General features: G+C 40.5%; 1 long non-coding RNA gene across 1 annotated transcript; it reads right to left on the reverse strand.

Annotated features, from left to right (window-relative positions):
• Positions 1-5,510: 5,510 nt before the first annotated feature.
• Positions 5,511-63,380, reverse strand: LOC128653429 (uncharacterized). Its single transcript, XR_008401354.1, has 14 exons — positions 63,335-63,380; positions 59,919-60,061; positions 57,738-57,842; positions 52,919-53,061; positions 50,727-50,831; positions 43,328-43,470; positions 41,130-41,234; positions 33,740-33,882; positions 32,053-32,122; positions 31,546-31,650; positions 26,961-27,103; positions 24,771-24,875; positions 15,246-15,400; positions 5,511-5,690 (listed from the first exon to the last, which is right to left on the reverse strand). It is a non-coding gene; the product is annotated as an uncharacterized LOC128653429 (long non-coding RNA).
• Positions 63,381-144,179: the final 80,799 nt, after the last annotated feature.

A 144,179-nucleotide genomic window follows, 5' to 3' on the forward strand; every position in this document is an offset into this window, starting at 1 on the left:
GCGGATATTCCAGAGCTCCCTCACAATATAAACAGGCATTACTCTTTGAAATAGAGGGAGAACCCTCTAATGAATCAGAATCCTCCATAGCTAAAGTAAGATATGCGGAGGACTACAGAAAAAAACGAACTTTATTTTAATTAAAAAAAAACAGTACCTTTATACCCCCAATGGCTGGGGCACTCACCACCTCCTATGACCCAGACCGAACAGAGATAAAAATCCTCTTCGGTAGTAACTCGGTGAATAGAAAGGAAACAAAAGCCTTGACCATTCCGGTCACATGGTGTGCAATGCAGGACCGTCCCTGCTATGAGAAAAAGCGCGCCAAGCTTTTAAGCTGCGCAACCATCAAAGTGAAATCTGTATGTTTCATCTCGGCCTATGAGCCCATAAACATCTTACACATAAAGCAGCATTAAATCATATAAAGCATATATGATTAAACCCAAATGTTCATAATCCCCCTCAGGAGATATTAACCCTTGATTCCATATAGATAAACGGAGCCACACTGTGACCCTGTCTTCTAGCGTTTGCAATATGTGTAAAAAATTAAACGATTTTACCAGCATCTATGCCGTGGAACAGTAACACGGTCCTTCAAGTTTGACAGATTGTAGCAGCGCTTCTGACATGGACTTGAGTGAAGAAAGCAGGCAGCGAAACTCGTCAACGCTGATTGCTTATGGAGCTGTTAATATGAGTCAGGATGGTTTCGCAGAAAGACTCTCCCTGCATTTCCGGACTATCGCATCAATGCTCTCACTGAGAGGCTGACAAGACTACTTTAAACCCCAGTCCCATCTCGAAGGAGTACTACCCTCCATAAGAGACTACTCCGTAATCTTCTGACATTTCTCTGCCAAGCTCCTGTGACGAAAGGCAAAGAATGACTGGGGGGATGAGGGAAGTGGGGGAGGTATTTAGAGGGAAGTGGGGGAGGTATTTAAGCCAATGGCTGGGGTGTCTTTGCCTCCTCCTGGTGGCCAGGTTCAGTAATTCCCAAAAGTAATAAATGCAGCTGTGGATTCTCCCCGTATTAAGGAAAAGTATAAAAAGTTTGTGCACATTGTTAAAGGAAGTAAATTGGAAGGTAGTTTAAAATTGCCTGCTCTATCTGAATCATTTAAAGGGACACTCAGGTTAAATAAAATTTTCATGATTCATATACAGCATGTAATTTTAAACAACTTTCCAATTTACTTCATTAAAAAAAATGTGCACAGTCTTTTATATTTAGAATTGTTGAGTCACCAGATCCTACTGAGCATGTGCAAGAATTCACGGACTATACGTATATGCATTTGTGATTGGCTGATTGCTATCACATGGTACAAGGGGAGTGGAAATATACATAACTTTGAAATTTGTTATAAAGAAATCTACTACTCATTTGAAGTTCAGACTAAGTGCTATTGCATTGTCTTATTTTGCATTTGTTGATTTTGCAAATCTAATGTGTTGACTGGTCCTTTAAGTATAATTTTGACTTGAGTTCCCTTTAAAAGGGACATTGTACACGATTTTTCTTTGCATTAATGTTTTGTAGATGATGGGGGGGGGAGGGGTGAAAAAAGGAAATTTATGCTTACCTGATAAATTAATTTCTTTTACGATATGACGAGTCCACGGATTTCATCCTTACTTATGGGATAACGCCTCCTGGTTAGCAGGAAGTGGCAAAGAGCAGCACAGCAGAGCTGTATATATATAGCTCCTCCCTTCCCTCCCACTCCAGTCATGCGACCGAAGTTAGGAAGAGAAAGGAAAAAGCCAAAGGTGCAGAGGTGACTGAAGTTTAACAAAAATAAAATACCCGTCTTAGAAATGACAGGGTGGGCCGTGGACTCGTCATATTGTAAAAGAAATTAATTTATCAGGTAAGCATAAATTTCCTTTTCATTTACAAGATATGACGAGTCCACGGATTTCATCCTTACTTATGGGATACAATACCAAAGCTATAGGACACGGATGAAAGGGAGGGACAAGACAGGAACCTAAACGGAAGGCACCACTGCTTGAAGAACCTCTCTCCCAAAACCAGCCTCAGATGAAGCAAAAGTGTCAAATTTGGAAAAAGTGTGAAGAGACGACCAAGTTGCAGCTTTGCAAATCTGTTCAACAGAAGCATTGTTTTTAAATGCCCATGAGGAAGCCACAGCCCTAGTGGAATGAGCCGTAATTCTTTCAGAAGGCTGCTGTCCAGCAGTCTCATATGCCAGACGGATGATACTCTTCAGCCAAAAAGAAAGAGGTAGCCGTAGCTTTCTGACCCCTACGCTTTCCAGAAAAAACAATAAATAAAGAAGATGATTGAAGAAATTCTTTAGTCGCCTGCAAGTAAAACTTCAGGGCACGGACCACGTCCAAGTTATGCAACAAACGCTCCTTCTTAGAAGAAGGATTAGGACACAATGAAGGAACAACGATTTCCCGATTAATATTCTTATTAGAAACAACCTTAGGAAGAAAACCAGGTTTGGTATGTAAAACCACCTTATCAGAATGAAAAATAAGATAAGGAGAGTCACATTGTAACGCTGAAAGCTCGGAAACTCTACGAGCAGAAGAAATAGCAACCAAAAATAAAACCTTCCAAGATAACAACTTAATATCAATGGAATGCATGGGTTCAAACGAAACCCCTTGAAGAACATTAAGAACTAAATTCAAACTCCAGGGTGGAGCAATTGGTCTAAACACAGGCTTGATTCTGGTCAGAGCCTGACAAAAAGACTGAACGTCTGGAACATCTGCCAAGCGCTTGTGTAGTAAAATCGACAAAGCAGAAATTTGTCCCTTTAAGGAACTTGCTGATAACCCCTTCTCCAATCCTTCTTGGAGAAAAGATAAAATCCTGGGAATCCCAACTCTACTCCATGAGTAGCCCTTGGATTTGCACCAATAAAGATATTTACGTCATATCTTATGGTAGATCTTTCTAGTGACAGGCTTATGTGTCTGAATCAAAGTATCAATGACCGAATCAGAGAACACCCGCTTAGATAAAATCAAGCGTTCAATCTCCAAGCAGTCAGCTGCAGAGAAACTAGATTCGGATGTTGTAAGGGTCCCTGAATGAGAAGGTCCTGACTCAATGGAAGCTTCCACGGCGGCAGAGAGGACATGTCCACTAGATCGGCATACCAAGTTCTGCGAGGCCACGCAGGCGTGATTAGAATTACCGAAGCCCTCTCCTGTTTGATCCGTGCAATCACCCAGGGGAAGGAGAGCAAACAGTGGAAACACATAAGCTAGGTTGAACGACCAAGGCACTGCCAAGGCATCTATCAGTTCGGCCTGAGGATCCCTTGACCTGGATCCGTATTTTGGGAGTTTGGCATTCTGACAAGACGCCATCAGATCCAATTCCGGTCTGCCCCATCTCAGAATCAGAGTGGCAAAGACCTCCGGATGGAGTTCCCACTCCCCCGGATGAAACGTCTGTCTGCTTAAAAAGTCCGCTTCCCAGTTGTCCACTCCTGGGATGTAGATTGCTGTCAGATAACAAGAGTGAGCCTCCGCCCATCATATTATCTTGGATACTTCTGTCATCGCTAAGGAACTCCTTATTCCTCCCTGACGATTGATGTAAGCCACAGTCGTGATGTTGTCCGACTGAAAACGGATGAATTTGGCCGAAGCCAACTGAGGCCAAGCCTGAAGCGCATTGAATATTACTCTCAATTCCAGAATATTGATTGGAAGTAGAGACTCCGACTGAGTCCACACACCCTGAGCCTTCAGGGAATTCCAGAATACACCCCAACCTAGAAGACTGGCGTCCGTTGTCACTATCACCAATGAGGGTCTGCGGAAGCACGTCCCTTGGACAGATGATCCGGCGACAACCACCAAAGAAGAGAGTCTCTTGTCTCCTGATCCAGATCTATCTGGAGGAGACAAATTTGCATAATCTCCATTCCACTGCCTGAGAATGCTCAGTTGTAGCAGTCTGAGATGAAAACAAGCAAACGGAATGATGTCCATTGCCACCACCATCAATCCAATTACCTCCATGCACTGAGCCACTGATGGCCGAGGATTGGACTGAAGGGCTAGGCATGTATTCAGAATCTTTAACTTTCTGACCTCCATCAAGAAAACTTTCATGGATAAGGAATTTATTAGAGTTCCCAAGAAGGGAACCCTTGTCTGTGGAATAAATGAACTCTTTTCTAGATTCATCTTCCACCCGCGAGTCCTCAGAAAGGACAGAACCATGTCTGTATGAGATTTTGTCAGATGGTAAGACGCCTGGATCAGAATATCGTCCAGATAAGACGCCACTGCAATGCCCCGCAGCCTGAGAACCACCTACATTTTTTTTTTTTAAATGATAAATTACACACACACAAATACCCAATTCCAAAATCCTTGCAATAATAATAAAAAAAAAGTGTATATATATATATATATAACGTTTGAGATGAAAATGATCACACAATACATTTCAATACCAGAAATGAAGGACTTAATGTAGACTAACTTTCTCACACACTACCATAACTTTCTATAATCTCTCATCTTATTGTCCTATATTGGTTTCTTTTTCCTTTTGTTTTTCCTCTCATCTGGCCTATTTACTCCCCTCTGTTTATTTATTCTTTCTGGCTATTCTCAGCTATTTTCTCCTTGACACATTCTCTGCTTTTATGACACCCCTCTCACCCCCCTCCCATTTGTTGTATGTGATGTGTATCTATATCAGAATGATTAGTATTGCTTCAGACCTGAGGAAGAGAGGAAAACTCTCGAAAGCTTGTCTTTGAAATATTATGTTAGTCCAATAAAAAAAAGGTATCACTGCATACTGCAATACTTTGTTTATATATATATATTATATATACATATATATTATATATACATATATATATATATATATATATATATATATATATTTTTTTTTTTTTTTAATAGTTACCATTTTTCCCTACCTGCATCTTTGGATGTTCTTAAAAAAAATAAAATGTCTGTTTATTTAAAACTACTATTGCCTTTATGCAGTACAGTATTGTACTAGCTATACAAAACTATTGAAAGTTATATAAAAAAACTTTTAGGTTGCAGGTATAAAGTTGTAACATGTAAATATTGCCTAAATGATACAAAACGATACTGTTACACTTCGTCCCATTCCTTCTCCAAGCAGTCCCATTTTACAGATGCAAAAATAATATAATTAAAATATATATATATATATATATATAGATATATAGAGAGAGAGATGAATAGGCATCTTTATTTCATTTAACCGCAGCATCAGCGTTTTTTCAATGAGATGACGTTTCCACCTTAGTCAATAGCTGTGCTATTGAAAAACTGAGCTATGGGTGGCCCAAGGCGCTTAGGCTAATGCGGAGGTAAAACAAAATAAAAAAATTAAACTGATGAAAATGGTCGTCGTTATTTTAAGTGATGCTAATTCTAGCGTTTCATAAATAGTAGGATTTATCATCACTTTAATGCATACCTATATAAATAAAAAAAACGATGACAAAATGTAAGATAAGTCACAGCTTTATTAATAGAACAGATAATCAGAAACACTTAATTAGCATTTTATTAAATAGCCAAGTTTATAGTTCAAACAGGAACGCCAAGGACAATCCCTTTCCATGGGTACACGAGTTGTGAGAGCAGCAGTTACGCAAAACACACACGTACTCCAGCTGTTAAAACACCTGCAAAAAAAAAAAAGTCAGAATATAAAACAAAATGTAAAGTTATTCCTACAAACCCTAGAGAATAACATACAGTAGACATAGTGTACACTTTTCTCCTCAACTGCATCCATTTAAATATGTTGCATTCAGGGAACACCTACAACTGGTATCAACTCAATCAGCAATATGCATTTTTTCAGTTGAACCCCTTAACTAACAAACAGTGCCGTACAGGCGCAGTAGTAGTTTAGCCGTTAAGGATGCTGCTGTCCTGGGCTCTTTCTGCGGCAATCTAGCCGACAGATTGCTCTGTTCTGCATATCCCACTCGAGAAAAGAGAGCCGTGTGTGAATCCTAAACTGCACAAAAAATAAAAATCTTACACTACAGCCAAGCTTAATCTTACAAGCTATACGATTAACCCCTACACGGTCAGGAATTTCAGAAGCCTGGTGCGCAGCTGTAATCAACACCTCCTAATCACCAAAAGGCAATGTCAAAGACCTGTAGGTCTGCTATTGCTAAACAGCCATTTGTGTTATTACTGCATATGCGATCTGTAAATCATTTCAGTGAGAACCCTAAAGTTTGAGAAAAGGTAATTTGTTTTTGTTTATATGATCACATATATAGTTTTGATGGGTAAATAAAAAAACCCACAAAGGCTCTTATTCTGTTTAAATGGAGCAAAAATGCTCTGGCCTTTTGGGTAAGTTTTTGACTGAAATTCCTGGTCCTTAAAGGGCCATGATACCCACATTTTTTCTTTCATGATTTAGAAAGAGAATGCATTTTTAAACATCTTTCTAATTTACTTCTATTATCTAATTTGTTTTATTCTCTTGATATTCATTGCTGAAAAGCATATCTAGATATGCTCAGTAGCTGCTGATTGGTTGCTGCACATAGAAGCCTCATGTGATTGGCTCACCCATGTGCATTGCTTTTTCTTCAAATAAGGATATCTAAAAAATGAAGCAAAATAAATAGAAGTAAATTGTAATGTTTAAATTTGTATGTTCTATCTGAATCATGAAAGAAAGATTTTGGGTTTAGTGGCCCTTTAAAAAGGGTTAACTAACTCATTCACAAAATTTTAAATTGAATCACATACAAATAACTGCTGACAAGTCAACTTGATATGCAGCATCCCGTTTGTGTAAAGATTATTTTCATATGCCGAGGAAGGGGGTGGAAGTGTCTGCTTTCACTGAGTGTCCCAGTCAACCTAATCAAAAGTGCTAAACTAAGAGCCTCTGAATTATTAAACTGATTTATACTGGATTTTTAGATCAGTATCTGTGCATATTATTCTTTATAGTAGTGTCTATTACATCCAGTTATATGAAAATGGGTATATACGGTCCCTTTAAGGATGGCTATTTAGAGTGTAATTGATTTGGGATTTAGCTGCCGATTGGTGGCTGCACATAAAGATCTTTGTTATTGGCTTACTGTGTTTATCTAGCTGGTTATCAGTTTTGCATTGCTGCTCATTCAATAAAGGATAGCAAGAGAATGAATAACAAAATGTATAAGTAAATTGGAAAGTTATTTAGAGATGTATGTTCTTTGTTTTAAAAAAAAAAAAAAAGGTTTCTTTAAGCCACTTTTAGAGAGTCCTCTGCATCATCTGTGCCAAGTTCATACTTTACTGTTATCTTGTGTGATTTAAAAAATAAATAAAAAAAAATTAATAATAATAAACTTTCTTTAGCGGAGAACGGAAATAAAGGGACATCTAAGGCGCATGATCCCTTGCTAGTCCTGGGACAAGCATATAGATGCTTACATTTGGTCTATAATGGGATGAGGCTACCAAAGACACAGAGGTACTAAGGTGATATTTTATTGTCAGCCTTTTACAGATTTGCTACATCACTTTCAAATGATTCAGCATTTGGGTTACGTCTCTTTAAAAGTACAACTCCATCAGCTCTAAACCGTTTGTCCTAATACAGAATTAAAGGGACACTCAAGTCAAAATAAAACTAATGATTCAGAAATAACGTGCAGTTTTAAGACATCAAATTTTGCAGTCTTTTTATATTCACACTTTCTGGGGAACAAGCCCTCTACTGAGCACGTGCACAAGCTCACAGGGTATACGTATATTTTTTCTTTTTAAGAGCATGTCCGTAGGCTCAATGTGCCCATGTCTTAAGCACTGCATGGCACAAGGGTTTGCAACAATGCTCAAGACATACGCTCTTGCGCCTACCTCATTATGCTCTTATGAAAAGAAGTTTAAGCAAAAAAAAAGTTGTACACCAAATATTCTGCCAGACTGAAGCAAAGAGTAGTGATCATTACAGCATCCCAGAACCAGTTCTCACCTATATAGGGAATACATTTTTTTGGAAAGGAAAATAGGTAAGGAAATGAAGTAACTGAACAAGGTACAGTTTATATAGAGGGTGCGTGAGTTCTAGATGTGTTACAAGCGACAGGTAAATATAAAATAATCACATTTTATCTATACTAATTAACCTATGAGATGGTTACAAAAGCAAAACGAGTTGAATTTCTTAAAAATGCCCAATGCTTCAGTTTTCTTTTGTGATTTGGAAATACAATTTTAAACAACTTTCCTTATTACTTCTATTATCAAATTGGCCTCATTCTCTTGTTATCCTCCCCAAGGCAGAACAGAGTGATCTGAGATGTCATCGCAGAAAATGCAGCATGTCTGCAGAAAGAACAGGAACGGTTAGCACTAACTTTTCAGCGCTGCTCCACATTAGGCTGTTCTTTTTAAACAGAGCTGTTCTCTGGCTGCATTGTATAAATTTTCCTTAACACAGTGCATCCAGAGCAAAGTGCTGTTTGAAGACATCAAATATGTAGTAGTGCTGCAAAGCAGCAGTGCATTGATTGTTGTCTGGCTCTGAGATTTTTGCAAGCTCGTTCCCTAGCTTTTCACAGTCTGCAAAGCTGTTTTTCTCTGAATGCAAGATGTTCGTATGAGCAATGCACCTTTATTACTACATTTCTATGTTAGACTAAGAGAAAAGGAAACAAATTAATTCAAGAGACATTTTACAATTACTTTTTTGTCTGCAGCTAATTTGCAATGCAATGTTTAACTACTGCACTAGATTATAAAACTTTAAAGGGACAGTCTAGTCCAAAAAAAACTCATGATTCAGGTAGGGCATGTAATTTAAAACAATTTTCCAATTTACTTTTATCACCAATTTGTCTTTGTTCTCTTAGTATTCTTAGTTGAAAGGTTAACCTAGGAGGTTCATATGCTTATTTCTTAGACCTTGAAGGCCGCCTCTTAAGAATACATTTTAACAGGTTTTTCACCACTAGAGGGTGTTAGTTCATGTTTTTAATATAGATAACACTGTGCTCATGCACGTGAAGTTACCTGGGAGCCATCACTGATTGGCTAAACTGCAAATCTGTCAAAAGAACTGAAATAAAAGGGGCAGTTTGCAGAGGCTTAGATACAAGATAATCAGAGGTAAAAAATATATAAATATAACTGTTGGTTATGCAAAACTGGGGAATGGGTAAAAAAAGAGATTATCTTTCTTTTTAAACAATAACAATTCTGGTGTAGACTGTCCCTTTACATATTGCTTTATTCTCCAGTTAACCAACACATTGTAATTGATCTGGTGCTTTAGTGTAACTGACAAATTTATAATTTTATTTAAAAATTACCTGCAGAAAAATTTTCACTAAAAAAAAAAAAAAAATCACATTGCAGAAAGTGGAAAAAAAAAAAAAAAAAAAAAAAAAAAAAAGGGTTCTGTCTCTGGGGTTATCCTTTGCTGAAAGAACAGCATTGCACTACTGGCAGCTGGCTGAATACATCTAGTTAGCCAATCACAAGAGACAAATGTCTGCAGGAACCAATAAGTAGCTAGCTCCCTTTAGTGTAGGATATGTGCAGATTCTTTTTTTGACAAGAAATACCAAGAGAAAATTGAAGTGAATTTAGAAGTGAGGGAGATATAGATATTCCTTCCACCTAGGCCATGTGAATTTTTCAACCCGGAACCTTAGTGACTTAGCATTAAGTGTGATTGTTATGACAATGAGACATGCAATTTTAACAAAAAAAAAACAAAAAAAACCCACTGCTGTGTTCAGTCTGGTAACCATTTTCATAAACCTAGTAAGCAGAACATTAAAAGGGATATGAAACCCAAATGTTCTGGGTAGCGCTTGCTGATTGGTGGCTAAATGTAGCCAATAAATAAGCAAGCTCTACCCAGGGTTCTGAACCAAAAATAGGCCGCCTCCTAAGCTTACATTCCTGCTTTTTCAAATAAAAATTTCAAGAGAAGAAAATTTGATAATATAGGAGTAAATTGGAAAGTTGCATGCTCTATCGGAATCATGAAATAAAACATTTGGGTTTCATATCCCTTTAAGATGCATGAAAACAAAAATGTAAGCATTGAAAGTTGTAAATGCTACATCTTCACAACCATTCATGCTTACCTGGGCTGATGTAACGGAGAAATGTTTCATGTAGACATTTTGTCCAGTGTTTAACCTTTTAATGCCGTTCTATTCCGTCATAATTACACTGGGCTTTAGAGTCGTTATGACGGAATAGAATGTCATAGCCAACGGCTGTCCTGAAGCCTTCTGTGCTTACAGGATTTGATTGCGGTCTGAAGGAGGGCGTTCCTAGGGTTGTAGGGACGCCCCCCAGATGCGATCCAATAATTGAAATCTCGCGATTGTGTGGACGATCACGTGGTTTCAATTTGTCTACATCGGAACAGTTGTTCCGATGTAGACACTTTAACCCACTCACGATTAAAGATCTGTATATAAAACAAAATCTATATACAGAAAACAAAATTAGTGTAAGAAACTAGACAACCTGGTGCTCTAAATGCACCCAGTGTACAAAGTACAGAGTTAAAGTTGCCTTTCCGATATTTAAGCTAAACATTTTATACATAACAATCATACATAATATATAGAACATACATAATTATAAAAATATTGTACAAAATATTGTACAATAGATAACCAAACAAACTGAAATCTGATTAGCTTCCCATGATCACAGACAGTGAGAGCAGCCGCACTCTACTCTCACTATCCGTGAACACTTCTGCAGACACAGAACTCAATGTGTTCAGTTACCATACTACAAATAACTTTATACAGAATAATAATAATAATATATTATACAGAACATACTTAACATACATATTATACATAATAAATAAAAAAAATACATATTATACATAATATATACAACATATATAAATAAAAATAATAATAAATATAGAAAATACATATTATACATAATAATAATATATACATAATATATATAATACAGAACAATTATACATATTTTTTATAATTTTATTGTACAAAATAGTGTACAATAGATAACCAAACACACTGAAATCTGATTAGCTTCCCATGATCACAGACAGTGAGAGCAGCCGCACTCTACTCTCACTATCCGTGAACACTTCAGCAGACACAGAACTCAATGTGTTCAGTTACCATACTACAAATTATAACTTTATACAGAATAATAATAATAATAATAAATAAAAATACCATATTATACATAATATATAGAACATACATTTTATACATAATATATAGAACATAATCTAATCATATACATAATATATTATACATAGACATATCAATTATACATATTATACATAATTATATTGTACAATAGATAACCAAACAGACTGAAATCTGATTAGCTTCCCATGATCAGACAGTGAGAGCAGCCGCACTCTCACTATCCGTGAACACTTCAGCAGACACAGAACTCAATGTGTTCAGTTACCATACTACACAACTTTATACAGAATAATAATAATAATAATAATAATAATAATAATGATGATGATGAAAATACGATATTATACATAATAATAATATACAGAACATACAATTTTATACATAATAATAATATATAGAACATACATTTTATACATAATATACAGAACATACATTTTATACATAATAATAATAATAATATATACATATACATAATACATATTATACATAACAATTATATATAATTATATTGTAAAAACTATTGTACAATAGATAACCAAACACACTGAAATCTGATTAGCTTCCCATGATCACAGACAGTGAGAGCAGCCGCACTCTACTCTCACTATCCGTGACAACTTCAGCAGACACAGAACTCAATGTGTTCAGTTACCATACTACAAATTATAACTTTATACAGAATAATAATAATATAGAACATACATACATAAAATATATTATACAGAACATACTAAATATACATATAAATAACAACAACATACATATTATACATAAAATATATTATATAGAACATACTAAATATACATATAAATAACAACAACATACATATTATACATAAAATATATTATATAGAACATACTAAATATACATATAAATAACAACATACATATTATACATAATGAAATATATTATCCCCTTAGTGACCACAGCACTTTTCCATTTGTTGACCGTTTGGGACCAAGGCTATTTTTACATTTCTGCTGTGTTTGTGTTTAGCTGTAATTTTCCTCTTACTCATTTACTGTACCCACACATATTATATACCGTTTTTCTCGCCATTAAATGGACTTTCTAAAGATACCATTATTTTCATCATATCTTATAATTTACTATTAAAATTATAAAATATGAGGAAAAAATGGAAAAAAAACTATTTTTTCAAACTTTGACCCCCAAAATCTGTTGCACATCTACAACCACCAAAAACACCCATGCTAAATAGTTTCTAAATTTTGTCCTGAGTTTAGAAATACCCAATGTTTACATGTTCTTTGCTTTTTTTGCAAGTTATAGGGCACTAAATAAAAGTAGCACTTTGCTATTTCCAAACCACTTTTTTTCAAAATTAGCGCTAGTTACATTGGGACACTGATATCTGTCAGGAATGCCTGAATATCCTTTAACATGTGTATATATATTTTTAGAAGACATCCCAAAGTATTGATCTAGGCCCATTTTGGTATATTTCATACCACCATTTCACCGCCAAATGCGATCAAATAAAAAAAATTGTTCACTTTTTCACAAACTTTAGGTTTCTCACTGAAATTATTTACAAACAGCTTGTGCAATTATTGCACAAATGGTTTTAAATGCTTCTCTGGGATCCCCTTTGTTCAGAAATAGCAGACATATATGGCTTTTACGTTGCTTTTTGGTAATTAGAAGGCCGCTAAATGCCACTGCGCACCACACGTGTATTATGCTCAGCAGTGAAGGGGTTAATTAGGGAGCATGTAGGGAGCTTGTAGGGTTAATTTTAGCTTTAGTGTAGTAAACAACCCCAAGTATTGATCTAGGCCCATTTTGGTATATTTCATGCCACCATTTCACCGCCACATGCGATCAAATTAAAAAAAACTTTAAATATTTCACAAATTTAGGTTTCTCACTGAAATTATTTACAAAAAGCTTGTGCAATTATGGCACAAATTGTTGTAAATGCTTCTCTGAGATCCCCTTTGTTCAGAAATAGCAGACATATGGCTTTGGCGTTGCTTTTTGGTAGTTAGGTCGCTAAATGCCGCTGCGCATCACACGTATATTATGTCTAGCAGTGAAGGAGTTAATTAGGTAGATTGTAGGGAGCTTGCAGGGTTAATTTTAGCTTTAGTGTAGAGCTCAGCCTCCCACCTGACACATCCCATCCCCTGATCCCTCCCAAACAGCTCCCTTCCCTCCCCCACCCCACAATTGTCCCCGCCATCTTAAGTACTGGCAGAAAGTCTGCCAGTACTAAAATATAAGTTTTTTGGGGGGTTTTAGGTTTTTAAAAATAAAAAAAAATCTGCTGTGTAGGGCCCCCCTTAGCCCCCAACCTCCCTGATCCCCCCCCCAAACCGCTCTTTAACCCCCCCTCTGCCTTTATTGTGCGCCATATTGGGTACTGGCAGCTGTCTGCCAGTACCCAGTTTGAAAAATAATGTATTTTAATTTTTTAATTGTATTAAATGTTTTCTTTATTTCTGTAGTGTAGCTGCCCCCCCCCCCTCAACATCCAACCCCCCACCCTCTCCCAGATGCCTTCATTTTAAAATCCCACCCTCCAGATCTACAGCATATTGATGCTGTTTTCATAGATCTCACGTGCACACGCCCGCACAAGATCCCTCCCCCCTCCTCCACCAATGACTGCCCACCCGCCTCCCTGGATGAGCTCCCACCCACCAACGATAACGGCCATCGATAGCCGATGCAGAGAGGGCCACAGAGTGGCTCTCTCTGCATCGGATGGCTAAAAACAGATATTGAGGCATCACTGCAAAAAACATGAAAGCAGCTGGAAGCGATCAGGATCGCTTCCACTGCTTTCAAAAGACCAACGACGTATGGGGTACGTCCTTGGTCGTTAACTGCATTTTTTTGCAGGACGTACCCCATACGTCGTTGGTCGTTAAGGCGTTATACAGAACATACTAAATATACATATTATACATAATTATATTGTACAAAATATTGTACAATAGATAACCAAACAAAAACTGAAATCCGATTAGCTTCCCATGATCACAGACAGTGAGAGCAGCCGCACTCTACTCTCACTATTCGTGAACACTTTAGCAGACACAGAATTCAATGTGTTCAGTTACCATACTACAAATTATAACTTTATACAGAATAATAATAATAATAATATATAGAACATACATTTTAAACATAATAATAATAATAATATACATATTATACATAATAAAATATATTATACAGAACATACTAAATATATCATACATAATAAAATATTTTATACATAACAATTATACATAATTATATTGTACAATAGATAACCAAACATAGACTGAAATCTGATTAGCTTCCCATGATCACAGACAGTGAGAGCAGCCGCACTCTACTCTCACTATTCGTGAACACTTCAGCAGACACAGAATTCAATGTGTTCAGTTACCATACTACAAATTATAACTTTATACAGAATAATAATAATATATTATACAGAACATACTAAACATACATATTATACATAATAATAATCAAACATTATACATATCATATACCAACGTGGCGTTCTGAACAAGTCTGAGGACTGACTAATCTGGTTGAATCCTTGTCATACTTGAATGGTGTCCCAGCGAAGTCTCATCTTGTGCAGCAGAATGACGTAGCAGATCTTGAGCAGCAGAGGTGTCCTTTTCATGCAGCAAACAGCAGCTTGACCGGTTAACCTTAAACAAAATGTTAATGGGAGATGCACAGGAGACAGATATACATTCACAATAGACCAAGAAAAAAAAAAAAAAGCCAAAAAGGCATTTGGAGGTACAGATTGGAATCTGCCTAGCTTTCCATGATCACAGGTGGTGAGAGCAGTCGGCCGCACTGTACCCACCGCCTATAAACACAGTTGTCAAACACAGAATACAATGTATACCTCCTGCCTTTGTTGTGGCAAATGAACAATCATCAAATCATAAAACCTTAGCTTAACAGCAGCATTAGGTTTCTGCTTTATAATTTATAAAGCAGTTTGTTACAAAATTGAATTGAATATATGGGAAAGGCAACAGTAGCCCCAGTCTCTGTCCTTACCAACTTGCAGCCTGGATGTGAGGTTTTTGTCAACATTCTACACCTCATCTCATTTGCCAGTAGTCTAGCGATTGGACAGAAGCATTTCTTCAGCAGACGCAGTTGAGGTTAAGACCTCTTTACACATTATGGCCCCTCGCTTCACATTGCTGGATCTGTTGAGAGGAAACAAAGTTTCAGTTTTTTTAGCCATACCTAAAAGGCAAATACAGAGAAGGGGGTGTAGTGAAGTGTGCTTCTCGCACTGCATGATAAACAAAAATATGATCATTCATGTACAGGTTATAAGAGCAACACTCCCCCCCCCCCAATCTCTGTCTAAAAGGTCATGAAAAGAAAGTATTTTCTATCTTTCACATTTGTTACCCAACGGTGGGTGTATGTATGTATGTATGTATGTATGTATGTATGTATGTATGTATGTATGTACAGGTATACCTCACTTTACAGCGCTTCACTTTACAGCGATTCGCTAATACAGCGCTTTGTGGAGCTGAAGTTCAACCACCAAGCATTTTGAAACAGTGCTGTAAATCATTGGGAGATTGCGAGAAAAGTGACTGGCACCATTTTGTTATGCTTAGTTTACTCTGTTTACAGCATTACAGTGCAATCTGTGTCTCAGTGCTATAGTCTGGCAAATTTTACAGGTACAGTATTTATTGAATACTAATTGAATACTTGCTGTGCTAGTGTTAAACTAAACGTAGCACTATTGCACCCCTAATATATGTTAGTTCAAACATGTTTTTAAGATTTTAAACACTGAAAAGAAAGCTAAAACTGCCTTGTTTCACTTTAAGGCGGTTTTCACTTTACAGCGGGGCTCCGGTCCCTAACCCGCTGTATGAGCGGGGTATGTATGTATGTATGTATGTATGTATGTATATATATATATATATATATATATATATATACACATACATACATACATATACACACACATAACAAAAGTGACATAGGGACACAAAAAAAATTAAATAAAATTACAACACATAAGAAAATACAGTAATATTTAAACTTGAACATGGTTTTAAAAATGTAACTCTTGGATGCTTGACTTATAAATTAAAACATTCACGATTCAGCTACAGTATATAATTTTAAAGGGACACTGAACCCAAATTTTTTATTTCATTGATTCAGATAGAGCATGAAATTTTAAGCAACTTTATAATTTACTCCTATTATCAAATTTTCTTTATTCTCTTGGTATCTTTATTTGAAATGCAAGAATGTAAGTTTAGATGCTGGCCCATTATTGGTGAACAACTTGGGTTGTTCTTGCTGAATGGTGGATAAATTCATCCACCAATAAAGAAGTGCTGTCCAGAGTACTGAACCAAGAAAAAGCTTAAGATGCCTTTTTCAAACAAAGATAGTAAGAGAACGAATAAAAATAGGAGTAAATTAGAAAGTTGCTTAAAAATTACATGCTCTGAATCACGAAAGAAAAAAAAATTTGGATTCAGTGTCCCTTAAAACAACTTTCCAATTTATTTCTATTAGCAAATTTGCTTTGTTCTTTTAGTATCATTTGTTGAAGAATACAGCCAAGTCGGCTGAAAAGGAGCCCAGGAGTGTGCACGTAAAATACAAAGTCTGTCAAAAGAAGTGAATTAAGGGGCAGTCTGCAGAAGCTTAGATACAAGGTAATCACAGAGGTAAAAAGTACATTTAATATAACAGTGTTGGTTATGCAAAACTGGGGAATGAGTAATAACAGAATTTATGTTTACCTGATAAATTACTTTCTCCAACGGTGTGTCCGGTCCACGGCGTCATCCTTACTTGTGGGATATTCTCTTCCCCAACAGGAAATGGCAAAGAGCCCAGCAAAGCTGGTCACATGATCCCTCCTAGGCTCCGCCTTCCCCAGTCATTCGACCGACGTAAAGGAGGAATATTTGCATAGGAGAAACCATATGATACCGTGGTGACTGTAGTTAAAGAAAATAAATTATCAGACCTGATTAAAAAACCAGGGCGGGCCGTGGACCGGACACACCCTTGGAGAAAGTAATTTATAAGGTAAACATAAATTCTGTTTTCTCCAACATAGGTGTGTCCGGTCCACGGCGTCATCCTTACTTGTGGGAACCAATACCAAAGCTTTAGGACACGGATGAAGGGAGGGAGCAAATCAGGTCACCTAGATGGAAGGCACCACGGCTTGCAAAACCTTTCTCCCAAAAATAGCCTCAGAAGAAGCAAAAGTATCAAACTTGTAAAATTTGGTAAAAGTGTGCAGTGAAGACCAAGTCGCTGCCTTACATATCTGATCAACAGAAGCCTCGTTCTTGAAGGCCCATGTGGAAGCCACAGCCCTAGTGGAATGAGCTGTGATTCTTTCAGGAGGCTGCCGTCCGGCAGTCTCATAAGCCAATCTGATGATGCTTTTAATCCAAAAAGAGAGAGAGGTAGAAGTTGCTTTTTGACCTCTCCTTTTACCAGAATAAACAACAAACAAGGAAGATGTTTGTCTAAAATCCTTTGTAGCATCTAAATAGAATTTTAGAGCGCGAACAACATCCAAATTGTGCAACAAACGTTCCTTCTTTGAAACTGGATTCGGACACAAAGAAGGCACGACTATCTCCTGGTTAATGTTTTTGTTAGAAACAACTTTCGGAAGAAAACCAGGTTTAGTACGTAAAACCACCTTATCTGCATGGAACACCAGATAAGGAGGAGAACACTGCAGAGCAGATAATTCTGAAACTCTTCTAGCAGAAGAAATTGCAACCAAAAACAAAACTTTCCAATATAATAACTTAATATCAACGGAATGTAAGGGTTCAAACGGAACCCCCTGAAGAACTGAAAGAACTAAATTGAGACTCCAAGGAGGAGTCAAAGGTTTGTAAACAGGCTTGATTCTAACCAGAGCCTGAACAAAGGCTTGAACATCTGGCACAGCTGCCAGCTTTTTGTGAAGTAACACAGACAAGGCAGAAATCTGTCCCTTCAAGGAACTTGCAGATAATCCTTTCTCCAATCCTTCTTGAAGAAAGGATAGAATCTTAGGAATTTTTACCTTGTCCCAAGGGAATCCTTTAGATTCACACCAACAGATATATTTTTTCCATATTTTGTGGTAAATTTTTCTAGTTACAGGCTTTCTGGCCTGAACAAGAGTATCAATAACAGAATCTGAGAACCCTCGCTTTGATAAGATCAAGCGTTCAATCTCCAAGCAGTCAGTTGGAGTGAGACCAGATTCGGATGTTCGAACGGACCTTGAACAAGAAGGTCTCGTCTCAAAGGTAGCTTCCATGGTGGAGCCGATGACATATTCACCAGGTCTGCATACCAAGTCCTGCGTGGCCACGCAGGAGCTATCAAGATCACCGATGCCCTCTCCTGATTGATCCTGGCTACCAGCCTGGGGATGAGAGGAAACGGCGGGAATACATAAGCTAGTTTGAAGGTCCAAGGTGCTACTAGTGCATCTACTAGAGTCGCCTTGGGATCCCTGGATCTGGACCCGTAGCAAGGAACCTTGAAGTTCTGACGAGAGGCCATCAGATCCATGTCTGGAATGTCCCACAGTTGAGTAATTTGGGCAAAGATTTCCGGATGGAGTTCCCACTCCCCCGGATGTAATGTCTGACGACTCAGAAAATCCGCTTCCCAATTTTCCACTCCTGGGATGTGGATTGCAGACAAGTGGCAGGAGTGAGTCTCCGCCCATTGAATGATTTTGGTCACTTCTTCCATCGCCAGGGAACTCCTTGTTCCCCCCTGATGGTTGATGTACGCAACAGTCGTCATGTTGTCTGATTGAAACCATATGAAGTTGGCCTTTGCTAGCTGAGGCCAAGCCTTGAGAGCATTGAGTATCGCTCTCAGTTCCAGAATATTTATCGGTAGAAGAGATTCTTCCCGAGACCAAAGACCCTGAGCTTTCAGGGGTCCCCAGACCGCGCCCCAGCCCATCAGACTGGCGTCGGTCGTGACAATGACCCACTCTGGTCTGCGGAAGCTCATCCCCTGTGACAGGTTGTCCAGGGACAGCCACCAACGGAGTGAATCTCTGGTCCTCTGATTTACTTGTATCGGAGACAAGTCTGTATAGTCCCCATTCCACTGACTGAGCATGCACAGTTGTAATGGTCTTAGATGAATGCGCGCAAAAGGAACTATGTCCATTGCCGCTACCATCAAACCTATTACTTCCATGCACTGCGCTATGGAAGGAAGAGGAACGGAATGAAGTATTTGACAAGAGTTTAGAAGTTTTGTTTTTCTGGCCTCTGTCAGAAAAATCCTCATTTCTAAGGAGTCTATTATTGTTCCCAAGAAGGGAACCCTCGTTGACGGAGATAGAGAACTCTTTTCTACGTTCACTTTCCATCCGTGAGATCTGAGAAAGGCCAGGACAATGTCCGTGTGAGCCTTTGCTAGAGGAAGGGACGACGCTTGAATCAGAATGTCGTCCAAGTAAGGTACTACTGCAATGCCCCTTGGTCTTAGCACCGCTAGAAGGGACCCTAGAACCTTTGTGAAAATCCTTGGAGCAGTGGCTAATCCGAACGGAAGTGCCACGAACTGGTAATGCTTGTCCAGGAATGCGAACCTTAGGAACCGATGATGTTCCTTGTGGATAGGAATATGTAAATACGCATCCTTTAAATCCACCGTGGTCATGAATTGACCTTCCTGGATGGAAGGAAGAATTGTTCGAATGGTTTCCATTTTGAACGATGGAACCTTGAGAAACTTGTTTAGGATCTTGAGATCTAAGATTGGTCTGAACGTTCCCTCTTTTTTGGGAACTACGAACAGATTGGAGTAGAACCCCATCCCTTGTTCTCCTAATGGAACAGGATGAATCACTCCCATTTTTAACAGGTCTTCTACACAATGTAAGAATGCCTGTTTTTTTATGTGGTCTGAAGACAATTGAGACCTGTGGAACCTCCCCCTTGGGGGAAGCCCCTTGAATTCCAGAAGATAACCTTGGGAGACTATTTCTAGCGCCCAAGGATCCAGAACATCTCTTGCCCAAGCCTGAGCGAAGAGAGAGAGTCTGCCCCCCACCAGATCCGGTCCCGGATCGGGGGCCAACATCTCATGCTGTCTTGGTAGCAGTGGCAGGTTTCTTGGCCTGCTTTCCCTTGTTCCAGCCTTGCATTGGTCTCCAGGCTGGCTTGGCTTGAGAAGTATTACCCTCTTGCTTAGAGGACGCAGCACTTGGGGCTGGTCCGTTTCTACGAAAGGGACGAAAATTAGGTTTATTTTTGGCCTTGAAAGACCTATCCTGAGGAAGGGCGTGGCCCTTGCCCCCAGTGATATCAGAGATAATCTCTTTCAAGTCAGGGCCAAACAGCGTTTTCCCCTTGAAAGGAATGTTAAGCAATTTGTTCTTGGAAGACGCATCCGCTGACCAAGATTTTAACCAAAGCGCTCTGCGCGCCACAATAGCAAACCCAGAATTTTTCGCCGCTAACCTAGCCAATTGCAAAGTGGCGTCTAGGGTGAAAGAATTAGCCAATTTGAGAGCACGGATTCTGTCCATAATCTCCTCATAAGAAGGAGAATTACTAGTGATCGCCTTTTCTAGCTCATCGAACCAGAAACACGCGGCTGTAGTGACAGGGACAATGCATGAAATTGGTTGTAGAAGGTAACCTTGCTGAACAAACATCTTTTTAAGCAAACCTTCTAATTTTTTATCCATAGGATCTTTGAAAGCACAACTATCTTCTATGGGTATAGTGGTGCGTTTGTTTAGAGTAGAAACCGCCCCCTCGACCTTGGGGACTGTCTGCCATAAGTCCTTTCTGGGGTCGACCATAGGAAACAATTTTTTAAATATGGGGGGAGGGACGAAAGGTATACCGGGCCTTTCCCATTCTTTATTTACAATGTCCGCCACCCGCTTGGGTATAGGAAAAGCTTCGGGGGGCCCCGGGACCTCTAGGAACTTGTCCATTTTACATAGTTTCTCTGGGATGACCAAATTCTCACAATCATCCAGAGTGGATAACACCTCCTTAAGCAGAGCGCGGAGATGTTCCAACTTAAATTTAAATGTAATCACATCAGGTTCAGCTTGTTGAGAAATTTTCCCTGAATCTGAAATTTCTCCCTCAGACAAAACCTCCCTGGCCCCCTCAGCCTGGTGTAGGGGCCCTTCAGAAACAATATCATCAGCGTCCTCATGCTCTTCAGTATTTTCTAAAACAGAGCAGTCGCGCTTTCGCTGATAAGTGGGCATTTTGGCTAAAATGTTTTTGATAGAATTATCCATTACAGCCGTTAATTGTTGCATAGTAAGGAGTATTGGCGCGCTAGATGTACTAGGGGCCTCCTGTGTGGGCAAGACTGGTGTAGACGAAGGAGGGGATGATGCAGTACCATGCTTACTCCCCTCACTTGAGGAATCATCTTGGGCATCATTTTCTCTAAATTTTGTGTCACATAAATCACATCTATTTAAATGAGAAGGAACCTTGGCTTCCCCACATTCAGAACACAGTCTATCTGGCAGTTCAGACATGTTAAACAGGCATAAACTTGATAACAAAGTACAAAAAACGTTTTAAAATAAAACCGTTACTGTCACTTTAAATTTTAAACTGAACACACTTTATTACTGCAATTGCGAAAAAGTATGAAGGAATTGTTCAAAATTCACCAAAATTTCACCACAGTGTCTTAAAGCCTTAAAAGTATTGCACACCAAATTTGGAAGCTTTAACCCTTAAAATAACGGAACCGGAGCCGTTTTTATATTTAACCCCTTTACAGTCCCTGGTATCTGCTTTGCTGAGACCCAACCAAGCCCAAAGGGGAATACGATACCAAATGACGCCTTCAGAAAGTCTTTTCTATGTATCAGAGCTCCTCACACATGCATCTGCATGTCATGCTTCTCAAAAACAAGTGCGCAATACAGGCGCGAAAATGAGACTGCCTATGATTAGGGAAAGCCCCTAGAGAATAAGGTGTCCAATACAGTGCCTGACGGTTATTTTACAAAATTCCCAAGATTAAAATAATTCCTCAAGGCTATGGAGTATAAAATATGTTTATATATAAATCGATTTAGCCCAGAAAATGTCTACAGTCTTAAAAAGCCCTTGTGAAGCCCTTATTTACTGTCTGTAATAAAAATGGCTTACCGGATCCCATAGGGAAAATGACAGCTTCCAGCATTACATCGTCTTGTTAGAATGTGTCATACCTCAAGCAGCAAAAGTCTGCTCACTGTTCCCCCAACTGAAGTTAATTCCTCTCAACAGTCCTGTGTGGAACAGCCATCGATTTTAGTAACGGTTGCTAAAATCATTTTCCTCTTACAAACAGAAATCTTCATCTCTTTTCTGTTTCAGAGTAAATAGTACATACCAGCACTATTTTAAAATAACAAACTCTTGATTGAATAATAAAAACTACAGTTAAACACTAAAAAACTCAGCCATCTCCGTGGAGATGTTGCCTGTACAACGGCAAAGAGAATGACTGGGGAAGGCGGAGCCTAGGAGGGATCATGTGACCAGCTTTGCTGGGCTCTTTGCCATTTCCTGTTGGGGAAGAGAATATCCCACAAGTAAGGATGACGCCGTGGACCGGACACACCTATGTTGGAGAAAAAGGGATTATCTTTTTAAACAATAACAATTCTGGTGTAGACTGTCCCTTTGACAAAAGGATACTACAAAAACTAAGCAAAATTGATAACAGAATTAAAATAGGAAACTTGTTTAAATGGATTAGATAGAGTGATGTTTTCAAAAGACACTTCACCTAAAAATGTTCTACAATTTAAATTGTTCTCAATGATCCCTTTTACCTTCTGGAGTGCATTTAATGGTTTCTAAGCAACTCCTTTACCCCTATTTTGGCATTTGAAATAGTTTATTTATTTAGCTTGTGGTTTCCCAACCTATACTGAAAGTTTTGATACTGGAGTCTCAGCTATTGAATAGCTTAAGTACACACAGCCAGCAGTAGATATGACACACAGTGGGGTGCAGGATAGTAAAGTAATAAAATGATCATTTTCCATTGTTCCCTCTATGTATTGAGCTTTAGTATTCCAGACTAAGATAAGGAAGCAAGTGTGTGTACACAAAGTGATAATATAATGAGCTAGGATATTACCTGAAGCTCAAACCATTGTAATAGGCTGTGGTTTAAAAGCACAAAACCAGCTACTCCATATTCACAAATAAAATGTGTGAGAAGTTGCATTTTCAGGTTTATCTTCTGCAGCTGGTATAAACAAGTCATTGAAAATACTTTAATATAAAAACTATTTTACAGTGTACTGTCCCTTTAAGTTTAATTTTACCACCGGCTGTTATGATCCCATGTGCAAGCAAGTACATTTAACATTTACATTAATAAATAGCTGCCTATATTCGTCAATCTTGCTTAAGAAGCTAAAACATTTTTTGTTTAATCTTCGTAAAAAAAAAAAAGCTATATTGCCCCAGAACATACTATTTAATGCCCTTTTAAGAGACAAAATAGATTTACAATAGGACTATCAAATTTCCCCCCTATTCCTTTAAAGGGGCACTGAACCCAAAAATTCTCTTTCGTGATTCAGATAGAGCATGCAATTAAGCAACTTTCTAATTTACACCTAGTATCAATTTCTTTGTTCTCTTGCAATCTTTATTTGAAAAAGAAGGCATCTAAGATTTTTTTGGGGTTCAGACCTCTGGACAGCTCTTTTATTGGTGGAAGAATTTATCCACCAATCAGCAAGGACAACCCAGGTTGTTCATCAAAAATGGGCCGGCATCTAAACTTACATTCTTGCATTTCAAATAAAGATACCAAGAGAATAAAGAAAATTTGATAATAGGAGTAAATTAGAAAGTTGCTTAAAAATGTCACACTATCTGAATCACGAAAGAAAAAAAAATTGGGTTCAATGTCCCTTTAAGGATAAAAAGTCTATAAAAATTAAAAAGTACAGTCATACCACAAAGACACTACAAGGACAAGTGGACAACATTACAGGGTCATTGTAGTGGTAAAATGACATTAATTTGTTAGAATATGTCATTTTAAGACTAGTGATCCTGCACCTCTGTGTGGGTTAACACACACAGTAGAAATACTGCTTGGGACCCCCAGAGCAGTGCCGGTCCCAATCAGCAGCGCTTTCTGCTTGGGACTAGCAGTGCTCTGTGGGTCTTGAGCAGGACATTATTGTTCGTGATAAAAATGACATGCTCTAATGCTATGTGTTTAGTCCCAAGTAGATAGAATCAGTAGCACAGCTCAGATGTGTAACTAGCGCCACCAATTGGGACCAGCACTGCTTTGCAAGCCGAAGTACTTCTACTCTGTGTTTACCCCTTTGCGGGTTAAAACACACAATAATGCAGGGTCGCTAGTCTTAAAATTCCATTTGCCAATAACAAATTATAGCATGTAATGGTTTGACTATTATCACCATTTAATTATACTATATGTCTGCAACAAAAATTATCTACTGTTATACAGGAAACAGCTTGAATACTATGAATTTAATGTATTTTACAACAATTTAACTCTTACCTGTTGTAACAAAAGAGGCACAAACATTTCTTTTGACAATGAACTAGACACTAAGTGTTGGCTGTATGTCAACTAGTGCTGTAGATCTGATAACTTTAGCATCACCTGCAGATTAGAAAAAATAAATAAAAATACTATTTAATGTGAGAAACAGGACATTGTGGTAAATTTGCATTGCCTATAGTTAATACTCAAGTAGAACATGCAGAGATAAAACATTTAGAAGAATGAACATAAAGTCTTAAGGTCTATATTCTGGGCTGTACAGCATATCTATTTAGTGGCTTTAAGTGGTTAGTTATTTGACGAAATGCTACAAAACTACCGCCTAACAGTCGCTCCATATCATAATTTCATAAATGCAACAAATATAAAATAAAGAGCATAAGAAGAGTAAGAAATCTAGGTGTCTGTGGAATGGTATAAAAGGATCAGGAATTAAGTTAGTAAAGATTTGGTGATTATAGGCAGAGCAATAATAAATGCAACAGAATAGTTTACCGTGAATGTTAGCTGTGCATTTTCTGGGTTGGGCTTGCATGGGACATATAATGGGGAGCATGACCTAAGGCTGAGGAGACAAACTTGTAATGTACCACAGTATATAACTAGCCTTGGGTAGCTTCAGCAGGGGCCCGCTGCTTCCACTTCCCAAAGACACTGCTGCTATGAAGACCGTTTACTGTACCTACTGCTAATGAACATATGGAGAAGAGAGATATTTGCCAAAAAGAGGAGTTACTTGGATATAGCATGTGTGAAGCAGTCGTGTAGGAAAACAAGACAAGGGTCCTTAGAGTACTTTGAAAAGGAGCAATATGCTATTTTTTAAGTGGTCATATATAAAGGTTAATGGAAATAATGTATACATTTTCATTAAAATATTGATATATTTAGGGGATTATTATATCTTTACTGCATGTCCAAAGGTTTCAGAGACCATTTACAATCCACCATAGCGTTACAGCTGTACTCATGGGCACTGGGAGCAGGTGCGGACTGCTCCAAGTGTCCACAAAGCACAGCTGCCACCATGACAGAGAGCTCACAGCAACGTCTGCCAATGACCATGATGGGCTTAAAAAGTACTTTAATAGGAGAAAATGCAGTAGGCTATTTTTATTTCATATAGACTATAAAGTCAGAAACTTTTTGAAAAATAGGGAAAACTAAAAATGCTATATTAGAGGTAAATTATTTTATTTTAAAATATCATGCTCATAGGCGTCAAGAGACAATTTACAATCCACCATAGCTTTACAGCTGTATCCATGAGCACAGGGAGCAGGCGCGCACTGCTCCACATGTCCATAAAAACAGCTGCCACCATGTGCAGAGAGCTCACTGTAACATCTGCCAGTGATCATGTTGGGTCTAACAGGACAGAAGTAAATTATGCTGTTAAGCAGCCATTGAAAATAAGGGGAAATAAAATGCCATGCTAGAGGCATTAAGTAATTATTTTAGACTAAACATGCCCAGAGGCTTCAGAAACAGTTTACGCCCCACCATAGCCTTACAGCTGTAGCCACGGGCACCAGGAGCAGGTGCGGACTGCTCTTAGTGTCCGTAACTACAGCTGCCACCATGTGCAGAGAGCTCACTGTAACGTCTGCCAGTGACCATGTTGGGACTATCAAGAGGGAAGAAAGTAAAATTATGCTGTTAAGCAGCCATTGAAAATAAGGGGGGGGGGGGGGGGGGGAATGCCATGCTAGAGGCAGTATTTTATTTTAGACTATACATGCCCAAAGGCTTCAGAAACAGTTTACGCCCCACCATAGCCTTACAGCTGTAGTCACGGGCACCAGGAGCAGGTGCGGACTGCTCTTAGTGTCCGTAACTACAGCTGCCACCATGTGCAGAGAGCTCACTGCAACGTCTGCCAGTGACCATGTTGGGTTTTACGGGAGAGAAGTAAATTATGCTGTTAAGCAGTCTTTGAAAATAGGGGGAAATAAAATATAATCCTAGGGGCAGAAATTAATTATTTTAGACTAGTCACATGTCCAGAGGCTTCAGAAACAGTTTACGCCCCACCATAGCTTTACAGCTGTAGTCACGGGCACCAGGAGCAGCCGCGGACTGCTCTTAGTGTCCGCAAACTACAGCTGCCACCATGTGCAGAGAGCTCACTGTAACATCTGCCAGTGACCATGTGACACCTACATATTAATAACCTGTACTTACCTGCAAACTGGTCTCACAGCCTTGTGGAAGAAAATTAAGCTGTCACATGCTTGAAGTTTCCATAAAGCCATTCTGCCATGCCATCACCTGTTTCTAACCGCTGGAGCCATTTTTTAGCTGGACAGATATTCCAAATAAGCCAGCTAGAAGAGACAAAACAGACTTAATAAATTTACGTTACAGATTCCAATTAGTGAAGTAACCTAGCAGAGGTAGTCAGGCTATGGCAACAGTATACAAAAGGAATAATAATAATAATAATAATAATAATAATAATAATAATAGAGAGAGAGAGAGAGATAGATGTACATATATTAAAAAATAAAAAAACACAAACACACACCATGCAACCACACTCAACATACTTAAAGGGACAGTTTACTCAAAAATGTTCTCCCCTTTAATTTGTTCAAAATGATCTATTTTACCTGCTGGAGTGCATTGCATTGTTTACAAGTAGCTAGTTTACCCTTATTTTGGCATTTGAAATAGCTGATTTAGCCTGTGGTATCCCAACCTATACTGAAAGTTTTTGGACTTAAAAGGACAGTCATTTTGGGAACAAAAACCATTTAAAAAATTAAACTCGTCATTTACATTTTTATAATTAACATCCATTATTTTTTTTTTTTTTGCATTTTTAAGTTGTTTACCTTCTAAATTTATAAGCTTTGCAGTGCCCTCTGAAATCAACTTTCAAAGACCAATAAGCAGGGCAGTCATACGACCTCTGTGTACACCTGCTTATGCGCACAGACTGCCGCGCTCAGAAACTGAGCAGTGTTTGAGAATGCTGGTGCAGCGGCAACCAGCCTTCTCTGCAAGCTGACATCTCCAAGGCAACCAAAAAGCGTCCTCTGTGTCTGCAGCTCAATGTGAGCAGATCTGCATGCAGTGGGTGTTCGTATTCTATTATGAGACCAGCAGCACTAGAACAGCTATGTTTTAAATGAAGAAAAGTATCTGATTTTTTTGTTTGCCAAGCCCCTTACAGTGAGTGCCCCAGACTACATCATCAACAGTGCTAAACTGGGAGCTTCCAAGTACATTTGTAAAAGGTTTTATACTGATTTTTAGATTAGTATCTGTGCATATTATTCTTTATAGTAGTGTCTATTACATGCAGTTAAATGAAAATTGGTGTATACTGCCCCTTTAATGATTTCATATACTTGTAGTTGCCATCAACTTGTAATGTGTTAGTAAAATATTTTACATCATAATCCCTTTATTATCCATTCCCCAGTTTTGCATAATCAACGCTGTTATAGAAATATACTTTTTACCTCTGATTATCTTGTATCGATGCTTATGAAGACTGCCTCCTTATCTCAGATCTTTTGACAGACTTGCATGTTAAGCAATTAATGTGCTTACTCTTAAATAACTCTACGGCCATGTGTACAGTTATTTATATGAAACACATGAACCAACGCCCTCTAGCAGTGAAAAATGGTCAAATACATTCAGATAAGAGGTGGCCTTCAAGGGCTTATGAGCCTACCTAGGTTAGCTTTCAACTAAAAATACTAAAAGAACAAAGCAAATTGGAAAGTTGTTTAAAATTGCATGCACTATCTGAATAATGAAAGTTTAAGTCTGACTAGACTGTCCCTTTAAGTCCAAGTAATTGACAAACTATGTAAACACAGCCAGCAGAAGAAATTACACTCCCGGTGGGTAGAAGATGATAACTAAATAAAATACTTTTCCATTGTAAGCATTGGGGTTTGGTTTACAAACAGACAAGATAATGAAGCAAATGTGTGTACACAAACTGGTAACATGAGATCAATTTTATCTGCGAGGTCAACCCATTTCAAAACCAGAAATTTAATATCTATAAATAAACCCGAAAATGCAATTTCCCATACACTTTATATACTCTGCAGCTGGTATAACAAGTCATTGGAAATACATTAACACAATTTTACTGTCCCTTTAAATAGAAAGGTAAAAACAGAAATGTGCATAAATGCATTTAAATAGAAGCATTTTCACAATACTGTATACAAAACATGCTCAAACAACACAAAGCCCACTGAATGAATGTAAAGAGTAATTTACTAGCAGGTGTGTAATATACCCATTTCTTTAAATGTTGGCTATTTCTATTGGATACTTCTAGAGACATTTACAGACTGATCTCTTACACTAAAAATAATAATAATAATAATAATCTGCCTTTGCAAAAGTTTCAGTTAATAGCCTAATTATGTGATAACACAGGGATAAGCTACACAGTCCATTACTGCAGTACAAAGCAGTTTGTTTGTTTTTTTTAACTACAGACCTGCATCTCATTTACTTAGGAACTTTTTATCCACTGAAATCAAGAGTACTTTCTCTTATTTGTAATCTGAGCTATAGATCAAATCAATGCTACACAACTAAATGTTTATTAAACATCAAGAAATCTTTTGTAAAAGTTTAACAGCAAAATGCTTGCAGTATTAATGGGTAAAGCATACGTAGTGAAGATAGTGCATTTATATGATTCTGCATTGCAATGCAGCTAAACTGTTTACTAAGTCACATTTAAAGCATAATAAGCAAACAATTTAAACACTGCCCACGCATCTGCAGGCAAACACATGATATAAACATCACTGCTGAATATAAGATACAAATCACATATTTAACACAACACAAAGTAATGCAAATCTCACCTGCTAAACACCACAAACATCTCACGATTTTTTTGGCACAATTTCAGCCTTCCAGAAGCTTGTGTACAGGAAGTCAGTAAAATTAAAATGCAACCTCAAGGCTTTAAGATCATGTGGCATACATCAACCAATCAGAATAAAGGGTTTATTTTTTTTAACATGCTTTATTTGTATGTAACACTACATGATGAAGCGTGAATTTGACGAAACCGTTCATTTTTAATGTTTTTTTTCTAGCAGATTTAACAACATTTAATTAAATTTAGGTAATTTTCTTGGATTTACAGCAATATTTAACTTTAAAAATTGGTATGGGGTGGCCAACAATAATGCAGGACTGGTTATATCTCCAGAAACAAAAAGGTTACAGTCTTAAAGGGGCATGCACACACAGCCTTTAAATAGACAACTCATGCCACACACAGTCTTAAAGGGACAGATCACAGTATGTGAACGTTGCACACTCTCAAAGTCATAAAGGGGCAGGCACACAGACTTAAAGGGACATGAAACCCATTTTTTCTTACATGGTTCTGATAGAGAATACCATTTTAAACAATATTCCAATTTATTTCTATTTAATCTGCTTCATTCTTCAGATATCCTTTGTTGAAGAAATATCAATGCACATGGGTCCGCCAATCAGCAGCTACAGAGCCTCTTTAGATATGCTTTTTAACAAAGGATATCAAGAGAATGAAGAAAAAAAGATAATGGAAGTAAATTGAAAAATTGTTTAAAATTGCATGCTCTTTCTAAATCATGAAAGAAAAATTGTGAGTTTCACGTACCTTTAAGGGGACAGCACACCACATGCATGAAATTATGGTACAGGCACACAAGGAACACTTAGTCTTAAAGGGATAGGCACACACATTGACTTTAAGGGACAACAAACCACACGCATGCAATCTTAATAGTATAGGCGCACAAGCACCCAAGGAACACAGGCTTAAAGGGATAGGCGCAGACACACAATGCACACAGACTTAAAGGGGCAACACACCACACACACGCATGCAATCTTAATGGTACAGGCAAACAACCAACCAAGGAACACTCAGTCTTAAAGGGGTAGGCATACACACAGCCTTTAACCCTTTTAGTGCCAACGACAGCTCTGAGCCTTCCCAGAGTTTCCCATTCAGGTGCTAACGATGGCTCAGAGCCGTCGCTAGCACTCTCCCACCTTGAGGGAGATCTGGGGGCTCCCACCCGCTCCTACCCCGGCGATCGGGTCTGCATAGTGACAGGCATTGCCCAGGCTTCACGTTATGCGTGGTGACGTCACACGCAATGACGTCACCACGCAACCTTATTTAAAAATGACAAAGTATAGGAAAGGGGGCATGCTGCTTAGATGTCTGTATCTCAGGCATCTAAGCAGCTACAGACCCCCAAGACCCACCGTTGGAAAGGTAATCGCCTAACCTTTCCAACAGTGTAAGTCTAGGGAATATCAAGAAAACCCCCCCCCCCCAAAAAAAACAGATTCACACCCAGGATGGAAAGAGCTTAGCACTCAAAGGGTTAAAGGAACAGAGCACAATGCACACAGGCTTAAAGGGACAACAAACCACAATGACATGCTCTAATGCTATGTGTTTAGTCCCAAGTAGATACAATCAGTAGCACAACTCAGATGTGTAACTAGCACCACCAATTGGGACCAGCACTGCTTTGCAAGCTGAGGAAGTACTTCTACTCTGTGTTTACTCCTTTGTGGGTTAAACACACAATGCAGGGTCGGTAGTCTTAAAATTCCATTTGCCAATAACAAATTAGAGCATGTAATGGTTTGACTATTATCACCATTTAATTATACTATATGTCTGCAACAAAAAGTATCTACTGTTATACAGGAAACAGCTTGAATACTATGAATTTAATGTATTTTACAACAATTTAACTCTTACCTGTTGTAACAAAAGAGGCACAAACATTTCTTTTGACAATGAACTAGACACTAAGTGTTGGCTGTATATCAACTGGTGCTGTAGATCTGATAACTTTAGCATCACCTGCAGATTAGAAAAAATAAATAAAAATACTATTTAATGTAAGAAACAGGACATTGTGGTAAATATACATTGCCTATAGTTAATACTCAAGTAGAACATGCAGAGATAAAACATTTAGAAGAATGAACATAAAGTCTTAAGGGTCTATATTCTGGGCTGTACAGCATATCTATTTAGTGGGTTTATGTTGTTAGTTATATGACCAAATGCTACAAAACTACGGCCCAACAGTCACTCCATATCATAATTTCATAAATGCAACAAATATAAAAAAAGAGCATAAGAAGGGAAAGAAATCCAGGTGTCTGTGGAATGGTATAAAAGGATCAGGAATTGGGTTAGTAAAGACTTGGTGATTATAGGCAGTGACAGAGCAATAATAAATGCAACAGAATAGTTTACCGTGAATGTTAGCTGTGCATTTTCTGGGTTGGGCTTGCATGGGACATATGATGGGGAGCATGACCTAAGGCTGAGGAGACAAACTTGTAATGTACCACAGTATATAACTAGCCTTGGGTAGCTTCAGCAGGGGCCCGCTGCTTCCACTTCCCAAAGACACTGCTGCTATGAAGACCGTTTACTGTACCTACTGCTAATGAACATATATGGAGAAGAGAGATCTTTGCCAAAAAGAGGAGTTACTTGGATATAGCATGTGTGAAGCAGACGTGTAAGAAAACAAGACAAGGGTCCTTAGAGTACTTTGAAAAGGAGCAATATGCTATTTTTTAAGTGGTCATATATAAAGGTTAATGGAAATAATGTATACATTTTCATTAAAATATTGATATATTTAGGGGATTATTATATCTTTACTGCATGTCCAAAGGTTTCAGAGACCATTTACAATCCACCATAGCTTTACAGCTGTACTCATGGGCACTGGGAGCAGGTGCGGACTGCTCCAAGTGTCCACAAAGCACAGCTGCCACCATGACAGAGAGCTCACAGCAACGTCTGCCAATGACCATGATGGGCTTAAAAAGTACTTTAATAGGAGAAAATGCAGTAGGCTATTTTTATTTCATATAGACTATAAAGTCAGAAACTTTTTGAAAAATAGGGAAAACTAAAAATGCTATATTAGAGGTAATAAAATTATTTTATTTTAAAATATCATGCTCATAGGCGTCAAAAGACAATTTACAATCCACCATAGCTTTACAGCTGTATCCATGAGCACAGGGAGCAGGCGCGCACTGCTCCACATGTCCATAAAAACAGCTGCCACCATGTGCAGAGAGCTCACTGTAACATCTGCCAGTGATCATGTTGGGTCTAACAGGACAGAAGTAAATTATGCTGTTAAGCAGCCATTGAAAATAAGGGGAAATAAAATGCCATGCTAGAGGCATTAAGTAATTATTTTAGACTAAACATGCCCAGAGGCTTCAGAAACAGTTTACGCCCCACCATAGCCTTACAGCTGTAGCCACGGGCACCAGGAGCAGGTGCGGACTGCTCTTAGTGTCCGTAACTACAGCTGCCACCATGTGCAGAGAGCTCACTGTAACGTCTGCCAGTGACCATGTTGGGACTATCAAGAGGGAAGAAAGTAAAATTATGCTGTTAAGCAGCCATTGAAAATAAGGGGGGGGGGGGGGGAATGCCATGCTAAAGGCAGTAATTTATTTTAGACTATACATGCCCAAAGGCTTCAGAAACAGTTTACGCCCCACCATAGCCTTACAGCTGTAGTCACGGGCACCAGGAGCAGGTGCGGACTGCTCTTAGTGTCCGTAACTACAGCTGCCACCATGTGCAGAGAGCTCACTGTAACGTCTGCCAGTGACCATGTTGGGTTTTACGGGAGAGAAGTAAATTATGCTGTTAAGCAGTCTTTGAAAATAGGGGGAAATAAAATATAATCCTAGGGGCAGAAATTATTTTAGACTAGTCACATGTCCAGAGGCTTCAGAAACAGTTTACGCCCCACCATAGCTTTACAGCTGTAGTCACGGGCACCAGGAGCAGCCGCGGACTGCTCTTAGTGTCCGCAAACTACAGCTGCCACCATGTGCAGAGAGCTCACTATAACATCTGCCAGTGACCATGTGACACCTACATATTAATAACCTGTACTTACCTGCAAACTGGTCTCACAGCCTTGTGGAAGAAAATTAAGCTGTCACATGCTTGAAGTTTCCATAAAGCCATTCTGCCATGCCATCACCTGTTTCTAACCGCTGGAGCCATTTTTGAGCTGGACAGATATTCCAAATAAGCCAGCTAGAAGAGACAAAACAGACTTAATAAATTTACGTTATAGATTCCAATTAGTGAAGTAACCTAGCAGAGGTAGTCAGGCTATGGCAACAGTATACTAAAGGATTTATTATAAGGAGAGAGAGAGAGAGAGAGAGAGAGAGAGAGAGAGAGGGGAGAGAGACATACATATACATATATTAAAAAATAAAAAAAACACAAACACACCATGCAACCACACTCAACATACTTAAAGGGACAGTTTACTCAAAAATGTTCTCCCCTTTAATTTGTTCAAAATGATCTATTTTACCTGCTGGAGTGCATTGCATTGTTTACAAGTAGCTAGTTTACCCTTATTTTGGCATTTGAAATAGCCGATTTAGCCTGTGGTATCCCAACCTATACTGAAAGTTTTTGGACTTAAAAGGACAGTCATTTTGGGAACAAAAACCATTTAAAAAATTAAACTTGTCATTTACATTTTTATAATTAACATCCATTATTACTTTTTTTGCATTTTTAATTTGTTTACCTTCTAAATTTTTAAGCTTTCCAGTGCCCTCTGAAATCAACTTTCAAAGACCAATAAGCAGGGCAGACATACGACCTCTGTGTAAACCTGCTTATGCGCACAGACTGCCGCGCTCAGAAACTGAGCAGTGTTTGAGAATGCTGGTGCAGCGGCAACCAGCCTTCTCTGCAAGCCGACATCTCCAAGGCAACCAAAAAGCGTCCTGTGTCTGCAGATCTGCATGCAGTGGGTGTTCGTTTTCTATTATGAGACCAGTAGCACTAGAACAGCTATGTTTAAAATGAAGAAAAGTATCTGATTTTTTTGTTTACCAAGCCCCTTACAGTGAGTGTCCCAGACTACCTCATCAACAGTGCTAAACTGGGAGCTTCCAAGTAAGTTTGTAAAAGGTTTTATACTGATTTTTAGATCAGTATCTGTGTATCTTATTCTTTATAGTAGTGTCTATTACATGCAGTTAAATGAAAATTGGTGTATACTGTCCCTTTAATGATTTCATATACTTGTAGTTGCTTAATCAAAATAAAAGCCATCAACTTGTAATGTGTTAGTAAAATATATTTTACATCATAATCCCTTTATTATCCATTCCCCAGTTTTGCATAACCAGCGCTGTTATAGAAATATACTTTTTACCTCTGATTATCTTGTATCGATGCTTATGAAGACTGCCTCCTTATCTCAGATCTTTTGACAGACTTGCATGTTAAGCAATTAATGTGCTTACTCTTAAATATCCCTACGGCCATGTGTACAGTTATTTATATGAAACATGTGAACCAACGCCCTCTAGCAGTGAAAAATGGTCAAATACATTCAGATAAGAGGAGGCCTTCAAGGGCTTATGAGCCTACCTAGGTTAGCTTTCAACTAAAAATACTAAAAGAACAAAGCAAAATTGGAAAGTTGTTTAAAATTGCATGCACTATCTGAATCATGAAAGTTTAAGTCTGACTAGACTGTCCCTTTAAGTCCAAGAAATTTACAAACTATGTAAACACAGCCAGCAGAAGAAATTACACTCCCGGTGGGTAGAAGATGATAACTAAATAAAATACTTTTCCATTGTAAGTATTGGGGTTTGGTTTACAAACAGACAAGATAATGAAGCAAATGTGTGTACACAAATTGGTAACATAATGAGATCAATTTTACCTGCGAGGTCAACCCATTTCAAAACCAGAAATTTAATATCTATAAATAAACCCGAAAATGCAATTTCCCATACACTTTATATACTCTGCAGCTGGTATAACAAGTCATTGGAAATACATTAACACAATTTTACTGTCCCTTTAAATAGAAAGGTAAAAACAGAAATGTGCATAAATGCATTTAAATAGAAGCATTTTCACAATACTGTATACAAAACATGCTCAAACACAACACAAAGCCCACTGAATGGATTTAAAGAGTAATTTACTAGCAGGTGTGTAATATACCCATTTCTTTAAATGTTGGCTATTTCTATTGGATACTTCTAGAGACATTTACAGACTGATCTCTTACACTAAAAATAATAATAATAAAAATAAATAATAATAATAATAATAATAATCTGCCTTTGCAAAAGTTTCAGTTAATAGCCTAATTATGTGATAACACAGGGATAAGCTACACAGCCCATTACTTCAGTACAAAGCAGTTTGTTTTTTACACTGCAGAACTGTAACTCATATACTTAGGAACTTTTTATCCACTGAAATCAAGAGTACTGTCTCTTATTTGTAATCTGAGCTATAGATCAAATCAATGCTACACAACGAAATGTTTATTAAACATCAAGAAATCTTTTATAAAAGTTTAACAGCAAAATGCTTGCAGTATTAATGGGTAAAGCATAGGTAGTGAAGATAATGCATTTATATGATTCTGCATTGCAATGCAGCTAAACAGTTTACTAGGTCACATTTAAAGCAATAAGCTGACAATCATTTAAACACTTGGCTCATATACACACTCATCTGCAGGCAAACACATGATATAAACATCACTGCTGAATATAAGATACAAATCACATATTTAACACAACACAAAGTAATGCAAATCTCACCTGCTAAACACCACAAACATCTCACGATTTTTTTGGCACAATTTCAGCCTTCCAGAAGCTTGTGTACAGGAAGTCAGTAAAATTAAAATGCAACCTCAAGGCTTTAAGATCATGTGGCATACATCAACCAATCAGAATAAAGGGGGTTTATTTTTTTTAACATGCTTTATTTGTATGTAACACTACATGATGAAGCGTGAATTTCTGACGAAACCGTTCATTTTTAATGTTTTTTTTCTAGCAGATTTAACAACATTTAATTAAATTTAAGTAATTTTCTTGGATTTACAGCAATATTTAACTTTAAAAATTGGTATGGGGTGGCCAACAATAATGCAGGACTGGTTATATCTCCAGAAACAAAAAGGTTACAGTTCTTAAAGGGGCATGCACACACAGCCTTTAAATAGACAACTCATGCCACACACAGTCTTAAAGGGACAGATCAGTATGTGAACCTTGCACCCTCTCAAAGTCATAAAGGGGCAGGCACACAGACTTAAAGGGACATGAAACCCATTTTTTCTTACATGGTTCTGATAGAGAATACCATTTTAAACAACATTCCAATTTATTTCTATTTAATCTGCTTCATTCTTCAGATATCCTTTGTTGAAGAAATATCAATGCACATGGGTTCGCCAATCAGCAGCTACTGAGCCTCTTTAGATATGCTTTTTAACAAAGGATAACAAGAGAATGAAGAAAATAAGATAATGGAAGTAAATTGAAAAATTGTTTAAAATTGCATGCTCTTGTGACTTCCGGTGGACGGCGTCAGGAAATGGCAGCAGAAATTTTCAGCTCTGAGGGAATCTGCTTTTTTGCCCATTGAACCTAGCCATCCTCTTCTTCCTTGGCATTTCGGATGCCCGGATACTTTAATGGATTCAGGAGTACATCTTCCCTGAGCCCCGGAAGGTGAAAAACGTGAATGTTTCAGACATATACTGTGTAAATACGACGCAACTCATTTTGGAGTGATGGGAGACTGTACAATCAGGATTGTTAACGATCTGATCGGATTGTTTGTACCGCTCCTAGACGGCTTGGAAGCCTCTTGTTTAACCCTTTGTGAGGAGATCCGAGCAACTAGACAACATACTCATTCTCTGAATGGCGTCTGTGATTCTGATAAAGGATGGCCACATGGAAACGGATCAGCCCTCATTTACTAACTCACAGGTTGAGGATGGCCTAAATATTCAGCCACAGAGCAACTGCTTTAATAGCCATGCAATCGCCGTGGAGACGGAGATCTTACACCATATACCTTTTCTTGCATCGGCTTACCTGCAAACTGCCTCTAAGGCCCTAATCCCACATCACAGATTAGATGACTCGCAAGATTTTCAAACACACTTGGCTCAGGAACCCGGTGACGAGTCAAGTGAAAAGCTCCCTCATCCTATCTTAATAGCAGAGTGGGGCACAGTGATTTGCGTCTGTAAGGCTCAGCTGGGGGAACAGCTAATTTTTACCTCACCACAGCGTGATCTTAAAAGCCTTTGTTGGAAGGGATACTTAAGGGCCGGTTCACCTACCGGTATCGGATGATCCTCTCCATGTGACTCCGCTCAGACAGGGTATTGCTTCGCTCCTGTTTTCACCATTATTATGGAAGCATAGCGTCACAATAGCGAACAGTGGCTAGTATGATACAGAGAAATAAATATGACCACTTAATCCCCACACACAAACATTGTAATACCCTAATGTCCACCCCACCACCATCCGTTTTGATGCAGTAGATCATCTTAGGCCATTACTTCACTCTATTCTACCCCCACTGCTGACACAATAAAATATATCGATGTGTATGGTGGCACAAATGGTGTGTATCCGGAGCTTGCAAGAACCTGGATTTTTACTCTTTCTCACCTATGCAACAGAGATCTCTGGACACTATGAGACTGGCTTATCTGTACTCTCTTAGATCACCATTAAATACAACAGACTGTCGTGACTATATGGCCAGACTATAATACAGCTCTATTTTAATTGCAATGCCGACTGTCATGTTATAGAGTTCCTAAATTAATTTTCTAAGTTGGTATAAGTTACAGCCCTGTTGGCTTTTGGTTTTATATTGGTGTAATGTTCTTTGACAACATCTATAGAGGGCTAGCACTGAAGAAGCCGTTTGACAACATCCAGAACAATAATGGCGGACACTGCTAGTTAAGATGTTAGACATGTATGTCTTACTGCCTCTGCTTAACACACAAGTATTTCAGCTTAGGACAATACCCCGCACTTTCAATTCACTACGCATACCCTCATAAGAATCAATACATAGCGGTCTTTCCATACATATTGAGAGTACAGGAAACCTCTCCGTTTGTAATAGCGGGTATAATCTTTCTCGCACGCACACAAACATCACTATAGGTACAAATGGGGTTAACTCATGATGGATCACGAGTATTACTATGCACATTAATCTTCAACACTTAGATTGCACTATACTCTGTCGGTGGAGACACCGTAGCTCTCACAGTACCCACATCAAAGCTGTGTTTATACAAGCATCCTAGGCCAGACATGTTTAACTTTTTCTTGTGCGCATCCAAACGACACCATGGGTGCAGGGTGAGTTAAATCAAACAGGATATTGATTGCTGTCATACACACTGATCTTAGACTGCTCAATTCTCCTATGCTGCGGGGACACCGCAGCTCCCATAATATCTGCCGCAAAGCTGTGTCTACCCAAACATCCTAACTGTACGTGAAACAAACTGTATGCTAATTCTTATGTAAGCAGATAGCTCTTAGTTATAGGTGCTATAGTTACTTATATTTCTCACAGCTTATTTATATAGGTTAAACAGGGATTATGGTTAGTTTTTAATCGCCTTTGTAAGTAATATTTTCGCAGAACGGAGGGAATATGTGATAAATTGTTGAATAGTCAAGGCCCCAGATAGTTTTGCACTAAGAGGTATGACCTAAAGTAAGGCTCAGAATACAAAATAGACATATAGAAGGTCCAATATGGTGTGCAATCACTCTAAGTAAAGTGTTGTTAGCTTCTTGAGGGACATATTCGACCTACCCCACAAACCCCCACTCTATACTCATCATTCGTTATCCTGGAGAGTGGTGGAGTACGCATACTCTTTTCTACAATTCTCATATAGAGCTCATCACATCATTATCCCACCTCATCTTTTCCCTTTCTTCTTTAAGGTTATAACCCATAGTCTGCCGCGAGCCATCCTAGTGTTTAGTCTTATTAATGTTAATTTTAGAGTTAGCTTTATTTTTATTGTTGTTTTTGATGTTTAGTTGTATTAGTTTTTTGAAATAACAAAACCCCAACGCCAGGGTACATATGCATATTATTTGAATGTCACTTAAATTTGTGGAAAATGCTTATAATTTGTACTATAATTGTGATCACATTCTAACGTACCTGATAAGGTGTTTATCAATTCTGTGAACTCTTTGCATACCCTGCGTGGTGTACTAATGGATTTGCTTTACTAATGTACCCTGTGTTGGCAATAAATAAAATATAAAAAAAAAAAAAAAATTCGTGCTCTTTCTAAATCATGAAAGAAAAATTTTGAGTTTCACGTACCTTTAAGGGGACAGCACACCACATGCATGAAATTATGGTACAGGCGCACAAGGAACACTTAGTCTTAAAGGGATAGGCACACACATTGACTTTAAGGGACAACAAACCACACGCATGCAATCTTAATAGTATAGGCGCACAAGCACCCAAGGAACACAGGCTTAAAGGGATAGGCGCAGACACACAATGCACACAGACTTAAAGGGGCAACACACCACACGCATGCAATCTTAATGGTACAGGCAAACAACCAACCAAGGAACACTCAGTCTTAAAGGGGTAGGCATACACACAGCCTTTAACCCTTTTAGTGCAAACGACAGCTCTGAGCCTTCCCAGAGTTTCCCATTCAGGTGCTAACGATGGCTCAGAGCCGTCGCTAGCACTCTCCCACCTTGAGGGAGATCTGGGGGCTCCCACCCGCTCCTACCCCGGCGATCGGGTCTGCATAGTGACAGGCATCGCCCAGGCTTCACGTTATGCGTGGTGACGTCACACGCAATGACGTCACCACGCAACCTTATTTAAAAATGACAAAGTATAGGAAAGGGGGCATGCTGCTTAGATGTCTGTATCTCAGGCATCTAAGCAGCTACAGACCCCCCAAGACCCACCGTTGGAAAGGTAATCGCCTAACCTTTCCAACAGTGTAACTCTAGGGGATATCAAGAAAAAAAAAAAAAAAACAGCTTAACACCCAGGTGGGAAAGTGCTTAGCACTCAAAGGGTTAAAGGAACAGGGCACAATGCACACAGGCTTAAAGGGACAACAAACCACAATGACATGCTCTAATGCTATGTGTTTAGTCCCAAGTAGATACAATCAGTAGCACAACTCAGATGTGTAACTAGCACCACCAATTTGCAAGCTGAGGAATACTTCTACTCTGTGTTTACTCCTTTGTGGGTTAAACACACAATGCAGGATGGGTAGTCTTAAAATTCCATTTGCCAATAACAAATTAGAGCATGTAATGGTTTGACTATTATCACCATTTAATTATACTATATGTCTGCAACAAAAAGTATCTACTGTTATACAGGAAACAGCTTGTATACTATGAATTTAATGTATTTTACAACAATTTAACTCTTACCTGTTGTAACAAAAGAGGCACAAACATTTCTTTTGACAATGAACTAGACACTAAGTGTTGGCTGTATGTCAACTGGTGCTGTAGATCTGATAACTTTAGCATCACCTGCAGATTAGAAAAAATAAATAAAAATACTATTAAATGTAAGAAACAGGACATTGTGGTAAATTTGCATTGCCTATAGTTAATACTCAAGTAGAACATGCAGAGATAAAAAACAACTTTGAAGAATGAACATAAAGTCTTAAGGTCTATATTCTGGGCTGTACAGCATATCTATTTAGTGGGTTTAAGTGGTTAGTTATTTGACCAAATGCTACAAAACTACCGCCTAACAGTCGCTCCATATCATAATTTCATAAATGCAACAAACATAAAAAAGAGCATAAGAAGGGAAAGAAATCCAGGTGTCTGTGGAATGGTATAAAAGGATCAGGAATTGGGTTAGTAAAGACTTGGTGATTATAGGCAGTGACAGAGCAATAATAAATGCAACAGAATAGTTTACCGTGAATGTTAGCTGTGCATTTCTGGGTTGGGCTTGCATGGGACATATAATGGGGAGCATGACCTAAGGCTGAGGAGACAAACTTGTAATGTACCACAGTATATAACTAGCCTTGGGTAGCTTCAGCAGGGGCCCGCTGCTTCCACTTCCCAAAGACACTGCTGCTATGAAGACCGTTTACTGTACCTACTGCTAATGAACATATGGAGAAGAGAGATATTTGCCAAAAAGAGGAGTTACTTGGATATAGCATGTGTGAAGCAGACGTGTAAGAAAACAAGACAAGGGTCCTTAGAGTACTTTGAAAAGGAGCAATATGCCATTTTTTTAAGTGGTCATATATAAAAGGTTAATGGAAATAATGTATAATTTTCATTAAAATATTGATATATTTAGGGATTATTATATCTTTACTGCATGTCCAAAGGTTTCAGAGACCATTTACAATCCACCATAGCTTTACAGCTGTACTCATGGGCACTGGGAGCAGGTGCGGACTGCTCCAAGTGTCCACAAAGCACAGCTGCCACCATGACAGAGAGCTCACAGCAACGTCTGCCAATGACCATGATGGGCTTAAAAAGTACTTTAATAGGAGAAAATGCAGTAGGCTATTTTTATTTCATATAGACTATAAAGTCAGAAACTTTTTGAAAAATAGGGAAAACTAAAAATGCTATATTAGAGGTAATAAAATTATTTTATTTTAAAATATCATGCTCATAGGCGTCAAGAGACAATTTACAATCCACCATAGCTTTACAGCTGTATCCATGGGCACAGGGAGCAGGCGCGCACTGCTCCACATGTCCATAAAAACAGCTGCCACCATGTGCAGAGAGCTCACTGTAACATCTGCCAGTGACCATGTTGGGTCTAACAGGACAGAAGTAAATTATGCTGTTAAGCAGCCATTGAAAATAAGGGGAAATAAAATGCCATGCTAGAGGCATTAAGTAATTATTTTAGACTAAACATGCCCAGAGGCTTCAGAAACAGTTTACGCCCCACCATAGCCTTACAGCTGTAGCCACGGGCACCAGGAGCAGGTGCGGACTGCTCTTAGTGTCCGTAACTACAGCTGCCACCATGTGCAGAGAGCTCACTGTAACGTCTGCCATTGACCATGTTGGGACTATCAAGAGGGAAGAAAGTAAAATTATGCTGTTAAGCAGCCATTGAAAATAAGGGGGGGGGGGGGGGGCCCCCAATGCCATGCTAAAGGCAGTAATTTATTTTAGACTATACATGCCCAAAGGCTTCAGAAACAGTTTACGCCCCACCATAGCCTTACAGCTGTAGTCACGGGCACCAGGAGCAGGTGCGGACTGCTCTTAGTGTCCGTAACTACAGCTGCCACCATGTGCAGAGAGCTCACTGTAACGTCTGCCAGTGACCATGTTGGGTTTTACGGGAGAGAAGTAAATTATGCTGTTAAGCAGTCTTTGAAAATAGGGGGAAATAAAATATAATCCTAGGGGCAGAAATTATTTTAGACTAGTCACATGTCCAGAGGCTTCAGAAACAGTTTACGCCCCACCATAGCTTTACAGCTGTAGTCACGGGCACCAGGAGCAGCCGCGGACTGCTCTTAGTGTCCGCAAACTACAGCTGCCACCATGTGCAGAGAGCTCACTATAACATCTGCCAGTGACCATGTGACACCTACATATTAATAACCTGTACTTACCTGCAAACTGGTCTCACAGCCTTGTGGAAGAAAATTAAGCTGTCACATGCTTGAAGTTTCCATAAAGCCATTCTGCCATGCCATCACCTGTTTCTAACCGCTGGAGCCATTTTTGAGCTGGACAGATATTCCAAATAAGCCAGCTAGAAGAGACAAAACAGACTTAATAAATTTACGTTATAGATTCCAATTAGTGAAGTAACCTAGCAGAGGTAGTCAGGCTATGGCAACAGTATACTAAAGGATTTATTATAAGGAGAGAGAGAGAGAGAGAGAGAGAGAGAGAGAGAGAGAGAGAGAGGGGAGAGAGACATACATATACATATATTAAAAAATAAAAAAAACACAAACACACCATGCAACCACACTCAACATACTTAAAGGGACAGTTTACTCAAAAATGTTCTCCCCTTTAATTTGTTCAAAATGATCTATTTTACCTGCTGGAGTGCATTGCATTGTTTACAAGTAGCTAGTTTACCCTTATTTTGGCATTTGAAATAGCCGATTTAGCCTGTGGTATGCCAACCTATACTGAAAGTTTTTGGACTTAAAAGGACAGTCATTTTGGGAACAAAAACCATTTAAAAAATTAAACTTGTCATTTACATTTTTATAATTAACATCCATTATTACTTTTTTTGCATTTTTAATTTGTTTACCTTCTAAATTTTTAAGCTTTCCAGTGCCCTCTGAAATCAACTTTCAAAGACCAATAAGCAGGGCAGACATACGACCTCTGTGTAAACCTGCTTATGCGCACAGACTGCCGCGCTCAGAAACTGAGCAGTGTTTGAGAATGCTGGTGCAGCGGCAACCAGCCTTCTCTGCAAGCCGACATCTCCAAGGCAACCAAAAAGCGTCCTGTGTCTGCAGATCTGCATGCAGTGGGTGTTCGTTTTCTATTATGAGACCAGTAGCACTAGAACAGCTATGTTTAAAATGAAGAAAAGTATCTGATTTTTTTGTTTACCAAGCCCCTTACAGTGAGTGTCCCAGACTACCTCATCAACAGTGCTAAACTGGGAGCTTCCAAGTAAGTTTGTAAAAGGTTTTATACTGATTTTTAGATCAGTATCTGTGTATCTTATTCTTTATAGTAGTGTCTATTACATGCAGTTAAATGAAAATTGGTGTATACTGTCCCTTTAATGATTTCATATACTTGTAGTTGCTTAATCAAAATAAAAGCCATCAACTTGTAATGTGTTAGTAAAATATATTTTACATCATAATCCCTTTATTATCCATTCCCCAGTTTTGCATAACCAGCGCTGTTATAGAAATATACTTTTTACCTCTGATTATCTTGTATCGATGCTTATGAAGACTGCCTCCTTATCTCAGATCTTTTGACAGACTTGCATGTTAAGCAATTAATGTGCTTACTCTTAAATATCCCTACGGCCATGTGTACAGTTATTTATATGAAACATGTGAACCAACGCCCTCTAGCAGTGAAAATGGTCAAATACATTCAGATAAGAGGAGGCCTTCAAGGGCTTATGAGCCTACCTAGGTTAGCTTTCAACTAAAAATACTAAAAGAACAAAGCAAAATTGGAAAGTTGTTTAAAATTGCATGCACTATCTGAATCATGAAAGTTTAAGTCTGACTAGACTGTCCCTTTAAGTCCAAGAAATTTACAAACTATGTAAACACAGCCAGCAGAAGAAATTACACTCCCGGTGGGTAGAAGATGATAACTAAATAAAATACTTTTCCATTGTAAGTATTGGGGTTTGGTTTACAAACAGACAAGATAATGAAGCAAATGTGTGTACACAAATTGGTAACATAATGAGATCAATTTTACCTGCGAGGTCAACCCATTTCAAAACCAGAAATTTAATATCTATAAATAAACCCGAAAATGCAATTTCCCATACACTTTATATACTCTGCAGCTGGTATAACAAGTCATTGGAAATACATTAACACAATTTTACTGTCCCTTTAAATAGAAAGGTAAAAACAGAAATGTGCATAAATGCATTTAAATAGAAGCATTTTCACAATACTGTATACAAAACATGCTCAAACACAACACAAAGCCCACTGAATGGATTTAAAGAGTAATTTACTAGCAGGTGTGTAATATACCCATTTCTTTAAATGTTGGCTATTTCTATTGGATACTTCTAGAGACATTTACAGACTGATCTCTTACACTAAAAATAATAATAATAAAAATAAATAATAATAATAATAATAATAATCTGCCTTTGCAAAAGTTTCAGTTAATAGCCTAATTATGTGATAACACAGGGATAAGCTACACAGCCCATTACTTCAGTACAAAGCAGTTTGTTTTTTACACTGCAGAACTGTAACTCATATACTTAGGAACTTTTTATCCACTGAAATCAAGAGTACTGTCTCTTATTTGTAATCTGAGCTATAGATCAAATCAATGCTACACAACGAAATGTTTATTAAACATCAAGAAATCTTTTATAAAAGTTTAACAGCAAAATGCTTGCAGTATTAATGGGTAAAGCATAGGTAGTGAAGATAATGCATTTATATGATTCTGCATTGCAATGCAGCTAAACAGTTTACTAGGTCACATTTAAAGCAATAAGCTGACAATCATTTAAACACTTGGCTCATATACACACTCATCTGCAGGCAAACACATGATATAAACATCACTGCTGAATATAAGATACAAATCACATATTTAACACAACACAAAGTAATGCAAATCTCACCTGCTAAACACCACAAACATCTCACGATTTTTTTGGCACAATTTCAGCCTTCCAGAAGCTTGTGTACAGGAAGTCAGTAAAATTAAAATGCAACCTCAAGGCTTTAAGATCATGTGGCATACATCAACCAATCAGAATAAAGGGGGTTTATTTTTTTTAACATGCTTTATTTGTATGTAACACTACATGATGAAGCGTGAATTTCTGACGAAACCGTTCATTTTTAATGTTTTTTTTCTAGCAGATTTAACAACATTTAATTAAATTTAAGTAATTTTCTTGGATTTACAGCAATATTTAACTTTAAAAATTGGTATGGGGTGGCCAACAATAATGCAGGACTGGTTATATCTCCAGAAACAAAAAGGTTACAGTTCTTAAAGGGGCATGCACACACAGCCTTTAAATAGACAACTCATGCCACACACAGTCTTAAAGGGACAGATCAGTATGTGAACCTTGCACCCTCTCAAAGTCATAAAGGGGCAGGCACACAGACTTAAAGGGACATGAAACCCATTTTTTCTTACATGGTTCTGATAGAGAATACCATTTTAAACAACATTCCAATTTATTTCTATTTAATCTGCTTCATTCTTCAGATATCCTTTGTTGAAGAAATATCAATGCACATGGGTTCGCCAATCAGCAGCTACTGAGCCTCTTTAGATATGCTTTTTAACAAAGGATAACAAGAGAATGAAGAAAATAAGATAATGGAAGTAAATTGAAAAATTGTTTAAAATTGCATGCTCTTGTGACTTCCGGTGGACGGCGTCAGGAAATGGCAGCAGAAATTTTCAGCTCTGAGGGAATCTGCTTTTTTGCCCATTGAACCTAGCCATCCTCTTCTTCCTTGGCATTTCGGATGCCCGGATACTTTAATGGATTCAGGAGTACATCTTCCCTGAGCCCCGGAAGGTGAAAAACGTGAATGTTTCAGACATATACTGTGTAAATACGACGCAACTCATTTTGGAGTGATGGGAGACTGTACAATCAGGATTGTTAACGATCTGATCGGATTGTTTGTACCGCTCCTAGACGGCTTGGAAGCCTCTTGTTTAACCCTTTGTGAGGAGATCCGAGCAACTAGACAACATACTCATTCTCTGAATGGCGTCTGTGATTCTGATAAAGGATGGCCACATGGAAACGGATCAGCCCTCATTTACTAACTCACAGGTTGAGGATGGCCTAAATATTCAGCCACAGAGCAACTGCTTTAATAGCCATGCAATCGCCGTGGAGACGGAGATCTTACACCATATACCTTTTCTTGCATCGGCTTACCTGCAAACTGCCTCTAAGGCCCTAATCCCACATCACAGATTAGATGACTCGCAAGATTTTCAAACACACTTGGCTCAGGAACCCGGTGACGAGTCAAGTGAAAAGCTCCCTCATCCTATCTTAATAGCAGAGTGGGGCACAGTGATTTGCGTCTGTAAGGCTCAGCTGGGGGAACAGCTAATTTTTACCTCACCACAGCGTGATCTTAAAAGCCTTTGTTGGAAGGGATACTTAAGGGCCGGTTCACCTACCGGTATCGGATGATCCTCTCCATGTGACTCCGCTCAGACAGGGTATTGCTTCGCTCCTGTTTTCACCATTATTATGGAAGCATAGCGTCACAATAGCGAACAGTGGCTAGTATGATACAGAGAAATAAATATGACCACTTAATCCCCACACACAAACATTGTAATACCCTAATGTCCACCCCACCACCATCCGTTTTGATGCAGTAGATCATCTTAGGCCATTACTTCACTCTATTCTACCCCCACTGCTGACACAATAAAATATATCGATGTGTATGGTGGCACAAATGGTGTGTATCCGGAGCTTGCAAGAACCTGGATTTTTACTCTTTCTCACCTATGCAACAGAGATCTCTGGACACTATGAGACTGGCTTATCTGTACTCTCTTAGATCACCATTAAATACAACAGACTGTCGTGACTATATGGCCAGACTATAATACAGCTCTATTTTAATTGCAATGCCGACTGTCATGTTATAGAGTTCCTAAATTAATTTTCTAAGTTGGTATAAGTTACAGCCCTGTTGGCTTTTGGTTTTATATTGGTGTAATGTTCTTTGACAACATCTATAGAGGGCTAGCACTGAAGAAGCCGTTTGACAACATCCAGAACAATAATGGCGGACACTGCTAGTTAAGATGTTAGACATGTATGTCTTACTGCCTCTGCTTAACACACAAGTATTTCAGCTTAGGACAATACCCCGCACTTTCAATTCACTACGCATACCCTCATAAGAATCAATACATAGCGGTCTTTCCATACATATTGAGAGTACAGGAAACCTCTCCGTTTGTAATAGCGGGTATAATCTTTCTCGCACGCACACAAACATCACTATAGGTACAAATGGGGTTAACTCATGATGGATCACGAGTATTACTATGCACATTAATCTTCAACACTTAGATTGCACTATACTCTGTCGGTGGAGACACCGTAGCTCTCACAGTACCCACATCAAAGCTGTGTTTATACAAGCATCCTAGGCCAGACATGTTTAACTTTTTCTTGTGCGCATCCAAACGACACCATGGGTGCAGGGTGAGTTAAATCAAACAGGATATTGATTGCTGTCATACACACTGATCTTAGACTGCTCAATTCTCCTATGCTGCGGGGACACCGCAGCTCCCATAATATCTGCCGCAAAGCTGTGTCTACCCAAACATCCTAACTGTACGTGAAACAAACTGTATGCTAATTCTTATGTAAGCAGATAGCTCTTAGTTATAGGTGCTATAGTTACTTATATTTCTCACAGCTTATTTATATAGGTTAAACAGGGATTATGGTTAGTTTTTAATCGCCTTTGTAAGTAATATTTTCGCAGAACGGAGGGAATATGTGATAAATTGTTGAATAGTCAAGGCCCCAGATAGTTTTGCACTAAGAGGTATGACCTAAAGTAAGGCTCAGAATACAAAATAGACATATAGAAGGTCCAATATGGTGTGCAATCACTCTAAGTAAAGTGTTGTTAGCTTCTTGAGGGACATATTCGACCTACCCCACAAACCCCCACTCTATACTCATCATTCGTTATCCTGGAGAGTGGTGGAGTACGCATACTCTTTTCTACAATTCTCATATAGAGCTCATCACATCATTATCCCACCTCATCTTTTCCCTTTCTTCTTTAAGGTTATAACCCATAGTCTGCCGCGAGCCATCCTAGTGTTTAGTCTTATTAATGTTAATTTTAGAGTTAGCTTTATTTTTATTGTTGTTTTTGATGTTTAGTTGTATTAGTTTTTTGAAATAACAAAACCCCAACGCCAGGGTACATATGCATATTATTTGAATGTCACTTAAATTTGTGGAAAATGCTTATAATTTGTACTATAATTGTGATCACATTCTAACGTACCTGATAAGGTGTTTATCAATTCTGTGAACTCTTTGCATACCCTGCGTGGTGTACTAATGGATTTGCTTTACTAAGGTACCCTGTGTTGGCAATAAATAAAATATAAAAAAAAAAAAAAAATTCGTGCTCTTTCTAAATCATGAAAGAAAAATTTTGAGTTTCACGTACCTTTAAGGGGACAGCACACCACATGCATGAAATTATGGTACAGGCGCACAAGGAACACTTAGTCTTAAAGGGATAGGCACACACATTGACTTTAAGGGACAACAAACCACACGCATGCAATCTTAATAGTATAGGCGCACAAGCACCCAAGGAACACAGGCTTAAAGGGATAGGCGCAGACACACAATGCACACAGACTTAAAGGGGCAACACACCACACGCATGCAATCTTAATGGTACAGGCAAACAACCAACCAAGGAACACTCAGTCTTAAAGGGGTAGGCATACACACAGCCTTTAACCCTTTTAGTGCAAACGACAGCTCTGAGCCTTCCCAGAGTTTCCCATTCAGGTGCTAACGATGGCTCAGAGCCGTCGCTAGCACTCTCCCACCTTGAGGGAGATCTGGGGGCTCCCACCCGCTCCTACCCCGGCGATCGGGTCTGCATAGTGACAGGCATCGCCCAGGCTTCACGTTATGCGTGGTGACGTCACACGCAATGACGTCACCACGCAACCTTATTTAAAAATGACAAAGTATAGGAAAGGGGGCATGCTGCTTAGATGTCTGTATCTCAGGCATCTAAGCAGCTACAGACCCCCCAAGACCCACCGTTGGAAAGGTAATCGCCTAACCTTTCCAACAGTGTAACTCTAGGGGATATCAAGAAAAAAAAAAAAAAAAAACAGCTTAACACCCAGGTGGGAAAGTGCTTAGCACTCAAAGGGTTAAAGGAACAGGGCACAATGCACACAGGCTTAAAGGGACAACAAACCACAATGACATGCTCTAATGCTATGTGTTTAGTCCCAAGTAGATACAATCAGTAGCACAACTCAGATGTGTAACTAGCACCACCAATTTGCAAGCTGAGGAATACTTCTACTCTGTGTTTACTCCTTTGTGGGTTAAACACACAATGCAGGATGGGTAGTCTTAAAATTCCATTTGCCAATAACAAATTAGAGCATGTAATGGTTTGACTATTATCACCATTTAATTATACTATATGTCTGCAACAAAAAGTATCTACTGTTATACAGGAAACAGCTTGTATACTATGAATTTAATGTATTTTACAACAATTTAACTCTTACCTGTTGTAACAAAAGAGGCACAAACATTTCTTTTGACAATGAACTAGACACTAAGTGTTGGCTGTATGTCAACTGGTGCTGTAGATCTGATAACTTTAGCATCACCTGCAGATTAGAAAAAATAAATAAAAATACTATTAAATGTAAGAAACAGGACATTGTGGTAAATTTGCATTGCCTATAGTTAATACTCAAGTAGAACATGCAGAGATAAAAAACAACTTTGAAGAATGAACATAAAGTCTTAAGGTCTATATTCTGGGCTGTACAGCATATCTATTTAGTGGGTTTAAGTGGTTAGTTATTTGACCAAATGCTACAAAACTACCGCCTAACAGTCACTCCATATCATAATTTCATAAATGCAACAAATATAAAAAAGAGCATAAGAAGGGAAAGAAATCCAGGTGTCTGTGGAATGGTATAAAAGGATCAGGAATTGGGTTAGTAAAGACTTGGTGATTATAGGCAGTGACAGAGCAATAATAAATGCAACAGAATAGTTTACCGTGAATGTTAGCTGTGCATTTCTGGGTTGGGCTTGCATGGGACATATGATGGGGAGCATGACCTAAGGCTGAGGAGACAAACTTGTAATGTACCACAGTATATAACTAGCCTTGGGTAGCTTCAGCAGGGGCCCGCTGCTTCCACTTCCCAAAGACACTGCTGCTATGAAGACCGTTTACTGTACCTACTGCTAATGAACATATGGAGAAGAGAGATATTTGCCAAAAAGAGGAGTTACTTGGATATAGCATGTGTGAAGCAGACGTGTAGGAAAACAAGACAAGGGTCCTTAGAGTACTTTGAAAAGGAGCAATATGCCATTTTTTTAAGTGGTCATATATAAAAGGTTAATGGAAATAATGTATAATTTTCATTAAAATATTGATATATTTAGGGATTATTATATCTTTACTGCATGTCCAAAGGTTTCAGAGACCATTTACAATCCACCATAGCTTTACAGCTGTACTCATGGGCACTGGGAGCAGGTGCGGACTGCTCCAAGTGTCCACAAAGCACAGCTGCCACCATGACAGAGAGCTCACAGCAACGTCTGCCAATGACCATGATGGGCTTAAAAAGTACTTTAATAGGAGAAAATGCAGTAGGCTATTTTTATTTCATATAGACTATAAAGTCAGAAACTTTTTGAAAAATAGGGAAAACTAAAAATGCTATATTAGAGGTAATAAAATTATTTTATTTTAAAATATCATGCTCATAGGCGTCAAGAGACAATTTACAATCCACCATAGCTTTACAGCTGTATCCATGGGCACAGGGAGCAGGCGCGCACTGCTCCACATGTCCATAAAAACAGCTGCCACCATGTGCAGAGAGCTCACTGTAACATCTGCCAGTGACCATGTTGGGTCTAACAGGACAGAAGTAAATTATGCTGTTAAGCAGCCATTGAAAATAAGGGGAAATAAAATGCCATGCTAGAGGCATTAAGTAATTATTTTAGACTAAACATGCCCAGAGGCTTCAGAAACAGTTTACGCCCCACCATAGCCTTACAGCTGTAGCCACGGGCACCAGGAGCAGGTGCGGACTGCTCTTAGTGTCCGTAACTACAGCTGCCACCATGTGCAGAGAGCTCACTGTAACGTCTGTCAATGACCATGTTGGGACTATCAGGAGGGAAGAAAGTAAAATTATGCTGTTAAGCAGCCATTGAAAATAAGGGGGGGGGGATGCCATGCTAAAAGGCAGTAATTTATTTTAGACTATACATGCCCAAAGGCTTCAGAAACAGTTTACACCCCACCATAGCCTTACAGCTGTAGTCACGGGCACCAGGAGCAGGTGCGGACTGCTCTAAGTGTCCGCAAACTACAGCTGCCACCATGTGCAGAGAGCTCACTGCAACGTCTGCCAGTGACCATGTTGGGTTTTATGGGAGAGAAGTAAATTATGCTGTTAAGCAGTCTTTGAAAATAGGGGGAAATAAAATATAATCCTAGGGGCAGAAATGAATTATTTTAGACTAGTCACATGTCCAGAGGCTTCAGAAACAGTTTACGCCCCACCATAGCTTTACAGCTGTAGTCACGGGCACCAGGAGCAGCCGCGGACTGCTCTTAGTGTCCGCAAACTACAGCTGCCACCATGTGCAGAGAGCTCACTATAACATCTGCCAGTGACCATGTGACACCTACATATTAATAACCTGTACTTACCTGCAAACTGGTCTCACAGCCTTGTGGAAGAAAATTAAGCTGTCACATGCTTGAAGTTTCCATAAAGCCATTCTGCCATGCCATCACCTGTTTCTAACCGCTGGAGCCATTTTTTAGCTGGACAGATATTCCAAATAAGCCAGCTAGAAGAGACAAAATAGACTTAAAACATTTAAATTATAGATTCCAATTAGAGAAGTAACCTAGCAGAGGTAGTCAGGCTATGGCAACAGTATACAAAAGGATTTATTATAATAATTTGAGAAACCATTCTTTAGCCTGTGAGAGAGAGTTTTTATATCTCTCTCTCTCATATATATATATATATAAAAATAAAAGAAACACACACCATGCAACCACACTCAACATACTTAAAGGGACAGTTTACTCAAAAATGTTCTCTCAGAAACGGAGCAGTGTTTGAGAATGCTGGTGCAGCGGCAACCAATCAGCCTTCTCTGCAAGCTGACATCTCCAAGGCAACCAAAAAGTGTCCTCTGTGTCTGCAGCTCAATGTGAGCAGATCTGCATGCAGGGGGTGTTAATTTTCTATTATGAGACCAGTAGCACTAGAACAGCTATGTTTTAAATGAAGAAAAGTATCTGATTTTTTTGTTTACCAAGCCCCTTACATTGAGTGTCCCAGACTACCTCATCAACAGTGCTAAACTGGGAGCTTCCAAATACGTTTGTAAAAGGTTTTATACTGATTTTTAGATTAGTATCTGTGTATCTTATTCTTTATAGTAGTATCTATTGCATGCAGTTAAATGAAAATTGGTGTATACTGTCCCTTTAATGATTTCATATACTTGTAGTTGCTTAATCAAAATAAAAGCCATCAACTTGTAATGTGTTAGTAAAATATATTTTACATCATAATCCCTTTATTATCCATTCCCCAGTTTTGCATAACCAACGCAGTTATAAAAATATACTTTTTACCTCTGATTATCTTGTATCGATGCTTATGAAGACTGCCTCCTTATCTCAGATCTTTTGACAGATTTGCATGTTAAGCAATTAATGTGCTTACTCTTAAATATCTCTACGGCCATGTGTACAGTTATTTATATGAAACACGTGAACCAACGCCCTCTAGCAGTGAAAAATTGTCAAATACATTCAGATAAGAGGTGGCCTTCAAGGGCTTATGAGCCTACCTAGGTTAGCTTTCAACTAAGAATACTAAAAGAACAAAGCAAATTGGAAAGTTGTTTAAAATTGCATGCACTATCTGAATCATGAAAGTTTAAGTCTGATTAGACTGTCCCTTTAAGTCCAAGAAATTTACAAACTATGTAAACACAGCCAGCAGAAGAAATTACACTCCCGGTGGGTAGAAGATGATAACTAAATAAAATACTTTTCCATTGTAAGTATTGGGGTTTGGTTTACAAACAGACAAGATAATGAAGCAAATGTGTGTACACAAATTGGTAACATAATGAGATCAATTTTACCTGCGAGGTCAACCCATTTCAAAACCAGAAATGTAATATCTTATAAATAAACCCGAAAATGCAATTTCCCATACACTTTATATACTCTGCAGCTGGTATAACAAGTCATTGGAAATACATTTACACAATGTTACTGTATACTGTCCCTTTAAATAGAAAGGTAAAAACAGAAATGTGCATAAATGCATTTAAATAGAAGCATTTTCACAATACTGTATACAGAACATGCTCAAACACAACACAAAGCCCACTGAATGAATGTAAAGAGTAATTTACTAGCAGGTGTGTAATATACCCATTTCTTTAAATGTTGGCTATTTCTATTGGATACTTCTAGAGACATTTACAGACTGATCTCTTACACTAAAAATAATAATAATAATAATAATAATAATAATAATCTGCCTTTGCAAAAGTTTCAGTTAATAGCCTAATTATGTGCTTACACACAGACAAGCTACACAGTCCATTACTGCAGTACAAAGCAGTTTGTTTTTTTAACTACAGACCTTTATCTCATTTACTTAGGAACTTTTTATCCACTGAAATCAAGAGTACTTTCTCTTATTTGTAATCAGAGCTATAGATCAAATCAATGCTACACAACTAAACGTTTATAACATCAAGAAATCTTTTATAAAAGTTTAACAGCAAAATGCTTGCAGTATTAATGGGTAAAGCATAGGTAGTGAAGATAGTGCATTTATATGATTCTGCATTGCAATGCAGCTAAACAGTTTACTAGGTCACATTTAAAGCATAATAAGCAGACAATTTAAACACTGCCCACGCATCTGCAGGCAAACACATGATATAAACCAGTGGTTCTCAACCAAAGGGAGCTCAAGGTCCAGTAAATTTTAGCAGCAGGGGCGGGCTGATCAGCCAAGCAAATAGGACCTGGGCCGAACTACCAGCAAGTAAGGGGGCCCACAAATGGCATCTCCACAGATCCTGGTGCATTCCTTAAGCTGGAGTTTTCAATTGCCCTATCAGTAACTAAGCAAGTAAGTGTGGGTTTAGTGGGGGCCATGGAGTGTGGGGTCTGGCCCTGGAGGTTGGGTGCCCTTTCTCTGGACCTTAATGTTGGGGGGCCTGGCTCTGAAGGTTGAGGGACCTGTTGGGGGCAGGTCAGGGAGGCTACCATGTTCATTTGCATAAAATGTAATACATTTTGGTCAGTGTGAGACAGTCTTCCTGGGGCCTTGATTGGTCTCAGTCTGCCCCTGGTGTGCAGTGGGGTAAGAGTGTGCAGTGGGGGCATGACAGGTCGGGGCCCACCAGCAGGGCTATCACGGCCCGGTACTGGGCCACGGCCCGGCTGTTGAGAAACCAGGATATAAACATCACTGCTGAATATAAGATACAAATCACATATTTAACACAACACAAAGTAATGCAAATCTCACCTGATAAACACCACAAACATCTCACGATTTTTTGGCGCAATTTCAGCCTTCCAGAAACTTGTGTACAGGAAGTCAGTAAAATTAAAATGCAACCTCAAGGCCTTAAGATCATGTGGCATACAGCAACCAAGCAGAATAAAGGGTTTTTTTTTTTTTTTTTTTTTTTTTTTTTAACATGCTTTATTTGTATGTAACACTACATGATGAAGCGTGAATTTCTGACGAAACCGTTAATTTTTAATGGTTTTTTTTCTAGCAGATTTAACATTTAATTAAATAAGCAATTTTCTTGGATTTACAGCCATATTTAACTTTAAAAATTGATATGGGGTGGACAACAATAATGCAGGACTGGTTATATCTCCAGAAGCAAAAGGTTAGTCTTAAAGGGGCATGCAAACAAAGCCTTTAAATAGGCAACTCATACCACACAGTCTTAAAGGGACAGATCACAGTATGTGAACCTTGCATCCTCTCAAAGTCATAAAGGGGCAGGCACACAGACTTAAAGGGACATAAAACCCATTTTTTTCTTACATGGTTCTGATAGAGAATACCATTTTAAACAACATTCCAATTTATTTCTATTTAATTTGCTTCATTCTTCAGATATCCTTTGTTGAAGAAATATCAATGCACCTGGGCCGCCAATCAGCAGCTACTGAGCCTCTTTAGATATGCTTTTTAACAAAGGATATAAAGAGAATGAAGGAAATAAGATAATGGAAGTAAATTGAAAAATTGTTTAAAATTGCATGCTCTTTCAAAATCATGAAAGAAAAATTGTGAGTTTCACGTACCTTTAAGGGGACAGCACACCACATGCATGAAATTATGATACAGGCACGCAAGGAACACTTAGTCTTAAAGGGATAGGCACACACATTGACTTAAAGGGACAACAAACCACACGCATGCAATCTTAATAGTACAGGCGCACAAGCACCCAAGGAACACTTAGGCTTAAAAGGATAGGCGCAGACACACAATGCACACAGCCTTTAAAAAGGGACAGGCACACACAATGCACACAGACTTAAAGGGGCAACACACCACACGCATGCAATCTTAATGGTACAGGCAAACAACCAACCAAGGAACACTCAGTCTTAAAGGGGTTGGCATACACACAGCCTTTAACCCTTTTAGTGCCAACGACAGCTCTGAGCCATCCCAGAGTTTCCCATTCAGGTGCCAACGATGGCTCAGAGCAGTCGCTAGCACTCTCCCACCTTGAGGGAGATCTGGGGGCTCCCACCCGCTCCTACCCCGGCGATCGGGTCTGCATAATGACAGGCATAGCCCGGGCTCCACGTTATGCGTGGTGACGTCACACGCAACCTTATTTAAAAATGACAAAGTATAGGAAAGGGGGCATGCTGCTTAGATGTCTGTATCTCAGGCATCTAAGCAGCTACAGACCCCCAAGACCCACCGTTGGAAAGGTAATCACATAACCTTTCCAACAGTTTAAGTCTAGGGGATATCAAGAAGAAAAAAAAAACAAAACAAAAAAAAAACAGCTTAGCACCCAGGTGGGAAAGCACTTAGCACTCAAAGGGTTAAAGGAACAGGCACAATGCACACAGGCTTAAAGGGACAACAAACCACAATGACATGCTCTAATGCTATGTGTTTAGTCCCAAGTAGATACAATCAGTAGCACAACTCAGATGTGTAACTAGCACCACCAATTGGGACCAGCACTGCTTTGCAAACTGAGGAAGTACTTCTACTCTGCGTTTACTCCTTTGTGGGTTAAACACACAATGCAGGGTCGGTAGTCTTAAAATTCCATTTGCCAATAACAAATTAGAGCATGTAATGGTTTGACTATTATCACCATTTAATTATACTATAGGTCTGCAACAAAAAGTATCTACTGTTATACCGGAAACAGCTTGAATACTATGAATTGAATGTATTTTACAACAATTTAACTCTTACCTGTTGTAACAAGAGAGGCACAAACATTTCTTTTGACAATGAACTAGACAATAAGTGTTGGCTGTATATCAACTGGTGCTGTAGATCTGATAACTTTAGCATCACCTGCAGATTAGAAAAAATAAATAAAAATACTATTAAATGTAAGAAACAGGACAATGTGGTAAATTTGCATTGCCTATAGTTAATACTCAAGTAGAACATGCAGAGCTAAAACACTTAGAAGAATGAAGATAAAGTCTTAAGGTCTATATTCTGGGCTGTACAGCATATCTATTTAGTGGGTTTAAGTGGTTAGTTATATGACCAAATGCTACAAAACTACCGCCTAACAGTCACTCCATATCATAATTTCATAAATGCAACAAATATAAAATAAAGAGCATAAGGGAAAGAAATCTAGGTGTCTGTGGAATGGTATAAAAGGATCAGGAATTGGGTTAGTAAAGACTTGGTGATTATAGGCAGTGACAGAGCAATAATAAATGCAACAAGAGTGTACCATGAATGTTAGCTGTGCATTTTCTAGGTTGGGCTTGCATGGGACATATGATGGGCAGCATGACCTAAGGCTGAGGAGACAAACTTGTAATGTACCACAGTATATAACTAGCCTTGGGTAGCTTCAGCAGGGGCCCGCTGCTTCCACTTCCCAAAGACACCGCTGCTATGAAGACCGTTTACTGTAACTACTGCTAATGAACATATGGAAAAGAGAGATCTTTGCCAAAGAGGAGTTACTTGGATATAGCATGTGTGAAGCAGACGTGTAAGAAAACAAGACAAGGGTCCTTAGAGTACTTTGAAAAGGAGCAATATGCTATTTTTTAAGTGGTCATATATAAAGGTTAATGGAAATAATGTATACATTTTCATTAAAATATTGATATATTTAGGGGATTATTATATCTTTACTGCATGTCCAAAGGTTTCAGAGACCATTTACAATCCACCATAGCTTTACAGCTGTACTCATGGGCACTGGGAGCAGGTGCGGACTGCTCCAAGTGTCCACAAAGCACAGCTGCCACCATGACAGAGAGCTCACAGCAACGTCTGCCAATGACCATGATGGGCTTAAAAAGTACTTTAATAGGAGAAAATGCATTTGGCTATATTTAATATAAACGATAAAGTCAGAAACTTTACTTTGAAAAATAGGGGAAAAAGGGAAAATTGAAAATGCTATTTTAGAGGCAATACAATTATTTTATTTTAAAATATCATGCTCATAGGCGTCAAGAGACAATTTACAATCCACCATAGCTTTACAGCTGTATCCATGGGCACAGGGAGCAGGCGCGCACTGCTCCACATGTCCATAAAAACAGCTGCCACCATGTGCAGAGAGCTCACTGTAACATCTGCCAGTGATCATGTTGGGTCTAACAGGACAGAAGAAAGTAAATTATGCTGTTAAGCAGCCATTGAAAATTAGGGGAAATAAAATGCCATGCTAGTAATTATTTTAGACTAAACATGCCCAGAGGCTTCAGAAACAGTTTACACCCCACCATAGCCTTACAGCTGTAGCCACGGGCACCAGGAGCAGGTGCGGACTGCTCTTAGTGTCCGTAACTACAGCTGCCACCAAGTGCAGAGAGCTCACTGTAACGTCTGTCAATGACCATGTTGGGACTATCAGGAGGGAAGTAAAATTATGCTGTTAAGCAGCCATTGAAAATAAGGGGGGGGGGAATGCCATGCTAGAGGCAGTAATTATTTTAGACTATACATGCCCAAAGGATTCAGAAACAGTTTACTCCCCACCATAGCCTTACAGCTGTAGCCACGGGCACCAGGAGCAGGTGCGAACTGCTCTTAGTGTCCATAACTACAGCTGCCACCATGTGCAGAGAGCTCACAGCAACGTCTGCCAGTGACCATGTTGGGTTTTACGGGAGAGAAGTAAATTATGCTGTTAAGCAGTCTTTGAAAATAGGGGGAAATAAAATATAATCCTAAGGGCAGAAATTAATTATTTTAGACTAGTCACATGTCCAGAGGCTTCAGAAATAGTTTACGCCCCACCATAGCTTTACAGCTGTAGTCACGGGCACCAGGAGCAGCCGCGGACTGCTCTTAGTGTCCGCAAACTACAGCTGCCACCATGTGCAGAGAGCTCACTATAACATCTGCCAGTGACCATGTGACACCTACATATTAATAACCTGTACTTACCTGCAAACTGGTCTCACAGCCTTGTTGAAGAAAATTAAGCTGTCATATGCTTGAAGTTTCCATAAAGCCATTCTGCCATGCCATCACCTGTTTCTAACCGCTGGAGCCATTTTTGAGCTGGACAGATATTCCAAATAAGCCAGCTAGAAGAGACAAAACAGACTTAATACATTTACATTATAGATTCCAATTAGAGAAGTAACCTAGCAGAGATAGTCAGGCTATGGCAACAGTATACAAAAGGATTTATTATAATAATTTGAGAAACCATTATTTAGCCTGTGAGAGAGATAAATAAATATATATATATATATATATATATATATATATATATATATATATATATATTTTTTTTTTTTTTTTTTTTTTTTTTTTTTTTTTTTAAATAAAAGAAACACAAACACACACCATGCAACCACACTCAACATACTTAAAGGGACAGTTTACTCAAAAATGTTCTCCCCTTTAATTTGTTAAAAATGATCTATTTTACCTGCTGGAGTGCATTGCATTGTTTACAAGTAGCTAGTTTACCCTTATTTTGGCATTTGAAATAGCTGATTTAGCCTGTGGTATCCCAACCTATACTGAAAGTTTTTGGACTTAAAAGGACAGTCATTTTGGGAGCAAAAACCATTTAAAAAATTAAACTTGTCATTTACATTTTTATAATTAACATCCATTATTACCTTTTTTGCATTTTTAAGTTATTCACCTTTTAAATGTATAAGGTTTCCAGTGCCCTCTGAAATCAACTTTTAAAGACCAATAAGCAGGGCAGTAATACGACCTCTGTGTATACCTGCTCATACACAGACTGCCTGGCTTATTCATCCGTGCTCAGAAACTGAGCAGTGTTTGAGAATGCTGGTGCACCGGCAACCAATCAGCCTTCTCTGCAAGTTGACATCTCCAAGGCAACCCAAAAAGCGTCCTCCGTGTCTGCAGCTCAATGTGAGCAGATCTGCATGCAGTGGGTGTTCGTTTTCTATTATGAGACCAGCAGCACTAGAACAGCTATGTTTTAAATGAAGAAAAGTGTCTGCTTAGTTTACCAAGCCCCTTACAGCGAGTGCCCCAGTCTACCCCATCAACAGTGCTAAACTGGGAGCTTCCAAGTACATTTGTAAAAGGTTTTATACTGATTTTTAGATCAGTATCTGTGCATATTCTTTATAGTAGTGTCTATTACATGCAGTTAAATGAAAATTGGTGTATACTGTCCCTTTAATGATTTCATATACAGTACTTGTAGTTGCTTAATCAAAATAAAAGCCATCAACTTGTAATGTGTTAGTAAAATATATTTTACATCATAATCCCTTTATTATCCATTCCCCAGTTTTGCATAACCAGTGCCGTTATAAAAATATACTTTTTACCTCCGATTATCTTGTATCGATGCTTATGAAGACTGCCTCCTTATCTCAGATCTTTTGACAGACTTGCATGTCAAGCAATAAATGTGCTTACTCTTAAATATCTCTACGGCCATGTGTACAGTTATTTATATGAAACACGTGAACCAACGCCCTCTAGCAGTGAAAACTGGTCAAATACATTTAGATAAGAGGTGGCCTTCAAGGGCTTATGAGCCTACCTAGGTTAGCTTTCAACTAAGAATACTAAAAGAACAAAGCAAATTGGAAAGTTGTTTAAAATTGCATGCACTATCTTTATCATGAAAGTTTAAGTCTGACTAGACTGTCCCTTTAAGTCCAAGTAATTGACACACTATGTAAACACAGCCAGCAGAAGAAGATAACTAAATAAAATACTTTTCCATTGTAATCTCCAAGTATTGGGGTTTGGTTTACAAACACAAGATAATGAAGCAAATGTGTGTACACAAACTGGTAACATAATGAGATCAATTTTACCTGCAAGGTCAACCCATTTCAAAACCAGAAATTTAAAAGGGACATAAAAAACCCCAAAAATATTTTACAATTTCAAACAACTTTCCAATTCACTTCTATTATTTAATTTGCTTCCTTCTCTTGTTATCCTTTGCTGAAAGGTTTATCTAGGCAAGTTCAGGAGCAGCAGAGATGCTAGGTTCTAGCTGCTGATTGGTGGCTGCATATATAAACTGATTGTTATTGGCTCACCCCTGTGTTCAGTTAGAAACCATTAGTGCATTGCTGCTCCTTCAACAAATGATACCAAGAGAATAAAACAGATTAGATAATAGAAGTAAATTAGAAAGTTGTTTAAAATTGTATTCTCTATCTGAATCCTGAAATACATTTTTTGGGTTTCATGTCCCTTAAATATCTATAAATAAACCCGAAAATGCAATTGCCCATACATTTTGAATACTCTGCAGCTGGTATAACAAGTCATTGGAAATACATTAAAGTGACACTGAACCCAATTTTTTTCTGTTGTGATTCAGATAGAGCATGACATTTTAAGCAACTTTCTAATTTACTCCTATTATCAAATTGTCTTCATTCTCTTGGTATCTTTATTTGAAATGCAAGAATGTAAGTTTAGATGCCAGCCCATTTTTTGTAAACAACCTGGGTTGTCCTTGCTGATTGGTGGATAAATTCATCCACCAATAAAAAAAAAGTGCTGTCCACAGTTCTGAACCTAAAAAAAAAAGCTTAGATGCTTTTTTTCAAAGAAAGATAGCAAGTGAACAAAGAAAATTTGATAATAGGAGTCAATTAAAATGATCCTTTAAATAGGGAACAACAGAAATGTGCATAAATGCATTTAAATAGAAGCATTTTCACAATACTGTATACAAAACATGCTCAAACAACACAAAGCCCACTGAATGAATTTAAAGAGTAATTTACTAGCAGGTGTGTAATATACCCATTTATTTAAATGTTGGCTATTTCTATTGAATACTTCTAGAGACATTTACAGACTGATCTCTTACACTAAAAATAATAATAATAATAATAATAATAATCTGCCTTTGCAAAAGTTTCAGTTATTAGCCTAATTATGTGATAACACAGGGATAAGCTACACAGCCCATTACTTCAGTACAAAGCAGTTTGTTTTTTACACTGCAGAGCTGTATCTCATTTACTTAGGAACTTTTTATCCACTGAAATCAAGAGTACTGTCTCTTATTTGTAATCTGAGCTATAGATCAAATCAATGCTACACAACTAAACGTTTATAACATCAAGAAATCTTTTATAAAAGTTTAACAGCAAAATGCTTGCAGTATTAATGGGTAAAGCATAGGTAGTGAAGATAGTGCATTTATATGATTCTGCATTGCAATGCAGCTAAACAGTTTACTAGGTCACATAGAAAGCATAATAAGCAGACAATTTAAGCACTTGGCTCATATACACACTCATCTGCAGGCAAACACATGATATAAATATCACTGCTGAATATAAGATATAAATCACATATTTAACACAAAGTAATGCAAATCTCACCTTCTAAATACCACAAACATCTCACGATTTTTTGGCGCAATTTCAGCCTTCCAGAAACTTGTGTACAGGAAGTCAGCAAGATTCAAATGCAACCTCGTGGCTTTATGATCATGTGGCATACATCAACCAATCAGAATAAAGGGTTTTTTTTTTTTGTTTTTTTTTTTAAACATGCTTTATTTGTTTGTAACACTACATGATGAAAAGTGAATTTCTGACAAAACAGTTATTTTTTTATGGGGTTTTTTTCTAGCAGATTTAACAACATTTAATTAAATTTAAGTAATTTTCTTGGATTTACAGCAATATTTAACTTTAAATATTAATATTTAACTTTAAATATTGGTATGGGGTGACCAACAATAATGCAGGACTGGTTAAATATCCAGAATCAAAAGGGAACAATCTTAAAGGGGCATGCACACACAGCCTTTAAATAGACAACTCACGCCACACACAGTCTTAAAGGGACAGATCACAGTATGTGAACCTTGCACACTCTCAAAGTCATAAAGGGGCAGGCACACACAACGCACACAGACTTAAAGGGACATGAAACCCATTTATTTTTTCTTACATGGTTCTGATAGAGAATACCATTTTAAACAACATTCCAATTTATTTCTATTATTTAATTTGCGTCATTCTTCAGATATCCTTTGTTGAAAAAATACCAATGCACATGGGTCCACCAATCAGCAGCTACTGAGCCTATTTAGATATGCTTTTGAACAAAGGATATCAAGGGAATGAAGAAAATAGGATAATGGAAGTAAATTAGAAAACTGTTTAAAATGACATGCTCTTTCTAAATCATTTAAGGAAAATTGTGAGTTTCATGTACCTTTAAGGGGACAGCACACCACATGCATGAAATTATGGCACAGGCACACAAGGAACACTTAGTCTTAAAGGGATAGGCACACACACAGACTTAAAGGGACAACAAGCCACATGCATGCAATCTTAATGGTACAGGCACACAAGCACCCAATGAACACTTAGGCTTAAAGGGATAGGCGCAGATACACATAATGCACACAGCCTTTAAAGGGACAGGCACACACAATGCATACAGACTTAAAGGGACAACAAACCACACGCATGCAATCTTAATGGTACAGACGCACAGGCACACACACAATGCATACAGACTTAAAGGAACAACAAACCACATGTATGCAATCTTAAAGGGACAGTCGCACACGCAATGCGCACAGCCTTTAAAGGGACAGGCACACACATCACACACAGACTTAAAGGGGAAACACACCACACGCATGCAATCTTAATGGTATAGGCGCACAACCACCCAAGGAACACTCAGTCTTAAAGGGGTAGGCACAGACACACAATGCACACAGCCTTTAAAAGGGACCCGCAGACACAACACACAGACTTAAAGGGGCAACACACCACAAGCATGCAATCTTAATAGTACAGGCGCACAAACCACCAAAGGAACACTCGGTCTTAAAGGGGTAGGCATACACACATAATGCACACAACCTTTAAAAAGGGACAGATCACCATATGTGTGCACACACAACCTTGCACTCTCTCAAAGCAATGCACTCAGCCTTAAAGGGTCAGACACGTACACTCATGCACACAACTCACTCTTTAAAAAGACAACTTACACCACACACACACAATATTATTTGTAAGGGAGCACAAATACCCAAGGCACACTGTCTTAAAAGAACAGCTGATACCATACACAGTCTGAGAGGCAAACACAAGTCTGTGTATCCATCAGACTAGTACCAGGCTCCTCTCCCCTGGACTCCACCTCAGGCATTAAAGGGACATAAAACTCAAAAATGTTCTTTCATTATTCAGATAGAGAATGCAATTTTAAACTTTCTAATTTACTTCTATTATCTAAACTGCTTTGTTCTCTTGAATTCTTTTATTGACAGGGATACCTAGTTAGACTCAGGAGATGCTGATTGGAGGCTGCACATATATATCTCATGTTATTGGCTTTCCCAATGCTCCTAGTAATGCATTGCTGCTGCTTCAACAAAGGATACAAAGATAATGAAGCAAATTAAATAATAAAGTAAATTGGACAGTTGTCTAAAATTGTATTCTCCATCTGAATCATGAAACAAACATTTTAACTTCCATGTCCCTTTAAAGCCTAATTGATCTTCTATGCCTCCTTAAAGGTACAGGACACCTTACTGCAGCATGAACAAAAATCACTCTCTTCGACAAAAGCCTTTTATGATACTACCCCTGTCACATAGATTACACAATTGGGGCTGTTAACTACTGGGACCCATGAAGCACCTAAGCGAACAGGGCTTTAAAAGGGCACTGGCTTAAAGAAACAGGCACACAGCCTTTAGAGGGACAACTGCACACAATTGTAATGGTACACGTAGATTACACCACACACAAACACAGACAACACAGTATTAAAGGGACAGATGCACTCACACAATGCATACAGCATTAAAGCACTCTAAATACAGTATTAAAGGGACAGATCACAGAATGCACAAAGACAGGTGGTGCATGCAGTCTTAAAGGGAGACCCAACACCACACGCACTGTGTCTTCAGGGTACAGTCGCACACAACCTTAAAGGAACAGCTCACACTATGCGGACATTCTTAAATGGGCTTACACACACACAATACATGCAGGCTTACAGTGTCAAACAATAGCTGGCACATAAACACAGCCTTAAAGGGACAGCTCACAGTTTTCGTGCACATATTCAAATGGTTTAAATGGTTTAAAATTGTTATTGTTTAAAAAAGATAAATAATCTCTTTATTTACCATTCCCCAGTTTTGCATAACCAACACTGTTATAGAAATATACTTTTTACCTCTGTAATTACCTTGTATCTAAACTTCTGCTGACTGCCTCCTTATCTCAGATCTTTTGACAGGCTTGCATTACAGGCAATTAGTGCTGACTCTTAAATAACTTCACGTGCATGAGCACAATGTCATCTATATGAAACACATGAACTAACGCCCTCTAGCTGTGAAAAACTGTCAAATGCATTCACATAAGAGGCCGTCTTCAAGGGTTTAAAAATTAGCATATGAGCCTACCTAGGTTTAGCTTTCCACTAAGAATAGCAAGACAACAAAGCAAATTTGATGATAAAAGTAAAATAGAAAGTTGTTTAAAATTAAATGCTAAATATCTAAATCATGAAAGTTTAAAGGGATGGTTCAACTGCATGTAATATACACTACTATCAAAAAGCATATGCACAGATACTGATATAAAAATCCAGAATAAAACCTTTTAAAAAAGCAAATATACTTAGAAGCTCCCAATTTAGCACTGTTGATAAGGTTAGGCTGGGACACCCACTGAAATGGGCTGAGACAATGACACTCCCCCTCCCCTGCATATGAAAAGACCCATTACACAACCAGGAGTCTGTAGACATCAGTATACATCTAAAACTTTGGGGTTTGGTTAGGAGTCTGAAAATTAGCACAATGTGCATGTCTGTCCCTTTAAGACTGAATGCATTGTGTATGCCTGTCCCTTTAATTATTTTAGAGTGTGCAAGGTTGTATGTGTGTACATTCTGTGATCTGTCCCTTTAAAACTGCGTGTGGGTGAGAGTTCTCTTTTTAAAGGGTTGTTGTGCTTGTCCCTTCAAGACTGTGTGAGCGTGCAGTGAGCTGTACCTTTAAGGCTGTGTGAACATTATTTTAATAGAAGTGCACGGGAATTTTTTTGGGGTTAGATGAATCATACATTACAAATAATTGCCCATTATATTCTTTTTTCATCTTGTTTTAAACAAAACGAATACCGACCATTCGAGGAACTTTTAAATTTGTTTTCATTAAATAAATGTAAATATTCCTTTGCCACAAGTGAAAAAGATCACTTGTATCGTAAAATACTTTTAGTGCGTTTGAGAGCTGCGCTAATCCTGATCCTTCTTCACAGAGTGCGCACTAATAGGAGGCCTAACGCAGTGGCTCCCAGGGCCTGCACTATAGGACCTTCTACTTTAGTGAGGGCACTGGAAGCCACTGCACTAAGTCTCCTATTAGGGCAGCCGGGCTCTGTGAAGAAGAGCACTGGATAAGCACGACTCTCCAGCGCACTAAAAGTATTTAAAGGAAGCAAATGAATACTGATGAATATTAGTGTTTCGTTAAGAATGTGCATGTGTAACAAAGCAAATGTCTCATTATATTCCAGTAGTGTGTGCCTATATAGGCCTAGTTTCCATTGAGTTGGTAAATCTTGGATACTGGTAGCATACAAATTCTACATAGACTTTAATCAAGATAAATATTTTTACCAACAGTTTCTAAACTTTACCACCTGAATGGAAACTAGGCCATAGTTGGTACTGGTTGCATTAATCTGTGTAAAGCAGTTACATCTGTATAAAAACCTGCTGAAATGTATACAAATATATAGGCTGAGTTTCATACAATGTATCCATGTACGTGAGCAGAGATCATGTCCAAGTGCTGGCTGAGGAAAGTCTATGAGGGAAGCAGGGATTTCATTTATAATTCAGCATACAATTTTAGACAATTTTCCAATTCACTTATATTATCAAATTTGATTAATTCTCTTGGTATAATTTGTTGAAGGAGCAGCAAAGCACTATTGGGAGCTAGCTGGACATATTGGGTCAGTCAATAACAAGATGCAGATATGTGCGGCCACCTAGTTATGTGTTTAAAAAAAGGATTCAAAGAGAACAAACCAAATTAGATAATAGAAGTACACTGGAAAGCTGTTTAAATTGGCATGTTCTATCTGAATCACAAAAGTTTAATTTTGACTTTACAGTCCCTTTAATCCTCTGCAATTCTATGTAAATATAATCAACCCCTTACTAAATTCCAAGAAGCACAATGAATAGAATTTTGTGAAGGACCTAAGTGTGAGGAGGGAGGGGCAAGCAGTAAAAATGAAAATGAAACTTATGTTATTGTTTTGGTTAAAATTAAACAATTTAAATTGTTATAATTAGGTTAAAACTAATTTTTCTCCTTGCAATAAAGTACTGCTGAAAAGTTAATCAAATACAGGTGGCCCTCGGTTTACAACGGTTCAATTTACACTGTTTCAGAATAACAACCTTTTTTTCCAGTCATGTGACTGCTATTGAAAAGCATTGAGAAGCAGTGCATTTATTAAAATAGCCAGTAGGTGGAGTTGTCCGCTTGTGTTGCAGCAAAGCCGAAATTAATCAGTTTAACTAGACCTGAGCTATCGAGCAGATTTCAAAGGAACGAGATCTTCCTGTCTATAAATCAGTCCAGATTGGAATGCATAGAAAGAACTGTTTGCAGAAAAATGCAAGTGAAGTCTGTGTTGTTTAATTTTTTTATTAGGTTTATAATGCTGTTTAGCAAATGTTTTTGTTCATTTAACTTAGTTTAATTATATATTCTGTGTTGTGTGATTATTTTATTAGGTTTATAATGCTGTTTAGCATTTAAAGTCTACATTTCAAAGCTTTAAAAATAATGTATTAGGTGTTACTTATGACAATTTTGAGAGGGGCCTGGAACCTAACTCCCTCACTTCCCAATGACTTACATTATAAACTGGGTTTCAATTTACAACGGTTTCGATTTACAACCATTCCTTCTGGAACCTAACCCCGGCGTAAACTGAGGGCTACCTGTATGTACAATTAACTTATTAAACTAGAGATAGTTCACCTCCCAATAATGTCATAATTACCTATGTATTTCAAATGGTATGTAACTAAATCAGTCATTTTCTGATACAACTGGAAAAAAATCTGAAAGCTTATTCTAAAAATTAAACCTTTATGTAGAAAACCATTATTTAAATTGAGTCTGACTCTAGTGATTTCAATTGTGGTTTCAAATTTTTAATTCAGGATTTAAATGAATTTGATTTTCTTTTTGCCTGGTTATATTGATGTAATGCAGGTTAAATCATCATGCTAGAATTGAACATCCTGAAATTAGTGTTATTACCTCAGTATGTTTAACCTACTGTTATTGGGCTGTAGTAATCAAGAACAATATATATATATATATATATATACATACACATATGATGAGGATTTATTGTTTATGTTTTACTTTTGCTGAAACACTAATGAACGTTTAACAAGTAGGTGCCATTTTATGAGGTAAATAGTCATTTTGCTGCTGCAGTGATAGAAGATTTGAATTCAGTTCAGTTCTCTGAATCAGTGGAATGTAGGGATTGGGAGGTCACTGCTGGGGATCCACTGCCAGAACCTCTGTAGGCAAGAGCGGTGTCCATAGGAGACCATAAGCACTGGCCCCATAAAGCTAGCTCAAAGGCGGGCCTAGAAAACAATTACCTTACCAGCACACAAAGAGTCTGATATCTTAAAGTGACATAAAACCCAATGTTTTTCCTTTCATGATTCAGATAGAGCATGTACTTTTAAACAACTTTCCATTTTACTTCTATTATCTAATTTGTTTTAATCTCTTGAAATCGTATGTCAAAAGGGATACCTAGGTAGACTCAGAGGCTGCTGATTGGTGGCTGCTCATATATGCCTCTATTTATGGCTCTCCCATTGCATTCAGAGTCCTCTCAGTAGTGCATTGCTGCTTCTACAACAAAGGATGCCAAGAGAATTAAGCACATTTCATAATATAAGTGAATTGGAAAGTTATTTAAAATTGTATTCTTTCTCTGAATCGTGAAAGAAAATTTTGAGTTTCATGTCCCTTTAAACCCTGCTAAGCCGTGAAAAGAGCCGAACAGCATGAGCGACCGCCTACTTCTTCATTCCGATCCTCTCAAATCACATAGACTAGGGTCCCCCCTCAGCCATGTTTTCCTGGACACTTACGAGTTACACATGCTGCAGGGTGTGCAGAAGACAACATGCATTGCACACCAAAACAGCACACGAATAGTGACCCTAGAAAGCACTATTCATGTTCCTCCCTGAAACATGTGTAACTCATAAGTGTCCAGGAAAGCATGGCTGAGGTGTCGACCCTAATCTAGCCTATATATATATATATATATAAATGTGTCAACTAAAGTGATATAAAACAGTTACAACAATCATTTTAATAAAACATCTTATTTGCTTGTACATCAACTGCACAGTATGGTACAACACACAACATCAAAATCTGTGCATTTTATGAAGTTTATTACCTATATATTCTCCTTTGCTAGCAGGCTCCATAGCTTCTGGTAGCAGCCCTGAAAAGGGGCTAGGAGCTGTACAGGAAGTGGGCGGTGCTAACAAGTGCACAGAGACTTATTTAAAAAGTACTTTAAGTTAAAATTAAATAAAGATTTTTAAAAGCTTTACATTAAAAAATATATATGTATTGCCTTCTGTCTTACAATAGTGGTGTGTGTGTGTAGTGCTCAACTTAGAGTTGAGGTGGTCATTTTTTTAAAAATCACCATATCCAAAAACAGAGAGGGACTGGTACGAGGTAGGGTGGTAATTGCCTCCTGGTCACTATTTATGGACTAAATCAGGGCCAATTGCGAATTAAAAATGTGTACTGTTTGCTTTTTTGTGTGTGTGTTAGCAGCCATGATTGAGAATTGCTGTGGGTATATTGACCCAACCCACCAGCTTCCTGCCAGCACTACAGACTGTTTCTCAGACAGTTCTGCATCTGATATCTTGCACTCCCCTCTTTCCCTCTCCCTTCTCTCTGCCAGAATGCGGTGCTGACAGTCTATAACTTGAGGCAGGCACTGCATGCAGCTTATAGCACAGGGTTATATACACAGTCGATAAAATATAATCTCTTAGACTTTTAGCATTAGACAGCATGGCATTATTTACACAGAACTACAATCTCCAGGCCAGCATGCCTGTGTCAAGTAAATGCCACTTCTGTTCCTGTGTGGGATCTCTGGAGTGTATTGGAACCCAGAGTCAGGATTTGGTTCAAGTTGGGATTCTCTAAGCCCAGACATAGACTTTGGTTTCTGTGCAAGGAGGTGTGGATGATGTGGGGTGACCACGGTTGTCCAGACCTGGACTGCTAACCTAGGGTTGCCACCTTGGCTATATAGGTGGCCCTCAGTTTACAACGGTTCAATTTACACCGTTTCAGAATAACAACCTTTTTATCCAGTCATGTAACTGCTATTGAAAAGCATTGAGAAGCAGTGCATTTATTAAAATATCCGGTAGGTGGAGCTGTCCGCTTGTGTTGCAGCAAAGCAAAGCAAGCTGAAATTAATCAGTTTAACCAGACCTGAGCTATCAAGCAGATTTCAAAGGAACAAGATCTTCCTGTCTATAAATCAGTCCAGATTGGAATGCATAGAAAGAACTGTTTGCAGAAAAATGCAAGTGAAGTCTGTGTTGTGTGATTATTTTATTAGGTTTATATTCCTGTTTAGCAAATGTGTTTGTTCATTTAACTTGGTTTAATTATATATTCTGTGTTGTGTGATTATTGTATTAGGTTTATAATGCTGTTTAGCATTTAAAGTCTTCATTTCAAAGCTTTAAAAATAATGTATTAGGTGTTACTTATGACAATTTTGAGAGGGGCCTGGAACCTAACTCCCTCACTTCCCATTGACTTACATTATAAACTGGTTTTCAATTTACAACGGTTTAGATTTACTACCATTCCTTCTGGAACCTAACCCCGGTGTAAACTGAGGGCTACCTGTTTTTCCTGGACATTTATGAGTTACAGATGCTGTTGGGTGTGCCGGGAGGAACATGTATTGTGCTGTTCATCAGCAGTATTCATGTGAGACGCAATACATGTTCCTCCTGCTCACCGTGCAGCATGTGTAACTCATAAGTGTCTAGTAAAACATGGCCGAGGTGGCAACAACCATATACTAAGCACTCATAGCGCCACTTGTGTACTACTGTGTATAGGGTTACCACCTTTTGCCCAGAAAATTCCTGGACACTTTTAAAGTGGGCGTGCAGAGGGTGTGTCTCAGGGCGTGGCTTCGTGCGGCCTCAAATTCATTATGAAATCAATATTTATATATATATATATATATATATATGTAGTGGGGCACAAGGCTGTTGCTGTCAGTGACAGAGGATGATATAGTGGGGTACTAATCCCTTCCTATGACAGAGAGTGATATAGTGGAGTATACAAGTCCCTTCCTATGACAGAGGATCATATTGTGAGGTACAAGTAGCCCCTTCCTGTCAGTGACAGGGAGGGAATGATATAGTGGGGTACTAGTCCCTTGTGTCCCTGACAGGGTGTGACATAAAAAGTAAGATACGCGCTGTTCTTGGCAGGAGTGCTACAGTGCATTGCGGGCACCAGCTTTCCCTGGCAGTGACAGTGGGTGATAAAGTTGGCACAAATGAGTGCACGTGGGCGATATATCACTGTTTATATAGTAATAGCCTGACCATATTGCCACTTTAAGAAGGAACACATATGAAAAATACGTATGTCGGGGTTCTTATACAAAACATTTCTTTAAACAGCCCTGAAAACAGCCCTGACATATGTATTTTTCATATGTGTCCCTTTTTAAAGCGGCAATGTGGTCAGCCTATATAGTAACTATTTACAGTTACACAGGTCACCCCCAGCTCTCCGTACTCCTCTAACCTTCGCACCGACAACCTAAAGTCTCTCGCATTTTTAGCAAGTCTCAGCTGCAGCATCAGCTCCTCCCGGCCCGGGCTCTCCCGCCAGGCTTGCACGGACAACAGCTCAGTACGCAGCTGGCTGGAATCAGTCGCCATGTCAGTGACCCACCAGATCAGTACAGAGCCATTCCTGTCACTTTCTGTACTCACAGTACGGGGGTGAGACACCCAGTTCACTCACTCCCACATGTCAGACTCATGCAACATTAGGTGAGCTCTGGTCTGTAACAAGTCCTTATCCCAAGGCAAAAAAAATTGTTGTGAGTGACAGGTAGCTGGGCAGGCCGGGACATTGGAGGCTAGTTCAGGGACATGGGAAATACAGTCCCAGACCGGGACTGTATTGGTGAGACTGGGACAGGTGGCAACCCTGTGTAGCCAGCCGGCCCGTGTAAGGTACTTACTGCAGTTATGGGTTTGAGCCTGCTGTGTACTAATGATTTATATATAGGGAAGTTTTGATACAATATATAAAGTGTCGAAATTTCCACTTACCCAAGATCGATAAAAATACAGCAGATGAGTAATACTGATTGCACCAATAACAAAAATGTTTCCTCTTGCTTAAAAGAAAGAAAAAAGTGCAAAAAGAAAATGCTGCAATGTGTTAAATCATGGTGTTATTGCACTGTTGCTTGTATATAACGAGTTAAACACATAGATAATATCAGCTCCAGAACAGCAATGCACTACTGGGAGCTAGCTGAACATATCTGACGAGCCAATGACAAGAGAGAAATGTGTGCAGCCACCAATTACCAGCTAGCTCCCAATAGTGCATTGCTGCTTATGAGCCTACTTAGTTATGCTTTTTTAACAAAGGATACCAATATAACAAAGTAAATTAATTGAATCTCAACATAAAATAACATGGTCTATTTGAACCATGAAGCTTTAGTTTTGACTTTCATGTCAATTTAAAGGGGCAGTTTAGTCAATATTTAACTTTTGTGATTCAGATAGGACATGCAAGTTTTAACAACTTTACAATTTACTTTTATCATCAAATGTGCTTTGTTCTCTTGATATTCTTTGTTTAAAGATACACATAGGTAGGCTCATATGCTAATTTCTAAGCCATTGAAGGCCACTTCTTATCTCAGTGCATTTGAAAGTTTTTTACAGCTAGGCATTGCTAGTTCACGCGTGCCATATAGATAATATTGTGCTCACTCATGTGGAGTTATTTATGAGTCAGCACTGATTGGCTAAAATGCATGTCTGTCAAAAGAACTGAAAGGAGGCAGTCTGCAGAGGCTAATCACAGAGGTAAAAGTATATTAATATATCTGTGTTGGTTATGCAAAACTGGGGAATGGGTAATAAAGGAATTATCTATCTTTTAAACAATACATCTTCTTGAGTAGACTGTCTCATAGTTATTCATCCTTTGTTTTGCATGTGTTGTCAATGGAGCGTCCCTTTTATTCCCCTCAGATCTGGTTAGCCAAAATCACTGGTCTTCAAACCTGTCCTCAGACCTCAATAACAGGTTACATTGTGAGGATATTGGAACTAGAGCACAGGTGAAATAATCAGCTGATCAGTAACCATGGTTATTTTACCTGCTCTCATCCAAGGTAATCCTGAAAATCTGGCCTGTTGGGTAGGCCTGAGGACAAGTTTTAAAACCAGTGCCCTAAACTAAGGTTTATACTATGTTTATTTCTCGATGGGAATTGCCTTTTCTTTTATGCATGCTGCAGTTCTGGGCAAGTGCTCCCTGTCTACCTTTTAGCAGATCATATGTTTTTTTAACCCCTTTATTCCTAGAAGTGATGAGTTACAAGTAAAATTTGCAACACTGCAATAAATATGATCTGTGCAAGTCGTCCCCTTTAAGACATCAGAGTATTTGCTGTGCTTAGGATTTAGTGTTTGAATGTGTGACACCAAAAATATATTTATTATCTCCTCCTTTTCTCTTCTGCCTCACCTTTCTCCCCTGTCTCTCCTTTCTCCTCTCCTATATTATAATAGTTCTGCAAACTAAAGTTATCTTTAAAAATATACTTGGTGTGCTAAAAAAAAGCGAGGTATCAATAGTGTGGGCACCTTACTGAAAAAAAGTTAAAATTTATGTGTAGATACAATGATTGCCAGACAACTAAATACACCTCTAGCCCAGAGGTGTGAAAATGGTGCAGCAGGGAAAGGGTTAAACAGGAAACGCATGCTAGACATGATATATTCAAAGCAAAGATTAGCATTAGAATAATAAGTAGATGTATGTATTGCAAACATATTCGTTGTTTAAAGGGACATGAAGCCCACATTTTTTTTCTTTCTCAATTCAGAAAGAGCATGCAGTTTTAAACAACTTTCCAATTTAGTTCTATTATAGCATATGCTTCATTATTCTAATATCCTTTGTTTAAAAGCATAGGCTCAGTAGCTGCTGATTGGTGACTGCACATAGATGCCTTGCGTGATTGACCCATCCATGTGCATTGCTATTTCTTCAACAAAGGATACGAAAGAATGAAGCAAATTAAATAATATAAGTAACATGGAATGTTGTTTAAAATTGTATTCTCTACCTGAATCATAAAAGAAAATGTTGAGGTTTTATGTCCCTTTAAATATTGAAGATGTAATTGTAAGTGTTTAGTTTCTATATAGTCTCCCTACTGATGAGCACAATTAAGGACACATAAATTAAGCAATAAAACAGATTTTACAAACAACGCTGTTTGAGCACTGTCCACCCCTACCATATACAAATGAACCCTTAAGGGTGATGGGGGCAACTAGAAGTGGAACCCTTGCCTGCTATGCCTGCCTAGAGGGATATAGCTGTACCTCTAATGATGATGTCCATATAGGCTGAAACGTACGTCTGCGGTTAGCTGGAAAAATCCTTTGTTCAGAAGAGAATTGCCTGGTATTTTGGGGCTAGACTGTCCTTATAGATGGAGATTGATATAATGCAGGAAAGTTTGCTTCTCTGAAAGGAACATTATGGGCAAAAAGATGCTGCACCCTGGATGGTTACCAACCCATAGAATGGTCTACTGAACACGGTCTATCCCCAGATGAACACTTCTCTCAAATCTACCAAGGATATATAGAAAACTTGTTAGATAATTAACAATCCTATATTGTTCAACACAGCCTTCTTTACACAGTCTATTTTATTGCCTGTTTTATATCTGACTGTAACTGTTCTCAGGAGAAGACTAAGAGAAACAGAAAACTTAGTTTCAAACACGGCAGTGCCCTTTACTTTATTGAGACTCAGTAGAATTTAGAAGACCAACAATTTGCAGAGTTAAATTATAAGAAAAGAGGACAAAATAAATAATGAACGTATAATGTAACTATAACTACACATAATTACACATTTTATAATACAATCTCATATTTTTAATATATTTTTAACCAATAGGACCCCCACCACAATTATCCCCTTAACTATCAGGACCTTCCACCACAATTAGTTGAAATATTTTTATGAATTTTTCTTTTGCAGTAAACATAAAATACAAAACAACAACATGTTATACATTGTATATATTATCATACCGCTAGATTTAGAGTTCTGCAGCCAAAGGGGTGCGTTAGCTACGCGTGCTTTTTTTCTCCCGCACCTTTTAAATACCGCTGGTATTTAGAGTTCACAGAAGGGCTGCGTTAGGCTCCAAAAAGGGAGCGTATAGCATAATTTATCGCCACTGCAACTCTCAATACCAGCGGTGCTTACGGACGCGGCCAGCTTCAAAAACGTGCTTGTGCACGATTCCCCCATAGGAAACAATGGGGCCGTTTGAGCTGAAAAACACAGCGTTCAGCTCCTAACGCAGCCCCATTGTTTCCTATGGGGAAACACTTCCTACGTCTGCACCTAACACCCTAACATGTACCCCGAGTCTAAACACCCCTAACCTTACACTTATTAACCCCAATCTGCCGCCCCCGCTATTGCTGATCCCTGCATATTTTTTTTAACCCCTAATCTGCCGCTCCGTACACCGCCGCCACCTACGTTATCCCTATGTACCCCTAATCTCCTGCCCCTAACACCGCCGACCCCTATATTATATTTATTAACCCCAAATCTGCCGCCCCCAACGTCGCCGCCACCTACCTACACTTATTAACCCCTAATCTGCCGACCGGACCTCACCGCTACTATAATAAAGTTATTAACCCCTAATCCGCCTCACTAACCCTATAATAAATAGTATTAACCCCTAATCTGCCCCCCCTAACATCACCGACACCTAACTTCAAGTATTAACCCCTAATCTGCCGACCGGACCTCACCGCTACTCTATTAAATTTATTAACCCCTAAAGCTAAGTCTAACCCTAACACTAACACCCCCCTAAGTTAAATATAATTTTTATCTAACGAAATAAATTAACTCTTATTAAATAAATTAATCCTAATTAAAGCTAAATACTTACCTGTAAAATAAACCCTAATATAGCTACAATATAAATTATAATTATATTGCAGCTATTTTAGGATTAATATTTATTTTACAGGCAACTTTGTATTTATTTTAACCAGGTACAATAGCTATTAAATAGTTAAGAACTATTTAATAGTTACCTAGTTAAAATAATTACAAAATTACCTGTAAAATAAATCCTAACCTAAGTTACAATTAAACCTAACACTACACTATCAATAAATTAATTAAATAAACTATCTACAATTACCTACAATTAAATAAACTAACTAAAGTACAAAAAATAAAAAAGAACTAAGTTACAAAAAATAAAAAAATAATTTACAAACATTAGAAAAAGATTACAACAATTTTAAGCTAATTACACCTACTCTAAGCCCCCTAATAAAATAACAAAGCCCCCCAAAATAAAAAAATGGCCTACCCTATTCTAAAATACAAATAGAAAAGCTCTTTTACCTTACCATGCCCCAAAGAATTCAGCTCTTTTGCCTGTAAAAAAAAACATACAATACCCCCCCAACATTACAACCCACCACCCACATACCCCTAATCTAACCCAAACCCCCCTTAAATAAACCTAACACTAAGCCCCTGAAGATCTCCCTACCTTATCTTCACCATGCCGGGTATCACAGATTCGTCCAGAGGAGCCTCCGAAGTCTTCATCCAAGCCCAAGCGGGGGCTGAAGAAGTCCATCATCGGGCTGAAGAGGTCCATCATCGGGCTGAAGTCTTGATCCAAGCGGGCGCTGAAGAGGTCCATCATCGGGCTGAAGTCTTGATCCAAGCGGGCGTTGAAGAGGTCCATCATCGGGCTGAAGTTTTCTATCAAGCAGCATCTTCAATCTTCATCCATCAGGAGCGGAGCGGAACCATCTTCTTCCAGTCGACGCGGATCCATCCTCTTCTACCGACGCCTACTCGCCGAATGACGGTTCCTTTAAATGACGTCATCCAAGATGGTGTCCCTTGAATTCCGATTGGCTAATAGGATTCTATCAGCCAATCGGAATTAAGGTAGGAAAATTCTGATTGGCTGATTGAATCAGCCAATCAGATTCAAGTTCAATCCGATTGGCTGATCCAATCAGCCAATCAGATTGAGCTTGCATTCTATTGGCTGTTCCGATCAGCCAATAGAATGCGAGCACAATCTGATTGGCTGATCCAATCAGCCAATCGGATTGAACTTGAATCTGATTGGCTGATTCAATCAGCCAATCAAAATTTTCCTACCTTAATTCCGATTGGCTGATAGAATCCTATCAGCCAATCGGAAATTCGAAGGATGCCATCTTGGATGACGTCATTTAAAGGAACCGTCATTCGGGGAGTAGGCGTCGGTAGAAGAGGATGAATCCGCGTTGGCTGGAAGAAGATGGCTCCGCTCCGGATGGATGAAGATTGAAGATGCCGCTTGATAGAAGACTTCAGCCCGATGATGGACCTCTTCAGCGCCCGCTTGGATCAAGACTTCAGCCAGATGATGGACCTCTTCAGCCCGATGATGGACTTCTTCAGCCCCCGCTTGGGCTTGGATGAAGACTTCGGAGGCTCCTCTGGACGGATCGGTGATACCCGGCGTGGTGAAGATAAGGTAGGGAGATCTTCAGGGGCTTAGTGTTAGGTTTATTTAAGGGGGGTTTGGGTTAGATTAGGGGTATGTGGGTGGTGGGTTGTAATGTTGGGGGGGGTATTGTATGTTTTTTTTTTACAGGCAAAAGAGCTGAATTCTTTGGGGCATGCCCTGCAAAAGGCCCTTTAAAGGGCTGGTAAGGTAAAAGAGCATTTCTATTTGTATTTTAGAATAGGGTAGGCCATTTTTTTTATTTTGGGGGGGCTTTGTTATTTTATTAGGGGGCTTAGAGTAGGTGTAATTAGCTTAAAATTGTTGTAATCTTTTTCTAATGTTTGTAAATAATTTTTTTATTTTTTGTAACTTATTTCTTTTTTTATTTGTTGTACTTTAGTTAGTTTACTTAATTGTATTTATTTGTAGGTATTTTATTTAATTAATTTATTGATAGTGTAGTGTTAGGTTTAATTGTAACTTAGGTTAGGATTTATTTTACAGGTAATTTTGTAATTATTTTAACTAGGTAGCTATTAAATAGTTCTTAACTATTTAATAGCTATTGTACCTGGTTAAAACAAAATACAAAGTTGCCTGTAAAATAAATATTAATCCTAAAATAGCTGCAATATAATTATAATTTATATTGTAGCTATATTAGGGTTTATTTTACAGGTAAGTATTTAGCTTTAAATAGGAATAATTTATTTAATAAGAGTTAATTTATTTCGTTAGATAAAAATTATATTTAAATTAGGGGGGTGTTAGGGTTAGACTTAGCTTTAGGGGTTAATAAATTTAATAGAGTAGCGGTGAGGTCCGGTCGGCAGATTAGGGGTTAATACTTGAAGTTAGGTGTCGGCGATGTTAGGGAGGGCAGATTAGGGGTTAATACTATTTATTATAGGGTTAGTGAGGCGGATTAGGGGTTAATAACTTTATTATAGTAGCGGTGAGGTCCGGTCGGCAGATTAGGGGTTAATAAGTGTAGGTAGGTGGCGGCGACGTTGTCCGGTCGGCAGATTAGGGGTTAATACTTGAAGTTAGGTGTCTGCGATGTTAGGGAGGGCAGATTAGGGGTTAATACTATTTATTATAGGGTTAGTGAGGCGGATTAGGGGTTAATACATTTATTATAGTAGCGGTGAGGTCCGGTCGGCAGATTAGGGGTTAATAAGTGTAGGTAGGTGGCGGCGACGTTGGGGGCGGCAGATTAGGGGTTAATAAATATAATATAGGGGTCGGCGGTGTTAGGGGCAGCAGATTAGGGGTACATAGGGATAACGTAGGTTGCGGCGGTGTGCGGTCGTCAGATTAGGGGTTAAAAAAAATTATTAGAGTGGCGGCGATGTGGGGGGGGCCTCGGTTTAGGGGTACATAGGTAGTTTATGGGTGTTAGTGTACTTTAGAGCACAGTAGTTAAGAGCTTTATGAACCGGCGTTAGCCCAGAAAGCTCTTAACTCCTGGCTTTTTGCTGCGGCTGGAGTCTTGTCGTTAGATTTCTAACGCTCACTTCAGCCAAGACTCTAAATACCGGCGTTAGAAAGATCCCATTGAAAAGATAGGCTACGCAAATGGCGTAGGGGGATCTGCGGTATGGAAAAGTCGTGGCTGGAAAGTGAGCGTTAGACCCTTTCCTGACTGACTCTAAATACCAGCGGGCGACCAAAACCAGCGTTAGGAGCCCCTAACGCTGGTTTTGACGGCTAACGCCAAACTCTAAATCTAGGCGATTGTCTTTTGTCTTGGTAAGAGGTAACAATGTCCCAGGCAATGTTGCATCCTATAGCTATTAATGATAAAAAGTACATTCTGGGGACCTCCAGGAGCGGAATAGACCTTAGGAAAGAGTTCAACTTAGTCCTCATAGGTAGGCATAATCGCCTCCCTTGTTCCATAGGGCCAATGATTTCAAGACTTGAGAAGTTGTTGTGGTCCTTCCACCACAATTAAAGGGATAGAAAACTTAAAGATAAAATGTGTATAGGTGCATTTCAGTTTGAAATAGAAGCATTTTGCCTTATACTTTCATTAGAATAAATGCTTCTAATAAAAGTTATCACGCACATATCCTGTGAGGACCAGCGCACCAGTAATCAAACACCATACCTGCTCAGAGGGTCAGCAGTAGCTTGTATGACACAAATGATGTCTTCACAAGCAATACAAACCACTGCCAGCTCTCTGAGCAAGAATACTGGTGCATGGGCCTGCACAGGATATATATATATATATAAATAACTTTTACCAGAAGCAGCCATGTACATTTTATTTTTGACCTTTTTATGCCTTAAAATGACTTTGAGTGCTAACGACGGCTCAGAGCCGTTGCTAGCACTCACCCACATTGAGGGCAATCTGGGGGCTCCCACCCCAGCAATCTGGCCTGTATAGTGACAGGAGCTTCATGTTTTGCGTGGTGACATCACGCGCAATGAAGTGATGACGTCACCACGCAACTTTATTTAAAAATTACAATGGACAGTATAGGGAAATGGGGGAATGCTGCTTAGAAGCCTGTATTTCAGGCATCTAAGCAGCTACAGACCCCCAAAACCCACCGCTGGAAAGGTAATCGCCTAACCTTTCTAACGGTATAAGTCTTGGGGATCTGATTTTTTTTAAAAAAAAAGTAAAAAAAATATATATTTAAAAATTAAAAAAAAAAAAAAAAAATCCAGCTTAGCACCCAGGTGGGAAATTGCTTAGCACTGCACTTTCTGACCTCTAGGTTTGATTATTTCTAAGCCCCAGCAGGTTGCCCCTTATCTCAGTGCTTTTATATTAGTTTTTTTTAAATCTTGCACAACAGCTAAACTAGTTCATATGTGCCAAATAGATAACATTGTGCTCACTCCCGTGGAGAATGCCAGTGGTTATGCAAGAACCAGCACTGATTTGGTTAAAATGCAAGGTTGTAAAAAGCACTGAGATAATGGGCAATCTGCAGTGGCTTAGATACAGGTAATCATAGAGGTAGAAACTATTTTAATATAACCGTGTTGGTTATGCAAAACTGGAGAATGGGTAATAAATTGATTATCTTTTAATCCCTGTCCCTTTAAAGCGATACTAAACCCAATTTTTATCTTTCATGATTCAAATAGAGCATACAATTTTAATCAACTTTCTAATTTATTCATATACATTTTTCTTCATTCTCTTGGTATCTTTATTTGAAAAAGCAGGAATCTAAGCTAAGGAGCCAGCCCATTTTTGGTTTAGTACCCTGAATAGCGTTTTCTTATTGGTGGTTACATTTAGCCAACCAGGTGCTGGAACAAAAATAGGCCGGCTACTAAGCTTAAAGGGACATTCATTAATGATAATTAATGACATCAGGTATTGGTATAGCAAATATTATAAAGATTTGAGCCAGTTTACGGCAGAAGAGATATTTTTCTTAACTTATTCTGATTCCAGACCTAGGAGGGTGATCAAAGCTATAAATACTATTCTTCTGACTGCAAGACATCTAATAGTTAAAACCCGATCGTCTGGGGTTGTTGTTTCTCTTGTTCAGAGAAGAATTGCCTTGTATTTTGGTGCTGGACTGTCATTGGGCAGGGTCAGACTGATATGCTACAGGATATTTTTTCTCTGTGAAGGGGCATAGTGTGCTAAAGGAGTATGCAGCAATAGGTGAAATTCAAATGGTCTTTATTTATTTAAGCACAGCAAACATGGCTGCTATGTTTGCTTTGCTTAACCCTTTAAGGACACAGCTTTCAGTTTGCTCAATTGTTTTATGACGGAAAAATTCCGTCATATGTCCTTAAGAGGTTAAATAAAGACCATTTGATTTCACTGATCCCCACCAAACAGCTCTCTAACCCTCCCCCTCTGCCTTAATGGGCGCCATCTTGGGTACTGGCAGCTGTCTGCCAGTACCCAGTTTAGTAAAAAAAAAGTATGTTTGTTTTTTATAATTGCCCTTTTCTGTAGTGTAGCTTCCCCCCCAAGACCAACCCTCCACCCCTTCCAGATCCCTTAGATGATTATTTAATTTTTTTAAAAAATGTTGTTTTTTTTACTTTTATTAACTTTGTTTTTCTGCAGTGTAGCGTTTCCCTCCCGCTCCCGCCCCGTGCACACACCCCCCGTGCACGTGCGCGCTCCCGTGCGCACTCCCGTCTGTCCCGCCCCCGATCCCGCCACTCCACTCAGCTCATCGATGGCCGCCCACCCGCCTCCCAGACTTGCTCCCACCCACCAACGATACCGGCCACCGATGTCCGGTGCAGAGAGGGCCACATCGGATAGCCAAGGGGGGTTATTGCAGGATGCCTCGATATCGAGGCATCACTGCAATAACCAGAAAGCAGCTGGAAGCGACTTTCCAGACCAAGAACGTAGCAGCTTTTGTAGCTAACCCTGCTACATGTATTTCCCTCATTTGCTTTAACAGGAACCAATTGAAAAACAATTCACTTTATGCCAACTTAATGAGCCTTGTTGTCTGCAAAATAAACCTAAGATTGGCTCCTCCATATGAGGCAAGTGGTAGGTGGAGTATGAATTTTGAAAAACAATTGCAGCAAACAACATCAAAATTCTTATGATATTACTTTTATATTATTTGATAGCAAGACAACTGAAACATCTTTTTATCCCTTTACCCATTACTTCATTAACCCCTTAGCCCCCTAACCATTAATTAACACTAGCATAATACTAACAGTAGCCACACCCAGTATAAGTAGAGGGACATGATACCAAACATTTTTCAGATAGAACAAATTGTAAACACCTTTCCAATTTACTTATCACATTTGCTTGGATCTCTTTTTATATATTAATGAAAAGCATACTTAGGTAGGCTCAGAAGAGCTGATTGCTGATTGCTAGCTGCACATATATGCCTCTTGTCATTGGCTTACCATTGTGTTCAGTTAGCTCCCAATAGTGTATTGCTGCTCCTTTAATAAAGGATACCAACGAATAAAGCAAAAATGATAATCAAAGTAAATTGGAAGGTTGTTTAAGGATATATGCTTTATCTAAATTATAAAAGAAAATGTCCCTTTAAGTTACACGTCGCTCTTCATCTGCTGCACCTCTCTGCCAATCCCTTCACTGGCTTCCTCTTGCGTCCAGGATTAAATACAAAATTCTGACTCTGACATACAAAGCCCTCAACTTCACTGCTCCCCTCTATATCTCAGACCTTGTCTCCAGAAACTCTCCCTCCTGTCCCCTTCGCTCTGCTCACGGCCTCCTACTCTCCTCCTCTTTTGTTACCTCCTCACATTCCCATTTACAGGATTTCTCCAAATTGGCTCCCATCTTGTGGAACTCTCTGCCTCGCTCCACAAGACTCTCCACTAATTTTGAAAGATTCAAGCACTCCCTAAAGACTCTTCTGTTCAGGGATGCATACAACCTACGCTAACCTTTCCTAATACCAGTTCCTCTCCTCCATTGCTATCCGCCATGAACCCACTTAGAATGTAAGCCTAAGAGCCCAACTGCTTGCAGATCACCTTTATAAGAGCTGACTGCAACAGTGCGAGTCTAGGCAGGGCCTCCAATCCATTTGATGCCTATAATTGCTACCTTGCATACCGCCTATGTTTATAGCGCTCTACAAATAACCAATAATAATAATAAGTCTCTGGATTTCTATAACTATAGAATATCTATAAACAAATATTTAGACACCAAAAATAATTGTACCTATGTGTTTATTACTTATCAATATAAGTATCTGATATGTATGTTATAATGAAATGAATTCATGTTGTTACGCAACATTATCATATTATCCCTTTCAAGAAAATGTTCATTATTGTAAATGTAACTTTGTGCTTAACAGAAATAAAATATAGCGATAAAAAAATTTGTGCTCAAATTTTTTTAACCTATGTGTTTAACACATATCAATATAAGTATCTGCTATGTATGCTCTAATGACGGTAATTCATGTTGTGACACAATGTTACCATAGTATGCCTTTCAAGACAATGCTCATTATTGTGAATTCAACTATGTGCTTAATAGAAATATTATAGTCTAAAAAAAATAAGTGCTCATTTTTTTTTCCCTCTGTGTTTAACACATATCAATATACGTATCTGATATGTATGCTCTAATGAATGGAATTCATGTTGTGACACAACGCTATCATATTATCCCTTTCAAGACAATGCTCATTATTGTGAATTCAACTATGTGCTTAACAGATATAAAATATATTTATAAAAAAGAATGTTGACACATAAAAACAGAATTTATGCTTACCTGATAAATTACTTTCTCTTGTGGTGTATCCAGTCCACGGATTCATCCTTTACCTGTGGGATATTCTCCTTCCCTACAGGAAGTGGCAAAGAGAGCACACAGCAGAGCTGTCCATATAGCTCCCCCTCTAGCTCCACCCCCCAGTCATTCTTCCGAAGGTTAGGAAGAAAAAGGAGAAACCATAGGGTGCAGTGGTGACTGTAGTTTAAACAAAAAATGTTTTACCTGACTTAAATGCCAGGGCGGGCCGTGGACTGGATACACCACAAGAGAAAGTAATTTATCAGGTAAGCATAAATTCTGTTTTCTCTTGTAAGGTGTATCCAGTCCACGGATTCATCCTTTACTTGTGGGATACCAATACCAAAGCTTTAGGACACGGATGAAGGGAGGGAACAAGACAGGTACCTTTTAAACGGAAGGCACCACTGCTTGTAAAACCTTTCTCCCAAAAATAGCCTCCGAAGAAGCAAAAGTATCGAATTTGGAAAATTTGGAAAAAGTATGCAGCGAAGACCAAGTCGCTGCCTTACAAATCTGTTCAACAGAAGCCTCGTTTTTAAAAGCCCATGTGGAAGCCACTGCTCTGGTAGAATGAGCAGAAATTGTTTCAGGAGGCTGCTGGCCAGCAGTCTCATAAGCCAAACGGATGATGCTTTTCAGCCAAAAGGAAAGAGAGGTAGCAGTCGCTTTCTGACCTCTCCTCTTACCAGAATAGACCACAAACAATGAAGATGTTTGTCTGAAATCCTTAGTTGCTTGTAAATAGAACTTTAAAGCACGAACCACATCAAGATTGTGTAAGAAGGATTAGGACACAGAGAAGGAAAAACAATTTCCTGGTTAATATTCTTGTTAGAAACAACCTTAGGAAGAAAACCAGGTTTGGTACGCATGGAACACCAGGTAAGGTGAATCACACTGTAAGGCAGATAACTCTGAAACTCTTCGAGCAGAAGAGATAGCTACCAAAAACAAAACTTTCCAAGATAACATCTTAATATCTATGGAATGTAAAGGTTCAAACGGAACCCCTTGAAGAACTGAAAGAACAAGATTCAGACTCCATGGCGGAGCCACAGGTTTATAGACAGGCTTGATTCTGACTAAAGCCTGAGAAAACGCTTGAACATCTGGTACCTCTGCCAGACGCTTGTGTAAAAGAATAGACAGAGCAGATATCTGTCCTTTTAAGGAACTAGCTGACAATCCTTTCTCCAATCCATCTTGGAGGAAAGACAATATCCTGGGAATCTTAATCTTACTCCATGAGTAACCCTTGGATTCACAACAACAAAGATATGTCCCCCATATCTTATGGTAGATTTTCCTGGTGACAGGCTTTCTAGTCTGAATCAGGGTATCTATAACTGACTCAGAGAAACCACGCTTTGATAGAATCAAGTGTTCAATCTCCAAGCAGTCAGACGCAGAGAAATTAGATTTGGATGCTTCAACGGACCTTGTATGAGAAGATCCTGCCTCATTGGCAGTGTCCATGGTGGAACAGATGACATGCCCACTAGGTCTGCATACCAAGTCCTGGGTGGCCACGCAGGCGCTATCAGAATTACAGAAGCCTTCTCCTGTTGGATTCTGGCAACCAGACGAGGGAAAGCGGAAACGGTGGAAAAACATAAGCCAGATTGAAGGACCAAGGCGCTGCTAGAGCATCTATCAATACCGCCTTGGGATTCCGGGACCTGGACCAGTAGAGAGGAAGTTTGGAGTTCTGACGGGACGCCATCAGATCCAACTCTGGAATGCCCCATAGCTGAGTCAGCTGGGCAAACACCTCCGAGTGGAGTTCCCACTCCCTCGGCTAAAAAGTCTGACGACTTAGAAAATCCGCCTCCCAGTTGTCTACTCCTGGGATGTGAATTGCTGAGAGATGGCAGGAGTGATCCTCCGCCCACCTGATTATTTTGGTTACTTCCTTCATCGCTAGAGAACTCTTTGTTCTCCCTTGATGATTGATGTAAGCTACAGTCATGATGTCCGACTGAAATCTGATGAATTTGGCCGCAGCTAGTTGAGGCCATGTCTGAAGCGCGTTGAATATCACCCTCAGTTCCAGAATGTTTATCGGGAGAAGAGCTTCTTCCAGAGACCATAAGCCCTGAGCTTTCAGGGAGTCCCAGACCGCACCCCAGCCTAACAGACTGGCGTCGGTCGTTACAATGATCCACTCCGGTCTGCGGAAACATATTCCCTGAGACAGGTGATCCTGAGACAACCACCAGAGAAGAGAATCTCTGGTCTCCTGGTCCAACTGAATTTGAGGAGACAAATCTACATAATCCCCATTCCACTGTTTGAGCATGCATAGTTGCAGTGGTCTGAGGTGTATCCGAGCAAAAGGGACTATGTCCATTGCTGCTACCATTAATCCGATTGTCTCCATGCACTGAGCCACAGATGGCCGGGGAATGGAATGAAGAACTCGGCAAGTAGTTAAGAGTTTTAATTTTCTGACCTCCCTCAGAAATATTTTCATTTCTACCGAGTCTATTAGAGTCACTAGGAAGGGAACACTTGTGAGAGGGGAAAGAGAACTCTTTTTGATGTTCACCTTCCACCCGTGAGACCTCAGAAAGGCCAATACAATCTCCATGTGAGACTTGGCTCTTTGGAAAGACGGCGCCTGAATTAAGATGTCGTCTAGGTAAGGCACCACTGCTATGCCCCGCGGTCTTAGAACCGCCAGGAGGGACCCTAGCACCTTTGTGAAAATTCTGGGAGCAGTGGCTAAGCTGAAGGGAAGAGCCACAAACTGGTAATGCTTGTCCAGAAAAGCGAACCTGAGAAACTGGTGATGATCTTTGTGGATAGGAATGTGTAGGTATGCATCCTTTAGATCCACGGTAGTCATATATTGACCTTCCTGGATCATTGGTAAGATTGTCCGAATGGTCTCCATTTTGAATGATGGGACTCTGAGGAATCTGTTTAGAATTTTTAGATCCAGGATGGGTCTGAAAGTTCCCTCTTTTTTGGGAACCACAAACAGATTTGATTAAAAATCCAACCCTTGTTCCGCGATTGGAACTGGGTGGATCACTCCCATTGTATGTAGATCTTCTACACAGCGTAAAAACGCCTCTTTCTTTGTCTGATCTGAAGACAGACGAGAAATGTGGAACCTTCCCCTTGGAGGAGAGTCCTTGAATTCTAGAAGATATCCCTGGGATACAATCTCTAATGCCCAAGGATCGTGTACATCTCTTGCCCAGGCCTGAGTGAAGAGAGAGAGTCTGCCCCCTACTAGATTCGGTCCCGGATCGGGGGCTACCCCTTCATGCTGTCTTGGTGGCAGCTGCAGGCTTTTTGGCCTGTTTACCCTTATTCCAGCCCTGGTAAAGTTTCCAGGTTGCCTTGGGCTGTGAAGCGTTACCCTCTTGCTTTGCAGCCGGAGAGGATGAAGCAGGGCCGCTCCTGAAATTACGAAAGAAACGAAAATTAGCTTTGTTCTTTGTCTTAAAGGACTTGTCCTGAGGGAGAGCATGGCCTTTTCCCCCGGTGATTTCTGAAATAATCTCTTTCAATACAGGCCCGAAGAGGGTCTTTCCTTTGAAAGGGATGTTCAAAAGCTTGGATTTTGACGACACATCGGCCGACCAGGACTTTAGCCATAGCGCCCTGCGCGCCAAAATGGCGAAACCTGAATTTTTTGCCGCTAACTTAGCTATTTGGAAAGCAGCGTCTGTGATAAAAGAATTAGCTAGCTTTAGAGCGTTAATTCTATCCATAATTTCCTCATATGAGGTCTCCGTCTGGAGCGAGTCTTCCAGCGCCTCAAACCAGAAAGCAGCTGCAGTAGTTACAGGAATAATGCAGGCAATAGGTTGGAGAAGAAAACCTTGTTGAACAAAAATTTTCTTAATAAACCCTCTAACTTTTTATCCATAGGGTCTTTAAAAGCACAACTGTCTTCAATTGGTATGGTTGTGCGCTTAGCAAGAGAAGAAACAGCCCCCTCCACCTTAGGTACCGTCTGCCACGAGTCCCGCATGGGGTCAGATATGGGGAACATTTTCTTAAAAATAGGAGGGGGAACAAAGGGGATGCCTGGTCTATCCCACTCCCTAGTAACGATATCCGCAATCCTCTTAGGGACCGGAAAAGCATCAGTGTAAACAAGGACCTCTAGGTACTTGTCCATTTTACACAATTTCTCTGGGACCACCAAAGGGTCGCAGTCATCCAGAGTAGCTAATACCTCCCTGAGCAAAACGCGGAGGTGTTCTAGTTTAAATTTAAAAGCCAATGTATCTGAATCTGTCTGAGGAGGAACCCTTCCTGAATCAGAGACTTCTCCCTCAGACATCAAATCCCTCGCTCCCACTTCAGAGCGTTGTGAGGGTATATCGGATACGGCTATCAAAGAGTCAGAATGCTCATAATCTGTTCTTAAAACAGAGCTATCACGCTTTGCAGGTAACACGGGCAGTTTAGATAAGAAAGCTGCAAGAGAATTATCCATGACTGCCGCTAAGTCTTGTAATGTAAAAGGGTTAGACGCACTAGAAGTACTAGGCATCGCTTGAGCGGGCGAAACTGGTTGTGACACTTGAGGAGAGGTAGACGGGCTACCCTCGTTACCTTCAGTCTGAGAATCATCTTGGGCCACATTCTTAAGTGCAACAATATGATCTTTAAAGTGTATAGACATATCAGTACAAGTGGGACACATTCTGAGAGGGGGTTCTACCATGGCTTCTAAACACATTGACCAAGGATTTTCCTTGGTGTCAGACATGTTTAACAGACTAGTAGTATACACAAACAGGCTTGGAAATCACTTTAATCAAATAAAAAACACAATTTGAAAAAACGTTACTGTGCTTTTAAGAGATAAAATAGGCACACAATTTTGCAAAACAGTGAAAAATGCAGTAATCTTTTTGAAGTTTTCACAGTATGTACCTAAAGCCTTAGTAGGATTGCACCACTAGCAAGCAAAACGATTAACCCTTAATGCCCAAACCGGAGTAGCCTAAAGCCAACAACCGGTTAAAATTACTACAGCACCTTGCCACAGCACTGCTGTGGCCCTACCTGCCCTTGGGGACCAGATTTGGGGGAATATAGCTTCCTTTAGGCCCTCAAACAGCAGCAGGACCTTCCATGTGAAGCAGCATGAACTTGTATTCAATTATAACTGTGCATCTGAGGCGCAAAATTAGGCCCCTCCCACTCTACTCCGGAGTTGTGAGGCCTAAGAAATCACTTCCAAGTGAATAAAAAATAGCCATGTGGGTAATAACCCCAGAAAACCCAAAAGAACTTTCAAAGTGTCATACAAACGATATTTTACTAAAAAAACAATCGATTGCCCTGAATTAGTGTCAACCAGCATAATTAGCCCTGTTATGTAAGCATTCAATTCCTTACTAAGTCTCTGAACATAGCTTACCCTCCCCTCATGGGGATATTGTCAGTCTCTTCTAGCATTATCTCAGTCTTGTCTAGAAATAAATGACTGAACATACCTTATTGCAGTCTACCCTGCAAACTGTTCCCCCCAACTGAAGTTTTCTGGTACTCCTCAGTCCTGTGTGGGAACAGCAGTGGATTTTAGTTACAACATGCTAAAATCATCTTCCTCTCAGCAGAAATCTTCATCACTTTTCTGCTAGAGAGTAAATAGTACAAACCGGTACCATTTAAAATAACAAACTTTTGATTGAAGATAATAAAAACTACAATTCTAACACCACATTCACTTTACCCTCCCGAGAGAGACCCTAGTGCTTAGAGCCAGCAAAAAGAATGACTGGGGGGTGGAGCTAGAGGGGGAGCTGTATGGACAGCTCTGCTGTGTGCTCTCTTTGCCACTTCCTGTAGGGAAGGAGAATATCCCACAAGTAAAGGATGAATCCGTGGACTGGATACACCTTACAAGAGAAATTTATGTTTTAATAAAACATTTTCATATTATTACTTTCAAGACAATGCTCATTATTGTGAATTCAATTATGTGCTTAACAGTCATACAATGTAACTATAAAGTGGATATATATACTGTACATATATATATAATAATTATTATTATTATTTTTTTTTTTAAAGAGTAAATGAAGCATAGAAAATATTCATATTGAATAATTGATCTTTGCATTGAGGAAGGTATTTGCAATGACTATATACAACAGTTGATTATACACATAAAACAAATAATAATTATACAGACATTAAATGAATAGGGAATGTTTGTTAAAATAAATTGAGCCTTAATTTAAATTGTTCAAGGATCATATCTATACTATAATAATAGTCAGTCGCCGTCGGCAGTTGCGCACGCATCCGCAAAGGAATGCTGGCAGCGCGAGGCAGCCAAAAGAATGCAAAGCTGCATCTAGGTGGATTCCGAAAATGGCAGGGTGGTGAAAGAATCCACCACAGGTGGATACTTTTACCACACTGCCATTTTCAGAATCCACCGGGATGCAGCGAAGGCAAATGGAGCATTACAAAAAAAACCTAACCGCAAGCAATAAGTATTACTAAAAAACAACAAATCGCCCGCAATAAGTATTACAAAAAAAAACTAACTGCCTGCAATAAGTATTACAAAGAAAACTAACCACCTGCAATAAGTATTACAAAAAAAACAAAACTAATCGCCCGCAATAAGTATTACATAAAAACTAATCGCCTGCAATAAGTATTACAAAAAAACTAACCGCCCGCAATAAGTATTACAAAAAAAACCTAACCACCCGCAATAAGTATTAAAAAAAATCTAACTGCCTGTACGAAGTATTAGGAAGAAAAAAAAATAACCGCCTGCACGAAGTATTAAGAACAAAAATATATAATAAAACTACCTAATAAAATTTTTAACCCCTAAATCCGCCAACCCTAACATTGCAAACTACCTAATACATCTATTAACTCCTAATCCGCCATTACCCCACATTGAAAAATAAATAATTAATTTATTAACCCCTAAACCACCATCCACTACCAACGTAATAAACTAATTAACCTATTAACTCCTACACCGCCAACCCCCACAACGCAAATAACTACGTTAAAGGGACACTGAACCCAAATTTTTTCTTTTGTGATTCAGATAGAATATGCAATTTTAAGCAACTTTCTAATTTACTGCTCTTATCGAATGTTCTTCATTCTCTTGGAATCTTTATTTGAAAAGCAAGAATGTAAGTTTAGATGCCGGGCCCATTTTTGGTGAACAACCTGGGTTGTTCTTGCTGATTGGAGGATACATTCATCCACCAATAAACAAGTGCTGTTGAGGGTTATGGACTTTCTTTTTCAAATAAAGATAGCAAGAGAACAAAGAAAAATTGATACTAGGAGTAAATTAGAAAGTTGCTTAAAATTGCATGCTCTATCTGAATCACAAAATAAAAAATGTGGGTTCAGTATCCCTTTAATGACTAAGCCCCTAAACTAACACCCCTAAATTAACCCCTTAATCAGTGGAGGCTCCTCCATATGATCACAACCGCACGTGAGCCCCCTGAGAAAAAAAGTAAAAAAAGAAAGAAAATACATTTTTTGGCTGAATAAATATAATTTCTCCAATAGCCCCCCTATTGGAAAAATTATATTTATTCTGCCAAAAAAGGTTTCAGTCTACTGTCCAGTTTAATTAAAAAAAAAATCCTTTCATATACCTCTATACCTCTCTACCGCACGTGCGGTAGAGAGGTATAGCCTGCTATAGCCCTTTGCACATTTTTTCTATGTGCCTACTGCTCCGCCCATAACAGTGCCTATACCTTTGCTAATCGCACAATTTTCAGTGTGCGAGTTGGGCCATTTCTATGGGCGGGCAGCAGGGGGAGCTCCCAAGGCTAGGAACTAACTATACGTCCCATAATGCATAGCCATTACTTAGCCAATGAGAGACTGAGAGAGCGGTCTGGTGGTTGGGGAAGGAGAGGCTGCAGACTTGCATGCGTGTGGAACAAACACTGGCACTGCTAATCAAGGTATGTCTCCATTTAAAGCCAATACCTGCTTGACTTACAACCTATTTCAGTCTTCGTTATTCTCCCTGATCGGCTACATTAAACTGCTCTACTTGCTGCTGTTGCAGTATACACTCTCTATCTTTGTGCTGTAATAAGATCTGGAATGAGTTTTTGCCTAAGTAGATATGATGATAAAGTAGTACTATCCTACTTTATCATCATCTCTACTTAGGCAAAAACTCACTCCAGATCTTATAACAGCATAAAGCTAGAGTGTAGACTGCAACAGCAGCTGCCAGCAAGTAGAGCAGTTCAGTGTAAGTCGATCAGGGAGAATTACAGCAGTGAAGATTTCTAAGATGGAAAACGTTTTTACTACATTTGTGCTATGTATATTCTTATATTTTTATATATATATATATATATATATATATATATATATATATATATATATATATATATATATATATATTATATTATTTTTTAATATACATTGTGTGTGTAATATATATATATATATTTAATATATATTTAATATATATATATTTTACATAACTGGTCCGTGAACCCCCATTTGAATAACCCACGAGCTGCCACTGCCCTTAATTACATAAAATAATAAAATACTACATTACTTTAAAAAAAAATTACATTAAATTAATCTAAAATTTTTCAGAAAATAATAAACAACATTATCCAAAATAAAAATTTAAATAAACCTAACCCCTATGAAAAAAAGCCCCCCAAAATAAAACACCCCCTTATCTAAGAATAAACTACCATTAGCCCTTAAAATGGCTTTTTGTAGGGCATTGCCCCAAGGTAAACTGCTCTTTTCCTTAAAAAAATACTAAGCCCCCCTCTAACAGTAAAACCCCCACCCACCAAACTCCCAAAATATAAAACCTAACACTAAAAAACCTAAACTACCCATTGCCCCTAAATGAGCTCTTTTTCACTGCCCTTAAAAGGGCATTCAGCTCTTTTTAAATTGCCCAAAAAACCCTAATCTAAAAAAAAAAATTTTTTTAAAAAAACCTAAGACTAAGCACCAAATAGGTACTCACGGATCCTGAATTCCGGCGGAGAAGGTCTTCTTCCAGACGGGTCCATCATCTTCATCCACAGCAAAGGCGGCGCGGAGAGGAGGTCTGGAGCGTTCTTCCCAGATGTGGTGATCCTCGGCGGCGGTCATTGGCAGCTGTCCTCAGCGGCGGCGTGGAGGTTCCTCTTCATGCGATCATCCGCCGCACACTGAAGATTGAATGCAAGGTACCCCATATTTATTGGGGTACCTTGCATTCCTATTGGCTGAAATTTTCAAAATCAGCCAATAGGATGAGAGCTACTAAAATCTTATTTTCTGATTTGAACAGCCAATAGGATTTCAGTAGCTTTAATCCTATTGACTGATTTAAAAATTTCAGCCAATAGGAATGCAAGGTACTCCAAATTGATTGCGGTACCTTGCATTTTATATTCAGTCAATGACCGACATCGGATGAAGAGGAGCCTCCATGCCACTGAGGACCGCCGCTGAGGATCCAGGCATTGGGAACACAGCGCTGCACCTCCGCTCCGTGCTGCCTTCAGTCAGGATGAAGATAGAAGATTATGGATCCGTCTGGAAGAAGACCTTCTCTGACGGACTTCAGAAACAGTGAGTTCCTATTTGGGGCTTAGGTTTAGGCTTTTTTATTTTTGGGATGTTTTTTTTTTAAGATTAGGGTTTTTTTGGACTTGAAAAAGAGCTTATTGCCCTTGTAAGGGCAGTAAAAGAGCTGAATGCCATTTTAAGGGCAATGCCCATACAAAATGCATCTTTAGGGACAATGGGTAGTTTAGTTTTTTTTAGTGTTAGTTTTATTTTTATTTTGGGGGTTTGGTGGGTGGGAGGTTTTTACCTTTTAGGGGGGACTTAGTATTTTTTTAGTGGTAAAAGAGCTGTTTAACTTAGGGCAATGCCCTACAAAAGGCCCTTGTGCTAACGACGGCTCAGAGCCGTCACTAGCACTCAACCACCTTTTTTGCAATCTGGGGGCTCCTACCGACTCCCACCCCAGCGATCAGGCCTGTATACTGACAAGCATCGCTGGGGCTTCCTGTTAAGTGTGGTGACGTCATGCGCAATGGCGTGATGACGTCACCACGCAACTTTATTTAAAATTGACAATATAAAGTATAGGGAAAGGGGGCATGCTGCTTAGAAGCCTGTATCTCAGACATCTAAGCAGCTACAGACCCCCAAGACCCACCATTGCAAAGGTAATCGCCTAACCTTTTCAACGGTAAAACTTTTTTTTTTTTAAATAATAAAAAACAGAAAGAAAATTAAATCCAGTTTAGCATTCAAAGGGTTAAGGGCTATTGGTTGTTTAGTATTAGATTAGGTGGTGTTTTATTTCGGGTGGATTTTTATTTTTAAAGGGCTATTAGTTTAGGATTAATTTTATTATTTTGGATAGCTTTGTTTATTTTTTTCTGTATTTTTACTTTTTTTATTTTTTGTAACTTGGGGTGTTGTATTTTTTAAACATAGACTGCCCTCTGGGCAGGCTTATTGCCCAGTTATACATAAAAATTCATTAACATCTTTATTAATTCATTTTCGGCACTTGCTCTGTGCCGTTATGCGCAATCTATTTGCGCAGGTACTGTTTCTTAAAAAGTCTGTTGGTATAAAGAAAGGTTCTGGGTACAGTTAATCACTACAGTCAAACTGTGCATGCTCTCGCTTAAGTCACGTTCCCAAGATGTTTTACAATGGAGACCCATGTGATTGGCAGACATAAAATATTGTAATTGGTGAAGAAGTGATAGGGGTGAGATTGACGGCCATTTTCAACTGTCAAAATATGGTAATCTTTTTCAAATATGTAGCATAAGAAGAAGAATTACGTGTGGTGCAGTGATATGAATAGTTTAATGTGGGGGCAATAAACAGATTGAGGTAAACATAATTTCAGTGTTGACTGTCCCTTTAATATTAATGTGTGCAGTTCAATACTCCCACCACAGAGGTCACTGTGGCTTTTGATATCAATCTATTGTCATTACCAATCTTATTGTTTACTGCATGTTTTTTTCTCAAATCTTATCTGTTATGTGCTGTTATACTGAAGCTTAGCAATGTGTAGTCAGGAGGTAGATAAATGAGATGTGATGTATAATACCAGGGAGGGTAGAATGTGTGATGAAACAAGACATCTGATCTCTATAGTGTTGCACAATTTGAAACATGTTTATTTCCGCCATTTATATCCTGAGCCTTTGCTTAGCAGGGGCTTAAGATATCAGACTCTTCATGTGCTGAGACTGGAATTCACAGAATGTACAAATAATTATTCTCAGTATATCTACATATATTGTGCTCCATCTCAGCAGTCCCCAGACAGTAGTTAACAGGTTAAACATAATCAGGTAAATATCACTGTGTATTTTCAGTCTGTGTAACATCTATATAAACTAGGGTGCTTTGTGGTGCCCTGCTCTGCTCTACAGATGCTAAAGAGTTAATAATTTAACCCTTGCTTATTTTGGTACTTGCTGTAAAGGTATTTTTCCTATACCAATTATATGCTTGAGAGGGGGTGAAGGAGGTGATAATGAGCTTGATGAGTTGCCCTGTATTAAAGGGCTATAAGTGCAGGTGCTCTGACAAAATGCAGAAGGACATTTGGCAGACGGACATTTGGCAGACGGACATTTGGCCGACAGACAGAAAGCTAAAGAATGTTCCGATTTCGGCCGAGGGCAGATACGTTTCAGAGTGCTCTGTTCTAATCAGAGCCTCGGGCGCCACAACTGCCTCTGGGAACCTTACCATGGGTCCCAGACCGCACGTTTTGTAATTCTCTGTCTGGGAAATTATCTATCTATCAAATCTATCTATTTATCTATCAAATCTATCTATCTATTGTATCTATCAAATGTATCTATTGCATCTATTGATCTATCTATCTATCTATCTATCTAATCTATGTATCTATCTATCAAATCTATCTATCTCGTGGCCGGACTGTTATCTGACAGACACTTGTGTTTCGGCCAAATGTCCGTCGGCCAAATGTCCGTCGGCTAAAAGTCCGGCCACGATAAGTGCAGTATTCCCCGTAGTCCCAGTATATTGATACTGCTGAGCATATGTACATATTTACTTAAGCAGAGGACACCAGGAGAACAAATTACAATTCATATTAGAAGTGAATGTAGAATAGATATAGAGGAGATATGACACTAACATGAATGAAGAGTGTGCACAAGCAGCAAACAGAAGAGATGAAGTAAAAAAACAGAGGCTTAAAGGGACATGAAACACAATTTTTTGTTTTTTTTATGGTTCAGATAGAGCATACACTTTTAACCCTTTAAAGGGACATTAAATACTAAGGGCCAGATTACGAGTGGAGGGCAAAGTAACGTTTCCGCTTGAGCGTTAATTACGCTTGAAGTAATTTTTTGTGCTCATCGGGTTGCGCTCGTGTTATGACTAAACTGTTTTCACTCTGGTGGTAACCGAACAAATGCAAAAATCCGAAGTTAGAATATTGTGTGCTCGTTCACATATTCCTCCATAGAAGTGAATAGAGAAAAAAAAGTGGGGAAAAAAAACTAACACCACACTCTCACCCAAACACTATTGCATATTCTCATTTGCGCCAAACCGACATGAAAATATGAATAGTTCACATTCCAATGTTCTGCATATAACATAATATTTTCTATTTATTCATTAATACATATTTAAACATAGAAACATAGATATTGACAACAGATAAGAGCCATAGGCCAAGCAAGTCTGCTGAATTTTCCTAAATGTATAAACGTATCATCTAGTTTGAAGGATAGCTTTATGCTTGTCGCAGTCATTCTTAAATTCCCCCGCAGTGTTTGTCATTACTACCTCTTGTGGAAGTTTATTCCATGAATCACTCACCCTTAAAGGGCCAGTAAACCTAAAAAATAATGTTATATAATTCTGCACATAGTGCAGAATTATATAACAATATATTATTGCAAGTTTTTTATTATATAACATCTCCGGTATTTTTTTAATAAAAATAAGAGGGTTTTTCAGACCCGCCCTCTGTGCTCTACTGAGCGGGTCTGGTTTTTCTTCAGAGCGCATCGGGCCAGCTGTTTAGTCACAGCCCGGCCCGACCGCGCCATAACATTCAATGCAGCTTGCTCCTGCTTTCGTGATTTAGAAAGAGCATGTCATTTTAAACAACTTTCTAATTTACTTCTATTATCTAATTTGCTTCATTCTCTTGATATCACTTGCTGAAAAGCATATCTAGATATGCTCAGTAGCTGCTGATTGGTTGCTGCACATAGAGGCCTTGTGTGATTGGCTCACAGATGTGCATTGCTATTTCTTCAACAAAGGATATCTAAAGAATTGAGCAAATTAGATAATAGAAGTAAATTGGAAAGTTGTTTAAAATTGCATGCCCTATCTGAATCATGAAAGTTTAATTTTGACTAGACTGTCCCTTTAAGCCAGCATTCTACCTAGTTTATAATTTTTGAGTCTAGACCAAGGAGATATAGTTTGTGAATTAGTTTGTTGTGTGGGAGGGTGTCAAATGCTTTGCTGATATCTAGATATGCTATATCAACTGCTCCACCCTGGTCTAATACTTTTGTTACATAATAAAATAAGTCAATTAGATTAGTCTGACATGATCTCCTTGAAGTAAAACCATGTTGATTTAGGTCCTTTAAATTGTTTGTTTTTTATGTAGTCATAATTCTTTCTTTTACGAGACTTTCCATTAATTTCCCTACTACTGAAGTTAAACTAACTGGCCTGTAGTTACCAGATTCCTCCCTACTGCCCTTTTTATTCAGAGGTAAAACATTTGCTATTCTGAAATCATCTGTAACAGTTCCTGTTAATTGTGACTGATTAAACAGATGAGTTAATGGGGCAGTTAGCACTGATCAAAGTTCTTTTAAAACCTATGGTGAATATTATAAGGACCCCCTGACCTCTTTATATTTATGTTTGATAATGTCAACAAAACCTCAGAAAAAATAGCATAAAAAAATATCACCAAAGAACCTGGAATAAAAGTCCTTTAAATGTATCGGGCATAAAAGAAACTCTTGTTTCAAAAGGGGACAAAGTATCTATAGTTCTATTCACATGTATAAGTCTTGGTATGTACGGTCCAATGCTTACAAGTGCCCTATAGCCACTCTGATACACTCACTCTCACCCCACTTGTTATTCTGGGTAATGCAGGTATCCCAAAAAATAAACACCAACCTCTCATGGCAATTTCGTGGCCATTATGCTCACCACCTTTTTTGGCGTGTTGGTGTAGTTTTTCTTGTGCGGATTCCGTGTATTGCTCCCAAACAATCTCTCTCCTCGTGGGAGAAGTGCTGTGAAAGTAATTACGTTCTGGGGGAGTGGTAGTATCTCTTCAGGCTAGGGATTGCTTGTTTAATCCTGGTATCTGTTGAGAATAGATAGTATCCAGAGAGTGCTCTCCAAGAAAATGAATAGTATTCTCAAAAGGGTGTCAGTCTCTTACATCTACATATACATGTTTCAGCTGCCAAACAGCCTTTATCAAGATGTTCCTGAGTGTTACTTAAGTATATTATGTACTTCCAATTCTGCTTTAATATTAACACATAAATACCTATGACAAATATATATAAAGAATGTATATAAAACATGGTTATAGCAATTGGATATAGTATCAAAACTTTTTTTGTTATATTTTAATAAGAGAAAGGAAGTTTTTTTTTTTTTAGGGGTTATTTCCCAACTGTTAGGTGTCATCCTGACAGTTTTATTTAGGATATTATATAAAATTAACAAGGATGTTCTCCCAGCTTATTTTTGTGATCCTAAACCTTAATCTCTAGTGTCAGTGCAGTGAATATTTAAATACACTAACATTTTTTTTTTGTTATAAATAAAAATCAAAAGATAAAAATATTTTTGATCTCCCTGCTGGGGCTTTTCCGGTCACTTTTCAGCCCATGCTAAGGAGCACCCTCCTGCACCCGGAGCCTCCCTAACTTACTGGGAGCGCCCCTGGTAAATAAGTAGCTTCTGCTACGATGCTTTTGTTGCCTCCGTTCATGACCGCGCTCCTCCACACTCGATGACTCAGAGGGGGAGGTCATGCGTGCAGCGTCATGCAGAGGAGCTGAGCCAATCAACGGTTGCAGCGTAGCTGGCATGGATGCCTGCGACAAGCCGCCGGCCGACCCCCTGACCTCCTCGGCCACCCTCGCCTGATGCATTACCCCCAGGGGCAATGGCTGCCACAAGAGACTGGGCTAGAGAGAGGACAGTTGCTAAGGCCGCTGGGGGCAAGGCCTGCAGTCGCTGCCACAAGGCCTCCACAGCAGCAGCTGTATCCACCGTGCCTCCCTGAGTAAGGATGCTGCCTAGCGCAGTGGGCCTAGGGATGGGGTTATCTTGAATGAGACTCCCAACTTGAATATGTGAAGCAGACAGAACCCCTAGTAATCCTGGGGCATTGAAATTTGGGCCTGGCGTGCGCGACTGGGCCACCGAATCGGCTGCCCTTCTCCTGGAGGTCCAATCCCTTCCTAACCGGTGACTTGGATTTAGATAGGGATCTAGCAAGGGGTTTGGATTGTGGGGTAGGGGGTACCAAATCTTTGATCTCTGATCCTCGACTTTCCCTTGCAGGTCCTCTCCTCCCTGGAACCTCCTGCGCCACCTCTCTATATCGTTTTGGGGGTACAGATTTCCTCCTAGCACACTTCATTTTCTCATACGCCAGTAACCAGAAGAATTCTACATAGAAAGCTCCCTTGAAGTCTGGATGCAGGAACAAAAAGGCCGGGCCCACTGCAATAAGAACTTATAAAGGTAAGCACAAGACACCCGCCCCCAAACTTGCAACAATATAACAAAAACACCTAGAACACTCCAGACTTCCAGTCAGTTATCCCTTAATTTTGCTACAGGCCCACTAGAGAGCCCTTCACTGCCTGTAATACAGTTTTTTTCAGGGTAGTGTTTTTCTTTAAATTTTTGTTTAAGTGTTGTAGCTGCTATTTCTTACTGCAATTTCTTTTTATCCTTTGGAACTGGCCATAAGGTATATTATTTATCCAGTTTGGATGATGACAGTTATCCACATGCAGATATCCATTGGTATCCGTCTTTTTGGTAAAGTTTCTAGTATGAATATCTCTGTTTCCACTAAATATTGTGATATCAAGGAAATCTATTGAGGTGTCTCCCCAGGTTTTGGTAAAGTTTAGATTTAGATCGTTATTGTTTCGGTTTTCAACAAAATCATTGAATTCATTCTCATCACCTTGCCAGATGATGATAATGCCATCTATAAACCTTTTCCAAAACGCTATATTTTGTATATAAGGGTTATTTGTCGATACTTTCAAATCTTTAAAATGCCCCATATACAAAATAGCAAAATTTGGGGCAAATTTTGTCCCCATCTCAGTACCCCATTTTTGCAAGTATAATATTTATTTGAACTGAAAATAATTTTTCTCCACTATAAATTTTATTGCTTCTGTAATAAATGAAATTTGTTTGTGTTTGGTATTTTCATTTTTTTCAAGGAAATATTTTACGCTCTCAATTCCCTTTTCATGGGGTATAACAGTGTATAAAGATGTCACATCCAGACTAGCAAAATAGTATTCTTCCTTTCACTCTAAGCTGCCTATTCTGGATAACAAGTGTGGCGTGTCCCTAAGGTATGATTCTAATTTTGGCACTTCAGGTTGTAACAAATTGTGTATACAGTATATTCAGACAAATGACTGGTGAGGCTATTGATACCAGAGATGATGGACCTGCCAGGAGGGTTTATCTCACTTTTGTCGATCATAGGAAGGAGGTAAAACACTGCTGTTTTTGGTATGTCATTCTTGAGAAAATTATACTCATCATCATTTAAAATATGATTCTTTTTGGCCGTCCATATCAAATTGGAATATTGGTGTAGAAATGCTTCAGTGGGATCTGCTTGAGGATTCCATATGTATTTCTGTCAGACAGAATTCTATGTGCTTCTAGTCTCTAAAATTCTGAATCACTAAGACTCCTCCTTTGTCTGCTTGTCTCAGGACTAGATCCTTATTATTACTTACATTTCTTGAAGCTTCCCTTTCTTTAAAGGTTACATTTTTCTTTTTATCAGTGAATTTGTTACACATTTCTTCTATTTCTTGTACAACAATATCTTCAAATAGGGTCAAAAATTTACCTTTTGACTGCACAGGGTAAAAAATGGATTTAGGGTTTAAATTACTGTGTCTTAGGGGAATGTCAAGTTCCATGTCTGTGGTGTTTGATTATCTCTAGCATTTTTAAGGTGTTTAAAGTGTCTGAAGCAGTTTGGGTAAGTGTTATATGATCAGCTATATATGTTTTGTTTTTGTGAAATGTATTTGTAAAGTTAATTTATGAATGAATTTACTAGTATCTATGAACAAATTAAATGCGTTTGGTTTGTTCGTGGGGCGAAAGAAAGGCTTTTTTTTTAACAATTTTTCCTCGTCGGTACTTAAGTTGTAACTAGATAGGTTGAAGATTTTTATTAATTCATTGTTTATATTGGTATTTGTTACCACTTTGTTCTTTTTTATCTGTTTCTTTTGTCCTCCCGTACAACCTCTTCTTCTAATTGTTAGAATTGTCTTTTTCATGAATTATTTTGACGTAATGTTTGTCTTTGGAATTCGAAAGCAGACTCTCTTCTTGCTCTTAGTTCTAAAAAAATAGAATCCCTTCTTTCAGGTGAATAATGTGGTTGTCTCCATGGGCCTTTGTTAGAATCTCTATTGCTTGTATACATATTATTTCTATTTGCTTGTTGTTTGAATTTTTTTTATTATTTTGTGTGTTTTGTTTATTCTGTGTTGGAAAGAATTGAATTACATTGCTAGTACCGGGTGCTAGTGTGCTTGCTAGAGCTGGAGTGTCTGTAATGTTAATAAAATCCATTTCTGGGTCACTATTTTCTGCTACCCTTCCTTGTATATCTCTTTCTAGTTTTTTCTTTTTCCTTTTGATGATATCCTTTTCTAACTTCTCTATTCTAGTTCCTATTTCAGCATTCAGTTGTTTATAATATACATCATCATTAAGAGGTTGTAATTTATGTCTAACTTCTAGAATATCTTGTTTGATTTTCGTAAGATTTTGTTCTCTGAATCTTATCAATATTTTCATAAATTTACCTGCACACTCATCAATTGCATTTTCCCAATCAGTTAAAAGTTTGATGTCTGTGCTATTGAAGATAGGTGTTTTGTGTAATTTTAACCCTTTTGGGACTAGATTTATCTTTAGATAATTTTCTACCTTAATTATATCATGCCAATTCTTCATTTCTAATTTCTTTAAATCCTCTAGTTCCTTTAATAAGGCTTTTGGATCAAGATCAATTTGTTTAATTGTATTATTTGTTGGTGTGTCAGTATCTGAGCTATCTGACCATGATCTTTTTTGTTCGTAGTGTCTGAGAAATTCCCAAATAATAAATCATCTGACATATTATTGTATCTGTTATTTGGTAAACTGCAGCAAAATGAAATGGTGATAAATACAGAAATGAAATACAAAAAAACAGGGTATCAAATTGCGCTGTGTGTTAGTGCAGGAATTCAAACTGCAATATAGTCTCTCCTGGTGTATTTTTCACAGCAGCTGTAACTGTATAATCCACTATCACCAGTGGATATAGGAGGAATCATTGACAGAAGTTGTGGCAGGGACAGCACTCATAGAAATGGAGAGAAAGGAAACAAAAAGAAACCAATAGTGTAATAGGTTCACACAATAATTATGATTCTTTTGTATATATTTTTACCTCCAGCGTGACTGCATGCTGCCTACATTATCTGGCCGCAGGTAAACAGTTTTATAATCTTGTGTCAAACCTGTGATACTGAACTTTACTAGTTCCTACTTAATAAAGTTACTTCTCCAACACTGTGACCAAGTCTAAAAGGCCAGTTCCATAACCAGAAAGTACCTCTAGTGAACTCCACCTCCCTGTTGCTGCAACCGCACAGCGCACACGTGCCAGATATAACAGGTGTTTATTGTTTCTTGGTAATGGTTAGAATAAATACTCAGCATTTAATGTTCTCTTCCTTTATACTTAAACTTCCTAGTATGCACATGAGACTATATCACACAAGTCTCCGATCAAATCTTGGGTAGGGGCTCAACAGCTTTTGCAAATAATATATTTATTATAACTTTACTTTAGTTGCGCCAGATAACCATTACATTACTCTTTTACATTTATATTTTATAACATATACTTAAAGTATATACAACATTTTTTATTCAAATATACAAAAAAAATGAAATAAAATCTTTAGCTAAGTCAGCTAAGGCCAAATATGTGTATAATTGTTAGTTTTGATAACTGTTAAAGTCTGTATCTGCAACTATGTATCTTGTGTTCTAAAATGGTGCATCTTTCATTTGGTATGGTACATTTCTCTGATTCTTCGCTTTAAAAAAAACAAAAACCTCACCCTCAATGTGTTAAAGGGTCAGGTCACTTTGCATTTGTAGTTACAAACTAATAAATGTATATTAATTTTTTTATTATATATTATTACAACAATATAGCAAGAAATCCGGTTGTGACCTGCTATTAAAATAGGTGGGGGTAAATCTTTGTGTGGGCTCCTTAAGATAAAGGTACAGCGTCATGATCTGCACTAAGCATCAGTTAGAATGTTGGCATTAGTGCTTAGTGTTTATTTATTGCAGCTGTAAGAGAGGGATCAAGAATAGGGCAAGTGGATTCACAGAGTGGATGAACCAAAATTCACTTTCAATGTGAATAGAGATGTCCTGCATGTTACCAATAAAACATTTTCAGTGGTTTCAAGCACATCTCCTTTGTGCATTGCTTGGATTTCCATAGATTGAAGAAAATAATCATAGTGGTCATGCTCTAAATGTTGCTGTGTAACGGGTAAAGAGCTTGCACGCATAGTTGTGATGTAGGGAATCAATTATCCACCCAAAATGAGTTCTGCACAGAACATGGTGGCACGCACTCCAGACAGCTGTTGGGTAGGAGTGTGAAACCAAAAATATTTTAGTTAAAATTATTTATGGAAAAATGTAAAATAATTAATAGACTTCTATGAGGAATCATTGGGTTTTATTTTGTTCTCTGCAAAGCTTTGAACTTTTTGGGGGTTGCAGCTCTTTAATAGCTCCAATATATGTATTCATGTTCGCTGATCTCTAATTGGATTATTGAACTGGAAAAGCTCTTTCCTCCATTGATTATAATTATACCCAGCAGGAAACTGGCCAACATGTTTATTTTCATGTAATCACCGGCTGTTGAAGAGGCAAAGAACCAATGATAGTCGTTCTTTGCCTCTTTTCTGCTGCCACTTTCAATAGCGACAGCAAAAACCCCCCACTTGGATGTGTATCAATTTTGCATCAGTACTAGACATAGATACAGGTTTATATGGCATAAGTAGTATATTTAATTCATTACAAAACAAATGAACATTTCTAATAAATAGTACATAAGTCTGTTAAATTTGATTCTAGTTATATTGTTAAAGGGACATTCCAGTCAAAATGTAAATGCACATAGATAAATTACATCTGTGAATAGAAACATATGTGCAATACAAAAGTAATGAAAAATTCTTCTAGTAAAAGTTATTACTGTTTAGTCTTAGTATTTTTCTCTGCACGTGCATGTGAAGCATAGCTAGATATTCTCAGTGCACCAGCATTTTAAATACTGCAGCTGCTAAGAGCACCAGTGGGGCTTGTATCATGTCAGCAATTAACAAATTGAGTCATTACCAGATGATACAAGCACCTTAGGATCTCTGAGCAAGTGCTGTGTTTAAAATGCTGGTGCATGGTGCACGGTGCATACTTAAATACACTTTTGAAACAGCTATAGCTTTTATTAGAAGCATTTTTGTTAATACATGTATATTACAAAAATGCTTCTATTAAACACTGAAATGCATCCATGTGGATTCCAATATTGGCTGGAATGTCCCTTTAATATCAAAGAATCTTTAAAGTGACATAAAACAAGTTTGGATAGAGACTAAATATTATAATATGTACTTTAACTATTTACCTGCAAATTTATACTGCAGTGCCTTGCCATTAACTCTTTCTTTTTAGTTTCTGAATTGTAAAGCTCTAACTCCCCCCACACAATTCCTTTTATGGCTGTATCTATGTTTATTGTTATTTTGGTAAAATGCAAAAGTGAATATAGAATATCTGCTGGGCATGCCTATAAGCTGTGAACTTAGTTAAAATACAATGCCTGTGTCTAAACACTGATAAGAGGGGTGGAGTTAGCTGCTTCAGGCAGCTTAGCTATGTAATTAATTTTGCTTCTTTTTGAAAATTATTTTAAAATACTTGCCAGCAATTTTTGTTATGCAAACTATTTTAAACTAATTAGCCCTTTTAGGATATGCACAGATCTCAAGCTGTTTTATGGCACTTTAAAACTAATTTTGTTGTTTGTCAGTCTATTTATATTAGTCTTGTTCACAAATCCAGCATAGAAAATCTTATTCTCATGCTAGAAGGGATAAGGATTGAGTTAAACTGCATATATGAAACCATCATCAACACTACAAGCTATAGACAGGTTGTTTCGCCCTTTTTGGGGCTCATCAGTATGGTGTAGGTGTTATGTTATTTGACTCAAGCATTGATTTAAGCCTTAAAGACACATTAAACCCACATTTTTTCTTTCATGCTTCATATAGAGCATGCAATTTTAAACAACTTTCTAATTTACTTCTATTATCTAATTTGCTTCATTCTCTTCATATTCTTTGCTGAAAAGCATATCTAGATAGGTTCAGAAGCTGCTGATTGGTGGCTGCACATAGATGCCTCGTGTGATTGACTCACCCATGTGCATTGGTATTTCTTAAACAAGTGATATCTAAAGAATGAAGCAAATTAGATAATAGAAGTAAATTGGAATGTTGTTTAAAATTGTATTCTCTATCTGAATAATTAAAGAAAAAAATTGGGTTTATTGTCCCTTTAAGGTTTTTTGCTAGTTCTGTGACTGATAACACCATTTCTCATGCTCTAAATTTCCAGTGGTAAAATGAATACTTGAATCAAACAACAACACCAACCATAGACAGCCTGTTTGGCCTCTTTGGGGCTCATCATCTCTCCACTGAATTAAGTAGAGCAAACAACATACAGTATACACTTATCAATCTGAAAGGCAGCCCTATAGCAAAAGATGAAATACTTAAGTACATCAGCATCAACCATATTGATCTGAGTGAGACTGAGTCCCAATATAGCGAAACAGGCTGTATATGGTTAATGCTGTGTTACTTAACACTTAAGTATTAAACACTTTGCTAATCTGCTGCCATAGACTGTTAAGTATTTGCAAGACATAATTCAGTGGAGAATTTATCTTACTCATTAAACTGCAATGAATATAGATCAATATATATTTATCAGTTGTTAAGTCCCTTAACAAGTCTGCTTTAATGGACTCCGGTGGTTCTGTTGCTTTGTTTTGTTTTTTTCACTTCAGGGGTCCCTCACACCATCCAAGACTACCCTTGCAACCTGTTTTGCAGCAGCTTTGACAAGATATCTTAGATTGAATAGGCCTCACTCACTGGCAAGGTTTACAATCAGGTTTGTGCTGCTGCTTTATTTTGTTGCGTTTTTTAATTTCATTTCAGGGGTCTCCTGCACCATCCAAGACTACCCTTGCGACCTGTTTTGCAGCAGCTTTGACAAGATATCTTAGATTGAATAGGCCTCACTCACTGGCAAGGTCTACAATCAGGTTTGTGCTGCTGCTTTATTTTGTTGCGTTTTTTAATTTTATTTCAGGGGTCTCCTGCACCAGCCGTGACTACCCTTGGCTCCCATAGGGGCCTTGTTGGCAGCAGTTTTGTAAGATGGCTTCCGTTTGAATTGGTCTCGCACACCGTACTGCTGCTTAGTTTTCTTGCTTTTATTTCAGGGGCCTCCCATGGCGACTGTAACTACCCTTGGCCCCTTGGGGGTCTTGTGGGCAGCAGTCTTGTGAGATGGCATCCGTTTGAATGGTTCTTGCTTTCATTTCAGGGGCCTCCTGCACCGGCCGTGACCACCCTTGGCCCTCTTAGGAACCTTGTTTTGGCAGAAGACTTGTGAAATGGCTTCCGTTCGAATGGGTCTCGTGCACTGGCCGGGACTGTGCCCTAGTTTGTGCTGCTGCTTTCATTTCAGGGGCCTCCCGCACTGGCCGTGACTACACTTGTCGCCCTTAGGGGCCCTGTCAGCAGACTTGTGAGATGACTTCCGTTTGAATAGGTCTTGCACAGCTGCCGAGACTGTGCCCTGTATTGTGCTGCTGCTTAGTGTGTAGCTTTCATTTTAGGGGCCTCCCGAACCGGCGGCGAATACCCTTGGCTACTTAGAGGCCTTGTTGGCAGCAGACTTGTGAGATGGCTTCCGTTTGAATGGGTCTCGCGCACCGTCCGGGACTGTGCCCTGGCTTTTGCTGCTGCTTAGTGTTCTTGCTTTCATTTCAGGGGCCTCCCGCACCGGCCGCAACTACTCTTGGTCCCCTTAGGGGCCTTGTTGGCAGCAGACTTGTGAGATGGCTTCCGTTTGAATGGGTCTCACGCACCAGCCGGTACTGCTCCCTGGTTTCTGCTGCTGCTTAGTTTTTTTGCTTTCATTTCAGGGGCTTCCCGCACCGGCCGTGACTACCCCTGGCCCCCTTAGGGGCCTTATTGGCAGCAGACTTGTGAGATGGCTTCCGCTTGAATGGGTCTCGCGCACCAGCCGGGATTGTGCCCTGGTTTTTGCTGCTGCTTAGTGTTCTTGCTTTCATTTCAGGGGCCTCCCGCACTGGCCGCGACTACCCTTGGTCCCCTTAGGGGCCTTGTTGGCAGCAGACTTGTGAGATGGCTTCTGTTTGAATGGGTCTCGTGCACCGGCCAGGACTGCGCCCTGGTTTGTGCTGCTGCTTAGTGTTCTTGCTTTCATTTCAGGGGCCTCCCGCACCGGCCGTGACTACCTTTGGCCCCCTTAGGGGCCTTGTTGGCAGCAGACTTGTGAGATGGCTTCCGTTTGAATGGGTCTCGCGCACCGGCCGGGACTGCGCCCTGGTTTTTGCTGCTGCTTAGTGTTCTTGCTTTCATTTCAGGGGCCTCCCGCACCGGCCGCGACTACCCTTGGCCCCCTTAGGGGCCTTGTTGGCAGCAGACTTGTGAAATGTCTTCCATTTGAATGGGTCTCACGCACCAGCCGGGACTGCGCCCTGGTTTATGCTGCTGGTTAGTGTTCTTGCTTTCATTTCAGAGGCCTCCCGCACCGGCTGTGACTACCGCGACTTGGTCCCCTTAGGGGCCTTGTTGGCAGCAGACTTGTGAGATGTCTAACATTTGAATGGGTCTCGCGCACCGGCCGGGACTGCGCCCTGGTTTGTGCTGCTGCTTAGTGTTCTTGCTTTCATTTCAGGGGCCTCCCGCACCGGCCGTGACTACCCTTGGCCCCCTTAGGGGCCTTGTTGGCAGCAGACTTGTGAGATGGCTTCCGTTTGAATGGGTCTCGCGCACCAGCCGGGACTGCGCCCTGGTTTTTGCTGCTGCTTAGTGTTCTTGCTTTCATTTCAGGGGCCTCCCGCACCGGCCGTGACTACCCTTGGCCCCCTTAGGGGCCTTGTTGGCAGCAGACTTGTGAGATGGCTTCCGTTTGAATGGGTCTCGCGCACCGGTCGGGACTGCGCCCTGGTTTTTGCTGCTGCTTAGTGTCCTTGCTTTCATTTCAGGGGCCTCCTGCACCGGCCGTCACTACCCTTGGCCCCCTTAGGGGCCTTGTTGGCAGCAGACTTGTGAGATGGCTTCCGTTTGAATGGGTCTCGCGCATCGGCCGGGACTGCGCCCTGGTTTTTGCTGCTGCTTAGTGTCCTTGCTTTCATTTCAGGGGCCTCCCGCACCGGCCGTCACTACCCTTGGCCCCCTTAGGGGCCTTGTTGGCAGCAGACTTGTGAGATGGCTTCCGTTTGAATGGGTCTCGCGCACCGGCCGGGACTGCGCCCTGGTTTTTGCTGCTGCTTAGTGTTCTTGCTTTCATTTCAGGGGCCTCCCACACCGGCCGTGACTACCCTTGGCCCCCTTAGGGGCCTTGTTGGCAGCAGACTTGTGAGATGGCTTCCGTTTGAATGGGTATCGCGCACCGGCCCTGACTGCGCCCTGGTTTTTGCTGCTGCTTAGTGTTCTTGCTTTCATTTCAGGGGCCTCCCGCACCGGCCGTGACTACCCTTGGCCCCCTTAGGGGCCTTGTTGGCAGCAGACTTGTGAGATGGCTTCCGTTTGAATGGGTCTCACGCACCGGCCCGGACTGCGCCCTGGTTTTTGCTGCTGCTTAGTGTTCTTGCTTTCATTTCAGGGGCCTCCCGCACCGGCCGTGACTACCCTTGGCCCCCTTAGGGGCTTTGTTGGCAGCAGACTTGTGAGATGGCTTCCGTTTGAATGGGTCTCGCGCACCGGCTAGGACTGCGCCCTGGTTTTTGCTGCTGCTTAGTGTTTTTGCTTTCATTTCAGAGGCCTCCCGCACCGGCGTGACTACCCTTGGCCCCCTTAGGGGCCTTGTTGGCAGCAGACTTGTGAGATGGCTTCCGTTTGAATGGGTCTCGCGCACCGGCCGGGACTGCGCCCTGGTTTTTGCTGCTGCTTAGTGTTCTTGCTTTCATTTCAGGGGCCTCCCGCACCGGCCGTGACTACCCTTGGCCCCCTTAGGGGCCTTGATGGCAGCAGACTTGTGAGATGGCTTCCGTTTGAATGGGTCTCGCGCACCGGCCGGGACTGCGCCCTGGTTTTTGCTGCTGCTTAGTGTTCTTGCTTTCATTTCAGGGGCCTCCCGCACCGGCCGTGACTACCCTTGGCCCCCTTAGGGGCCTTGTTGGCAGCAGACTTGTGAGATGGCTTCCGTTTGAATGGTTCTCGCGCACCGGCAGGGACTGCGCCCTGGTTTTTGCTGCTGCTTAGTGTTCTTGCTTTCATTTCAGCGGCCTCCCGCACCGGCCGTGACTACCCTTGGCCCCCTTAGGGGCCTTGTTGGCAGCAGACTTGTGAGATGGCTTCTGTTTGAATGGGTCTTGCGCACCGGCCGGGACTGCCCCCTGGTTTCTGCTGCTGCTTAGTGTTCTTGCTTTCATTTCAGGGGCCTCCCGCACTGGCAGTGACTACCCTTGGCCCCCTTAGGGGCCTTGTTGGCAGCAGACTTGTGAGATGGCTTCCATTTGAATGGGTCTTGCGCACCGGCCGGGACTGCGCCCTGGTTTATGCTGCTGCTTAGTGTTCTTGCTTTCATTTCATGGGCCTCTCGCACTGGCCGTGACTACCCTTGGACCCCTTAGAGGCCTTGTTGGCAGCAGACTTGTGAGATGGCTTCCGTTTGAATGGGTCTCGCGCACTGGCCGGGACTGCACCCTGGTTTGTGCTGCTGCTTAGTGTTCTTGCTTTCATTTCAGGGGCCTCCCGCACCGGCCGCGACTACCCTTGGCCCCCTTAGGGGCCTTGTTGGCAGCAGACTTGTGAAATGTCTTCCATTTGAATGGGTCTCACGCACCAGCCGGGACTGCGCCCTGGTTTATGCTGCTGGTTAGTGTTCTTGCTTTCATTTCAGAGGCCTCCCGCACCGGCTGTGACTACCGCGACTTGGTCCCCTTAGGGGCCTTGTTGGCAGCAGACTTGTGAGATGTCTAACATTTGAATGGGTCTCGCGCACCGGCCGGGACTGCGTCCTGGTTTGTGCTGCTGCTTAGTGTTCTTGCTTTCATTTCAGGGGCCTCCCGCACCGGCCGTGACTACCCTTGGCCCCCTTAGGGGCCTTGTTGGCAGCAGACTTGTGAGATGGCTTCCGTTTGAATGGGTCTCGCGCACCAGCCGGGACTGCGCCCTGGTTTTTGCTGCTGCTTAGTGTTCTTGCTTTCATTTCAGGGGCCTCCCGCACCGGCCGTGACTACCCTTGGCCCCCTTAGGGGCCTTGTTGGCAGCAGACTTGTGAGATGGCTTCCGTTTGAATGGGTCTCGCGCATCGGCCGGGACTGCGCCCTGGTTTTTGCTGCTGCTTAGTGTCCTTGCTTTCATTTCAGGGGCCTCCCGCACCGGCCGTCACTACCCTTGGCCCCCTTAGGGGCCTTGTTGGCAGCAGACTTGTGAGATGGCTTCCGTTTGAATGGGTCTCTCGCACCGGCCGGGACTGCGCCCTGGTTTTTGCTGTTGCTTAGTGTTCTTGCTTTCATTTCAGGGGCCTCCCACACCGGCCGTGACTACCCTTGGCCCCCTTAGGGGCCTTGTTGGCAGCAGACTTGTGAGATGGCTTCCGTTTGAATGGGTATCGCGCACCGGCCCTGACTGCGCCCTGGTTTTTGCTGCTGCTTAGTGTTCTTGCTTTCATTTCAGGGGCCTCCCGCACCGGCCGTGACTACCCTTGGCCCCCTTAGGGGCCTTGTTGGCAGCAGACTTGTGAGATGGCTTCCGTTTGAATGGGTCTCGCGCACCGGCCGGGACTGCGCCCTGGTTTTTGCTGCTGCTTAGTGTTCTTGCTTTCATTTCAGGGGCCTCCCGTACCGGCCGTGACTACCCTTGGCCCCCTTAGGGGCCTTGTTGGCAGCAGACTTGTGAGATGGCTTCCGTTTGAATGGGTCTCACGCACCGGCCCGGACTGCGCCCTGGTTTTTGCTGCTGCTTAGTGTTCTTGCTTTCATTTCAGGGGCCTCCCGCACCGGCCGTGACTACCCTTGGCCCCCTTAGGGGCTTTGTTGGCAGCAGACTTGTATGATGGCTTCCGTTTGAATGGGTCTCGCGCACCGGCTAGGACTGCGCCCTGGTTTTTGCTGCTGCTTAGTGTTTTTGCTTTCATTTCAGGGGCCTCCCGCACCGGCCGTGACTACCCTTGGCCCCCTTAGGGGCCTTGATGGCAGCAGACTTGTGAGATGGCTTCCGTTTGAATGGGTCTCGCGCACCGGCCGGGACTGCGCCCTGGTTTTTGCTGCTGCTTAGTGTTTTTGCTTTCATTTCAGGGGCCTCCCGCACCGGCCGTGACTACCCTTGGCCCCCTTAGGGGCCTTGTTGGCAGCAGACTTGTGAGATGGCTTCCGTTTGAATGGTTCTCGCGCACCGGCAGGGACTGCGCCCTGGTTTTTGCTGCTGCTTAGTGTTCTTGCTTTCATTTCAGCGGCCTCCCGCACCGGCCGTGACTACCCTTGGCACCCTTAGGGGCCTTGTTGGCAGCAGACTTGTGAGATGGCTTCTGTTTGAATGGGTCTTGCGCACCGGCCGGGACTGCCCCCTGGTTTCTGCTGCTGCTTTGTGTTCTTGCTTTCATTTCAGGGGCCTCCCGCACTGGCAGTGACTACCCTTGGCCCCCTTAGGGGCCTTGTTGGCAGCAGACTTGTGAGGTGGCTTCCATTTGAATGGGTCTTGCGCACCGGCCGGGACTGCGCCCTGGTTTATGCTGCTGCTTAGTGTTCTTGCTTTCATTTCATGGGCCTCTCGCACCGGCCGTGACTACCCTTGGCCCCCTTAGGGGCCTTGATGGCAGCAGACTTGTGAGATGGCTTCCGTTTGAATGGGTCTCGCGCACCGGCCGGGACTGCGCCCTGGTTTTTGCTGCTGCTTAGTGTTCTTGCTTTCATTTCAGGGGCCTCCCGCACCGGCCGTGACTACCCTTGGCCCCCTTAGGGGCCTTGTTGGCAGCAGACTTGTGAGATGGCTTCCGTTTGAATGGTTCTCGCGCACCGGCAGGGACTGCGCCCTGGTTTTTGCTGCTGCTTAGTGTTCTTGCTTTCATTTCAGCGGCCTCCCGCACCGGCCGTGACTACCCTTGGCCCCCTTAGGGGCCTTGTTGGCAGCAGACTTGTGAGATGGCTTCTGTTTGAATGGGTCTTGCGCACCGGCCGGGACTGCCCCCTGGTTTCTGCTGCTGCTTAGTGTTCTTGCTTTCATTTCAGGGGCCTCCCGCACTGGCAGTGACTACCCTTGGCCCCCTTAGGGGCCTTGTTGGCAGCAGACTTGTGAGATGGCTTCCATTTGAATGGGTCTTGCGCACCGGCCGGGACTGCGCCCTGGTTTATGCTGCTGCTTAGTGTTCTTGCTTTCATTTCATGGGCCTCTCGCACTGGCCGTGACTACCCTTGGACCCCTTAGAGGCCTTGTTGGCAGCAGACTTGTGAGATGGCTTCCGTTTGAATGGGTCTCGCGCACTGGCCGGGACTGCACCCTGGTTTGTGCTGCTGCTTAGTGTTCTTGCTTTCATTTCAGGGGCCTCCCGCACCGGCCGCGACTACCCTTGGCCCCCTTAGGGGCCTTGTTGGCAGCAGACTTGTGAAATGTCTTCCATTTGAATGGGTCTCACACACCAGCCGGGACTGCGCCCTGGTTTATGCTGCTGGTTAGTGTTCTTGCTTTCATTTCAGAGGCCTCCCGCACCGGCTGTGACTACCGCGACTTGGTCCCCTTAGGGGCCTTGTTGGCAGCAGACTTGTGAGATGTCTAACATTTGAATGGGTCTCGCGCACCGGCCGGGACTGCGTCCTGGTTTGTGCTGCTGCTTAGTGTTCTTGCTTTCATTTCAGGGGCCTCCCGCACCGGCCGTGACTACCCTTGGCCCCCTTAGGGGCCTTGTTGGCAGCAGACTTGTGAGATGGCTTCCGTTTGAATGGGTCTCGCGCACCAGCCGGGACTGCGCCCTGGTTTTTGCTGCTGCTTAGTGTTCTTGCTTTCATTTCAGGGGCCTCCCGCACCGGCCGTGACTACCCTTTGCCCCCTTAGGGGCCTTGTTGGCAGCAGACTTGTGAGATGGCTTCCGTTTGAATGGGTCTCGCGCACCGGTCGGGACTGCGCCCTGGTTTTTGCTGCTGCTTAGTGTCCTTGCTTTCATTTCAGGGGCCTCCCGCACCGGCCGTGACTACCCTTGGCCCCCTTAGGGGCCTTGTTGGCAGCAGACTTGTGAGATGGCTTCCGTTTGAATGGGTCTCGCGCATCGGCCGGGACTGCGCCCTGGTTTTTGCTGCTGCTTAGTGTCCTTGCTTTCATTTCAGGGGCCTCCCGCACCGGCCGTCACTACCCTTGGCCCCCTTAGGGGCCTTGTTGGCAGCAGACTTGTGAGATGGCTTCCGTTTGAATGGGTCTCGCGCACCGGCCGGGACTGCGCCCTGGTTTTTGCTGTTGCTTAGTGTTCTTGCTTTCATTTCAGGGGCCTCCCACACCGGCCGTGACTACCCTTGGCCCCCTTAGGGGCCTTGTTGGCAGCAGACTTGTGAGATGGCTTCCGTTTGAATGGGTATCGCGCACCGGCCCTGACTGCGCCCTGGTTTTTGCTGCTGCTTAGTGTTCTTGCTTTCATTTCAGGGGCCTCCCGCACCGGCCGTGACTACCCTTGGCCCCCTTAGGGGCCTTGTTGGCAGCAGACTTGTGAGATGGCTTCCGTTTGAATGGGTCTCGCGCACCGGCCGGGACTGCGCCCTGGTTTTTGCTGCTGCTTAGTGTTCTTGCTTTCATTTCAGGGGCCTCCCGTACCGGCCGTGACTACCCTTGGCCCCCTTAGGGGCCTTGTTGGCAGCAGACTTGTGAGATGGCTTCCGTTTGAATGGGTCTCACGCACCGGCCCGGACTGCGCCCTGGTTTTTGCTGCTGCTTAGTGTTCTTGCTTTCATTTCAGGGGCCTCCCGCACCGGCCGTGACTACCCTTGGCCCCCTTAGGGGCTTTGTTGGCAGCAGACTTGTATGATGGCTTCCGTTTGAATGGGTCTCGCGCACCGGCTAGGACTGCGCCCTGGTTTTTGCTGCTGCTTAGTGTTTTTGCTTTCATTTCAGAGGCCTCCCGCACCGGCCGTGACTACCCTTGGCCCCCTTAGGGGCCTTGTTGGCAGCAGACTTGTGAGATGGCTTCCGTTTGAATGGGTCTCGCGCACCGGCCGGGACTGCGCCCTGGTTTTTGCTGCTGCTTAGTGTTCTTGCTTTCATTTCAGGGGCCTCCCGCACCGGCCGTGACTACCCTTGGCCCCCTTAGGGGCCTTGATGGCAGCAGACTTGTGAGATGGCTTCCGTTTGAATGGGTCTCGCGCACCGGCCGGGACTGCGCCCTGGTTTTTGCTGCTGCTTAGTGTTTTTGCTTTCATTTCAGGGGCCTCCCGCACCGGCCGTGACTACCCTTGGCCCCCTTAGGGGCCTTGTTGGCAGCAGACTTGTGAGATGGCTTCCGTTTGAATGGTTCTCGCGCACCGGCAGGGACTGCGCCCTGGTTTTTGCTGCTGCTTAGTGTTCTTGCTTTCATTTCAGCGGCCTCCCGCACCGGCCGTGACTACCCTTGGCACCCTTAGGGGCCTTGTTGGCAGCAGACTTGTGAGATGGCTTCTGTTTGAATGGGTCTTGCGCACCGGCCGGGACTGCCCCCTGGTTTCTGCTGCTGCTTTGTGTTCTTGCTTTCATTTCAGGGGCCTCCCGCACTGGCAGTGACTACCCTTGGCCCCCTTAGGGGCCTTGTTGGCAGCAGACTTGTGAGGTGGCTTCCATTTGAATGGGTCTTGCGCACCGGCCGGGACTGCGCCCTGGTTTATGCTGCTGCTTAGTGTTCTTGCTTTCATTTCATGGGCCTCTCGCACTGGCCGTGACTACCCTTGGACCCCTTAGAGGCCTTGTTGGCAGCAGACTTGTGAGATGGCTTCCGTTTGAATGGGTCTCGCGCACTGGCCGGGACTGCACCCTGGTTTGTGCTGCTGCTTAGTGTTCTTGCTTTCATTTCAGGGGCCTCTCACACCGGATTACCCTTGGCTCCCTTAGGGGCATTGTTAGCAGCAATCTTGTGAGATGGCTATAGTTTGAATGTGTTTTGCGCACTGGCTGGGACTGCGCTCTGGTTTATGATGCTGCTTAGTTTTTTTGCTTTCATTTCAGGTGTCTCCCGCACAAGTTGTGCCTACCTTTGGCTCCATTTGGGGCCTTTATTGCAGCAGTCTTTTGACATTTTCTTAGCTTGAAAGGGTTTCACACACCGGCTGGTTTATGCTGCTGCTTAGTTCTTTTGCTTTAATTTCATAGGCCTCCCGCACCGGCCATGACTATTCTTGGCTCCCTTAGGGGCCTTGTTGGCAGCAGACTTGTGAGATGGCTTCCGTTTGAATGGGTCTCGCGCACCGGCCGGGACTGCGTCCTGGTTTTTGCTGCTGCTTAGTGTTCTTGCTTTCATTTCAGGGGCCTCCCGCACCGGCCGTGACTACCCTTGGCCCCCTTAGGGGCCTTGTTGGCAGCAGACTTGTGAGATGGCTTCCGTTTGAATGGGTCTCGCGCACCGGCCGGGACTGCGCCCTGGTTTTTGCTGCTGCTTAGTGTTCTTGCTTTCATTTCAGGGGCCTCCCGCACCGGCCGTGACTACCCTTGGCCCCCTTAGGGGCCTTGTTGGCAGCAGACTTGTGAGATGGCTTCCGTTTGAATGGGTCTCGCACACCGGCCGGGACTGCGCCCTGGTTTTTGCTGCTGCTTAGTGTTCTTGCTTTCATTTCAGGGGCCTCCCGCACCGGCCGTGACTACCCTTGGCCCCCTTAGGGGCCTTGTTGGCAGCAGACTTGTGAGATGGCTTCCGTTTGAATGGGTCTCGCGCACCGGCCGGGACTGCGCCCTGGTTTTTGCTGCTGTTTAGTGTTCTTGCTTTCATTTCAGGGGCCTCCCGCACCGGCCGTGACTACCTTTGGCCCCCTTAGGGCCTTGCTGGCAGCAGACTTGTGAGATGGCTTCCGTTTGAATGGGTTTCGCGCACCGGCCGGGACTGCGCCCTGGTTTTTGCTGCTGCTTAGTGTCCTTGCTTTCATTTCAGGGGCCTCCCGCACCGGCCGTGACTACCCTTGGCCCCCTTAGGGGCCTTGATGGCAGCAGACTTGTGAGATGGCTTCCGTTTGAATGGGTCTCGCGCACCGGCCGGGACTGCGCCCTGGTTTTTGCTGCTGCTTAGTGTTCTTGCTTTCATTTCAGGGGCCTCCCGCACCGGCCGTGACTACCCTTGGCCCCCTTAGGGGCCTTGTTGGCAGCAGACTTGTGAGATGGCTTCCGTTTGAATGGGTCTCGCACACCGGCCGGGACTGCGCCCTGGTTTTTGCTGCTGCTTAGTGTTCTTGCTTTCATTTCAGGGGCCTCCCGCACCGGCCGTGACTACCCTTGGCCCCCTTAGGGGCCTTGTTGGCAGCAGACTTGTGAGATGGCTTCCGTTTGAATGGGTCTCGCGCACCGGCCGGGACTGCGCCCTGGTTTTTGCTGCTGCTTAGTGTTCTTGCTTTCATTTCAGGGGCCTCCCACACCGGCCGTGACTACCCTTGGCCCCCTTAGGGGCCATGTTGGCAGCAGACTTGTGAGATGGCTTCCGTTTGAATGGGTCTCGCGCACCGGCCGGGACTGCGTCCTGGTTTTTGCTGCTGTTTAGTGTTCTTGCTTTCATTTCAGGGGCCTCCCGCACCGGCCGTGACTACCTTTGGCCCCCTTAGGGCCTTGTTGGCAGCAGACTTGTGAGATGGCTTCCGTTTGAATGGGTTTCGCGCACCGGCCGGGACTGCGCCCTGGTTTTTGCTGCTGCTTAGTGTCCTTGCTTTCATTTCAGGGGCCTCCCGCACCGGCCGTGACTACCCTTGGCCCCCTTAGGGGCCTTGTTGGCAGCAGACTTGTGAGATGGCTTCCGTTTGAATGGGTCTCGCGCACCGGCCGGGACTGCGCCCTGGTTTTTGCTGCTGCTTAGTGTTCTTGCTTTCATTTCAGGGGCCTCCCGCACCGGCCGTGACTACCCTTGGCCCCCTTAGGGGCCTTGTTGGCAGCAGACTTGTGAGATGGCTTCCGTTTGAATGGGTCTCGCGCACCGGCCGGGACTGCGCCCTGGTTTTTGCTGCTGCTTAGTGTTCTTGCTTTCATTTCAGGGGCCTCCCGCACCGGCCGTGACTACCCTTGGCCCCCTTAGGGGCCTTGTTGGCAGCAGACTTGTGAGATGGCTTCCGTTTGAATGGGTCTCGCGCACCAGCCGGGACTGCGCCCTGGTTTTTGCTGCTGCTTAGTGTTCTTGCTTTCATTTCAGGGGCCTCCCGCACTGGCCGTGACTACCCTTGGCCCCCTTAGGGGCCTTGTTGGCAGCAGACTTGTGAGATGGCTTCCGTTTGAATGGGTCTCGCGCACCGGTCGGGACTGCGCCCTGGTTTTTGCTGCTGCTTAGTGTCCTTGCTTTCATTTCAGGGGCCTCCCGCACCGGCCGTCACTACCCTTGGCCCCCTTAGGGGCCTTGTTGGCAGCAGACTTGTGAGATGGCTTCCGTTTGAATGGGTCTCGCGCACCGGCCCGGACTGCGCCCTGGTTTTTGCTGCTGCTTAGTGTTCTTGCTTTCATTTCAGGGGCCTCCCGCACCGGCCGTGACTACCCTTGGCCCCCTTAGGGGCCTTGTTGGCAGCAGACTTGTGAGATGGCTTCCGTTTGAATGGGTCTCGCGCACCGGCCGGGACTGCGCCCTGGTTTATGCTGCTGCTTAGTTTTTTTGCTTTCATTTCAGGTGTCTCCCGCACAAGTTGTGACTACCTTTGGCTCCATTTGGGGCCTTTTTTGCAGCAGTCTTTTGACATTTTCTTAGGTTGAAAGGGTTTCACACACCGGCTGGTTTATGCTGCTGCTTAGTTCTTTTGCTTTAATTTCATAGGCCTCCCGCACCGGCCGTGACTACCCTTGGCCCCCTTAGGGGCCTTGTTGGCAGCAGACTTGTGAGATGGCTTCCGTTTGAATGGGTCTCGCGCACCAGCCGGGACTGCGCCCTGGTTTTTGCTGCTGCTTAGTGTTCTTGCTTTCATTTCAGGGGCCTCCCGCACCGGCCGTGACTACCCTTGGCCCCCTTAGGGGCCTTGTTGGCAGCAGACTTGTGAGATGGCTTCCGTTTGAATGGGTCTCGCGCACCGGTCGGGACTGCGCCCTGGTTTTTGCTGCTGCTTAGTGTCCTTGCTTTCATTTCAGGGGCCTCCCGCACCGGCCGTCACTACCCTTGGCCCCCTTAGGGGCCTTGTTGGCAGCAGACTTGTGAGATGGCTTCCGTTTGAATGGGTCTCGCGCACCGGCCCAGACTGCGCCCTGGTTTTTGCTGCTGCTTAGTGTTCTTGCTTTCATTTCAGGGGCCTCCCGCACCGGCCGTGACTACCCTTGGCCCCCTTAGGGGCCTTGTTGGCAGCAGACTTGTGAGATGGCTTCCGTTTGAATGGGTCTCGCGCACCGGCCGGGACTGCGCCCTGGTTTTTGCTGCTGCTTAGTGTTCTTGCTTTCATTTCAGGGGCCTCCCGCACCGGCCGTGACTACCCTTGGCCCCCTTAGGGGCCTTGTTGGCAGCAGACTTGTGAGATGGCTTCCGTTTGAATGGGTCTCACGCACCGGCCCGGACTGCGCCCTGGTTTTTGCTGCTGCTTAGTGTTCTTGCTTTCATTTCAGGGGCCTCCCGCACCGGCCGTGACTACCCTTGGCCCCCTTAGGGGCTTTGTTGGCAGCAGACTTGTATGATGGCTTCCGTTTGAATGGGTCTCGCGCACCGGCTAGGACTGCGCCCTGGTTTTTGCTGCTGCTTAGTGTTTTTGCTTTCATTTCAGGGGCCTCCCGCACCGGCCGTGACTACCCTTGGCCCCCTTAGGGGCCTTGTTGGCAGCAGACTTGTGAGATGGCTTCCGTTTGAATGGGTCTCGCGCACCGGCCGGGACTGCGCCCTGGTTTTTGCTGCTGCTTAGTGTTCTTGCTTTCATTTCAGGGGCCTCCCGCACCGGCCGTGACTACCCTTGGCCCCCTTAGGGGCCTTGTTGGCAGCAGACTTGTGAGATGGCTTCCGTTTGAATGGGTCTCGCGCACCGGCCGGGACTGCGCCCTGGTTTTTGCTGCTGCTTAGTGTTCTTGCTTTCATTTCAGGGGCCTCCCGCACCGGCCGTGACTACCCTTGGCCCCCTTAGGGGCCTTGTTGGCAGCAGACTTGTGAGATGGCTTCCGTTTGAATGGTTCTCGCGCACCGGCCGGGACTGCGCCCTGGTTTTTGCTGCTGCTTAGTGTTCTTGCTTTCATTTCAGCGGCCTCCCGCACCGGCCGTGACTACCCTTGGCCCCCTTAGGGGCCTTGTTGGCAGCAGACTTGTGAGATGGCTTCTGTTTGAATGGGTCTCGCGCACCGCCCGGGACTGCCCCCTGGTTTCTGCTGCTGCTTAGTGTTCTTGCTTTCATTTCAGGGGCCTCCCGCACTGGCCGTGACTACCCTTGGCCCCCTTAGGGGCCTTGTTGGAAGCAGACTTGTGAGATGGCTTCCGTTTGAATGGGTCTTGCGCACCGGCCAGGACTGCACCCTGGTTTGTGCTGCTGCTTAGTGTTCTTGCTTTCATTTCAGGGGCCTCCCGCACCGGCCGTGACTACCCTTTGACCCCTTAGGAGCCTTATTGGCAGCAGACTTGTGAGATGGCTTCGGTTTGAATGGGTCTCGCGCACCGGCCGGGACTGCACCATGGTTTTTGCTGCTGCTTAGTGTTCTTGCTTTCATTTCAGGGGCCTCCCGCACCGGCCGTGACTACCCTTGGCCCCCTTAGGGGCCTTGTTGGTAGCAGACTTGTGAGATGGCTTCCATTTGAATGGGTCTCACGCACCGGCCAGGACTGCGCCCTGGTTTATGCTGCTGCTTAGTGTTCTTGCTTTCATTTCATGGGCCTCTCGCACTGGCCGTGACTACCCTTGGACCCCTTAGGGGCCTTGTTGGCAGCAGACTTGTGAGATGGCTTCCGTTTGAATGGGTCTCGCGCACTGGCCGGGACTGCACCCTGGTTTGTGCTGCTGCTTAGTGTTCTTGCTTTCATTTCAGGGGCCTCTCACACCGGATTACCCTTGGCTCCCTTAGGGGCATTGTTAGCAGCAATCTTGTGAGATGGCTATAGTTTGAATGTGTTTTGCGCACTGGCTGGGACTGCGCTCTGGTTTATGATACTGCTTAGTTTTTTTGCTTTCATTTCAGGTGTCTCCCGCACAAGTTGTGACTACCTTTGGCTCCATTTGGGGCCTTTTTTGCAGCAGTCTTTTGACATTTTCTTAGCTTGAAAGGGTTTCACACACCGGCTGGAACTACACCTTGGTTGGTTTATGCTGCTGCTTAGTTCTTTTGCTTTAATTTCATAGGCCTCCCGCACCGGCCATGACTATTCTTGGCTCCCTTAGGGGCCTTATTTGCAGCAGTCTTGTGTGATGGCTTCAGTTTGAATTGGTGTCGCACACAGGCTGGGACTGCACCCTGGTTTGTACTGCTGCTTAGCTTTTTTTTCATTTCAGGGGCCTCCCGCTCTTGCCGTGACTACCCTTGGCTCCCTTTTGAGCCTCTTTTGCAGCAGTCTTGTGACATGGCTTCAGTTTAAATGGGTCTTGCGCACCCGCCAGGACTGCGCCCTGATTTATGGTGCTGCTTAGTTTTTGCTTACATTTCAGGGATCTCCCTCACCGGTTGTGACAACCTTTGGCTCCCTTTGGTGCCTTATTTTCAGCAGTCTTGTGACTTTGCCTTAGGTTTCACACACTGGTTGGGAATACACCCTGCTTTGTGCTGCTGCCTAATTCTGTTGTTTTTGCTTTTATTGCAGGGGTCTTCCGCATCAGCCTTGACTTCACTTGGCTTCTTTTTAGGGCCTATTTGCAGCAGTCTTGTGACATAGCCTTAGGTTGAATGGGTCTCTTGCACCGGCTGGAACTACACCCTAGTTTGTGATGCTGCTCGGTTTTGTTATTTTTTTATTTCATTTCAGGGGCCTCCTGCACCGGCCATGACTACTCTTAGCTCAGTTTGGGGCCTTCTTTGCAGCAGTTTTGTAAAATTGCTGTAGGTTTAATGGGTCTCATTCTGCTTCCTGGTTTTGTTGTTTTTTTAAATACATTTTAGGGTTCTCCCGCTCCGGACCTTGTTTTTTTCTGATTATGACTACAACCCATTGTTCTTAAGACGATTCGGTTTCCAATGAACTGAGTTTGCAGGAAGAGCAGATCCCCTTAATTTATAACTATGAAAATGGAAAAAATAAAATATATATATATATATATATATATATATATATATACATACATATGTATATAAATAAATAAATAAATATATATATGTACAGTATATACACACACAAGAATGCCAATAGAGAGAGAGGTTTGCCACCTTTTTATATTGCTTTTCCATAAAGAATATTGTAATTAGTTGTATTTTCATCACCGGTGGTGGTTTATAACTCTAAAACAGCTATTATAACAAAGGTAAACAATTTTACACACTCGACTAAATTTAATAAACCCCAGTGGATAGAGTGGATCACTGGGAACACATTAAAAAAAATGTTTACAGCACTATGTCCTTTAACTGGTTAACCACCGCTATTAATGGTAAACTGTCCTGAACTGCTCACTCCACCACATTTATATCATGTTAACCCATGCTGCTCCAATCCACTTATAGTATGAATGGCATGACCTAGCAATAGAATATTTGCCTTAATATTCCCCTTCTAACAAGAGACGTTACCTCATCCAACTATAATGATCATCTGTATGGGACCTCACTATCCATAATGGTCAAAGTACCCGGTGATATAATGGGTACCTTGATGGAACACCCTAATGCAATACTTTACTGACACCTAAAGGCCTTTCCCTTCATAAATAATTAAAAAGCTGTCACTCATGCAACACATTATGTAACGTACATGCCCCCCCAGAATGATGCCTTAACTGAAAAAAAAATACCCTAACTAGCTAGTCCCCCTTAATGCCTAAAGGTCCCACTTTATGCGTTTTCAACCACAAAACACCACTCTTTCAAAGCCTAAACACAGTCATGTCACATCTATTATTACCCAGGTCAAGCTGAAACCCCCACTTTATAACCCCAGAAGAGATTAAGAACCACTACATGATCCTTCACCACTACCCTACAGCACATAAAGGCCCTTATACAAACCCAAACCACATTTCCCCCACCAGCTGGAGCTGTAACAGAAACAAATCTGCTCTTGTGTGTGTCTTACAATGGCCCAATATACCAGCAAATAAGCTGTAATATATACTGTATACTCTCATACCACACAAAGCTTTTATAAAAAGTCAAATTTTTAGGCAAAAATTATATTTTTTATTTTCAGGCATAGAAAATGTAATTGAAGTAAATTACATATTTTTGTTAGCTGCTAGACAATGTTTCAAAGGGAATATATTTATAATTTGTAAGAAAGATGGACATATTACCCATAATGCAACTGGCTGCTTCTAGATTAAAAATACTGTTTTTTTGTTTTGTTTTTATCTTTACAGGAAGCTATATTTTCCATCTTTTCAAAATGTCACTTATTTAGACAGTAGTTCTTATGTGTGCCCATAACCAAAATGGTTAATTATTAAAGGGATATGTTTCAGTCTAATTATAAAAAGGACTAAGTATTAAAAGTTTCAAAAATGTTACATCACTCATCCTCTTACATGAATTCAGTGTTATGAGCCATAGACCTCTCTTTTAACCTGTAGTGACCCAGTGGTAATTGTAACCAACAAAACCATGTTTAAAATGGCTGTATGAGCCTCCTTATTGCACTAACCTGAGCAGATGGTGGCAGCCAGTGAGATGACAGCTAATGGTGGGCACCTGTCTCTTGAGAAATAGCAGAAAATGGTCTCTCTGTAGGATTGTATGCTCCTCACAGAAGGGCAGTGACAACATTTTCACATTGCAGCAGGCAGGGTATAGACAAGAAGCCTCAGAGACACCTTCCTCATCACTAACTGCACAGAATGAGCAGATCCGTTGGAGTCTATTAAGCCCCAACTGCCATTTTAGTTTTTTCTGCAGCCAGCCAATCAGTATTGAGAGCCATGTTGCTGTAGCTAATCAGCAGTGAGGAAGTTATATAGTAACCTGCAGCTTCTACTTCCTATTTATTAAGTTTATAATATTTATAAAATATTGATATTATTAGTAAACCCTACAGCATAATTAAGATATTTTCTACCTCAACAAAGTGACAAAAGCATGATCCTGTGTATTACTCACATTGGTCTTATAGTTCTATAGAAGCAAACATCCTTTACTCCTTACTTCTTTTTTTAAGTGGGACCAGCTGTCTAGTTTTCAGGCATTTTGGTTTTAAGCACATATTGCTGTTTCTTTTTTCTTTGTTTTTAATCAGATCAGAGTGATTTTAAAATGCAGTAACACTGTAACAAATCCATAACCATTAGCCTTAAAGGAGTATGAAACCCAAAAAGTTCCTTATGTGATTCAGACAGAACTTACCATTTTCAAAAACATTTCCAATTTACTTCTAGTATCAATGTTCCTTTGTTCTCATGATATTCTGTGTTGAAGAGATACCTATATTAGGCCTCTGGATCACAGCATGGCAGGATATAGTGCTGCCATCTAGTGCTCTTACAAATAGATAACATTCCTGCAAAACGGCTGCCCTATAGTTCTCCAGAAATGGCCGGCTCCTACGCCCCTGTTTTTCAACAAAAAATACCAAGAGAACGATGAAAAATTGATAATAGAAGTAAATTAGAAAGTTGTTTAAAATATCGTGCTCTATCTGAATCATGAGAGTAAAATGTTGGATTTCATATCCCTTTAAGATATGTAAAGGTGAACATTGAAATATACATGGGTGTGTTTAGATTTTAAATAGAGCATTTTTGCAACATACTTCCTTTTTTTCAACAGCATTTGCACACATGTTATGCGTGCCCCGTGTATCAGCATTTAAAGGGACACTGAACCCAAATTTTTTCTTTTGTTATTCAGATAGAGCATGAAATTTTAAGCAACTTTCTAATTTACTCCTTTTATCAAATTGTCTTCATTCTCTGGGTATCTTTATTTGAAATGCAAGAATGTAAGTTTATATGCCGGCCCATTTTTGGTGAACAACCTGGGTTGTCCTTGCTGATTGGTGGATAAATTCATCCACCAATAAAAAGTGCTGTCCAGAAGCCTGAACCAAAAAATAAGCTTAGAAGCCTTTTTTTTCAAATAGAGATAGCAAGAGAACGAAGAAAAATTGATAATTGGAGTAAATTAGAAAGTTGCTTAAAATTGCATGCTCTATCTGAATCACGAAAGAAAACATTTGGTTCAGTGTCCCTTTAAACACCACAGCTTCTCAGAGAGTCAGCAGCGGTTTGTATGATATAAAGTACGTCTTCACTGGCACAAAACCCCACTGATGTGGTGTTTAAATGCTGGTGCACGCCACTAGCAGCATATGTTCATATGCCACTGAAAAACAGTAATAACTGTCTAATGTACTAAGCAGTGTAAGCAGCTTCAGAGCCCTTGCGGGGCAGGTTCACACATTCCAGCCTGCCTCACGCTATGTAAAAAAGCAGCTGTCATTATACCGCTGCTTCTTACAATCTCAGTCACCTCTGAGTTGGTGGAGCGAAATCACCATGCACTTCTCACGCACGATTGGTTGCGTGAGGGAAGGGGTGGCATTACACGTTTACTTGAATGTGTAATCGTAAATACGAGCAATGGATGAACAGGGTTCGCTGTCCGTATGCCGCGAAGTTCTCATGTTGATAACCTTATCCACACACAGTTTAATACATGTGGGTTTCTTTTATTATCTAAATGAAATCGATGACAGTTGGCAATGTCATTAAGAAGAAAAAAAAGAAGTAAGGACAACAGATAATTGCCGGTGTTAGGTTTAGGGTTTAATAGTTTAATTTAGTGTTTTGCGATGTGGGGAGGCTGGCGGTTTAGGGGTTAATAGGTTTATTATTGTGACGGCGATGTGGGGGACGGATGTTTAGGGGTTAATAGGTTTATTATAGTGGGTGGCAGATTAGGGGTTAATAACTTTATTGAATAGTAGCGATGTGGTTGGGCAGGAGATGAGGGGTTAATAAGTTTTAAATAGTGTTTGCGATGCGGGAGGGTGAGGGTTTAAGGATTAATAGGTAGTTTATGGATGTTAGTGTACTTTGTAACACTTTAGTTATGAGTTTTGTGAAACATCTTTGTTTTGCTAAACCCATAACTACTGCTCTCAGAGATGGATCGTGTCGGTATAGGCTGTAATGCAAGCATTTTAGCCTCATCGCACAGCCTGTAATACCGACGCTATGGAAATTACATGCAAAAACGTAATTTTTTTGAGTGCGGGATTGACGTTGCGTTACAGGCTAAAATGCTTGTGGTATAGCTATACCGACATGACTCCCGATAGCAGCGTTACTGGTTTTACACTGAAATTGCCATATTTTCAGCGTTAAAAGCTGCAACCCAAAACTCGTAATCTAGGTGTATGTATGTATATACACACACACTGGACTACAGTGTGTGGTGTCCTTGTCTACATGCACCTAGAAGCTTTTTCTAGTAGAACCCCTCAACCTTCCCCTGTTGGCTCACACTCAGTGAAAGAAATTGCATCTTGCACATTAGAAATGTAGCTGTACTCTTGTAAAATAAAGCTCCATTATAGGAATAGCACACTCATGGACAGCGTGTTGGAGCAGGAGAAAAAAAAGCCTTCTTTTTTTCTGTTTTTTTTTTTTACAGCCGTAGGGTCAGATAAAATGATTTAGAGGGCTTCACTGTATGTCTACATCTGATGTATGTGCCAAATAACATTACTACTTTCAACCGAAATCTCTGTTTACGGGGAAGAAATATATTCTCCAGTTGTTTGGGGTTGGCATGTTTCTGTGTACCAAATGTAGTATGACCATATGGCTCTCAGTTATATGCCCCTTCACCCTTAGGTCAAAGCCCTGAAACCCATCTATTAGTCACCCACATCATATTATGCCTGTGGTCCTTCAGCTTCTCTATCACCCACATAGGATTAGATTTGTAGTACTCTTGCTCTTCTGTCAGATACATTTTCCAATAACATCTTCCCTTAGGCCCCTCTCCCAATGACACACAGTTTCTGGCATTCACCCCCTCTGCAAACTGCTTGTCCCACTCACTCATCAAATCACAACCCTGGCCCTCCAGAAAAACTGCCAGCCACATCCCTACATTAAAGTGTTTTTGTGGCTTGGCTCTGGTGGTATAGCACAATTTGTGTTTTTTTCTATTTTATATGTGTTGCAGAAGACCATCTGATTCTTGTAAGTCATTTCAGCTAGCTGGGGGGTACAAACTAGCATAGATTAACTAAACAGTACCAAGTGTAGTGTGCTACATTTGTGTGTATTTGTTTTTAATTACTCATTATAATGATGGTATTGCAGGACTGTGACACCCTATCATCCTATCACCCTATCATCCTATCAGTATGTGTCTGAAAATATTTTACTGTGACCAGTCAGTGTGAGAGGGAGTGGCCTTTTTGCAAACCAGTTTATATTGTGAGTGATCATATTTCTCTGGATTGTTAATCCAAGGAAATAATTTATGTGTAAGACTGTAGACTAATGATTAGCCAAGAAAATCCCCATAGACTTTAATAATGATTTTCTGATACAAACCATTAGTTGTTTTTTTCTAAAGGATTGTGATTAAACCAATTGTCTTTTCTGCTTTATGGCAGATTAGTAAAAGAAAGAAATGTCCATCTTTTCTAATTAATTTTGCGTTGCCTCCCAAATGAATTACACATTTTTATTTTAGATGCAAAGTCATTTGTCCCTTCCCCCTTCAGAGGAAGATAGAGAGGTAATGACCTCTTTATAACAGGTTATAAACCAGTTCCCAATAAATGGCAAACACTACAAAGATGATCATTGTATACATGTTATGGTTATTGAAAATATAATTATGTGATGATATGGACCTTATAGATTGTTTTGATTCCAGACATGACTTGTCTGACATATTTAGTTGCCCAGAAACATAGAATCAGTAAAACATTTTTTTGAGCTATCCTAGTTTGTCTGAAATGTATTGGGATACATTTGTGTCTATCAGCCAACAGGTTTAGGTAAAGTGATTTCCCTAGACCACAAATCGATCGGCTTTATAGCGACATACAGGTGTTTATCCGTACAGGAACCATACGCATACACTTTAACAAGGTTAAAAGAGCAAACATTAACCCGGACATTACTGAAACAAGTACCATCATGAGGTTATTGTATCAAAAGGAAACACACCATAGTATGTTATCGTAAGATAAGCTATATAAGACAAGCTTACATGGTGTAAGTTGTATATTGCCCACACATGATACATTTAATATTTTATCCTTATTTCAGTTGTATCATTCTTAAAGGGACAGTCAACACAAACATTTTTATTGTTTAAAAATATAAACAACGCCTTTACTACCCATTCCCCAGCTTTGCACAACCAACATGGTTATTTTAACATATTTTATAACCTTTAAACCTCTACATTTCTGTCTGTTTCTTTGTCCCTAAAGAAAGCCCCATACTCACATGCTTTTTTATTTGCTTTTTACAACAGGGAAGCTAGTTCATGTGAGCCATATAGATAACATTGAGCTCATGCTCATGGATTCTAACAACGCAGCACTAATTGGCTTAAATGCAAGTCAATATATAAAGTCATGTGATCAGGGGACAGTCAGAAGATGCTTAGAAACAAGGTATCCACGGAGGTAAAAAGTATATTAATATAACCATGTTTTCTGTGCAAAACTGGAAAATAGGTAATAAAGGGACTATCTATCTTTTAAAACAATATAAAAAATTGAGTTATCTCACCCCTTTTACTTCGATTCTTTAACCTGGCAAGCGAGGAAGGGAGGGTTCCTTGAGGTCTCAATCATAACCATCCCTAAACCAGATAAATACCCCTCATCCTGCACTAATTACAGACCCATCTCCTTAATTAACGTAGATATTAAAATATATTCAAAGATTTCAGCGAACAGGATCTCAAGGTTACTCCTTGATATCATTGACCCCGACCAAGTAGGTTTTATCCCTAGTAGGGAGGGCCCGGATAATACCAGAAGGCTGCTGAACATCCTATTTGAATCTAAAAGATTGAATAAGCCCTTATCGGTCATCTCCTTAGATGCCAAGAAGGCATTTGACCGGGTTAGATGTGACTACCTTTGGAGGGTCTTAGAAACGTTTACATTTCCAGAACACACTGTGCTGGCTATTAAAACTTTATACTCCTCGTCTACTGCCTCTGTTCGAAGCATGGGATTTACTTCCCCACTTTTCCCCATATCCAATGGTACCCGACAGGACTGTCCCCCTTACTATTTGCTCTAGCGATAGAACCAATAGCAGCACAAATTAGGAAAGATAACGAAATTGAGGGAATCACACTACACGATACAGTACACAAGGTTGCGTTGTTCGCAGACAACATCACAATATTTTCCACTAAGCCACAGCAGACGATTCCTAAACTACTTGAAATTCTAGAGACGTTTAGCAACCTCTCTTATTACAAACTAAACCATAGCAAAACTCAGGTATTCACCAGAGGGCTCTCGGCAGAACTACCTAAATACCTCCACGACAAATTTAACTTTATAGTCAAAGACACCAATATAACACATTTAGGGATTAAGCTCACAAATGATATCCACCAAATTATAAATGCAAATTATCACCCCTTGATCTCGGAACTTAGAACCCTCATGCAAAAATGGCATTCCAACTCGGTCTCCTGGCTAGGGCGCATTGCAGCTCTTAAAATGAAAATGTAATTGAAATCCAGCACTCAGACCCAAGGTGTGTGCAAGCTAGCATAGGATCACTGCAAGGATCCAAACAGTATCCAAAATCTTCAAAGAATGCAGCAGCACCACTTCTCATATAAAAAGTTCCTTTATTAAACACATAGTAGGAGCAGGTAAAATAGAGCTCTTAAAATGAGTTATCTCCCTAAACTGACCTACTTATTCAGGTGCCTTTCACTGAGAGTACCCAAACAAATTTTATTACAGTTCCAAAGTGGATGTACAAGGTACATATGTCAGGGTAAAGCCCCACGTATAGCTCATAACATTTTACAGTACCCTAGACTACATGGAGGGATTAGTAAGATATCATGAGGCGGCGATGCTCACTCATGTTTCTCAATGGGGAGTCAAAGACTCCCAACTGTGAAGCCGAGCAGGCGCAGGTATTGAGAGCCCCAAAGTTCACATCGGAACACCATCAAGACGCACATATGCAGTTTTGGAGAGAGTGGAGTTAGATTAATCTACTGAGAACCAGACAACATACGGATCACCCCTTATCTCCTTATAGTTTAGTAAGAGGGAGAACACGTTACAAAGCACTGTTGACGGTATGGTCCGCCACTATTTGACCCAACTTGGGGTCACGATCACGGAGAACAGCTTTTGAAGAGGCGCAAAGTCGCCATTACAGCAGTGACATCACGGACATCACGATCCCTCAGAGGGTGAAGGGCCTGCTATCTCTACAACCGCTATTAGAACAATTCAATAATGGGATCCATCTGCACCTAGACCCTGGACTCTCATTTACCATTTACCTTTTGGGGGCAGTTTCAATTCTCTAACCAATAGAGAAGATGGACTCCCAAATCAGAATTGCACTTGCTGCCCTAGAACTCCGCATGGAAGCTCAGTTTGACTCTCATATCCGACACCTCTCTCTTGCCTGTGAGGGCTTATCAGATGCTCCAGAGGGGGATCCTTACATGGCTGCTTGCCTACCGGCAGAAGAACATAACTTGCAACACCTCTGTCTCCATAGCAAGATAGTGGATGAGACTAGAGGCGCTCTACCTACACTACTTGAGCGGCCTATCAAGATGGACTCCCAGATCGCATCCCTCCTGACCCCAGAGAACTATCCGCACGTTACCATGCAATGCGCAGCTGTTCACTTTGCTCTTGCCCCGAGGTGGCCGATCTTGCCCCGAGGCTGCCAATATCACTGGGGACACTTACACGCTCAATTCCGGCAGAGTGGATGACTGGGGGATCTTCTGGAGCTACAAGGGGAGGCCAGAAAATACGCTCTATGTACCCTTCGCCATATTAGACCTGCTGGGCTCATCTTACAGCACTCCTGCTCCCTTCCTATGTAACATAGTAACATAGTAGATAAGGTTGAAAAAAGACAGAAGTCCATCGAGTTCAACCTATACAAATCTAAAATACTTACAAAAAGCTCCAGTTAAGCTTAAATAACCCCACTAAAAGGTAACCCATTTAATACTAGCAATCATATCCATGAATTTTGTTTATATACAGAAATGTATCCAGACTATTTTTTAAATGTATCTAGGGTATTGGCATTCACTACCACCTTTGGTAATGAGTTCCACAATTTTATTGCTCTTACAGTGAAAAAACGTTTCCGTTGCAGGAGATTAAATCTCCTTTCCTCCAACCTTAAATTGTGACCTCTTATCACAAACTATTTTCTTGGAATAAACAGAGCTTCTGCCATCTCTATATATGGGCCTTGAATATATTTATATAAAGTAATCATGTCACCTCTCAAGCGCCTTTTTTCTAAGGAAAACAGACCCAGTTTGGCTAGCCTCTCCTCATAGGTTAAATTCTCCAATCCCCTTATTAGCTTTGTGGCCCTTCAATGAACATTTTCTAGTTCTGCAATATCTTTTTTTGCGATCGGTCCCCAGAACTGCACTCCATACTCAAGGTGAGGTCTTACCAGGGCTTTATATAGTGACAGAATTATGCTTTCCTCCCTTGAATCAATGCCTCTTTTAATACATGCTAGTATCTTATTAGCCTTTGAAGCCGCTGCCCTGCATTGTGCACCCATCTTTAGCTTGTTATCTATTACAACTCCCAAATCCCTTTCCTTCTCTGTTTGGCTAAGTCTTGTCCCATTTAAAAAATACATTGCCTGCTTATTTTTACTTCCAAAATGTAGAACCTTGCATTTTCTCGTATTAAATCTCATTTTCCATTTACTTGCCCATACTTCTAATTTTTGCAGATCCCTTTGTAACGAAAGTTCATCCTGCTCTGACCTAATGACCTTACTTAACTTAGTATCATCTGCAAAAATAGAGATGTCGCTATTTAATCCTTGCTCCAAGTCATTTATAAAAATATTAAAAAGAACAGGGCCCAGTACTGATCCCTGGGGGACTCCACTGATTACCTTTGTCCAATCTGAGTATGATCCATTTACTACTACTTGTTGCTCCCTATCTTTTATCCAGTTATTTATCCATGAGCTAACATTTTCAGCTATTCCCAGTCCCTTAAGTTTGTGCATTAACCTCTCATGTGGCACTGTATCAAATGCCTTTGCAAAATCTAAGTATATCACATCAACTGATTCCCCCTCATCTATATTTTTACTTACTTCCTCGTAGAATCTAATTAGATTAGTTTGACATGATCTTTTTCTCCTAAAACCATGCTGATTAGAACTCATAATCTTGTTTACACGAATATGCTAATCAATATAATCCCTTATAATCCCTTCAAATATCTTCCCCACTATTGATGTCAAACTAACTGGTCTATAGCTTCCTGGATCATCCCTGCTTCCCTTTTTTGAAGAGTGGCACCACATCAGCTTTGCGCCAATCCTGGGGTACCATGCCTGAGGATAACGAGTCTTGAAAAATTAAAAGTAGCGGTTTGTCTATAACAGTGCTAAATTCCCTTAACACCCTTGGGTGTATTCCATCTGGGCCTGGAGTTTTATTTACCTTAATATTATCCATTTTTTTCCTGATACCCTCTAAACATAACCCAGTTAATGGTATGGACTTGCATGTTCTATTTTGTTCCAAAGTATCATCCAATGGTTCCTCCCTTGTGTATACTGAAGGAAAAAAAACTGGATTAGTACCTCAGCCTTCTCCCTGTCATTATTTATCATGCTACCCTCCACGCATTTTAATGTACCTATATTGTCCTTCTTAGATTTTTTGCTATTTATGTACTTAAAGAACCTTTTAGGGTTAGACTTAGAATCCTTTGCAATTAATTTTTCATTTTCAATTTTGACTAATTTGATTGCTTTTTTGCATGCTTTGTTACATTCCTTATATATATGGAATGTTGAGTCTGTACTATTTTCTTTGAATAATTTAAATGCCCTACGTTTTTTTCCTAATTTCTCTTAACACATTTTTATTTAGCCCCATTGGCTTTGATTTTTTATTTTTATTTTTATAACCATATGGTATTTGTTGATATGTATATTTATTTAACAAAGTTTTAAATATTATCCATTTAAATATTATCCATTTATCCTCTGTATTTTTATTAGAGAATACATTGTCCCAATTTATATCATTGCCTCTACTTCTGGGGTTGAAAGCCTTATCCCTTCAAATAGTTGCTCCTCTGGGACTGCAGGTTACTGGAGTAGGCTAAGCTTCTCGGACACCATGCATTCAGTTATCCTCAGCCCTAACCCTATGTATTAGGCATATTAGTTCATCAGTCTGCTGTAACCAGTTCCTAACGTTACTATTATGACTTTTGTGTTGGTTTTTAGCATGTTGCCTACCATTAAGTTGCCATGGATAACTTTAGATGTATACTTATATTTGACTCTGTTATAATCATTATTTATTGACACATGAAGGTTAATAGTTCTAGTGACTACAGCAGTGCTTTTCTGAAGTGCCTACACTATTATACAGCTGTCATAGCAAGGTCCTCCTTAGGCTAACTTAGACTACCTTAGGCTAATTCCTTAAATCCAGAATAATTATAACATACATGGTTGATTGCTATAGAAAGCTCTGGACACACACTTTACTATGGATAGTATTGGGAAACCATACCCTGTCTCATGAGCCTAACAAATACTCTCATGTTATACTTATTATACCTAGCTTTAGTCTAGTGTTACTAGTTACCTGAATATGTTTACCTTCGTTTGACAGCTCTCTTTACCTGAGTTAAAAGGTTTAGTTAAAATTGTTTGCATCCATCACTATACATAGCTATATCTGTCTAGTTAAATTCACCCTCTTGGGACACATTTGATGTTTGATTAAAGCTTATATATTAGGGTACCAAATCTCACTTGCCTCAACTCCAAGTGAAGATATCTCCTACTATCTTACTACTGCCTTATATAGCAGCTTGGGGACACATATATTTTATAGTATGGGATATAATTGCTCACACAGCATTAGCTATACCTAAATATCTCTATTTGACACCATTGCATGCAGTGACCCAGGCATATTTTAAGGTACTATTGCGCCTCAATATCACATGTCAGGATGCTCCAAGACGCCCTAATTACTTCTAGCCTTTATTATGGAGCCAGTCCTGAGAGGACCGAACTTATGCACACAAGTTTCTGGGTGTTTATAATGTTCAGCCTACATCTCCTATACTTACTTAGAGACAGTCAAGTTTTATTTCAATGTTTTATTACCATTATTGTGACTGTGTACTATGCTTAATGATTGGTATTAAGCAATATATTTTTCCTTCCTGTCCTATACTAGTTTTTGCCCCGATTGAGCACCTAGACTAGGTTATATATTGTTGTGTAGCTCTAAGTTAAACAAAAAAGATTCTTTCCATCCTGCCATGGATGCCTACAATTAGATATAAATACCTCTCTATGCATACCATTTAACCTTTTCCCACTCCCTTGGCCACTTTGTTGTCCTACTATAGAAGGCTCACCCCCCCCCCCCCCATCATCCCCTATATTTTGAGTGGCTCTCGCCCGCTGACTTCTCCCCCCCCTTATACTATGGCCCAAGTGTCATCAGTTAATTACTAACAACCCCCCCCTCCGAGCGGTGCTTATTATTAGCTATTATGAAGCCCAAAAGTGGCTGCCAATCTGGCTATCATATGTTTTTCAGTTTCTTGTGACCAAATGGCCCATAAGTGGCCACTCAAGTAGTCAGCCAATTAAGCTATTGTATTCATAAAATAGAGGTTTGAGAAGCCTACCTACTGTCATACATTGTTGTGTTTCTTTTTCGTTTTTTACTTTTCTTATTTCTTTACAACTGACAATGTTTATTGAATAATGGTATACATGTCCTTACTGTTATAAGGCTATCATTGTATGTTGTTTGTATCGCAAAACCTCAATAAAAAATTATTTTTAAAAAAAGACTCCCAAAGTAAATGGAGAGACATTGAGCAAGCCTCGTTACCCTTTAATGTTTACTTACGCGACCTCATTTTGATCCCGCAACACTGTTGCAGGAATTTGTCTATTAATAATTCTATAGAATGTCTCTCTTCCTGGGATCAGATTAGGCACTATAAATCTATAGCCCACCACCCCTCCCCCATCACTGCTGTTTCAGGTCTTCTCACGGGCCTCCCCGATTCTCATTCTGGAACATGGACACGATTAGGGTTTGAAAGGTTCTCTGACTTATGGCCCACCTCATCACAAGGTCACTTTGTTACACTAGACCAAATCAGGGAATCCGCACCTATCCCTCCATTTCTGATATTTGAATATTCTCGAGTAATTAGCCTACGTTCCAGTTGGGGATTTAAGCCTTGCCTCCCCGTCAGCTAACGTTATGGGAATCCAGGTGGCAACAGCAATTTCGATTAGGTAAATCCTTGTCAATTCACTATAGTTTAATGGAAGGAGCGTCGCCTCTTGATAAAGCATCACATATTATGAAATGTAAACAAAAGCTAAACATATCTATCCCCACCCAGGTCTGGTAACGCTCACTATTATTAACCAAAAAAGCCATCCACTGTATAACCTTGTACGAGACATACTTTAAACTACTCACACACTGGTACTATGTCCCAACAAGACTAGCCAAATTGATCTCTAATGCCTCTCCTAAATGCTGGAGAAACTGTGACCTCATTGGGGATATAGCGCATATATGGTGGGGCTACGAAACTCAAGCCTTTGTGGGCCACAGGTTTCACCACTTTATCCAGATTGGGGATTTCCCTCCCTAAGACACCGGAAGCGGCCCTATTTAATTTGGGCTCTTGCAGCTTACCCAAGCACCAAGGATACTTGTGCATTTACCTTTTCTCAGCTATAAAACTGTCCATCACCAGAGTATGGAAAAGAATAACCCCCCTTCTGGCCAGAAATAGTTAAAGTTATGTCATATACTATATCTATTCTATGGAAAAAATGTGTTCTATTCTTTACAACAGTCTGACCTTTTTGAACTGATTTGGGCCGACTGGAAAGCTATGTTTAACACACAATGGCTCCCTACTCTAGAGTGAGGCTTGCCATATTCCTCACCTGACTCTTCCCCCTCTCACCGTACTCCACTCTTAATAAACTCATTCTATCACAAATCTACACCGCACTTTCCCGGTACAGCAAGTATTTACCGATTACCCAGTCTTTCCCTATTCCCAACCCCACTTACCTTCCTACTGATATAGAACGTTCCATTTACCAAACCATGGTTTAATTCCCTTTTTGTATCGATATAGGTGAGCACTGAGTGTAATGTATTTGTTATTTGCATGATCTTTCTGTACTGATGTGTACACAATGCTACACCGTTGTATCTTTTATTTGGAAAATAAATAAAGAAATATTTGAAGAAGAAAAAATTGAGTTGACTGTCCCTTTAATAAAGTGCTTTATGCATGACAAATAAACATGGTAGAGTGGTAGACTTTACCAGACAATGAATGTGCTGTAAGTAATATTTAGAAGAGCCACTAGAGGGTGCTAGATGATCAATGTTAGCCTATGGCTGATCACAGAACAAGCGGCATTCTGTGAATTCTATGAATTGTGAAACTAACATACTTGCAGTAGGGTCACTGTATGCCACTTTCAAGCTAGTTATCAGATTCAGGCAAAAGGCACCATAATTAAATCATATATGCTGGTTTGAGCAATGTTATTACAATGCGCACAACTTAACCTCTTCCGTGCTGCAGTGACCCAGGGCAGGTATGCAGATACAGGGTGGAGGGAATTGTAATTAGAACACTGTATAATTACCTGTAATTAGGGAGGGAGTAGAATACTGGTGTGGAAGAATGTCTTCCTGTCACCTGTGAGTGACAAACAACGCACACCCTATAGGCACTCACATCCTGGTCCTCTCAGGGAGAATGGTGACTTTATACCCAATCCCTTGAAAAGAGGATAAAACTAAGAACACAGGACATCACATCTATCTATTAAGGTACAGCCCCACCCACAATAAAGGACAGCTTTATTGTCTAAAAAAGAAAATCTCCTGTTCTTAAATAGTTTAGTCTGTATTCATGTTTTATTAAAATGACTTTAAGTAATACAAACTTAGCAGAGTGAAATAGTAATGTGGAGAATATTTTATTCACAGAGATTTAGGAAGTACTGTTTTAAAGGGGTATCGTCCTGTACATTTTACTCCTTTTTAAGGTGTTCCCAATCATTCATTTTACATGTTGGAGTGTATTTAATTGTTTACAAATAGCTCATTTACCTTTGTTTTGTCATTTGAAATTGCTGCCTGTGTCTATTAAAATTGCCACCTATACTAATATGAATACTGCAGTATAGTAAAGAAATGTCAGCAGCAGAAATCAACCTCCCAGTAAGTGTTTGGAATACTCTTGAACTCTTAATGCATTGTGTCTGGGTCCAAAATCTGTATCATGTTTACACTTATCATTTTTAATACCTAAAATGATTAAATACTCAGATGGTATTAACCTTACAAAGTGTACATTTTACAAACATATCCTTCTTCTATATAGAAAACTATTGTATTTTCTTAATTCAAACAGTTTAAAAATCTAAAATGGGTAATATGTATTTAGAGAACAATGTTATTTTAAAGGTACAGCAAATATTTGTATTTTCAAAGCACACTTAAAGTGCCAGTAAACATAGAAAATAATGTTATGTAATTCTGCACATAGTGCAGAATTATATAACATTATATTAGTGCTAGATTTATAGAACCTAATATTGTCGGTGAATTGTTATAAAAAAAGAGTGTTTTCCAGACCCGCTCTCTGTGCTGTACTGAGCGGGTCTGTTTTTTACATTCAATGCATCTGGCCAGCTGTCTAGTCACAGCCCGGCCCGACCGCGCCATTACACTCAGTGCAGCTCACTCCTTCTCTAAAACAGACCCGCTCAGTAGAGCACAGAGAACGGGTCTGGAAAACACTCTTTTTTTATAACAATTCACCCGCAATATTAGGTTCTATAAATCTAGCACTAAAATAATGTTATAAAATTCTGCACTATGTGCAGAATTATATAACATTATTTTCTATGTTTACTGGCCCTTTAAAGGGATAGTGTACTCAGACAAGTAGAAGATAAAAGTTAACTTTATTGTAAAATTTAAATTTTTATTAATGCTATTTTTAAAAAAAATTATGAAAAAGTCTGGATTTTGTAACAATTCTGTACTTTGGAATTCTGGTTTTGGGGATTTATACCTGTAATATAAAATGTTAAAAGGGCCATTATATCGAAAATATTCCATGCTCTAATTCATTACCATATTAGTTTATGCAAATTACTAATAATGGGCCAAATTAGAAGTGGAGCATTAACGCTCCTGCTCAAGCGTTATCTGCGCTAGAAGTAAGCATTCTTCACGCATTGGGTTGCACTCATATTAAAAGATGAAAGTAAATTGTTTTCACTTGCGCGCTAACTCGAGGCACTTAAAAAGACAAACTTAGAATATCGTGTGCGCGATAACGTATTCCCCAGAAGAAGTCAATAGAGCAAAAGAGTGGGGAAAAGACCTAACACCCTACTCGCGCACAAACACGATAGCATATTCTCAAGTGCACTAACTCAACATAAAAATATTAATATTTCCCATTCCAATGTTCTTCACATAGAAGAATATGTTCTATGTATTCATAAATACATATATCCAGGGCCGCCACTAGAAATTTTGGGGCCCCTGACTTAACCATTGATCAAGGCCACCCCTTTGACATGTGCAATTTTTGACCGAGTGACTAAAACGTATATGCACTTTATTTTTAAGTGTAGTCAAACTTGGAAATGTTGTAAAGGTAGTAACACAGAAACACTCAGACACACTCATACAATGAAACACACACTCACACATACACACAAACACACTCAGACACAGAGACCCACACAGACACTCAGCACTTGTTTACATTGACCTGACAAGTAATGAGGTAGCTACAGTTTTGTCAAAAAAGTAGATTTACAAGACAACATATGGAGTTCTGATTATCTTTTTGTCAAGGAAGATGCTAACTAAATGATGACAACAGCATGCAGTGGCTGAAAGGAAGGGCCCTGAACTACCTAAACAATAATTTAAAGGTTAAGTGGTGGATTGGTGACTTCCAGAAATTTCTAATTAGTCTCAAAGTCTGTAGAAAGATATGAATAATCAGTAGTAAGGTCAAAATGTCCTAAAAAGGAACAGACAATGGACATACACGCACAAAAACTCAAACACAAACTTGCATATACATCCAAGGAAACACCCACAGAGACAGCCTCAGAAAACACACAAAGACATACACAGAGACACCCACAGAAAACATACACACACATACCCTCACAGACATCCGCAGAAAATGCACAAAGACAGACACACAAACCTTCACAGGAGGTAAAATATCTGCACATTGCCATCCCCTAAATCAACAGTGTGCGACATGCATGATAAAAAAATAGCATAAATTAAGAGATCACTTTTTAAAGAATCATATTTGCAAACAAAAATACTTGTGTGAATTCAAAATTGTACATTAATGATCTGTCAGAATGGGTAGGTGAAGAAAAGTACTTTTGAAAAGTTGACATATGTTTGGGGTCCCCCCCCCCATTTTCCCCAACCAAGAGCATCACTTAAAATCTGGTGTACAAATTTTCCCATCTGTCAGCTGTACGTATGGATTTTGAAAATGCTCTATAGGGTCTTAGTGGAACTATAAGCTGTGGCACTAGGTCTCATACCATTAAATATGGTTAAATGCAGGATTTGGGCTTGTTTGTACGTATTTCAAAATTAAGTCAGCTGTAGTGTAAACTGAACAGTGTTAAGTTAACCTGTCTCATTTTAAACACTGAGCAATCTTATGCAGATGTAAAAATCTTAGATAAAATGCCTCCTGTCATCAGGAAAGTCCTTGCATAAAGGGACAGTAAAATGGAATGTAATTAATATATATATATATATATATATATATATATATATATATATATACACAGTATATCATATCTGCCAAAATGGCACCTACCATTTGTGTATTGAGGAGGAAACATTTCTTCATGGTTCTCAATATAGAATTTCTACAGCATTGTCAAATCATCATAAATACACTGCTGCATATTGCAAAAAACATTTTTGTTTTTATGGACCCCTGGCCCCACCACACAACTACCACACTGAAGTTACAATCTGAAATGGCAGAAATAAATAAAAGACATTTACTAAGTAAGTCCTACCTACTCTACAAATGAAAGTGATCTGCCGTCTGACTCTAGAACACACTGTACAAACTGAAGTGCCAAGTCTGTCTCACACTGTGCATAGTGATTTAGTCACCCTTGTAATGACATTTCCCATGCTCAATAGCACTCTACTGTAGCGCCTTTTGGTGGCTGCCAAAATGTAAAATATATATATATATATATTTTTTTTTTAAAATAATAGTTGTGCTTGCCTCATGGGGCCCCCTGGCCCACTGGGCCCCTGACAGGAGTCACCCTATTCCCTCCCTGATGGCAGCCCTGCATATACTGTATCTGATGGTATTTTAGTACAATATATAGCTATACCTATATATCTACATTATTACAGTATATATAGGTATAGATATATACAGATACGTATATAATAATATATATTTACAAATACTAAGAACATATTCTGCTATGCGTGGTCGCGCTAACCTGATGCTCGTTAACTTCAATTGCACTCAATCAATCTCATTTACTTTTGAACTTGTAATATGAGGGGGGGAAATGAAGCACGCAAAGTAAACACCCGCACTATGTGCCATTTATAAGAAAAATACCTCTCATATGGGGTCTATTATCTGGGTATCAGCAGAACTTCAATCTTTGAGTCTCTTGGTCTAGATTGCAGTGTATGAATAGTTCAGGAGCATCATTACATTCTTGGACAATCTCTTGATCAATTCCTGCGCATTCAGATGTGCTGATTAGGAGAGGCATATTTGTATGCATCCACCAATCACTAGTTGTGTTCTGTTTAGGAACAACCTGGGAGTGTGTTGAATGACCAACTTTAACTGTGTCCTTAATGGCTTTCAAAAACACCTGCCAAAACAAAATAACTTGCTATGGTTAGCATGGATAATGATGATTCAGATTCAGACCATGCAATTTGAAATAACTTTCCAATTTACTTCTATTATCAAATTTGCTTCATTCTTTTAGTATCCTTTTTTAAAGAGCATATCTAGGTAGTCTCAGGTGCAGCAATGAACTGCTGGGAGCTAGCTGGTGATTGGTAGCTGCACATTTATCCTATCTAGGAGGTGGACAAGATGAGGACTGGCCATTAAAGGGACATACATGCTAGATAGAATGAAGCATTCAAGGAAAAGATTAGTCTGAGAATAATATGTAGATATTTTTAAAGTGTACTTAGTTTAAATATTGACAAAATAAGTGTAGAGTTTTAGGGGGATATTTATCAAAGCGTCAACTGAAAATACGCTTGAATTCCGCGTTGTATTTGTTGCGAGATTGATCCGCCGTAGTTATCAAAGCTTCAAGATAGTCAAATGATGAAATTTGTGACGTAATATACGCTGCCGGGATCTCAATCCGACGCAGATCAATGCTTGCGTCATTACAGATGTTTTGAATTCACATTCGACTCTATTTGACCCTTTTCTCAATTTATCAAACAATTACCAGGTCTATTCCGACGCAGCGTACCTAGTTTTCAATTCGCTACCCTTGAGGTCGCGGATGCCATAGAAATGAATGGGAGTCTGAAAACACAGAAAGCTTATGTTCGATGCTGCAAGAGAATGAAGTATATTACATAATAATAGTAAATTAGAAACTTTATTAAAAATTGTATACCCTTTCTAAATCAAACAATATTATTGCTCCACATTTGGTGCACTAGTAGATATAGGGATAAAAATGAAAAATACATTACTACTTATGGATTATGTTACAACTTTGTCTCTCATTACAAAGCAAGGGGACAATATTATTTCTCAAAATTTGTTGCAATGTTTTGCCCCAAACTTGTTGCACTAATAGATATAGAGATAAAAATGAAATAAATACACAACATAATATAGCTAACTTCCTTTTTATTTTTTTGGAAAACTCTATTTGCACCATGTTTAAGCCATGTAATACAAGTCCCACTCTCCACTTCGCACCAAATTTGACGCAAACACACACACATATATACGCAAGTATGTGCAAAGATATATGTACAAATTCTAGCATTAATAATCATTTATAAAAAAAAAATAAGATAAAAGCATATTATGACTTCTAGAAATACAAATACACATTAATTTATGTGAAAGTATCATATAACAGATTTTTTTTGTATAACAAATAAATATAAAAATAACTTTCTATGAGATATTGTTTGTTGAGGTATAAATCTAGCTATTTCTTGGACATTAACTGATGAAAAATAAAAGATTAGCTTTAGAGAAATGTGCTTGTTCATGGACAGTATTATTATTATTATTTATTTATAAAGCGCCAACAGATTCCGCAACGCTGTCCATGGGTACAAAGATAAAAGTACAGTACAATACAATATAAAAGACACCAGACAAAGTTTAACAAACAAATACAGCGGAAATTGAGGACCCTGTTCCCGTGGGAACTTACAATCTAGATGGGTAGGAGGGTGAGAAACAGGAGGTGGGGACTGCAAAGGTGGGGATGATGTTAGTGTGGAGTTAGATGAGGGCAGTTATTAGGCAAGTGGAATTCATTTGTTACTGATTTGGAGATAGGCTTCCCTGAACAAAAAGGTCTTTAGGGAGCGTTTAAAGGAGGAAAGGTTAGGGGAAAGTCTGACAGCTTGAGGAACTGCGTTCCAGATGGTTGGTGCCACAAAAGAGAAGTCCTGTAGTCTAGCATGGGATGAGGTGATGGTAGAAGATGCAAGGAGCAGGTCATTGTTGGATCTTAGGGGGCGGGCTGGAGTA

The sequence above is a fragment of the Bombina bombina genome, chromosome 3 (assembly GCF_027579735.1).
Source record: "Bombina bombina isolate aBomBom1 chromosome 3, aBomBom1.pri, whole genome shotgun sequence".
In the NCBI taxonomy this organism is placed as follows: domain Eukaryota; kingdom Metazoa; phylum Chordata; class Amphibia; order Anura; family Bombinatoridae; genus Bombina; species Bombina bombina.